The sequence below is a fragment of the Salvelinus fontinalis genome, chromosome 4, assembly GCF_029448725.1.
Source record: "Salvelinus fontinalis isolate EN_2023a chromosome 4, ASM2944872v1, whole genome shotgun sequence".
In the NCBI taxonomy this organism is placed as follows: Eukaryota; Metazoa; Chordata; class Actinopteri; order Salmoniformes; family Salmonidae; genus Salvelinus; species Salvelinus fontinalis.
The window spans coordinates 49,554,535-49,676,430 of NC_074668.1; the positions used below are offsets into that span (position 1 = coordinate 49,554,535).

The window sequence follows — 121,896 nt, forward strand, 5'->3', positions numbered from 1 at the left end:
GGTCAGAGGTAGTCAGGGAGACCACGGTTCCCCTGGACATGGTGACGCAGGGGAATCATAAGGAGCGTATTAGCTTTTATATTATTGATTCGCCTGCGTTTCCGGTGGTACTAGGGATTCCCTGGCTGGCCCGGCACAATCCTAAAATTTCGTGGAAACAGGGGGTTCTCCAGGGGTGGTCAAAGGAGTGTTCTGGAAGGTGTTTGGGAGTTTCCATCGGTGCCACGTCGGTGGAAAGTCCAGACCAGGGTTCCACGGTGTACATTCCCCCCGAGTATGCCGATTTGGCAATCGCTTTCTGTAAAAAGAAAGCGACTAAATTACCACCTTATCGACCGGGAAGGGATTGTGCGATAGATCTCCAGGTAGACGCTGCGCTTCCCAAGAGTCACGTGTACCCATTGTCCCAAGAGGAGACGGTGGCTATGGAGACATATGTCACTGAGTCTCTGGGACAGGGGTATATTTGGTCCTCCATCTCACCCGCCTCCTCGAGTTTCTTTTTTGTGAAGAAAAAGGAGGGAGGTTTGCGTCTGTGTATTGATTATAGAGGTCTAAATGCCATCACCGTGGGGTTTAGTTACCCACTACCTCTCATTGCTACGGCAATGGAATCATTTCACGGAGCGCAGTTCTTCACAAAATTGGATCTCAGGAGCGCGTATAGTCTGGTGCGTATTCGGAAAGGAGACGAGTGGAAAACCGCATTTAGTACCACATCGGGCCATTATGAGTACTGCGTCATGCCTTATGGGTTAAAGAATGCTCCAGCCGTTTTCCAATCCTTTGTAGACAATATTCTCAGGGACCTACACGGGCAGGGAGTGGTTGTTTATATCGATGACATTCTGATCTACTCAGCCACTTACGCCGCGCATGTGTCTCTGGTACGCAAGGTGCTTGGTAGACTGCTGGAGCATGACCTATATGTCAAGGCTGAGAAGTGTGTGTTCTCCAAACGAGCCGTCTCTTTTCTGGGTTATCGCATTTCCAACTCGGGCGTGGTGGTAGGGAGTGACCGCATTAAGGCCGTGCGTAATTGGCCGACTCCGACCACGGTAAAAGAGGTGCAGCGGTTTTTGGGTTTTGCCAACTACTACCGGAGGTTTATACCTGGGGTTTTGGCCAGGTGGCAGCTCCTATTACCTCACTGCTGAAGGGGGGTCCGGTGCGTTTGCAGTGGTCAGCAAAAGCGGACGGAGCTTTCAACAGGTTGAAGGCGCTGTTCACGGATGCACCCGTGTTGGCACATCCGGATCCCTCTCTAGCATTCATAGTGGAGGTGGACGCGTCCGAGGCTGGGGTAGGTGCCGTGCTATCACAGCGCTCTGGTACGCCACCAAAACTCCACCCCTGTGCTTTCTTCTCGAAGAAACTCAGCCCAGCGGAGCGTAACTATGATGTGGGGGACCGGGAGTTGTTAGCAGTGGTCAGTGCCCTGAAGGTGTGGAGACACTGGCTTGAGGGGGCTAAGCACCCTTTTCCCATCTGGACCGACCATCAGAATCTGGAGTATATTCGGGCAGCTAGGAGACTGAATCCACGTCAAGCAAGGTGGGCCATGTTCTTTACCCGATTCCAGTTTACCTTAACGTATAGACCGGGCTCCCAGAACGTAAAGGCGGATGCACTGTCCCGTTTTTACGACTCGGACGATCGGCCCACCGAACCCACTCCCATCCTTCCCGCCTCTAGGCTGATAGCACCAGTGGTGTGGGAGGTGGACTCGGACATCGAGCGGGCGTTACGGACGGAACCCGCTCCTCCTCAGTGTCCGGTGGGGCGGAATTACGTGCCGCTTGGTGTTCGGGACAAATTGATTCGGTGGGCTCACGTTCTACCCTCCTCGGGTCACCCTGGGGTGAAGAGGACAGTGGGGAACCTTCGGGGGAGGTATTGGTGGCCTACCTTGGCGAGAGACGTTAGGGTTTATGTTTCCTCCTGTTCGGTATGCGCCCAGAGTAAGGCTCCTAGGCACCTTCCTAGAGGGAAGTTACAACCCCTCCCCGTTCCACAACGGCCTTGGTCGCACTTGTCCGTAGATTTTCTGACCGATCTTCCCCCGTCTCAGGGGAACACTACGGTACTGGTGATTGTGGATCGGTTCTCTAAGTCCTGTCGTCTCCTCCCATTGCCCGGTATTCCTACAGCCCTACAGACTGCGGAGGCATTATTCACCCACGTCTTCCGGCACTACGGGGTGCCGGAGGACATTGTTTCTGATCGGGGCCCCCAATTCACGTCCCGAGTATGGAGGGCGTTTATGGAGCGTTTGGGGGTCTCGGTCAGCCTTACCTCCGGTTATCACCCTGAGAGTAATGGGCAGGTGGAGAGAGTGAACCAGGAGGTGGGTAGGTTTCTGCGGTCGTATTGCCAGGACCGGCCAGGGGAGTCGGCGAGATACATTCCCTGGGCCGAAATGGCCCAGAACTCACTACGCCACTCCTCTACTAACGTGTCCCCCTTTCAGTGTGTATTGGGGTACCAGCCGGTCCTGGCACCATGGCATCCGAGCCAGACCGAGGCTCCTGCGGTGGAGGAATGGGTGCAGCGCTCCAAGGAGACCTGGAGAGCCGTCCAGGAATCACTTCAACAAGCTAGTGGACGGCAGAAGAGGAGTGCTGACCGCCACCGCAGTGAGGCCCCCGTGTTTGTACCGGGGGACAGGGTCTGGCTCTCGACCCGAAACCTGCCCCTCCGCTTGCCCTGCCGGAAGCTGGGTCCGCAGTGTGTAGGGCCCTTCAAAGTCCTGAGGAGAATAAACGAGGTGTGTTATCGATTACAACTCCCTTCCTATTATCGTATTAACCCCTCGTTTCATGTGTCTCTCCTCAGGCCAGTGGTAGCTGGTCCCCTGCAGGACGGTGAGGTACCGGAGGTCCCTCCTCCCCCTCTGGACATCGAGGGGACCCCGGCGTACAAGATACGGGCCATTCTGGACTCGAGACGCCGGGTGAGGGGCCTGCAGTACCTCGTGGACTGGGAGGGGTACGGTCCGGAGGAGAGGTGCTGGGTACCGGTGGGGGACATTTTGGATCCGTCTATGCTGAGGGATTTCCATCGCCTCCATCCGGATCGCCCTGCGCCTCGTCCTCGACCTCGAGGCCGGTGTCGGCGCGCTGCGGGAGCCGCGCGTCAGAGGGGGGGGTACTGTCACGACTTCGACCGAGGCAGGCTCTCTTTCCCGTTCGGGTGGCGTTCGGCGGTCGTCGTCACCGGCCTATTAGCTGCCACTGATCCTTTTCTCCCCCTCCCTATGTGTTTATTGGGCGCACCTGTTTTGTATGAGGGTTAATTAGTTGGGTTTATTTAATCAGCCGGCATTCACGTTTCTTTGTGCGGGATTGTTTGTATGTAAGTTGGTGTCGGTTTTGTGCTTCATGTTTCTGGACATTATTCATTCCCCACGTGTCTGGGGTAGTTTATTAGTGTACACCCAGTGTGTTAGTAGGGTGGCCTAGTTTGTCCGTGTTCCATTAAAGAGCATTTGTTTTGCAATTGCTGCTCCTGCGCTTTTTCCTTCACACTCCGACATCCAGGCCTTACAATTGTTGAATTTGCGATTTCCAACTTGTTGTGTAATGTTTATGTTCAATGGCCAATGAGCACCGATATGTTTTATCAATAATTTATCTTCATTCTTTCTATTCATATGACAAGGATTAGAAAGGATTTGTCAGTAGATTGTCGACTTGATTCATGATGATGACTGCTAGCGAAGATTTTGAAAGTAGGTTCAATCAAAGCTACTGTACATATGTGATTTGACGTTATTTTATCTGTGGCCAATGACCTTGAGCCTTCTTGGATGGGCACTTCTAATGTAACTCTATGGCAGCACCCAAGGAGCATCAATTTTCTAGCTCTATCCTTAGACTTGGCGATGACGTAGTGCCACCATGAGTGACAGAACACTGAGCCAATCACAGCGCAATGCTCTGTATTTTCTGCTGGCTTGCCCCACCACCACAGAAAGCACTGAGCTAGGCTGAAACACATGCATTTTGGAGCTGCCTTACTCAAGAAAACAAAAAAGAGACCATGTTTATATGCAGCTTTATTAACTCAATGATATCTTTTTTTACATTGTTTGCAAACTGATATGTGACACGTATTAATGCCAAAATAACATGCAAAACCCCACCTACCCTGAATAACGGGTCACCACTGATCAAGTGTAATTTAAGAACAATGTAGTTTTTATGATATACTTGTAATTATCATTAACCTACCCAGGAGCAAGCAACTTAATGTAAAGTTAAACCCAGTATGGTATAACCTTTAGAATTACTACGTAGTTACAATGTAACCACCTTTGCAGACAACAGGCTTTCCCAAAGACATAGGGAGACAGGAGAACATTAGGTTTAACCATTTTAGTTACATTGTACTTACTTTTCAGTGTTCTTTAATGGATTTGACAAAGATTCATATTCACACCTTTCAAATTAAATTCTCAATTTCAGGCTCAAAGCAATAACTATTTGAATTAGTTAAACATACTAACACAAGGTGGTGGTAAACATAGGCAGCTCATGACTGGAGGGCAGCTCATGATTGGTTGGGCAGCTCCTGACTGGTTGGGCAGCTCCTGACTGGCTGGCGGCTCTGACGGCTCCTGACTGGCTGGCGGCTCTGGCGGCTCCTGACTGGCTGGCGGCTCTGGCAGCTCCTGACTGACGGACGGCTCTAGCGGCTCCTGACTGACGGATGGCTCTAGCGGCTCCTGACCGTGGACAGATGCCCACCCAGACCCTCCCCTGGAGTTTTAGGGATGCGTTCGGAGTCCGCACCTCAGGAGGGGGGTACTGTCACGTCCTGACCATAGTTCTTATGTGTTTTGCTTGTTTTAGTGTTGGTCAGGACGTGAGCTGGGTGGGCATTCTATGTTGTGTGTCTAGTTTGTCTGTTTCTATGTTCAGCCTAATATGGTTCTCATTTAGAGGCAGCTATCAATCGTTGTCCCTGATTGAGAATCATATATAGGTGGCTTGTTTTGTGTTGGGGTTTTGTGGGTGGTTGTTTCCTGTGTCAGTGTTTGTGCCACACGGGACTGTGACGGTTAGTTCATTTGTATAGTGTCTTGTTCTTTGTGTAGATTAAATCATGGAAAGTTACCACGCTGCACATTGGTCCTCCGATCCTTCTCACCTCTCCTCGTCCGAGGAGGAGGAAGAGCTAGACTGCCGTTACATTAACAAAACATTGAATAGCTTATTTGCTACGTGTGGCTTACTTATCAAATATATGTTTGGTAATGCTTAGGTTTTTACGAGTGTACTGATAGTAGGACACGTGACATTTGTATTTTTTGTATTTATAATGGATCCCCATTGCTACTCTTCCTGGGGTCCAGCAAAATAAAGGCAGTTTAAACAATTTTAAAAACATTACAATACATTCACAGATTTCAAAACACACTGTGTGCCCTCAGGCCCGTACTCCACCACTACCAAATATTGTCACGCCCTGACCTTATCTTTGTTTTCTTTATTATTTTGGTTAGGTCAGGGTGTGACAAGGGTGCTTGGTTCAGTTTTTGTATTGTCTAAGTGTTTTTGTCCTGTCTAGGTTTTTTTTTATATCTATGGGGTTTTTGTATGTCTAGGTATATGTAGGTCTATGGTGGCCTGAATTGGTTCCCAATCAGAGGCAGCTGGTTATCGTTGTCTCTGATTGGGGATCTATATTGTTGTTTTATGAAATAGCGTAAGGTTCTTAGAACTCTCTCTTCCTTTCCAAGTTAACTGAGAGGAGTCTTTGAAGCTTGGTCTGGCAATTGTTTGAGAGATGGCTTGGTGGGGAAAACCAAACAGCTACATTCCATTCTATGATTAGTGGTGCATCCTACTCCTCCTCTGGTGATGTAGAGGTGAATCCAGGCCCTGCAGTGCCTAGCTCCACTCCTATTCCCCAGGCGCTCTCTTTTGGTGACTTCTGTAACCGTAATAGCCTTGGTTTCATGCATGTTAACATTAGAAGCCTCCTCCCTAAGTTTGTTTTATTCACTGCTTTAGCATACTCTGCCAACCCGGATGTTTTAGCCGTGTCTGAATCCTGGCTTAGGAAGACCACCAAAAATTCTGACATTTTCATCCCTAACTACAACATTTTCAGACAAGATAGAACGGCCAAAGGGGGCGGTGTTGCAATCTACTGCAAAGATAGCCTGCAGAGTTCTGTCCTACTATCCAGGTCTGTTCACAAACAATTTGAACTTCTACTTTTAAAAATCCACCTCTAAAAACAAGTCTCTCACCGTTGCCACCTGCTATAGACCACCCTCTGCCCCCAGCTGTGCTCTGGACACCATATGTGAACTGATTGCCCCCCATCTATCTTCAGAGCTCGTGCTGCTAGGCGACCTAAACTGGAACATGCTTAACACCCCAGCCATCCTACAATCTAAGCTTGATGCCCTCAATCTCACACAAATGATCAATGAACCTACCAGGTACCACCCCAAAGCCGTAAACACGGGCAGCCTCATAGATATCATCCTAACCAACTTGCCCTCTAAATACACCTCTGCTGTTTTCAACCAAGATCTCAGCGATCACTGCCTCATTGCCTGCATCCGTAATGGGTCAGCAGTCAAACGACCTCCACTCATCACTGTCAAACGCTCCCTGAAACACTTCAGCGAGCAGGCCTTTCTAATCGATCTGGCCGGGGTATCCTGGAAAGATATTGATCTCATCCTGTCAGTAGAGGATGCCTGTTTTTTTTTTTTAAATGCCTTCCTCACCATCTTAAATAAGCATGCCCCATTCAAGAAATTTAGAACCAGGAAAAGATATAGCCCTTGGTTCTCTCCAGACCTGACTGCCCTTAACCAAGACAAAAACATCCTATGGCGTTCTGCATTAGCATCGAACACCCCCCGTGATATGGAACTTTCAGGGAAGCTAGAAACCAATATACACAGGCAGTTAGAAAAGCCAAGGCTAGCTTTTTCAAGCAGAAATTTGCTTCCTGCAACACAAACTCAAAAAAGTTCTGGGACACTGTAAAGTCCATGGAGAATAAGAACATCTCCTCCCAGCTTCCCACTGCACTGAAGATAGGAAACACTGTCACCACCGACAAATCCACTATAATTGAGAATTTCAATAGCATTTTTCTACGGCTGGCCATGCTTTCCACCCGGCTACCCCATAACCCGGTCAACAGCACTGCACCCCCCACAGCTACTCGCCCAAGCCTTCCCCATTTCTCCTTCCCCCAAATCCAGTCAGCTGATGTTCTGAAAGAGCTGCAAAATCTGGACCCCTACAAATCAGCCGGGCTATACAATCTGGACCCTTTCTTTCTAAAATTATCTGCTGAAATTGTTGCCACCCCTATTACTAGCCTGTTCAACCTCTTTCATGTCGTCTGAGATTCCCAAAGATTGGAAAGCAGCTGCGGTCATCCCCCTCTTCAAAGGGGGGGACACTCTTGACCCAAACTGCTACAGACCTATATCTATCCTACCCTGCCTTTCTAAGGTCTTCGAAAGCCAAGTCAACAAACAGATTACCTGTAACGGCTGGTGCTCTCCTCATCCTCGGATGAGGTGAGGAGAGAAGGATCTTCAGACCAAAACGCAGCTTGCGGGAAATAAGCCATCTTTTTATTTATAACAACGATGAAGATGGCAACACGAAAACAAACACTTTAACAAACTTACAAAACAAATAAACGGTGTAGAACAGATCTGAACGACGGACTCACATAACACACGAGAACGCACGAACAGGGAAAAAGCCTACACATAAATGACACTTAACAAACAAACCGAAACCAGTCCCGTGTGGCGCAACGACATACACAAACACAGGAGACAATCACCCACAACGAACACTGTGACAACGCCTACCTAAATATGACTCTTAATTAGAGGAACGCCAAACACCTGCCTCTAATTAAGAGCCATACCAGGTAACCCAAAACCAACACAGAAACAGAAAACATAGAATGCCCACCCAACCTCACGTCCTGACCAACTAACACACATAACAACTAACATAAATAGGTCAGGAACGTGACATTACCCCCCCCACAAGGTGCGAACTCCGGACGCACCAGCACAAAGTCTAGGGGAGGGTCTGGGTGGGCATCTAACCACGGTGGTGGCTCAGGCTCCGGGCGCGGTTCCCACCCCACCATAATCCATCCTAGCTTCCTCCCTCCAAGAATGTCCACCCTCTTTTTTCCCCCACAAAATCCTCTTTATAACATACCTAATAAGGACAACACCGGGACAGAGAGATAAATCAAGACAGAGGGATAGATAAGAATATAGAGGTAGATGAAGATAGAGAGGGAGATCAGGATAGAGGGGCAACTCCGGACTGAAAGGCAGCTCCGGACAGAGAGACAGCTCTGGACTGATGGGCAGTTCTGGGTATCTAGCCTTTTCAGGCTGAAGGGCAGCTCATGGCTGACTGACGAATCTCGACGCTCATGGCTGGCTGACGGCTCTCGACGCTCATGGCAGGCTGACGGCTCTCGACGCTCATGGCAGGCTGACGGCTCTCGACGCTCATGGCAGGCTGACGGCTCTCGACGCTCATGGCAGGCTGACGGCTCTCGACGCTCATGGCAGGCTGACGGCTCTCGACGCTCATGGCAGGCTGACGGCTCTCGACGCTCATGGCAGGCTGACGGCTCTCGACGCTCATGGCGCTCTGACGGCTCTGGCTGCTCATGGCGCTCTGACGGCTCTGGCTGCTCATGGCTCTCTGACGGCTCTGGCTGCTCATGGCTCTCTGACGGCTCTGGCTGCTCATGGCTCTCTGACGGCTCTGGCTGCTCATGGCTCTCTGACGGCTCTGGCTGCTCATGGCTCGCTGGCGGCTCTGGCAGATCCTGTCTGGTTGGCGGCTCTGGCAGATCCTGTCTGGTGGGCGGCTCTGGCAGATCCTGTCTGGTTGGCGGCTCTGGCAGATCCTGTCTGGTTGGCGGCTCTGGCAGATCCTGTCTGGTTGGCGGCTCTGGCAGATCCTGTCTGGCTGACGGCTCTAGCGGCTCCTGTCTGGCTGACGGCTCTAGCGGCTCCTGTCTGGCTGACGGCTCTGTAGGCTCATGGCAGACGGGCGGCTTTGCAGGCTCATGGCAGACGGGCGGCTTTGCAGGCTCCTGGCAGACGGATGGCTCAGACGGCGCTGGGGAGACGGATGGCTCAGATGGCGCTGGGGAGACGGATGGCTCAGATGGCGCTGGGGAGACGGATGGCTCAGATGGCGCTGGGGAGACGGATGGCTCAGATGGCGCTGGGGAGACGGATGGCTCTGGCCGGATACGGTGCACTGTAGACCTGGTGCGTGATGCCGGAACTGGAGGCACCGGGCTAAGGATAAGCACCTTCCTACTAGTGCGGGGAGCAGGGACAGGGCACACTGTATTCTCAAAGCCCACTCGATAACTGATGCGTGGTACCGGCACTGGTGACGCCGGGCTGAGGACAAGCACATCAGGATTAGTAGGGGGAGAAGATACAGTGTGTACAGGGCTCTGGAGACGCACAGGAGGCTTAGTGCGTGGTGCCGGAACTGGAGGCACCGGGCTAGATACACGCACTACAGGGAGAGTGCGTGGAGGAGGAACAGGGCTCAGGATACGCACTGGTAGCCTAGTGCGTAGTGTAGACACTGTAGGTACTAGGCTGGGGCGGGGAGGTGGTGCCGGAAATACCGGACCGTGGAGGCGTACTGGCTCTCTTGAGCATTGAGCCTGCCCAACCTTACCTGGTTGAATGCTCCCGGTTGCCCGACCAGTGCGGGGAGGTGGAATAACCCGCACCGGCCTATGTAGGCGAACCGGGGAAACCATGCGTAAGGCAGGTGCCATGTATGCCGGCCCGAGGAGACGCACTGGAGACCAGACGCGTTGAGCCGGCCTCATGACACCTGGCTCAATACCCAATCTAGCCCTACCAGTGCGGGGAGGTGGAATAACCCGCACTGGGCTATGCACTCGTACAGGAGACACCGTGCGCTCTACTGCGTAACACGGCGCCTGCCCGTACTCCCGCTCTCCACGGTAAGCCTGGGAAGTGGGCGCAGGTCTCCTACCTGTCCTTGGCCCACTACCTCCTAGCCCCCCCCAAGAAATTTTTGGGAATTACTTACGGGCTTTTCGGGCTTCCGTGCCAGACGCGTTCCCTCATAGCTCCGGTTCCTCTCTCCGGTAGCCTCTGCACTCCCCAGTGCCTCCAGCTGCTCCCATGGCTTTTCGGGCTTCCAGCCACGTCTCCTTGCTGCCTCCTCAAACCACCGCTCCTGGGCTTTAGCTGCCTCCCTCTCTTCCTGAGAACGGCGATATTCTCCTGCCTTAGCCCAGGGACCTTCTCCATTCATTATCTGCTCCCATGTCCAGAAATCCTTGTTTTTCTCCTGTCCCTTACTCCGTTTATTTTTCCCTTGCCGCTTGGTCTTAGCGTGGTGGGTGATTCTGTAACGGCTGGTGCTCTCCTCATCCTCGGATGAGGTGAGGAGAGAAGGATCTTCAGACCAAAACGCAGCTTGCGGGAAATAAGCCATCTTTTTATTTATAACAACGATGAAGATGGCAACACGAAAACAAACACTTTAACAAACTTACAAAACAAATAAACGGTGTAGAACAGATCTGAACGACGGACTCACATAACACACGAGAACGCACGAACAGGGAAAAAGCCTACACATAAATGACACTTAACAAACAAACCGAAACCAGTCCCGTGTGGCGCAACGACATACACAAACACAGGAGACAATCACCCACAACGAACACTGTGACAACGCCTACCTAAATATGACTCTTAATTAGAGGAACGCCAAACACCTGCCTCTAATTAAGAGCCATACCAGGTAACCCAAAACCAACACAGAAACAGAAAACATAGAATGCCCACCCAACCTCACGTCCTGACCAACTAACACACATAACAACTAACATAAATAGGTCAGGAACGTGACATTACCGACTATTTCGAATCCCAACATACCTTCTCCGCTATGCAATCTGGTTTCAGAGCTGGTCACGGGTGCACCTCAGCCACGCTCAAGGTCCTAAACGATATCTTAACCTCCATTGATAAGAAACAATACTGTGCAGCCGTATTCATTGACCTGGCCAAGGCTTTCGGCTGTCAATCACCACATCCTCATCGGCAGACTCGACAGCCTTGGTTTCTCAAATGATTGCCTCGCATGGTTCACCAACTACTTCTCTGATAGAGTGCAGTGTGTCAAATCGGAGGGTCTGTTGTCCGGGCCTCTGGCAGTCTCTATGGGGGTGCCACAGGGTTCAATTCTTGGACCGACTCTCTTCTCTGTATACATCAATGATGTCGCTCTTGCTGCTGGTGAGTCTCTGATCCACCTCTACGCAGACGACACCATTCTGTATACTTCTGGCCCTTCTTTGGGCACTGTGTTAACAACCCTCCAGGCGAGCTTCAATGCCATACAACTCTCCTTCCGTGGCCTCCAATTGCTCTTAAATACAATTAAAACTAAATGCATGCTCTTCAACCGATCGCTGCCTGCACCTGCCCGCCTGTCCAACATGTGGACAACTACAAATACCTAGGTGTCTGGTTAGACTGTAAACTCTCCTTCCAGACTCACATCAAACATCTCCAATACAAAGTTAAATCTAGAATTGGCTTCCTATTCTGCAACAAAGCATCCTTCACTCATGCTGCCAAACATACCCTTGTAAAACTGACCATCCTACCAATCCTCGACTTCGGTGATGTCATTTACAAAATAGCCTCCTATACCCTACTCAATAAACTGGATGTAGTCTATCACAGTGCCAACCATTTTGTCACCAAAGCCCCATATACCACCCACCACTGCGACCTGTACACTCTCGTTGGCTGGCCCTCGCTTCATACTCGTCGCCAAACCCACAGGCTCCAGGTCATCTACAAGACCCTGCTAGGTAAAGTCCCCCTTATCTCAGCTCGCTGGTCACCATAGCAGCACCCACCTGTGGCACGCGCTCCAGCAGGTATATCTCTCTGGTCACCCCCAAAACAAATTCTTCCTTTGGCCGCCTCTCCTTCCAGGTCTCTGCTGCCAAAGACTGGAATTAACTACAAAAATCTCTGAAACTGGAAACACTTATCTCCCTCACTAGCTTTAAGCACCAGCTGTCAGAGCAGCTCATAGATTACTGCACCTGTACATAGCCCATCTATAATTTAGCCCAAACAACTACCTCTTTCCCTACTGTATTTATTTATTTATTTTGCTCCTTTGCACCCCATTATTTCTATCTCTACTTGCACATTCTTCCACTGCAAATCAACCATTCCAGTATTTTACTTGCTATATTGTATTTACTTCGCCACCATGGCCTTTTTTTGCCTTCACCTCCCTTATCTCACCTCACTTGCTCACATTGTATATAGACTTATTTTTCTACTGTATTATTGACTGTATGTTTGTTTTACTACATGTGTAACTCTGTGTTGTTGTATGTGTCGAACTGCTTTGCTTTATCTTGGCCAGGTCGCAATTGTAAATGAGAACGTGTTCTCAACTTGCCTACCTGGTTAAATAAAAAATAATATATATAAAATAAAAATGTGAGACATATGTCTCCGTTCTGATTGGGCCGGCATTGTGTGTGTGACTCAAGATAGCCTGAAGGAATAGAACAGACATTTCATTGTTTGTTCTCATCCTTGTTTCTGGGAAATAACACCAGAGGCATATGACCACCGGAGAGGCGTAGACTTGTCGAAGAGGAGTAGACTTGTGACGCTGCAAACTGTTTGTTAAATGTTCGTTGTCTCAACAAAAACATCCCATGTTTGAGTGTGAGAGAGGGCTAGACAATGCGTTCGTGTTGGAAATGGCAGCAGGTTTGGAGAAGCAATAGCTGTGCTGTAATGTGAACAATATGGGTGTCAATTCTGATGATATGGAGCGGGAGGATGAGGGTCAAAGACCTGAATGGTCTGTAGTGGAAAAAATATAGGAAGAAGACAGATCGTGATACTGAAAGCAGTGGAGCATCTAGTAAAGGAAGCATAAAGAGGGCCAAGGTAGGACGCAAGAGTAATAATGTGTGAGAGTGAAAAGTCGTGATGGTGTTTGATTAGACCACAGGGCATCATTTACACCTTATCTGACTAACCAATGCCATAGAGAAAGAGATAGGTGATGTCAAACTAGCCCGGTTCATAGGAAAAGGTAGATTACACATTTTTTGTGGTAGTCAGGCTCAGCAAGGGAAGATTCTGCAAATGGAAAAGCTTAATGGGATTAAAAAGATTAGAAGCCATGTCCCTGGTGCTTACACTAGGTTGAGGCCAGACATCACTGGGGTCCCAATATCTATGTCCATAGATAATACTAAATAACATGTGAAGGGAGGCAGAGTGATTCAGGTCAAATGGTTGATCAGTAGGAAAGAGGGTCAAAGAAGTGAAAGCTTATCAGTACTGCTGAGGTTTATGAAGGTTTTTACCTGGAAAAGTACAGATAGGATTCCTTAGTTTCAATGTCAGAGAATTTGTCCCATCCCCATTGCGGTGTTAGTGTTTTAAATGCCAAAGAATGGGACGTGTAATTACTCAGTGTAAAGGAAATAAAATATGTGCCAAGTGTGGAGGGTAACATGATTTTGGTGAATGTGGGAGCAATGTGAAGGTTAAAAGTGTTATAATTGTGGGGGAGAACATAGTGCAGCATTTGGTGGATTTCAGGTGCAGATAGAGTCTAGAGCGTCTCAGAGATATAGAATCGGTCATAATGTATCATATGTAGAGGCTGTAAAACAGATTGGTGGAACTACAGTGCGGACTGATGGAGCTTCCATGGCTGCTCCTGTAATAAGTGGATATACTGTCGAGGCTGGTGTTTCTGCTGGTCCTGGCATGATTTCGAGACCTGTTCAGAAATCTTGCGATCATGAATGTGCTGTGTCAAAAGACACTTTGATAGTGAATAAAGTTAACTTCATGGCTTTCATTGGTAAGGTTATGAACACGACTTGGGTTGTGGAAAGCAGAAATGCCAGGTCTAAGCTTATAGTGGATATGGCAAAATAGTTATTGGCGGTAACAGGGCCTAGCTAGCCATCTAGCTAGCTAGCTACATTAGTGAATGATGGGAAAATGCTAGCTAGCTTTGTCATGAGGCTAAGAGAATGGTACAGTTTTAAAGCAAATGTTCTGTAATTATACACATTTTGCTTCATGTGCTATCTGGGGGCCCCCCACCTCCAGCCTACTTTTTGACACAAAATGCAATGTGTACTGAACCTATCACCCAAAATAAACGCATTGCGCTTCAATACAGTGCCAGCTTCAATACAGTGGCAGCTGCATTCATATAGACGATATCGCATTCATATAGACTCTAGTTATCAGATTTACATCACAATGTTGCAAAACTTATGTGATTCAACATGAAACTGTTTTTGAGAAGATAAAATGTGATTTTAGCTTCGAAATGAGAGAATTGTTTCATAAGTAAACTTATGCTCAATCAGTAACCTCAACAACGGGAGCACAGACATTGATTTTAAGGATGAAACACGCCCCTTCTCCTTCCCAGTACAAAAGCCCCTGTAACGATCATTAACATTTAGTCCCAGAAATGTAAGGACTGCTATCCTAACATTTAGAATGGCGAATTTCAACGTGGAGATCACGATCACCACGTTGGAATGGGGAATTTCGACTAGACCAACCAGAATACAGTACGAGCTGATTATGGCAACTTGGTATGAACTTTGAACTATTATTCACTAAAGAAGAAGTGATACATCCTAGATGTCGAGTTACCAGCTGCAGCTGTGAACGTACGTGGCCTAGGAAAGGACAGACAATCTCCTAAGAATGACGGAGTACGACAACGTATCCGCTCTACAACACTATGACCAGAATTATTCTACAAATGCAATGGCGATATCTGCTGGGTAAACCAGTCTTCCATCTCCGACCCATCTATCGAAGCGCAGCTCAGAGTAAATATATATCTTTCATTTTCCTTTTCCAAATGGGCAGTTATTAGAATCCATAAGATTCTGTATTTACGGTAGCATAGCTTCTCAAGGTCCGATAGAGACCCAATTCCTTTTGTCCCTCAGTCTTCCTGCTCTTTCATTCAAACCCAACCCCCTTCCTTCGTGTAACCAGCCGTCATATTGGGTTAGTCCACTAGGGGCTTTCCATGACATAATTAGTAATCAATGTATGAACTATCCTGTGTATATAAACTCAACAAAAAAATAAAAATTTCCTTTATCAGGACCTTGTCTTTCAAAGATAATTCGTATACAAATCCAAATAACTTCACAGAGCTTCATTGTAAAGGGTTTAAACACTGTTCCCCATGCTTGTTCAATGACCCATAAACAATTAATGAATATACACCTTTGGAACGGTCGTTAAGAGAGTAACAGCTTACAGACAGTAGGCAATTAAGGTCACAGTTATGAAAACTTAGGACATTAGAGAGGCCTTTCTAATGACTCTGAAAACACCAAAATGAAGATGCCCAGGGTCCCTGCTCCTCTGCGTGAACGTGCCTTAGGGAGGCATGAGGCATGAGGAATGTATATGTGGCCAGGACAATAAACTGCAATGTCCGTATTGTGAGACGCCTAAGACAGAGCTACAGGGAGACAGGACAGACAGCTGATCGTCCTCGCAGTGGCAGACCACGTGTAACACCTACACAGGATTGGTACATCCGAACATCACACCTGCGGGACAGGTACAGGATGGCAACAACAACTGCCAGAGTTACACCAGGAATGCACAATCCCTCCATCAGTGCTCAGACTGTCCGCAATAGGCAGAGAGGCTGGACTAAGGGCTTGCAGGCCTGTTGTAAGGCAGTTCCTCACCAGACATCACCGGCAACAACGTCACCTATGGGCACAAACCCACCGTCTCTGGACCAGACAGGACTGGCAATAAGTGCTCTTCACTGACGAGTCGCGGTTTTGTCTCACCAGGGGTGATGGTCGGATTCGCGTTTATCGTCGAAGGAATGAGCGTTACACTGAGGCCTGTACTCTGGAGCGGGTAGAGGGTGTTTCATGGTCTGGGGCGATGTGTCACATCTCATTTAATCAGTCAGAGACACGACACCACCAAGAATCTTCCTACAGCTGGCCGCATGGCCAAGCTGAGCAATCGGAGCAGAAGGGCCTTGGTCATGGAGGTGATCAAGAACCCGATGGTCACTGACAGAGCTCGAGAGTTCCTCTGTGAAGATGGGAGAACCTTCCAGAAGATTAACCATCTCTGCAGCACTCCACCAATCAGGCCTTTATGGTAGAATGGCCAGACGGAAGCCACTCCTCATTGAAAGGCACATGACAGCCTGCTTGGAGTTTGCCAAAAGGCACCTAAAAGACTCTCAGACCATGAGAAACAGATTCTCTGGTCTGATGAAACCAAGATGCTAAGAGTCACGTCTGGAGGAAACAAGGCACCACTCATCACCTGTCCAATACCATCCCTACAGTGAAGCACGGTGGTGTCAGCATCATGCTGTGGGATGTTTTTCAACGGCAGGGACTGGGAGACTAGCCAGGATCAAGGAAAAGATGAATGGAGCAAAGTACAGAGAGATCCTTAATGAAAACCGGCTCCAGAGCGCTCAGGACCTCAGACTGGGGCGACGGTTCACCTTCCAACAGCCAAGACAATGCAGGAGTGGCATCGGAAGAAGTCTCTGAATGTCCTTGAGTGGCCCAGCCAGAGCCCGGACTTGAACCCGATTTGAACATCTCTGGAGAGACCTGAAAATAGCTGTGCAGTGACACCCCGACCTTGAGAGGATCTGTAGAGAAGAATGGGAGAAAATCCCCAAATACAGGTGTGCCAAGCTTGTAGCATCATACCCAAGAAGACTCGAGGCTGTAATCACTGCCAAAGGTGCTTCAACAAAAGTACTGAGTAAAGGGCTGAATACTTATGTAAATGTGATACTTACATTTGCAAAAATGTCTAAACCTGTTTTGCTTTGTCATTATGGGGTATTGTGTGTAGATTGATGAGGGGGGGAAACAATTTAATCAATTTTAGAATAGGCTGTAGGGTAACAAAATGGAAAAAGTCAAGGGGTCTGAATACTTTCCAAATGCACTCTATATGTGTATTTTGGCTTATGGCCACATCTATGACCCAAAGCTCAAATTTCGGGGGAATAGTGATATTTAGATGCACGATGCCACAAGAGTTGATTTCACATACAGTGGCAAGAAAAAGTATGTGAACCCTTTGCAATTACCTGGATTTCTGCAGAAATTGGTCAGAAAATTTGATCTGATCTGATCTTCATCTTAATCACATCAATAGACAAACACGGTCTGCTTAAACTAATAACACACAAACAAGTATACGTTTTCATGTCTTTGTTGAACACACCGTGTAAACATTTATAGTGCAGGGTGGGGAAAGTATGTGAACCCTTGGCAGCAATAACCTGAACTAAACATTTTCTGCAGTTGCGGATCAGACCCGCATAACGTTCAGGAGGAATATTGGACCATTCCTCTTCACAAAACTCTCAATTCAGCAATATTCTTGGGATGTCTGGTGTGAACTGCTCTCTTGAGGTCATGCCACAGCATCTCAATCGGGTTGAGGTCAGGACTCTGACTGGGCCACTCCAGAAGGCGTATTTTCTTCTGTTGAAGCCATTCTGTTGTTGATTTACTTCTGTGTTTTGGGTTGTTGTCCTGTTGCATCACCCAACTTCTGTTGAACTTCAATTGGCAGACAGATAGCCTTACATTCTCCTGCAAAATGTCTTGATAAACTTGGGAATTCGTTTTTCTAAATAACAGGTTGCACTGACAAAAAACATAACACAAGTTAGCGACCTAACAGCTAGACTTCTTTACAATGTACCACATCTCTGGTGAGCACAAGGGAGAAATGTAATAATGTTTAGAAAATAAATACATGTCAGCAAAGCTAACAGCGGCTAAATTCTTTGTGATGGCAGCCATGTTTGTTTATGCTTGAGAAGCGAAAACTCCCTAATCCCAGAATGCTATTCAATATAAAACGCAAATAAACAAAGTCAAAGTCAAATATGGCTGCGCCCATTGCCCAAAAAATATCAACTTATCAGCACATTACAAATCGTACATGTGCTTGGTACAGTGTATAGAAGAACCGGAGCACATGACTTGACAAGTCATTTGAGGTTTTGTACAAATCACAAAGCAAATAAAATATTATGACCTCACAGATTATCACCTCAAATACAAGCCTACCCCTAGTGTCACCCAGTTCAATGTAACAGCGATAGGTTTACGCTACTATATGATACTCGAGTTACCTATACCCATCATGAGGTTGCTACAACCTAGCCTATGAATGTAAATTTACAACGTAGGTGCACACAGGTCGAGAGACAAATTTGAGGTGACAGACAGTGACACATGGACAGACGGTGACATTCAATACCGCCTTGTACACTTTTGCCTGCATCTAGCTGATATAGAGTGTAATCATTAGTCCAACAGTGGCAAACGAGAGTTTCTGTTGGACAAATTCAGGTGTTGACCCCGTTTTGTCCCGTTTGCTTCTGTTTAAGAAACGTTTTTCAACATATTCGGTGGAACGAATACAACCCTGATCACGCGTAAACACAGTTCACTTTCATAGCAGCCTCTTCTGACCTCTTCCCTTCGCTTGTGGACTTCAATGACCAACACATCAGCTGTGTGTGACAAAAAAACAGCTGCATCGTTGTCACCATATTAGCTAATGTAATGTCATAGCGCATAGGTAATAGAAGTTACGTGTTAGGAAACCCGATATAATCATGCAGTAACGTTAGTGAACAGTCAGTAAGCAGTGACACCGGTGGGCCCCGGTACCAATACATTAGTAATACCAAAAGCTTACCTTGACTTGGAAGAGTTCCAGTGTTGCGTTGGAAAGTCATAGCCAGCTAGCTAACATAGTATCCCTCTGTTTGAGCAGGGTGTTTCAGTAGGCTAAACTAGCTAGCTGCTTTTGCTAGCTAAGTAAGTGAAACTGAAAGAAATGACACTCTCTCTCTAGCTTCTCCTTAATTTTGGAATAATTTTATTTGTTCAAAACTGTTCAGCTATTGTCTTTGTCTCTCTTTGAGTCAACTACTTACCACATTTTATACACTGCAGTGCTAGCTAGCTGTCACGATCGTCGTGATGAGCGGACCAAGGCGCAGCGTGATTGAAGTTCCACATCATTATTACGGTGAAACTTTAAACAAAAAACAATAAACCAATAACGAACCGTGAAAGTAGTAGTGCACATGCACAAACACAAAATAATATCCCACAAACACAGGTGGAAAAAATGGCTACCTTAAAATGATCCCCAATTAGAGGCAAATATTACCAGCTGCCTCTAATTGGGAACCATACAAAACACCAACATAGAAATATTGAGCTAGAACACCCCCTAGTCACGCCCTGACCTACTACACCATAGAGAACCAAGGGCTCTCTATGGTCAGGGCGTGACACTAGCTGTAGCTTATGCTTTCAGTACTAGATACATTCTCTGATCCTTTGACGGGTGTACAACATTTCAGTTGCAATAGCTCTGATAGGCTGGAGGACGTCCTCTGGAAGTTATAATAATTACTGTGTAAGTCTATGAAAGGGTGTGAGAACCATGAGCCTCCTAGGTTTTGTATTGAAGTCAATGTACCCAGAGGAGAAGGGAAGCTAGCTCTCACTTGTTTGTTCGCCACTATTGTATCAAATATGCTGGACTTACCACATAAGGTTTCCCACCCTGTCTCAAACGTGCAGCCCTGCAGACAGGCTAATACCAAAGCCTCTTTCAGATAATGTTAAATGCAATATAGATGATAATAATAATTATATAATTATCAATAATACTATAGATACTCGCTGCAACTACTACAGACATAAAGGATAAGAGACTGTGTGGTTAAAAAATACTGTTTTATAAAGCCTAATATGAAGCAGAAAATGGTATTGATGCAATGAGGGGTGCAGAGAATAGCGGCAAAATGCAACAATCAAATTGTTAGAACAACAGTATAGAAGTCTGGTACCACCTACAAAAAGAACTCACGCTGTAAGGGCCATTATTAATACTTACGCATCAAAAGGTTAACATTTCCAATTTTGACATCTTCTTTAATTGTGATTTATTCAACCCAGATGCAAATGCAGTGTCACGACTTCCGCCGAAGTTGGCTCCTCTCCTTGTTCGGGCAGCATTCGGCGGTCGACGTCACCGGTTTTCTAGCCATCGCCGCTCCATTTTTAATTTATCCATTTGTTTTGTCTTGTTCCCTTCACACCTGGTTTTCATTCCCCAATCAAACTACATGTATTTATTCATCTGTTCCCCCTCATGTATTTGTGTGAAATTGTTTGTGTGTTACGTGTTTGTACGTACTAGGCTAGTGTTCATTATTTTCCGTATTATTTCACAAAGTTTGTTTGTATTGTTATACATTTGATGTTTTGTGACTGTTTTTGCGCGCTTTACACTTTGCCTTGTTGGCTGGAGATTTTTGACGTGTCCATCTGTATCTCTCTCCTGCCGAAATAAAGTGTGCGCCTGTTCTCAATTTTCTGCTCTCCTGCACCTGACTTCACCACAAGTACGCACACGCCTGACATGCAGTTGCATCATTTTTATAAAACCTTTGATGGCATCCCATAGAATATAGGTCATCGACTGCATTTGTATTGATCATTATACAGTTGAAATCAGAAGTTTACATACACTAGGTTGAAGTCATTAAAACTTGTTTTTCAACCACTCCACATATTTCTTGTTGACAAACTATAGTTTTCGCAAGTCGGTTAGGACATCTACTTTGTGCATGGCACAAGTAATTTTTCCAACAATTGTTTATGCAGATTATTTCACTTATAATTCACTGTATCACAATTCCAGTGGGTCAGAAGTTTACATATTTCACTGCACTTGTGAAGGTGGTAAATGACCTTTTAATGGCGTCAGACCGAGGCTCTGCATCTGTCCTCGTGCTACTAGACCTTAGTGCTGCCTTTGATACCATCGATCACCACATTCTTTTGGGAGATTGGAAACCCAAATTGGTCTACACGGACAAGTTCTGGCCTGGTTTAGATCTTATCTGTCGGAAAGATATCAGTTTGTCTCTGTGAATGGTTTGTCCTCTGACAAATCAACTGTACATTTCGGTGTTCCTCAAGGTTACGTTTTAGGACCACTATTGTTTTCACTATATATTTTACCTCTTGGGGATGTCATTCGAAAACATAATGTTAACTTTCACTGCTATGCGGATGACACACAGCTGTACATTTCAATGAAACATGGTGAAGCCCCAAAATTGCCCTCGCTAGAAGCCTGTGTTTCAGACATAAGGAAGTGGATGGCTGAAAGCTTTCTACTTTTAAACTCGGACAAAACAGAGATGCTTGTTCTAGGTCCCAAGAAACAAAGAGATCTTCTGTTGAATCTGACGATTAATCTTGATGGTTGTACAGTCGTCTCAAATAAAACTGTGAAGGACCTCGCGTTACTCTGGACACTGATCTCTCTTTTGATGAACATATCAAGACTGTTTCAAGGACAGCTTTTTTCCATCTACGTAACATTGCAAAAATCAGAAATGTTCTGTCCAAAAATGATGCAGAAAAATGTATCCATGCTTTTGTTACTTCTAGGTTAGACTACTGCAATGCTCTACTTTCCGGCTACCCGGATAAAGCACTAAATAAACTTCAGTTAGTGCTAAATACAGCTGCTAGAATCCTGACTAGAACCAAAAAAATGTGATCATATTACTCCAGTGGTAGCCTCCCTACACTGGCTTCCTGTTAAGGCAAGAGCTTTTTGTGACTTCTCTCTTTGGCTGGAAAAATGGCTGTGTTTTCCTGTGACTAGGTGCTGACCTAACATAATCGCATGGTATGCTTTCGTCGTAAAGCCTTTTTGAAATTGAACACTGTGGTGGGATTAACAACAAGTTTATCTTTACAATGGTGTAACATGCTTGTATGTTTGAGGAATTTTAATTATGAGATTTCTGTTGTTTGAATTTGGCGCCCTGCACTTTCACTGGCTGTTGTCATATCGATCCCGTTAACGGGAAGTTAATCCCACCACAGTGTCCGAATTCAAAAAGGCTTTACGACAAAAGCATACCATGCGATTATGTTAGGTCAGTGCCTAGTCACAAAAAAACACAGCCATTTTTCCAGCCAAAGAGAGGAGTCACAAAAAGCAGAAATAGAGATAGAATGAATCACTAACCTTTGATGATCTTCATCAGATGGCACTCTTAGGACTTCATGTTACACAATACATGTACGTTTTATTCGATAAAGTTCATATTTATATCCAAAAATCTCAGTATACATTGGCGCATTATGTTCAATAATGTTTTTCTTCCAAAACATCTGGTGATTTTGCAGAGAGCCACATCAATTTACAGAAATACTCATCATAAATGTTGATGAAAATACAAGTATTATGCATGGAATTAAAGATATACTTCTCCTTAATGCAACCGCTGTGTCAGATTTCAAAAAAGCTTTACAGCGAAAGCACACCATGGTATAATCTGAGTACAGCACTCAGCCACCAAAACAAGCGATACAGATTCCCACCATGTTGTGGAGTCAACAGAAGTCAGAAATAGCATTATAGATATTCACTTACCTTTGATGATCTTCATCGGCATGCACTCCCAGGAATCCCAGTTCCACAATAAATGTTTGTTTTGTTCGACAAAGTCCATCAATTATACCCAAATATCTTCTTTTTGTTTGCGCATTTAGTTCACAAATCCTAATTCACAAGGTGCAGGCACTTGTCCAGATGAAAAGTCAAAGCAGTTCCATTACAGTTTGTAGAAACATGTCAAACGATGTATAGATTCAATCTTTAGGATGTTTTTATCATAAATCTTCAATAATATTCCAACCGGCCAATTCCTTTGTCTTTAGAAATGAAAGGGAACACAGCTAGCTCTCACGGCCGCGCGCGTGACTTAGCTCATGGCATTCTGCCAGACCCCTGATTCAAACAGCTCTCATTCGCCCCCCCTTCACAGTAGAAGCCTGAAACAAGGTTCTAAAGACTGTTGACATCTAGTGCAAGTCTTAGGAAGTGGAATCGGACCAAATTGTACACTGTATCTTGAATAGGCATGAACTTCCGGCGCCCACACAGACAGCGTTGTGAAGAAGGCGCAGCAGCGCCTCTTCCTCCTCAGGAGGCTGAAGAAATTCGGCTTGTCACCAAAAGCACTCACAAACTTCTACAGATGCACAATCGAGAGCATCCTGTCGGGCTGTATCACCGCCTGGTACGGCAACTGCTCCGCCCACAACCGTAAGGCTCTCCAGAGCGTAGTGAGGTCTGCACAACGCATCACCGGGGGCAAACTACCTGCCCTCCAGGACACCTACACCACCCGATGTCACAGGAAGGCCATAAAGATCATCAAGGACAACCACCCGAGCCACTGCCTGTTCACCCCGCTATCATCCAGAAGGCGAGGTCAGTACAGGTGCATCAAAGCAGGGACCGAGAGACTGAAAAACAGCTTCTATCTCAAGGCCATCAGACTGTTAAACAGCCACCACTAACATTTAGTGGCCGCTGCCAACATACTGACTCAACTCCAGCCACTTTAATAATGGGAATTGATGGAAATTATGTAAAAATGTATCACTAGACACTTTAAACAATGCCACTTAATATAATGTTTACATACCCTACATTACTCATCTCATATGTATATGTATATACTGTACTCTATATCATCTACTGCATCTTGCCATCTTTATGTAATACATGTATCACTAGCTACTTTAAACTATGCCACTTTATGTCAATCATTTCGCTACACTCGCATTAACATCTGCTAACCATGTGTATGTGACAAATAAAATTTGATTTGATTTGACTTATCTCCCCATTCGTTTGGAACTCCACTTCCTTACTCAATTTCTTTTTTAATATTGCCATATCCTTCCTGTTGGATCTCACTGTGCCACAGGCCCCTGTGTTCTCCCTCAAAAAGTACTGGAAAAGGGTAGGGCTACTGTACCAGTTGTCCACAAATACAGTGTGCCCCTTTCTGAGGTAAGGCTGCAGCATGGTGATCACCACTGATCCAGAAATGCCAACATGCCTTACATCTGTGGTGGTGCCAGTGTAGATCAGGTCATGTACATATCCTGTCAGACAGTCACATAAAACAAAGACCTTGACTCAAAATCTGTGGCGCTTTGAGTGGATATATTGGCGGAATGCAAGCCTCCCTTTCCAAGCCATGAGAGACTCATCAATGCAAACGTCCTTGTGAGCCACAAATACTCTTCCAAATGCCCTGGTCAAGCTGCACAGGACATTGCTAATTTTGTGAAGAGGGTCGGTGAGGTTGGCAGTGGCGTTGTTCACAAAGTGGAGCGCTCTCAGCAAGACAAGGAAGCAGTCCTGGGAGAAAAGGGTTTGGAAAAAAGGGGTCTGCGGCATGGGGTCAATGGTCCAGTAGTCTCTCACAGATTCCTTCTTCACTAGCCCCATCAGCAGCACCATACCAGATACGTATACATTTCACTGACGGTAGTGTTCACCCTTTTTGTATTTGGGGTGATGATCTGTGAGATGATAACATTTTATTTTCTTTGCGATTTGTCAAAAACTGTAAACGACTTGTCAAGTCATATGCTCCGATTCTTGTATACACTGTAACAAGCACATCGAAGATTTGTAATATGCTGAAAAGTGGCCAAAACTAAGTTGATCTTTTTCGGGGCAAAGGGCGCAGCCATCTTTGACTTTGTTTTTTTCTGTTTTATAGTGAATGGCATTCTGGGATTAGGGAGTTTTCGCTTTTCAAACATAAACAAACATGGCTGCCATTATAAAGAATTTAGCTGGTGTTAGCTTAGCTAACAGGTATCTCTTTTCTAAACAGTATTATATTTCTCCCTTGTGCTCACCAGAGATGTGGTACATTGTAAAGTTAGTGACCTAGCTGTTAGGTCACTAACTTATGTTTCGTTTTCTGTCAGCGTAACCTGTTATTTAGACTGTTTTATGCAATGAGTTTGGCTGTGGATGTGTTCCGTGTGATGCTTTGATGATGAAGTTCGCATTTATCTTTTGCAATAAAAGGTGAAATTGATAAATACTTTTCAAGACCTTTATTTTCCATCCGTACAAAACGTTGATGCTTTTCGGACAACAATGCTGTTTAGAAGCATTTGTTGCTACTGTTCCGATCACATATTTGCGATGGTATGCTGCAGGGACCACAACAATGATCACAAATATGTGATTGTGTAACGGTCCTGACCTGTTTTATGTTGTTTTTGTATGTGTTTTAGGTCAGGGCATGTGTTTTGGGTGGGCAGTCTATGTTATCTGTTTCTATGTTGGTTTTGGTTGCCTGGTATGGCTCTTAATTAGAGGCAGGTGTTTTGCGTTCTCCTCTAATTAAGAGTCATATTTAGGTAGGGTGTTCTCACTGTTTGTTGGTGGGTGATTGTCTCCTGTGTCTGTGTCGATGTTACACCATACGGGAATGTTTCGGTTTGTTCGTGCGTTTATGTAGTCTGTTCCTGTGTCAGCGTGCTTCGTGTATTTGTAAGTTCGTTTGTTCAGGTCTGTCTACATCGTTTTGTTATTTTGTTAGTTATATCAAGTATAGTTCGTTTTCGTCTTTGTCTGTTTTGTTGATTTAATAAATCATCATGTATTCACAACCCGCTGCGCCTTGGCTCGATCACTACTCCACCTCTTCTTATGAAGAGAGAGAGGAACGCCGTTACAGAATCACCCACCATACCAGAGCCAAGCAGCGGAGTAAACGGAGTAAGGGACAGGAAAAGAAGGAGGAATGGACATGGGACGATATATTGGACGGAAAGGGTTGCTACACATGGGAGGAGATCCTGGCTGGTAGGGATCGCCTCCCATGGGAACAGCTGGAGGCACTGAGGAGAGCAGAGGCTACCGGAGAGAGGAACCGGAGCTATGAGGGAACGTGTCTGGCACGGAAGCCCAAAAAGCCCGTAAGTAATTCCCAAAAATTTCTTGGGGGGGGGCTAGGAGGTAGTGGGCCTAGGGCAGGTAGGAGACCTGCGCCCACTTCCCAGGCTTACCGTGGAGAGCGGGAGTACGGGCAGGCGCCGTGTTACGCAGTAGAGCGCACGGTGTCTCCTGTACGAGTGCATAGCCCAGTGCGGGTTATTCCACCTCCCCGCACTGGTAGGGCTAGATTGGGTATTGAGCCAGGTGTCATGAGGCCGGCTCAACGCGTCTGGTCTCCAGTGCGTCTCCTCGGGCCGGCATACATGGCATACATGGTTATTCCACCTCCCCGCACTGGTCGGGCGACCGGGAGCATTCAACCAGGTAAGGTTGGGCAGGCTCAATGCTTAAGAGTGCCAGTACGCCTCCACGGTCCGGTATTTCCGGCGCCACCTCCCCGCCCCAGCCTAGTACCTACAGTGCCTACACTACGCACTAGGCTACCAGTGCGTCTCCTGAGCCCAGTTCCTCCTCCACGCACTCTCTCTGTAGTGCGTGTATCCAGTTCGGTGCTTCCAGTTCCGGCACCACGCACAAAGCCTCCTGTGCGTCTCCAGAGCCCTGAACACACTGTATCTTCTCCCCCTACTAATCCTGATGTGCTTGTCCTCAGCCCGGTGTCACCAGTGCCGGTACCTCGCATCAGGTATAGAGTGGGCTTTGAGAATACAGTGTGCCCTGTCCCTGCTCCCCGCACTAGTAGGAAGGTGCTTATCCTTAGCCCGGTGCCTCCAGTTCCGGCACCACGCACCAGGTCTACAGTGCGCCGTATCCGGCCAGAGCCATCCGTCTCCCCAGCGCCATCTGAGCCATCCGTCTCCCCAGCGCCATCTGAGCCATCCGTCTCCCCAGCGCCATCTGAGCCATCCGTCTCTCCAGCGCCGTCTGAGCCATCCGTCTGCCATGAGCCTGCAAAGCCGCCCGTCTGCCATGAGCCTGCAAAGCCGCCCGTCTGCCATGAGCCTACTGAGCCGTCCGCCAGACAGGAGCCGCTAGAGCCGTCCGCCAGACAGGAGCCGCTAGAGCCGTCCGCCAGACAGGATCTGCCAGAGCCGCCAACCAGACAGGATCTGCCAGAGCCGCCAACCAGACAGGATCTGCCAGAGCCGCCAACCAGACAGGATCTGCCAGAGCCGCCAACCAGACAGGATCTGCCAGAGCCGCCAGCGAGCCATGAGCTGCCAGAGCCGCCAGCGAGCCATGAGCAGCCAGAGCCGTCAGAGAGCCATGAGCGTCGAGAGCCGTCAGAGAGCCATGAGCGTCGAGAGCCGTCAGCCCGCCATGAGCGTCGAGAGCCGTCAGCCTGCCATGAGCGTCGAGAGCCGTCAGCCTGCCATGAGCGTCGAGAGCCGTCAGCCTGCCATGAGCGTCGAGAGCCGTCAGCCTGCCATGAGCGTCGAGAGCCGTCAGCCTGCCATGAGCGTCGAGAGCCGTCAGCCTGCCATGAGCGTCGAGAGCCGTCAGCCTGCATAGACCTGCCAGAGTCCCTCAGCCAGGATCTGCCAGAGTATATCAGCCGGGACCTGCCCCTTGTCCCGGTGCTGCCCCTTATCCCGGTGCTGCCCCTTGTCCCGGTGCTGCCCCTTGTCCCGGTGCTGCCCCTTATCCCGGTGCTGCCCCTTGTCCCGGTGCTGCCCCTTGTCCCGGTGCTGCCCCTTGTCCCGGTGCTGCCCCTTCTCCTGGTGCTGGCCGTTTATTTAGGGGATGTGAGTTTTAGGGTGGTCATTGGGAGGGGTAGACAGAAGCGGGGGGTGACTATGGTGGTGTGGGGACAGCGTCCAGAGCCGGAGCCACCACCGTGGTCAGCTGCCCACCCAGACCCTCCCCTGGACTTTGTGCTGGTGCGCCCGGCGTTCGCACCTTGAGGGGGGGGGGTTCTGTAACGGTCCTGACCTGTTTTATGTTGTTTTTGTATGTGTTTTAGGTCAGGGCATGTGTTTTGGGTGGGCAGTCTATGTTATCTGTTTCTATGTTGGTTTTGGTTGCCTGGTATGGCTCTTAATTAGAGGCAGGTGTTTTGCGTTCTCCTCTAATTAAGAGTCATATTTAGGTAGGGTGTTCTCACTGTTTGTTGGTGGGTGATTGTCTCCTGTGTCTGTGTCGATGTTACACCATACGGGAATGTTTCGGTTTGTTCGTGCGTTTATGTAGTCTGTTCCTGTGTCAGCGTGCTTCGTGTATTTGTAAGTTCGTTTGTTCAGGTCTGTCTACATCGTTTTGTTATTTTGTTAGTTATATCAAGTATAGTTCGTTTTCGTCTTTGTCTGTTTTGTTGATTTAATAAATCATCATGTATTCACAACCCGCTGCGCCTTGGCTCGATCACTACTCCACCTCTTCTTATGAAGAGAGAGAGGAACGCCGTTACAGATTGTACGCGTCAAACGGTTATTAACATTCTATGAGGCCACTAGAGGGCGCTTCCTGTCATTCGACTGCAGGACAGGGCTACCAACGTACTGTATATTGCTAAGAATGTGAGAGTAGGGTGACTCCCCTAGAGGGTCTGAAACCCAGGCCACCAGCATCAATGTCAAATGCCCTAACCACTGTCCAAATAAGGGATATCTCTAGGGCATGTGCCACAAAAAAAACCTAACCCCTCCTCCCTAGGCACTTATGTAGGTGAAACAACTTGATTGGCGTCACGCATTTTCATATCTGAGCAAGGGGCCCCTCCAGCGGACAGGGTCACATTTCAGAGGCAAGACACAGTCTGGGAGTCCAAATAGCTAAGTATTTTCCTAGTTTGGTTTACTTTTTTATTGTTAATGTTTTTTTTCTTCATTTTTAGGCACATGTTAAGCACATGTTGCAGAGGTTGTTGCTGTTTTTATATCGATGCATCATCGGGAATTTAAGGTAATGTAAACGGACTGGCGAGTGCCATCAAGAGAAGGTAATAGCAAAGATGAAACGAGAGAGAGTTGACCATATTATTCTAGCAGGAAACTCGTCACTTCTCCCCTCCTGAACACAAGAAACCCAAGAAAATGGGATATAGGAATACCTTTTTTTCTTCTTATAAAATGGGTAGAAGGGGCATTGCAATCTTGATCCCAAATTCACTTAATTTTGAGTTTATATCAGAAATAAAAGACGAGGGCAGATATATATTAGTTAAATGTAGATTGGATAACAAGGAAGTTACATTATTTAATGTATATGCGCCTCCGGGGAGTGACATGGTCTTCTACAGGAAGGTGTTTGATTTAATTGCCACAGAAACGTCTGGCACTCTTATCTGTGGAGGGGATTTTAATATGATCTTAAACTCAAAATTGGACAGCAAAAATCTAAATAGGAAAATTAGCGTGATTTCTTAAAAGATCAATAGGATATTTCAGGATTTAGGACTGCTTGATGTACGGCGCAACATCCACATGTCAGATAGGGAATATACTTTTTACTCAGCCCGCCACACCGAATACTCCAGGTTAGACTACTTTTTCATGTGCAGTGCAGATAGACACAGGCTTAAGGATTGTAGGATTGAGAAACTTAGAACGATCTCATAGTCATTACAAAGACCCTCAAATTATGATAGATTCAAAAGGTAAAACAAGAAATTGACTAGATTTATACTGAAGAAGTAGAGAAAAAGCTCAGGTTCCTGAAACAACGATACTATGAAGCAGGCTCAATGGCAACAAAATGACTAGCATGAAGACTCAGAAAACAACAAGCACATATAAAAGGCACAGGGCGAGACCCAGATGCAGACACGGGAGGCAGATGGTTTGGTATCTGATATTTATTATAATCCAAGGGGCAGGCAAGAGAATGGTCGTGGACAGGCAAAAGATCATAACAATGTCAGAGTCCAGGAGGTACAGGGTGGCAGGCAGGCAGTATGGTCAGGCAGGTAGATTCAGAGTCAAGGCAGGCAAGGGTCAAAACTGGGAGGACTAGCAAAAACATAGAAGAGGAAACAACAGGAGCACGGAAATAAAAAGCTGGTTGACTTGACAAAACAAGACAAACTGGCAACAGACAAACAGGGACAACAGGAATAAGTACCCAGGAACTAAGGAGGAAAACAGGTGACACCTGGAAGTGGGTTCGAGACAATCACAAAGACAGATGAAACAGATCAGGGCGTGACAGCACAGAATACAATTTTGAAAATAAAAGACCCCAAAACAAAGATGATGACATGCAAATTGGATGAAATACCGAATGCATTTGAATCATACAACACAAATATGTACAAGCAACCAGAGAAGGAAGATGTCCAGACAATAAAGCATTTTTTTTAACTCTCTTGATCTCCCCTCAATTGGGACAGAGCAAAATGATAGACTTACTTCAGAAATAACTACTGAATGAATGAATAATGCAATATCTAGTCTAAAAGCAAATAAATATCCAGGCACTGTTGGCTTCCCTTCAAAAGGGTTCAATTCTTCAGAGAGCTACTAAGACCTCTACTTCAGGCCTGTTTTAACTGGACTCTGCGGGAGAACGTAAGAAACATAAGATTTCTAGCAGTGAACATAAGATATGCATGTATGCTGATGACGTTCTGTTATTCCTTAAAGCTTTGGACTGGGAACTGTCACCGAAAGCTTTGGACTGGGAACTGTTGCCGGAAGCTCTGGACTGTGGAGGACCACTGGAGGCCTGATGCGTGGGACCGGTACAGGTGGCACCGGGCTGATGACACGCACCTCAGGGCGAGTGCGGGGAAGAGGCACAGGACATACTGGACTGTTGAGGCGCACTGTAGACCTGATGCGTGGGACCGGTACAAGTGGCACCGGGCTGATGACACGCACCTCAGGGCGAGTGCGGGGAAGAGGCACAGGACGTACTGGAAAGTGGAGGCGCACTGGAGACCTGATGCGTGGGACCGGTACAGGTGGCACCGGGCTGATGACACGCACCTCAGGGCGAGTGCGGGAAAGAGGCACAGGACATACTGGATTGTGGAGGCGCACTGGAGGCCTGATGAGTTTGCACATGACACCGGACTGGTGTCACGCTCCTCAGCACGCCCGCTCTGCAGCGCTCTCAACGCCAACACCTCTCTCCGGAATCTTGCGTCGAGCTCCTCACGCGACTCCCTGACTGGCTCTGGTTCACCCCTCGGCTCCGCTGAACACTCTTTGTGCCCCCCCCCCACACATTTCTGGGACTGCCTCTCAGGCTTCTGTCGTGGTTGCGACTCCCGGAGTCGTCATTGATCCTCCTTTGCTGCCTCCGCCTGCTTCCATGACAGGGTCTTGTCCCCTGCCATAATCTCCTCCCATGTCCATGATGTCCTCCACTCGCTTTTTTCCCGATCCCAGGATCCCTGCTCCTCCTGGCCACGCTGCTTGGTCCCCCCATTTTTTTGTGAGTCTTAACCAGTGTCACGTTCATCGTAAGGAGGTGCAGCGTGGTAGGCGTACATTTTCTTTTATATAAATAAACACCGAACAAAAACAACAAAATACTGAACGAAACGTGAAGCTACTGGTGTGCACACAGGCAATTAACTATCTGTAGACAAGATCCCACAAAACACAAAGGGGAAATGGCTGCCTAAATATGATCCCCAATCAGAGACAACGATAAACAGCTGTCTCTGATTGGAAACCATACCAGGCCAACATAAACCATTAAACACCTAGATGACCCACCCTAGTCACTATCACGCCCCAACCAACAGAGAATAAACAGCTCTCTATGGTCAGGGCGTGACAACCAGTGATGTGGAGTAGTGAAGTAGATGTAGTTCAACTAGCAATTTAATTGTATTTTCATGTAGCTTGGTGGTAGTTGAACTAAATTCAAATCTTGGTAGTGTTTTCAGTAGTTAATTACTTTGTGCCATGTAGTGGTGTAGCTAACTACAGGAACTACACACTACTTATTTTGCAAATAGAAGAGAAAATACAGTGGCAAGAAAAGGTATGTGAACCTTTTGGAATGACCTGGATTTCTGCATAAATTGTTCAGAAAATTTGATCTGATCTTCATCTAAGTCACAACAATAGACAAACACAGTGGGCTTAAACTAATAACCCACAAATGAATGTATTTTTCTTGTCTATATTGAATACATAATTTAAACATTCACAGTGTAGGTTGGGAAAAGTATGTGAACCCCTAGGCTAATGACTTCTCCAAAAGCTAATTGGAGTCAGGAGTCAGCTAACCTGGAGTCCAATCAATGAGACGAGATTGGAGATGTTGGCTAGAGCTGCCCAGCCCTATAAACTCACAAAATTTGAGTTTGCTATTCACAAGAAGCATTGTCTGATGTGAACCATGCCTCGAACAAAAGAGATCTCAGAAGACCTAAGATTAAGAATTGTTGACTTGCATAAAGCTGGAAAGGGTTACAAAAGTATCTCTAAAAGCCTTGATGTTCATCAGTTCACGGTAAGACAAATTGTCTATAAATGGAGAAAGTTCAGCACTGTTGCTACTCTCCCTAGGAGTGGCCATAAAGGAAAGATGACTGCAAAAGCACAGCGCAGAATGCTCATTGAGGTTAAGAAGAATCCTAGAGTGTCAGCTAAAGACTTACAGAAATATTTGGAACATGTTAACATCTCTGTTGACGGGTCTACGACACGTAAAACACTAAACAAGAACGGTGTCCATGAGAGGACACCACGGAAGAAGCCACTGCTGTCCAAAAAAATATTGCTGTACGTATGAAGTTTGCAAAAGTGCACCTGGATTTTCCATAGCGCTACTGGCAAAATATTCTGTGGGCGGATTAAACTACAGTTGTGTGTTCCTTGCAAGCAACTCAACACAATGTGTGGAGAAAAAAAGGCACAGCATACCAACATCAAAACCTCATCCCAACTGTAAAGTATGGTGGAGGGAGCATCATGGTTTGGGGCTGCTTTGCTGCTTCAGGGCCTGGACAGCGTTCTATCATTGACGGAAAAACGAATTCCCAAGTTTATCAAGACATTTTGCAGGAGAATGTAAGGTTATCTGTCTGCCAATCGAAGCTCAACAGAAGTTGGGTGATGCAACAGGACAACGACCCAAAGCCCAGAAGTAAATCAACAACAGAATGGCTTCAACAGAAGAAAATACGCCTTCTGGAGTGGTCCAGTCAGTTCTGACCTCAACCCGATTGAGATGCTGTGTCATGACCTCAAGAGAGCAGGTTACACCAGACATCCCAAGAATATTGCAGAACTGAAACACTTTTGTAAAGAGGAATGGTCCAAAATTCTTCCTGACCGTTGTGCAGGTCTGATCCGCAACTACAGAAAACGATTGGTTGAGGTTATTGCTGTCAAAGGAGGGTCAAACAGTTACTAAATCCAAGGGTTCAGAGTGTCTTCCCCAACACTGATCTTAACTTTCTGATCCTCCCCAACATACCTGCCACCCCCATACAATTAATGTTTCAGATTTGACTGTTCAACGGCATTATTTTGATTTATCATCTGTTGTGTCAAATTATTATTTTCTAGGCATTTATCAGTACTGTCAACTCCACAGTTAACTATATTAACACAGACAACAGTGTCCCTATCAGTACAGTCAACTCCTACTATAGCACTAGGTCCACCCTTTACCAGTTCCAACACCAGACCTCTGCGACCAACTTCCTTCCCTAATTTATTTTATTATATTGTTGTTAAATCATTATTATATTTGCAAAATCTATGGATAGCATAGCCAATAATAGTGTCTATCAAACAGGTAAGACTACCTCTATTTTTTAAAGAGCGACTGCCCCTAAAAAGCAACAAAAACCCCTTTGAGTACGCCCCCAAACGCATTTCATCTCCCCAAGCGCGTTCAAAGATCACGGGCCCTATACGTATTGACCATGCATCCACAGCTAAAGTTCTATGGTTTGCATGCCCTGCCGAAGCAGCCTAGCATGTGGTTGGAATAGGCGCTTTAGAATCTCCTTTGGCAGAGGCGCATTCGCATACCGATAGGACGCATAGGGAGTGAGTAGCTCCATTTCGTACCGACAAAACTGTGATTTATATGTAGAAGTCAAAGAACATAGTTTAAATTAAGCCTCTAAAATCAATAGGTCAGTACATCTCCACGCAACCGGGAGAGAGTGAGGATTCAGTTATATACAGCAGGGAAACCAATCTGTGGGTAAAGCATTGCTGCGACTTGAACCCTACAAGCCATGGCTTCCCTTTAGAGGACAAAGAACAACTTGGAGATGCAAATAAGAGCAACGAACCGCTAAAGGATATCCAGGAATGCTCTCAATGCTCACCAAAACAAACAAACTGTTACAATATGTTGTTAAAAAACGTAGATTTGCTCGAAACAAAAGTAGAGTATCATGTTAGATATGCATATGGTCTTTCTATATAAATAATGGGACCAATATGTTACATTGGGCTTAACATTTCAAAATTGTTTGAAACAAAAATGAAAAGGATTTTCATGCTGCTCCGCATGTGTCCTTAGAGGAATATAAGTTAATATATGCAGATTATCCCCATTACTACACCTATACAACAATATAGGCCTAGGACTATGCATCCTTTAAGCAGGGTTCATACAGACATTGAGAAGTCACATTCAACTTTCAGGGACTTTTTCAAGCCCTTCGTGGTTATTTTCAAGGACATAAATGTTATACAATGAAATAATTTATATATTGTACTTAAAGCATGCAAAAAGTTTAAAACACTGAAATAAAGTAGGCTATTACCCAATAATGCATTTTTCAGACCTTGCCAATGCATTGATATTCAAATTAGTATTACATTCTAAAATCTGTGAGAATAATGTGGACTTGCCTGACTAAATAAATTGGTTGCATGCATTGTGATTGTTCTGTAGCCTATGTGGCAGACGTAGGCACATAATAAAACCATGAATAGCAGTAGCATTCATCTCACCATCTCTGTTTTTATAATGAGAAAGTGACAACAACAAAAAAGTTCCTTTAGTAATGGAAGGATTTGTATGGAAAGTCAAGTTGAAGCCAACATTAGATGTCGTCCTCATAATAACCACACGTGGTTTTACCGCAACAGACCAGCGCAACACACCTTCAATAGCGTTGGGTGTTGCCCAATATTCTATCCTACACAATTGCTCACAGTAGACTCAGTGTCCAATCCTAGGCACAAAAATACTAGAAAACATGAACTCATTACCTTGATGCTTTCTCTTTTAAATCTAACGAGACCCTGCTGTAATCAGACAAATGATAAACATACATTTGATAGGGATATTAGATCCAGGCATAAATATCATCACCAGAGAAACTAATGAGACCGATGTAAAGACAGTTTCAGGTTGGATATTCGACAGATATTCGCCTGTAGTTTTCCTTACGTTCACCAACAGCCGTTAGGGACCTTCAACATAGTGAACTCACATTTTTTAAATTTCAATAGCTATTTAACCATTACTCCTCAAACTTTCAAAACTGGTTCTAGCTAACCGAATGGCATAGACACACATTGCACACTTTTTTTTGTGTCAATTTACATCTCGCACTATTTTAAATTATTTATTTACATTTTTGAATTTCAATAGCTCATTGGTCATATGGCCTACTGGACTCAAACAAGGTTCAGAATGTCCACTGACTACCCTTCTATATTGCACACCCTTTATTTTCTCAATTTTCATCTCACACGTTTTTACATGAATTTTTCTAAATTAAAAATGTCAATAGCTCCTTGGTCATGTGACATAGTGACTTCAAACAAAGTTCAGAATGTCCACTCAGTGGGCCTACACATTACACACCCTTTAGTTTGTCCATTTTCATCTCACATGATTTTACATAAATTTTTCTAAATGTAAAATTTCAATAGCTCCTTGGTCATGTGACTTCAAACATGGTGCAGAATGTACCCTTCTATATTGCACACTCTTGTGTAACGTACATTTTTCATAGTTTTACATTTCAATAGCTCCTTGGTCATGTCAATTACACACCTAAGAAGCGTGCAGTGGATATACACCCATATTGCATAACCTCTAGTTATGTCTCTTCTATATTGTTGTACATTAATATTAGTTTGACAATTAGGGGGTTCAGTCCAGTGTTGTGTTTACTCTTTTCTTTAATATTGTTTGAATTCATTAGGTCAAATGATCAAGGAGCTATTGAAATGTTACATTTTTCAAAATGTATGTAAAATCTTGTGAGATAAATGGACTAACTACTCTATTAGCTACTCTATCGTAAATACAGAATCTTATGCATTCTAAATTACCGCCCATTTGGAAAAGGAAAATGCAATAAATATTTACTTTGAGCTGCGCTTCAATAGGTTGGTGGTAGATGGAAGGCTGTGTTGCCCCACAGAGTCCTTTGTCCTGGTGGTGAAGGGAAACGTTGTAGTGTCGTCGTCGTGTGGTAAACGGGATACGCTGTCTGTCATCTCCTATCCCACGTTTACATCGGCCGCTGCTAACTCAATGGCTAGGAGGTATCACTTCTGTAGCGAATAAGAGTTCAAAGTTCATCCCATTCGCAACCAAAGCTCACGCTGAGGTTGGCTTCGTTCTGTAGTTATTATCTGAACCCTTCTGACATCGGATCGTCATCCTAATGTACCCGGAACAGAAGGTTACATTTTCGTCAAGGGCTTATATAGGAGAGGGAGAAGGGCGTGTTTCACAGTCTACAACCCATGTCTCTTCACAGGGGCAGGCCACTGATTGAGCAGAGCCCTAACCTTATGAAAACCCAAATCTCTCATTTTGAAGCTAAAATTACATTTCATCTGGTACCAATAATTTTATATTTAAACATTTGAATTGCACAACAATTCCATGTGAATCTGATAACTATAATGTGTAGACTTTCCCAGATACAATTTAGGTCATCCTGTCATCAGTCATAATGTTTCCGATGACAACCAAACTGACATCATATTCATTAAGTACCAATGCATATTTTCAATTGGTTCTATTACCGAAATATGGTTCCTTTCCCTCCACTTGTTTGATGTTTCGCTCCACAGGTAGTATTACATTTAATTTCATTTCAGTACAACGGTTTGATTTGTTTGATCTTAGCACTTTTTTTTTAGCTAGCTACATAGCCGTCTTTGTATCTAAGATAATTGTGTAGTTTAGACTATTATCGAATTATCGAATCTTCTAACGTTGTCAACACTGCTAGCTAGCCAGCTAGCCAACTTCTACCGAAACAGTACAACGGAACGATTTGATTAGTGTAGTGTTAGCTAGCTACATAGTTGTCTTTGCTGTCTTTGTATCTAAGATAATTGTGTAGTTTAGAGTAATTATCTAGCCAGTTGTCGAGGTTACCTAGCCAGTTATCGAGGCTACCTAGCCAGCTCCACTTTCAAACAAAGTCAGCTAGCCAGCTATTTTCGCCGTCCTAGCGTTGTTAACACTGCTAGCTAGCCAGCTAGCCAACTTCTACCGAAACAGTACAACGGAACGATTTGATTAGTGTAGTGTTAGCTAGCTACATAGCTGTCTTTGCTGTCCTTGTATCTAAGATAATTGTGTAGTTTAGAGTAATTATCTAGCCGGTTATCGAGGTTACCTAGCCAGTTATCGAGGCTCCCTAGCCAGCAACACTTTCAAACAAAGTCAACAACGCAGCCACTGCTAGCTAGCCTTCTTCACCAGCCTGCAGTACTGTATCATTTTAATCATTTTAGTCAATAAGATTTTTGCAACGTAAGCTTAACTTTCTGAACATTCGAGACGTGTAGTCCACTTGTCATTCCAATCTCCTTTGCATTAGCGTAGCCTCTCCTGTAGCCTGTCAACTATGTGTCTGTCTATCCCTGTTCTCTCCTCTCTGCACAGACCATGCAAACGCTTCACACCGCGTGGCCGCTGCCACCCTAACCTGGTTGTCCCAGCGTGCACGACCCACGTGGAGTTACAGGTCTCCGGCAGCCTCTGGAACTGCCGATCTGCGGCCAACAAGGCAGAGTTCATCTCAGCCTATGCTTCCCTCCAGTCCCTCGACTTCTTGGCACTGACGGAAACATGGATTACCACAGATAACACTGCTACTCCTACTGCTCTCTCCTCGTCTGCCCACGTGTTCTCGCACACCCCGAGAGCTTCTGGTCAGCGGGGTGGTGGCACTGGGATCCTCATCTCTCCCAAGTGGACATTCTCTCTTTCTCCCCTGACCCATCTGTCTATCGCCTCCTTTGAATTCCATGCTGTCACAGTTACCAGCCCTTTCAAGCTTAACATCCTTATCATTTATCGCCCTCCAGGTTCCCTTGGATAGTTCATCAATGAGCTTGACGCCTTGATAAGTTCCTTCCCTGAGGATGGCTCACCTCTCACAGTTCTGGGTGACTTTAACCTCCCCACGTCTACCTTTGACTCATTCCTCTCTGCCTCCCTCTTTCCACTCCTCTCCTCTTTTGACCTCACCCTCTCACCTTCCCCCCCTACTCACAAGGCAGGCAATACGCTTGACATCATCTTTACTAGATGCTGTTCTTCCACTAATCTCATTGCAACTCCCCTCCAAGTCTCCGACCACTACCTTGTATCCTTTTCCCTCTCGCTCTCATCCAACACTTCCCACTCTGCCCCTACTCAGATGGTATCGCGCCGTCCAAACCTTCGCTCTCTCTCCCCCGCTACTCTCTCCTCTTCCATCCTATCATCTCTTCCCTCTGCTCAAACCTTCTCCAACTTATCTCCTGATTCTGCCTCCTCAACCCTCCTCTCCTCCCTTTCTGCATCCTTTGACTCTCTATGTCCCCTATCCTCCAGGCCGGCTCGGTCCTCCCCTCCTGCTCCGTGGCACGACGACTCATTGCGAGCTCACAGAACAGGGCTCCGGGCAGCCGAGCGGAAATGGAGGAGAACTCGCATCCCTGCGGACCTGGCATCCTTTCACTCCCTCCTCTCTACATTTTCCTCTTCTGTCTCTGCTGCTAAAGCCACTTTCTACCACTCTAAATTCCAAGCATCTGCCTCTAACCCTAGGAAGCTCTTTGCCACCTTCTCCTCCTTCCTGAATCCTCCCCCCCCCCCCCCCTCCCTCTCTGCGGATGACTTCGTCAACCATTTTGAAAAGAAGGTTGACGACATCCGATCCTCGTTTGCTAAGTCAAACGACACCGCTGGTTCTGCTCACACTGCCCTAACCTGTGCTTTGACCTCTTTCTCCCCTCTCTCCCCAGATGAAATCTTGCGTCTTGTGACGGCCGGCCGCCCAACAACCTGCCCGCTTGACCCTATCCCCTCCTCTCTTCTCCAGACCATTTCCGGAGACCTTCTCCCTTACCTCACCTCGCTCATCAACTCATCCTTGACCGCTGGCTACGTCCCTTCCGTCTTCAAGAGAGCGAGAGTTGCACCCCTTCTGAAAAAACCTACACTCGATCCCTCCGATGTCAACAACTACAGACCAGTATCCCTTCTTTCTTTTCTCTCCAAAACTCTTGAACGTGCCGTCCTTGGCCAGCTCTCCTGCTATCTCTCTCAGAATAACCTTCTTGATCCAAATCAGTCAGGTTTCAAGACTAGTCATTCAACTGAGACTGCTCTTCTCTGTGTCACGGAGGCGCTCCGCACTGCTAAAGCTAACTCTCTCTCCTCTCATCCTTCTAGACCTATCGGCTGCCTTTGATACTGTGAACCATCAGATCCTCCTCTCCACCCTCTCCGAGTTGGGCATCTCCGGCGCGGCCCACGCTTGGATTGCGTCCTACCTGACAGGTCGCTCCTACCAGGTGGCGTGGCGAGAATCTGTCTCCTCACCACGTGCTCTCACCACTGGTGTCCCCCAGGGCTCTGTTCTAGGCCCTCTCCTATTCTCGCTATACACCAAGTCACTTGGCTCTGTCATAACCTCACATGGTCTCTCCTATCATTGCTATGCAGACGACACACAATTAATCTTCTCCTTTCCCCCTTCTGATAACCAGGTGGCGAATCGCATCTCTGCATGTCTGGCAGACATATCAGTGTGGATGACGGATCACCACCTCAAGCTGAACCTCGGCAAGACGGAGCTGCTCTTCCTCCCGGGGAAGGACTGCCCGCTCCATGATCTCGCCATCACGGTTGACAACTCCATTGTGTCCTCCTCCCAGAGCGCTAAGAACCTTGGCGTGATCCTGGACAACACCCTGTCGTTCTCAACTAACATCAAGGCGGTGGCCCGTTCCTGTAGGTTCATGCTCTACAATATCCGCAGAGTACGACCCTGCCTCACACAGGAAGCGGCGCAGGTCCTAATCCAGGCACTTGTCATCTCCTGTCTGGTATTACTGCAACTCGCTGTTGGCTGGGCTCCCTGCCTGTGCCATTAAACCCCTACAACTCATCCAGAACGCCGCAGCCCGTCTGGTGTTCAACCTTCCCAAGTTCTCTCACGTCACCCCGCTCCTCCGCTCTCTCCACTGGCTTCCAGTTGAAGCTCGCATCCGCTACAAGACCATGGTGCTTGCCTACGGAGCTGTGAGGGGAACGGTACCTCCGTACCTTCAGGCTCTGATCAGGCCCTACACCCAAACAAGGGCACTGCGTTCATCCACCTCTGGCCTGCTCGCCTCCCTACCTCTGAGGAAGTACAGTTCCCGCTCAGCCCAGTCAAAACTGTTCGCTGCTCTGGCACCCCAATGGTGGAACAAACTCCCTCACGACGCCAGGACAGCGGAGTCAATCACCAACTACCGGAGACACCTGAAACCCCACCTCTTTAAGGAATACCTAGGATAGGATAAAGTAATCATTCTAACCCCCCCCCTTAAAAGATTTAGATGCACTATTGTAAAGGGGCTGTTCCACTGGATATCATAAGGTGAATGCACCAATTTGTAAGTCGCTCTGGATAAGAGCGTCTGCTAAATGACTTAAATGTAAATGTAAATGTAATGTTCCTCTCTGACTCCCCCATGTTAAGTTATAATCTCCACCCGGCTCAGCCAGAAGAGAACTGGCCACCCCTCATAGCCTGGTTCCTCCCTAGATTTCTTCCTAGGTTCTGGCCTTTCTAGGGAGTTTTTCCTAGCCATCGTGCTTCTACACCTGCATTGCTTGCTGTTTGGGGTTTTAGGCCAGGTTTCTGTACAGCACTTTGAGACATCAGCTGATGTAAGAAGGGCTTTATAAGTACATTTGATTGATTGATTGATATACGGACAACTTACACTACCATAAATGCAAGGACAGTAAAGTAATGTTTTATGTGACATGATTTACACATAGCCTACAAGACACTGACGCAGGAACATCTACATTTTAAAAAGTCTAATAAATCCATGTAATATAGCCCACACATTCACAATGAATCCATTATTTATCTTAGACAGGTCTAAAGAAACCTATTTTATCCAAACGATTTGAGGGAGTGCGCACAAGCGTCTATTCTGTGTTGAGCGGTTAACAAAGAAATAGGTACTCTGTCAGGGCAATTTCTGTTAAACCTTACTGATGCTTGTATACTAGAAGATCTTTCCTTAAGCTTAGTTGCTTAGGCAGTAATTTTGATATTGTTAAAGAAGCTAGATCATATAAGATAAATGTGTGTGCATTTGTATAGGCCTGATTTAACTTGTCTTGTGTGTGTAGTATAGGAACCTACCTAGGGAAGTAGGTTCCCATTGTCTGATCTGGGCCCACAGCCAAGAGCTGACCAGAGCGACCAATGGTTTCCTGTTAGTCAGAAGAGAATGAACTGATTACTCTTAATCTACTGAAAACAGAGCAAAGTGTTGTATCCTGGGCACCAGTGATAAAGATGTTGTCCTGGTATTAGCTTGTTGCTGGGTGAAAGATTCATGATTGTGTGTGTGGGTGTGAAACCATCTATCATCTGGGCAGACAGCAAAAGGCGCATACTGCCAGTGATAAAGATGTTGCTCTGACACCTATTGTCCTTCCTCACTAGAAGATTAGAATAACCAGCAGTTGCTACAGGACGAGACAACAAAATTCTGTACCTTTTATCCCAGTTTAGTCCTGTTTCTCTACACACATACACATACCAATATCATGTGTTTTCTATATGTTTGCATAAGACAGCCTGACTATATAAGGTTCCTGCATTTCTAGTGTCATTTGAGCTCTCGGCCTTCCACCTCAGAGTGGAGGGCTGACCAGCTGCATTATTGCAATTCTTATTAAATAAAGGTTGATTGTTTGAAGAAATGACAAAGTCTCTCCACATTAATTAGAATTTCCATGACAACTCCGTGGCGACCCTTCATGTAGGGTAGAGGGTCTTTTTTCCAAGCTTAAAAGGATAAACGTTCAACATTGGCCATGCTGTCAATCCAGCATGACTTCTGCCTCTCTCAAAACAACTGGAAACTCAGAACTATGAAATCTCAGACTTCAGTGAGTTCAAGACAACTGGGAAATCAGAAAATACAAGCTCCAACTGGGAAAATACAATTTGAACGGTCATCCAACACGGAATTTCAAGTCAGGACCTCGTCCTCTTTCTAGAGCTCCAACCTGAAGATCACTAACGTCATGATTCGACCTTGTTTTTTTCCAAATTTCCAGTTGTCTTGAAAGCACCATAAATCCAGAGAATGACAGATATTGATGTCAAAGGTTGATGACAAAATCTGCCCACAAAGGACCGTCGCACCACCTTCCTGTTCAAGTGAGGACAGCACAACAAGGTGAGTCCGTAAATGTTTTGTATGCTGCTGCATAAATTATGTAATATGCCAGGGAGATATGTATACTGTAGCTAAGAAAGTAATGCTAAGTGTATGTTGGGTAGTTAGCTGTTAGTAGCCCATGTGCCTCACCATTTTCCCCTCATTTAGCCTACTGTTCTGACTTGTTTGTGCACGTGTAGCCTATAGCCTGTTTTAGAGAAATTTCATAATCAAATATTGTAAGAGATTTAATTATCTGCTTATATGCCTTTTTTATTTATCCTACGGTTCTAACTTGGTGTACAGGGAGAATACTGTAAGAACGGCCCATGTTCTAAATTCTGTCGCTGTACTCGTCGTCCCCTTATGCCATAGTTTGTACATCTCAATTGTCATTTGAAACCACATTTGTTGAAGCAAGTCAGCCATATCAGCTATGTTTTTTTAAAAGGCAGTAAATTAGGTTGAATTAACTGTTTCGCTGCCAGACGAGGCTTCGCTGATAGCCAGGTGTAGCAGTGGTAAGATGTTGGGACTGCTGTTGGGACAGCTTTATGTGGGCCGTTTGTGGGCACCGTTTGTCACCGTTATACTGAAATGAACGTATTTGTTAGTGTTGTGTAGTGGCTTTGCTGGCATGCATCCCACCAAGATTTACATGCTAAAGTCGCCAATGGTATTGAGAAACCCAATAGGCTGGACGATACTCTTCTCATCACTCATCTTCAAAAAACATACTAAAAACTTGGAAATCCATCAATCTGCCATCATTAACACAATGGAAAAATCAAATGATTTATTAAATAACATAGTGATTTAGTAAAACATAAATTGCTACAATTTAAGGCCATGTGGAAAACATGAATGCAGGCGCTAGGGATGGGGGTGTGAGCATTTCGGTCTGGGCAGAGGAGACGTAATCGTTGTTTGTGTGCATCTGTAAATTGTTGTTCGTGTGTGTATGTTTACATCTAGTGTCATATTCCTTTAAAGAAAATGGTGCTTGGAGTTCGTTGGTCCTCGACCTGACTTGAGGTCGGCGGGTGAATTCAGATTGAACCATTGGAAAGATGATACCCCAAATTATTATTTTCAGATATACAGACTACGCTGTAGTCAACAAAAAATGGATTGCAACTTGCAAAACGTGTGGGAAGAAAATTACAGATGGAGGCATAACAACTTTCAACTTTGTTCGACATTTGAAGCTACACAAAGAACGGTAAGTCGTGGCTAATATAGCCGACAGCTATATATAACTTTGCTAGTATAGCATGTAGGCTAACATAACGTTAAATCAATGAGCCTCCACACAGTCAGCCAGTGATCTTTGCACCCAAGATTGAGACCAGGCAAGATTGTGCTACTGCCCCGCTCAATTATTTGTTTTATATGCTTACAGATTTGAACAATACCAGATGAACAAAAGTGTCGCAAGTGAACCACAACAGTCTCCAATCTCACAGTTCATGGAGACCCATGAATCATCCACAGCAGAAAGCTATCAACAATGCAATACTGTCCGACCTGGTTATCGATTGCAACTTGCCTCTGACGAAAACTCTTGTTTTCCACAATAGACACTTTCTGCCAGTGGTTGACAGTAAGTACAGCCCAGTGTGTCGTAGAACATTGGCATCAAAAATAGAGAACCTCGCTACAGAGAGACGTTCAAAACTGAAAACTCAGTTGAGCAAGACAGACCATGTTTCAGTCACAGTGGACATTTGGTCCGACCGAAAGATGAGGGGCTTCCTTGGTGTCACTGTGCACTGTATGGAGAAAGATGGAGAGAGGATAAGGCTCAAGTCCAATCTCTTGGCCTGTGACCACTTCAAAGGCCCACACACAGCCGAAAGAATCTGTGAGCAATTTGAGGCCATATGTGGTGAGTACAGCATTAAAGATAAATTGGACTATATCATTAGTGACAATGCTGCCAACATGAGAAAAGCATTCACGGTGTGCTTCCCCATTGAACAAAAAGATGAAGTACATGATGAAGATCACCTTGATGACCCAGAGCTCTGGAATGACCTAACCCTGGAAGACCAGCAAACAGTGGATGCTGCTTTTGCAAAAAACAGCGCTTGCAGTGTTTTGCCCACACTCTCCAGCTGGTGGTGGGAGATGGAAAGAAACAAAAGTGATGACTCCTTCTCTTTCAAAGCTATCAAAAATCAGCTCACTGCTACATACAAGCACAACATTCAAAGAGGTGTTTGAGGCTGAATTTGGGGAAAGAGGCATCCCTGCTGCTGTCAACACAACATGGAACTCAACACTGAGACAAGTGAAGGCAGTTACCCAATGTGATCATCTTAAGCTCAGTCATGTTCTACAAAAGGCTGGGCACAAGGAGTTGTTGTTCACAGTACGGGAGTGGAATAAGTTGAAGGAGTTGGTGGACATCCTGAAGCCATTTGGAGAAGCAACAGATACAGTATGACACGGGGAGAAGATAGTCACAATCAGTTCTGTTGTTCCCTCGGTTCTGTCCCTGAATCACCACCTGGAGCAGCGGAAGCCTCGAGTCCATTTCCTGAGCGGCCTGGTCAGATGTCTCCAGGCATCCCTGAACAAAAGATTTCTTGGAATCTTCATCAATGTGAAAATGGCCAGGACACAAGATGGAATCACTGCCCCCTTTTCAGATCCAGTCACCTCAATGCAGTTGCCTTGGATCCGGAATTTTCTCTGATGTGGGGGGAGCACCATGTGCTGGTCAAGGAGGAGGTCAAGGAGGAGTTGGCACAAAGAGTGAAAGGTAAATATTATTGAGTTTAATGTAACTTTTTCTCATAATTTAATCCAATAATATGTTTTCAGTTTAACCCACTGCATCACCAATACTCTAATACTGGCCTTTTTGTTTCTGCTATGCTTTTACATGTTTTGCCAGAACTGATTCTGCAAGATGCTACAGGGACTGAGCAAGCTGTGCCTCTTGTTGATGAGGAAGAGTGTGAGGAACGTAGTCTTGGACAAGAAGAAGGGCTGTTTGCAGCATACTGTAAGAGGCAGAAGAAAGCTGTTGGGACCACTCCAGCACTACAGCTAAGTCACTACCTTGACATATGCGAAGGATAGAATGCCCTCTTGTTCTGGGCAATGAACAGGAAGGCTCTTCCTTCACTGACCTGAGTGGCCATCAGGGTCTTGGCAGTGCCTGCCTCCAGTGCTCCGGTGGAGCGTGTCTTCAGCCATGGTGGCATCATACTGCGGCCTCATCGTGCACAAATGACTGACAGACTTTTATCGAATTTGGTCTTTATCTGAGATAAGAGAAACATTTTTACTGTTTATGCATTACACACACACATGTAGTCTCCATGTTCAAGTTTTATCTCCCATCTTTGGGATCTGTATTTTTTTTTCAGACATTCAGGCCAGTGTTCAAATTGTAGGCCTACTTGAAGTTCAGTATCAGTTGTTTTGATGTACCTTTAAATAAATGATTAACTTTATGGCAGGATTGTTTTAGGTGTCTAGAGTATATCCGGAGAGAGAGCACTACAATATTTTGTTTTTGTTGTCATATTGATGTTTCTTTCTCATGGCTACCCATGTATATCCATGGAAATATAAAGTTTATTTGGAAAGTAATAAATATATATATATATTTTAAAGCATTCATGATTTGCGTAAATGTAATATACTATTACTCTTGTTAAATATGGAATGGTATTACACTTGGTGATGAGCACATTATGACTTGTTTAGGACTCAAAATTCAAAGTTTAGGACTTGAGACTTGACTTGATACTTGACGGTCTTGACTTGAGACTTGACTCGGACTTGCCTGTCTTGACTTGGGACTTGAGTGCTAAGACTTGAGACTTACTTGTGATTTGTAAAACAATGACTTGGTTCCACCTCTGGTGGTAGCTAACTGAGTCTGACTAACACAGTGAACTAGGAGCAACAAACCGTAATGTCACTAGCCCGAATCTAATCCAATCTGGTCAGTCTGTAAAGCATAGAATTAGGGTTTCCACTAGTTACCACAGCCACAAATTTTTAATTGGCTATATTGTAAAAATGTATGAAAACTAAAATATGCTTTTTGGTCTTAATTTAACATTAGGTTTAGGCATAAGGTTAGCAGTGTGGTTAGGGTTATGTTTAAAATCACAGAAATTGTAGAAATCGGCAGCCTTTATGAGCTTTACCTGAGTTACTGGCCAACACACTGGCCTTGGGGCGGCAGGTAGCCTAGTGGCTAATGCGTTGGGCCAGTAACTGAAAGGTTGCTAGATTGAATCCCCGAACTGACAGGTTAAAGAAATCTATTTTTCTGCCCCTGAACAAGGCAGTTAACCCACTTCCAAGGCTGTCATTGTAAATAACAATTAAATAAAGGTTAAATAGGGCCTCCCGGGTGGCGCAGTGGTCTAGGGCACTGCATCGCAGTGCAAACTGCGCCACCAGAGTCTCTGGGTTCGCGCCCAGGCTCTGTTGCAGCCGGCCGCGACCGGGAGGTCCGTGGGGCGACGCACAATTGGGCTAGCGTCGTCCGGGTTAGGGAGGGTTTGGCCGGTAGGGATATCCCTGTCTCATCACGCTCCAGCGACTCCTGTGTCGGGCCGGGCGCGGTGCGCGCTAACCAAGGGGGCCAGGTGCACAGTGTTTCCTCCGACACATTGGTGCGGCTGGCTTCCTGGTTGGAGGCGCGCTGTGTTGGGTTGTGCTTCTGAGGACGCATGGCTTTCGACCTTCGTCTCTCCCGAGCCCGTACGGGAGCTGTAGCGATGAGACAAGATAGTAATTACTAGCAATTGGATACCACGAAAATTGGGGAGAAAAGGGGAGAAAAAAATAATAATAAAAAAATAAATAAAATAAAGGTTAAATATATATTTTTAAACACAATAAAGTGGAATTATGTTTGTAGAAATGTTTACAAATTAATTCAAAATAAAAAGCTGAAATGTCTTGAGTCAATAAGTATTCAACCCCTTTGTTATGGCAAGCCTAAATAAGTCCAGGAGTAAAACTGTGCTTAAGAGTCACATAGTAAGTTGCATGGACTCATTCTTTGTGTAATAATAGTGTTTTAACATTCTTTTTTAATGACTACCTCATCTCTAGACCCCACATATACAATTATCTATAAGGTCCCTCAGTCGAGCAGTTAATTTCAAACACAGATTTAACCACAAAGACCATGGAGGTTTTCCTATGCCTCGCAAAGAAGGGTACCTATTGGTAGATGGGTAAAAATGAAACAAGCAGACATTGAATATCGCTTTGATCATGGTGAAGTTATTAATTACACCGCTCAGGGATTTCACCATGATGCCAATGGTGATTTTAAAACAGTTAAAGAGTTTAATGGCTGTGATAGGAGAAAACTGAGGATGGATCAACAATATTGCAGTTACTCCACAATACTAACCTAAATGACAGAGTGAAAAGAAGGAAGCCTGTACAAAAAACAAATACTCCAAAACATTCATCCTGTTTGCAATAAGGCACTAAAGTAAAACTGCAACAAATGTGGTAAAGAATATTTATGTCCTGAATACAAAGCATTATGTTTGGGTTAAATCCAACACATCACAGAGTACCACCCTTCATATTTTCAAGTATGGTGGTGGCTGCATCATGTTATTAGTATGCTTGTCATCGGCAAGGACTAGGGGAGTTTTTTAGGATAAAAAGAAACGGAATACAGCTACAGGCAAAATCCTAGAGAAAAATGGGTTAGGGTTAGTCTGCTTTCCTACCGACACTGGGAGACAAATGCCCCTTTTCAGCAGGACAATAACCTAAAACACAAGATCAAATATACACAGGCGTTGCTTACCAAGACATCAGTGAATGTTCCTGAGGGGCCTAGTTACAGTTTTGACAATCTATGGCAAGACTTGAAAATCTGTCTGTCTAGCAATGATCAACAACCAACTTGACAGAGCTTGAAGAATTTAAAAAATAATAATTTGCAAATATTGTACAATCCAGGTGTACAAAGCTCTTAGAGACTTACACTACCGTTCAAAAGTTTGGGGTCACTTAGAAATGTCCTTGTTTTTGAAAGAAAAGCATTTTTTTGGTCCATTAAAATAACATAAAATTGATCAGAAATATAGCGTAGACATTGTTAATGTTGTAAATGACTATTGTAGCCGGAAACGGCAGATTTTTTATGGAATATCTACATAGGCGTACAGAGGCCCATTATCATCAACCATCACTCCAGTGTTCCAATGTGTTGTGTTAGCTAATCCAAGTTTATCATTTTAAAAGGCTAATTGATCATTAGAAAACCCTTTTGCAATTATGTTAGCACAGCTGAAAACGGTTGTCCTGATTTAAGAAGCATTTGAGTATCTGGAGCATCAACATGTGTGGGTTCGATTACAGGCTCAAAATGGCAAGAAACAAAGCCCTTTCTTCTGAAACTCGTCAGTCTATTCTTGTTCTGATAAATGAAGGCTATTCCATTTGAGAAATTGCCAAGAAACTGAAGATCTCGTACAACGCTGTGTACTACTCCCTACGCAGAACAACGCAAACTGGCTCAAACCAGAATAGAAAGAGGAGTGGGAGGCCCCGGTGCACAACTGAGCAAGAGGACAAGTATATTAGAGTGTCTAGTTTGAGAAACAGATGCCTCACAAGTCCTCAACTGGTAGCAGTGAAGAGGCGACTCCGGAAGAGGCGACAACTGGTAGCAGTGAAGAGGCGACTCCGGGATGCTGGCCTTCTAGGCAGAGTTGCAAAGAAATATCTCAGACTGGCTAATGAAAACAAACGATTAAGATGGGCAGAAGAACACAGATACTGGACAGAGATATGACTTTTAGCAACTGTGCCAAATGTTATTTTTAATTTTTTTGTACCCCTTATTTGTGGTATCCAATTGGTAGCAATCGCTGCAACTCCAGTACGGACTTGGAAGAGGTGAAGGTCGAGAGCCATTGCGTCCTCTGAAACACGACCCAGTCAAACCGCACTGCTTCTGGACACAATGCCCGCTTAACCCGGAAGACAGCCGCACCAAAGTGTCAGAGGAAACACCGTACACCTGGCGGCCGTGTCGACGTGCATGCGCCCGGCCCGCCACAGGAGTCGCTAGAGTGCGATGGGACAAGGACATCCCGGCCAGCCAAACCCTCCCCTAACCTGGATGACGCTGGGACAATTGTGTGATGCCCCATGGGTCTCTCGGTCGCGGCCGGATGCAACAGAGCCTGGACTCAAACCAGGATCTCTAGTGGCACAGCTAGCACTGCGATGCAGTGCCTTAGAATACTGTGCCACTTGGGAGGCCCACCAAATGTGATTCTAACATGTATTGTCTGGGATATGAATAATTAGGTAAATTAAATATTTCTGTATTTCATTTTCAATAAATTTGCTAACATTTCTAAAAACATGTTTTCACTGTCATTATGGGGTATTGTGTGTAGATAGGTGAGAAAAAGGACAACAAAGGAGATTTATGTGTTGTGATTGAGTGGTGGGAAACAGCTGCGGGAAAGGTTCTGACAGATGGGTGTCTTGGTAGTGGCAAGGACACACCCAAGAAACACCCACATCAAACCACACCCCCAAGCCAACTCACCTTTGGCTTCTGTCATGGCCCCCAGCATTTCTTGAGGAGCAAGCCCAAAAATGTGGCAAAATCAGCAGGTGTAGTTCACCTTTAAATAGGAAGAATTAGGCTCCAACACAAAGCCCTCTTCTTATAAAGTCTAATTAAAACAAAGATAAGTTTAAATGAATCAGGTGTTCTCAAATAGTCTACTTTCAGCAATCATGCACTGTCCATCTCCGATGGATTGTGCCGGGGCTGCTGCTTCAATGTAGCCAAATGTAAATTATTTAAGTCAGGCCTACTCGAATCTGGCTTATTGTGAGATCAATAACTCTGATAAATAGCTTCACCATGGGAAACAAAACATATTGTTTTAATTAAAATAAATTATAGCAGTAGCAAACTATCAAAGTTTACCTTCTCATCTTCACGCGCGCCGTCTCAAACTGAACAGGACATCAGATTACTGCTTGCACAGGCCTATAGCCTAGTATAGACTATGGATCATTTGATTGAGACCACACTAAATATAGGCGCACTTGTTATTGTGCGCCCAGCAGAGAATCAGGGATGAGTGGCAGCATCGGGCACATATTGAGCTATAACTAGTGTTGGGGTATGTTCCTTGTCAATCATTGGCTTATTGGTGAAATCAGCAATCAGACAATATCTTCTTTAACTAAATCAAACCTTTAATGCAATTACAGACAGAAGTTGACAATGGAAACATAGCACGCATGTTTCAGAGTACGGTCTGCAAAATTAAAAAGGTAAAAGTTGCTTTAATATGCTTGCAGTCAACCCCTAGTGAAGTAACTGCCGAAGTCAACATCTTCTACTCATGAGATCAAGCCCATGCATATACAGTTCTACAAACTTGCAGGAGAAACCAGTAGTCCAGTGTGTTCTAAGGGCTCAGCAGTAATTTTCCATTCTCGTGTGGCTTAGAGTGGTATGTCTGACTTGTCTCTTATCTCTTTACTCCCCTGCAGGGTTCTGTATCTATGTATCTCTTTTAGCCTTGAGGCGCTTTCTCACAGACACCCTGTTTTGACTGCAATTGCTGACACATCTCTCAGACCGTTTCTTATAAGAGACAGAGACTAGAAAATAACTGTGGAACAGTATTAAAGTTTATAATGCATATATTGCTAATCTGTGGTCCAGGACCCTATACATGTAGTGGGGGAGGGTCTTATAGCCCTTCCCCTTCTATTAATACAACATAAGCATAATCAAATATTATACTACATTAATCATTTGGTGCAGCCCCTATCATGACTCCAAGGTGACCCCCATCACTAGCAACTAATTCTAAAACACTGAGCAATACTGAAATTGAAAAAAGCATGGCTCTCCTGTTTTTTTCTGGGGCACAGTTCCAAAAATGGCTCAAAATTTTTTTTATAGACCTACAGTATTTTGCATTGGGTGCTATGGAACAGGGCTGGGAATTGCCAGGAAACTCACGATACGATATTATAACAATACGTAGGTGCCGATACGATATGTATTGCGATTCTCACGGTTCCATATGTATTGTGATTCAATACTGTTGTTTTATTGTGATTTGTTGTTATAAAATCCTTCTATGTAAGAGATACATAGATGACGTCTGTGCTCTGGGAAGGAAGTCAGCAGGAACTAAATTAATTCCAAACTCTACTAAACGAGAGCTCTGAATACCTCAAATTCATCATGCAGACTGATGAGAGAAAAATAAACTACCTGGACTTATGGATCATCAAAGAGAAGGATGCATTACACTCAGACTTATACACAAAGCCCACAAACCGCAATACCTTGCTATGTGCGGATAGTATGCATCTTCTTCCCCTTAAGAATGTTCTACCATATAGCCAGTTATGCAGGGTTAAATGAATCTGTGGCCACCAGACAGATTGTATCAGCAATGCTAAAAAAAATGACAGATAAATTCAAAAAGAGAGGCTACAAGGATAAAACTCTTGATGCTGCAATGATGAAAATATCTCAAAAACCAAGAGAGGAATTACTAAAACTCAACCAAAGAAGAAAAACGACTTTTGCACTAAGTATACCAAGGGTTCGGAGAAAATGAAGGCAGTCCTGAAAAAGCACTGGCATATTCTGTAATCAGATAAAAAGAAATTGCACACCTCTTGCGTGGTCACAATACTGGAGATAGCTTGGTGAGATCTGACATGCCCCCTGAGCCCACTCAGACACTTTTGACACCCATTCCAAATGGGAACTACAAATGTGGCTAATGCGCACAGTGCAATAGCACTATAGAAACATCCTTCTTCAGACACCCTCATACAGGTTGAAAAATCCATGTTAGGGGTATCATCTCATGCAAGACAAAGGGAGTAATCTATCTCATCACCTGTTCATGTGGAAAAGCCTACGTAGGACAAACTATTAAGACAATTAAAACAACGCATAGCTGAACACCGCAGCTCAATCAGGTGTAAGAACATTGCCTATCCAGTAGCAGCTCAATTTGTTGAAGCTAACCATCCAATCTCCTCCCTCAAATACACAGGCATTGAGCATGTTGCTCTACCAAGGAGAGGAGGTAACATCGAGATCCTACTACTACAAAAGGAGGCGTACTGGGTATCATATCTAAAAATATTGACCCCTAATGGTCTGAATATTGACTTTGATCTCAGGCCCTTCTTATGAATAATTCTTTATTTTATGAACAAGTCTTAGAAATTGATATATTCTTTCTACAGCTTATTAGCATATCCCTAATATGTTCCCCCTGTTGATGATGCTTATTATGCATTAAGGTTGAACCAAAAGATTACATGTAACAAATATGAAATTAAACACGAAACAATTAAATATGTGAAATTGAATGAAGCAATAATGTATGTTGATGCTAATATCATGTACAATATTCAATTATGTTTCTATATGATAACAACAGCCTAATATATTTAATATGCCATAAACTATTGTTTTTGTAACAGTTTCACTAATTCATTCTAATTAACTTAATCGTTATGACACACCCCTCACTATTGTCATTGGTTGCACTAATTGCACTGTTTGTCTACATAACCTGGTTCAAGTTTTCATGACATTACCCTGAAGAAGGCACAGTGATGCCGAAACGTTGGTAAATACCCAATAAATTACTGTGAGTTTATATATGGAGTGTGCGACTCTCTTTATTTGGATAGTTTATAGTTTATTTGCCATTAGTCAGCACCTCCACACAAACACATTTTTCTGTGTGTGTGCAAGCTCATGGTTTTAATTCCAAACTTACTGCTCACCATATGTCTCCTGCAGAGGGACAAGTGAAGGCCATGAGAATATTTGTTTCGATCAGACTCCCTACTTAAAAAGGTGGAGAACAAGATACAAAGGAAAAATACTAGAGATTTGGCGCAAAAATAAGATTGCGTTATTGTCAAAATGTTATAATATATCGTCAAAAAGAATATCCCGATATGTACTGTAACTGTATAGATTTTTCCCCCCATCATTATGGAGTGGGTGGAGTAGAAAGTGTTGCTGGGTATTTAGACCAGAGTCCCTCATAATATAACACCATGTATAGATTCTACAGAACCCACTGAGTATTCCCAACACAACTTTTACATCGGCACACATAATACCAATATGTATTTCACACAGTGTAGTGCATTGTGGGCATTTATTGAACTTTGGAAATATGTTTGAAACCCCCATTTAATGCAAATGTCACTTAAATATGAACAAGTATAAACCATTGTTGATGTTTAGACAATCCTTTTTCATAAACAATATCATGAATAAATACAGGTTAATGAAACCTTTCTACTATTACGTCGGGGACTTTTATTTTTAACGTTTTCCAAAATAACGTGAACGGAAGTACTTTTATAATGTTGCTGATGAAACGCTGGTCCAGTCTGGGACCTCAAAAACAGCTGGAATCTGGAACTGAGCCTAGAAAATAGTCGAAGACAAAACCTGGGCATTAGCTAACTGAGCTAAAAGGTATTGTAAACGAAAACAATTATTTTTTATAATATTATATATTAAGCTATATGAGATTGTGTTTGTTGAATACTTGTGTAGCTATCTGCATCCCTCTTTTTGATGACCTGATTCGTTTCCAACTGCTCGCTAGCTAACGTTAGCTAAAAGGCTAACCTGCTTGCCTTGAGATGCTGGGGTCGATTGTCATTCCACAGAATGGTGATACTTGCTCAATTAGCTAGCAGTCAGACCTTTTTTCCCCATGTCCAATTTTCACTGCCTATACTGCATGTTAATTAGCTTGCTAGTTAGACATTTAACATGTGATGTAACTAACGTTAGCTAGCTATTTGTTTTCCAAATGCCAGCCAGTCATCAAGCTAGCTAGCTAACTAGGGACTCCATAAAAACACACCACTTCGCACGAAGATATTTTCTTAGCAGGTTCGGGAAATATTTTCGCTTACTACAAGCTTCACTCCGTTGATCTACGTGGGTGGAGTGGGGTTTTTGTATTAGGAGACACCTTTTGGTAGTGTGCAACTGCAGCCTGCAATTCGGGGCGTTGCTGCATGTTCAGGAATGCCCCCCGTCGAGCATCCCATTGGTTCCTTCATGAACACCGCCCATCGAGCACCCCCATTTGTTCCTCAATGACTGCCAGTAGGCTAGGGCGACGCCATGTTCTAGCTAGCTACCCTCCAAATACCAAAAATAAAAATTTATTTTAGACCTGTCTAAAGAAGCATGATATGAAGGAAATGTAGTCTATTTCAGAAGAACAGAATAGCTTACTCTGAGTTGTCCTTATGTTAGGTTCTGATCTGGCTTTGCCAAAAATCTGTGGGCTACTCTAGTTCATTTAGCAGACAAGATTTGCTTAGAATTCTGTGGCATTCTTTTATAGTATGAAGAATGAGAAAAAAGAAGAAACCCAAACACTGCTCTTGATAGTATCACTGCTCTTTAATAAGCTTTACTTATCGTCAGAGCTTTCTAGAATACAATTGAAGGATACAATTGAACAAAGCTGAATAAAATAGAAAGGATATTTTCTCCAAAGATTTGAGGGAGTGCGCACATGCGGCTATTCTGTGTTGAGCGGTTAACCTCTCTAGGGTACATGAGACGGTAGCGTCCCACCTCTTCAACAGCCAGTGAAACTGCAGGGCGCAAAATTCAAAACAACAGAAATCCCACAATTTAAAATTCCTTAAACATACATGTATTTTACACCATTTTAAAGATACACTTGTTGTAAATCCAGCCACAGTGTCCGATTTCAAAAAGGCTTTACGACGAAAGCAAACCAAACGATTATGTTAGGTGAGTGCCTATTCACAGAATAACACAGACATTTTTTCTGGCCAAAGAGAGGAGTCACAAAAAGCAGAAATAGAGATGAAATGAATCACTAACCTTTGATTATCTTCATCAGATGACACTTATAGGACTTCATGTTACACAATACATGTATGTTTTGTTCGATAAAGTGCATATTTATATCCAAAAATCTGAGTTTACATTTGCGCCTTATGTTCAGAAGTTCCAAAACATCCTTTGATTTTGCAGAGAGCCACGTCAATTTACATGAATACTCATAATAAACATTGCTAAAAGATACAACTGTTATGCATGGGATTTTAGATGCACTTCTCCTTAATGCAACCGCTGTGTCAGATTTCAAAAAGCTTTACGGAGAAAGCAAACCATGCAATAATCTGAGTCGGCGCTCAGAGCCCAATCAAGACACAAATATATCCGCCATATTGTGCAGTCAACATAAGTCAGAAATAACATTATAAACATTCACTTACCTTTGATGATCTTCATCAGAATCCACTCCCAGGAATCCTAGTTCCACAATAAATGTTTGTTTTGTTAGATAATGTCCATCATTTATGTCCAAATTCCTCCTTGTTGTTCTAGCGTTCAGTACACTTTCCAAACTCACGACGCGCGGGCAAGTCCAGCGGAAAGTACGGACGTAAAGTTAAAAAGTTATATTACAGTCCGTAAAAACATGACAAACGAAGTATTGAATCAATCTTTAGGATGTTTTTAACATAATTCTTCAATAATGTTCCAACCGGAGAATTCCTTTGTCTTCAGATAAGCAAATGGAACGGGAGCTAACTCTCATGTGAAAGCGCATGGTCAGCTCGTGGCTGCTGGCAGACCTCTGACTCATTCCCCTCTCATTCGCCCCCACTTCACAGTAGAAGCATCAGACAAGGTTCTAAAGACTGTTGACATCTAGTGGAAGCCTTAGGAAGTGCAACATTATCAATATCCCACTGTATCTTCAATAGGAGCTGAGTTAAATCCACCAACCTCAGATTTCCCCCTTCCTGGTTGGATTTTTTCTCAGGTTTTTGCCTGCCAAAAGAGTTCTGTTATACTCACAGACATCATTTAAACAGTTTTAGAAACTTCAGAGTGTTTTCTATCCAAATCTACTAATAATATGCATATTCTAGCCTTTATGGCTTTGTAGCAGGCCGTTTACTCTGGGCATGCTTTTCATCCGGACGTGAAAATACTGCCCCCTACCCCAAAGAAGTAAACAAAGAAATGGGTGTTGCTGTGTGCTTAATTTAGAGTTATTAATGTAACTTTAGTTGTTCTACAAATGTTGGGCTATATGTTTTGATGTTTAATACATTGTAAGGCTGCATGATGCGACTCTAATGATGATTTGAAAAAAGCTGCTTGAAAGGCATGAGCTCTGTTTTGTTTTTTGCGCAGGGTGTACACACTTCATCAGTCACTCATTCACAATTTGACAAACACTTGATAATGCCTAGAATATCACGGCGACATCTCCTTTATGTTGCCGTAATGCACCCTAAAAGAATCCATGGCTTTTGCAGCCAGTGGCCGTTGTGCCCTTCTCCCTGAGTGCTGCGTGCTCGGTAGCACCTCACTAACATGGCTCTCCATGTGATCGGATCTTTCTCACAGGCTACAAGTGAAGACAGACACATCGGGACGCAACTGCGGGCGCCCTTATACAATTCCGAGGTGCATATTGAAGATATTGGAAGAACGGCCCACATTTACTTTTCGTCAGCCAACAAGATGAGTAGGCCTAACGAACAGCAAAAGCCCTAGCCCATGTCAATCTATATCCCCCATAGTACAAAAGTCGACCTATTCTGTGTGAGAGGATTATTCCAAACATAGTCTGGGATAGTTGCGGGATACGATAGATCCTAAATTAATACAACCACTAGCATCAAAAAACATTAATTGCGCAATGTGGCTGACACAACAGATCAGAATGTTTAGCTTAAAATGTTGATAAACTATTAGGCTATCTCTTCACATAAGCTCAGCAATGCGCACATGGCAGTAGGCTATAAGCGCAAATGTTCCATTAGCGGGAAAACACCATTCTCAAAAGTGACCGCAAATGCAATTATGCATGTAATGCTTTTATTTAGGGATGCACCGGTATGACATTTTTGGCCGATACCGATATCCAATATTTTCCTTGACAAAAATAACCAATACCGATATTAACATTTTTTTGCGGACTTTTAAGCATTCAAGTACAGTTAAATAGTTGAAACACACACACTGACCAAAAAGTTATTTTGTTGGCATTTACGTATGTCCCCATCACCAGTAAAACATAATCAAAACGTATTTATTTGACTTACTTGCTGTGCTGTTTCGTTGTTCAGATGTTTCATTCTCAACCAGGATTTTATCATACATGTCAAGCAGTAAAGTTTCAGCTCTGTCTGTACGTGGCCTCTCTTCCCCGGTGCGCACTGTCACTGTGTTCGTTTCCATCTTGTCCAGCTGTGTATGTAACATTTCACGTAAATCCTGTTTCTTGTCTGCATCGAAGTAGCGGTCCTTGCACCTAGCATCGAGCATGGTGGCGACACGGTGAAGAGGCTCAGAGAGAATACCACCGAATCGCTTGTTCACAGCCTCGAGTACTTTTGTAAGTTTTAACCCTACGTCTGTGTCGGCAGTATTGTTGAGCAGGCGTTTCAATGCTATGAGAGGGTATCACGTCTGCTGCAGACGCAGTTGATGAGCTTATTTCTCGAGTCAGTTGTTCGAATGGCGCTAGGAGTGTGTTCATGTTTCCACGTTTCAAACATGTTCTCAAATGCCATTGAAATGGGAGCAGTGATATGAGAACCAGCATATTCTTGAGCATGCAATACAGCTTTCCTCAGTACGAAATCCTCGTCGACCCACTGCGCTGTCAGACTCAGCATGCTCATGGGGCTGATATCGCTGGTCCAAATGTCAGTCGTGACACCTTAGCAAGTAGCATAACGAATTCCATTATCTTGGCATTAATGGATTTCGCCTTTCGAGTTGTCTCAGAATTTTTCTTACTCTTTCAAATGACTGCTCAACTTGAACTTGTTTAGTTGTTGGAAGTGTGCGTATGTTTTTCTGCGTTTGTTTTGTGTAGCGCTGTATTTTTCGTGGCGCCATTACGTCATCTACTTACATATGCACGTCAGCTATGACATCGGTTTTGCACATCAGCTTTAAGCTGGAAGCCGGGCCGATGTTGGCATTTTTAGCTAATATCGTCCGATTCCGATATGCTCGCCAATTATATCGTGCATCCCTACTTTATGAAAGACCATTTTCCACCCCCATGCTAGTGACTAATGCTTAGAAATGATAATCCCAGACGCTGTGTATCGCTTTGAGCCAATCAGGTCGCAGTCTGTTGTTTACCCAAGGCTGAATGTAAAGTGCAACATCAGAAGGTAGCATTCCTACACATTAGCCACTCTAGCATGGTGGTGAAAATGGTGTTTCATAAAGAAAGTATGCATATTTTCCCAGTTTCTCTCTGCCTTCTCCCTATTTTAAAGCTAGTTAAGGAGGAATATGATGCCCCACTGGGGACACGAGTGTATTACTGGGAATGCACATTGAGCTTAGGTTTCCCAGGCCAACCTAAAATATTATCCCAGTTTGATTTGCTGCTTGTGTATTCATTCATATATATCAGCTAAAAATAGAACGTTATCATGTTTTGCTCACAGAGTAAAAAAAGCACATGGCTTGCTAGTTGTCTACAGTAGGTTCTACCATTTCACAATAGCCTATAATCACCTTTTTGGGTGGATTCTTGTTGTTTGGTTTACTGTTTGAACAGTCGCTGAGATTATATTTGGTTAGTAATGCAAAATAGGCTACTTTGATGACTAGCCTATAGATCAGATCAAGGAACCAAGCGACAACACTGCCCCCCTCAGCTGCGGAAGGAATGATATGGCGTGTCTCAATTTTCAGGTAGTAAGAGTATGTTGAATGCTGGAGCATATATTTTGTAACAAAAAACGACATTGCAACACTCTGTCTTCCGTCTGCGTAGAGCCTGTAGTAAGTGTGACCCTTTACTTGACCTCAGCCTAATTCTCCTAACATGCTACGCAAATTCTATTACGAAAAAGTCACTTTCGGTCATAGCTGTATTGAAGTAGCATGTTTTAGGCTATTCCAGCTAGGGAATGGGACTTGGCGATTATTACTAATTACCACAGCCACAAAATCAAATTGTCTATATTGTAAAAATTCATGAAAACAATGATTTTTGGTCTTAATTTAAAGTTAAGGTTAGGCATACAGTTAAGAGTGTGGTTAAGGTCAGGTTTAAGATCAGATTTTATGAAGCAACATTTTTGAAATAGACAGGGTTTATGACTTTATGGCTGTGGTAACTAGTGACGACCAGACTTAGCCTAGCTAGCGTACTAGCCTGGGAAGCCGCTAGTGTGCGCTATAGATAGTGGAGATCCATAGTGCCCATTAGTGTCTTCCCAGTTGTGCTATTTATTTATTTATTTTGCGTTTTGTGTAACTTCTTTTTTAACTTATTGTGTACATAATGTTCCTGCTACCATCTCTTATGACCGAAAAAAATTACTTCTCGACATCAGAACAGCAATTACTCACCGCGGACTGGAAGAAACTTTTTCCTTTAACGAGTCTGATGAGAAGGATATCCGGCTTTCACTGGAACAGGCCCAGATCCCCTCCTTTTGAGTGAAGAAAAGATGCAGGAAAAGGGGTCGCAGATCGGGCATCCTTCTGAAAATCCGTAGGCGAGCAAGTAAACTCCCACTGGCTTCCGTTCTTCTTGCTAACGTGCAGTCATTGGATAATAAAATTGATAACAGACGATTTAAGATTATCCTATCAACAGGACATTAAAAACTGTAACATCTTATGTTTCACTGAGACGAGGCTGAAAGAAGATACGGACAATATAGAGCTAGCAGGATTTCCCATGCACCGGCAGAACAGAGAAGATGCTACATCTGGTAAGACAAGGGGTGGTGGGGGGGGTATATTTGTCAATAACAGCTGGTGCGCGATGTCTAATATTAAAGAAGTCTCGAGGTATTGCTCGCCTGAGGTAGAGTACCTTATGATAAGCTTTAGGCCACACTATCTACCAAGAGAGTTCTCATCTATATTATTCGTAGCTGTCTATTTACCACCACAGAATGAAGCTGGCACTAAGATCGCGCTCAACCAACTCTATAAGGCCATAAGCAAAGAAGAAAATGCTCACCCAGAAGCGGCGCTCTTAGTGGCCGGTGACTTTAATGCAGGCAAACTTAAATTGGTTTACCAAATTTTTACCAGCATGTCAAATGTGCAACCAGAGAAAAAAAATCCTATACCACCTTTACTCAACACACACAGAGATGCACACAAAGCTCTCCCCTGCCCTCAATTTGGCAAATCTTACCATAATTCTATCCTCCCAATTCCTGCTTACAAGCAAAAACTAAAGCAGGAAGTACCAGTGACTCGCTCAATACGGAAGTGGTCAGATGACGCGGATGCTACACTACAGGACTGTTTTGCTAGAACACAGACTGGAATATGTTCCGGGATTCATCCAATGGAATTGAAGAGTACACCATCTCAGTCATCGGCTTCATCAATACATGCATCGACAACGTCATCCCCACAGTGGCTGTACGTACATATCCCAACCGGAAGCCATGGATTACAGGCAACATCCGCATCAAACTAAAGGCTAGAGCTGCCGCCCTTCAAGGAGTGGGAGATAATCCGGGTGCTAAGAAATCCCGCTATGCCCTCAGACGAACCATCAAACAAGCAAAGCGTCAATACAGGATTAAGATTGAATCCTACTACACCGGCTCTGACGCTCGTCGTATGTGACAGGGCTTGAAAACTATTACGGGCTACAAAGGGAAACCCAGACGCGAGCTGCCCAGTGACGTGAGCCTACCAGATGAGCTAAATGCCTTTTATACTCGCTTCAAGGCAAGCAACATTGAAGCATGCACGAGCGCACCAGCTGTTCTGAATTACTGTGTGATAATGCTTTCCGTAGCCGATGTGAACAAAACCTTTTAAACAGGTCAACATTCACGAAGCCGCTGGGTCAGACAGATTACCAGGAGGTGTACTCAGAGCATGCACGTTCGTCAGAACAACAACCCCTCCCTCAATGTGAGCAAGACTAAGGAGCTGGTCGTGGACTACAGGAAAAGGCGGGCCGAACAGGCCCCCATTAACATCAACGGGGCTGTAGTGGAGTGGGTCGAGCGTTTTCAAGTTCCTTGGTGTCCACATCAACAAGGGCCAAGCTTCCTGCCATCCAGGGCCTATATAATAGCCGGTGTCAGAGGAAAGCCCTTAAAATTGTCAGGGACTCCAGTCACTCAAGTCATAGACTGTTTTCTTTGCTACCGCACAGCAAGCGGTACAGGAGCGCCAAGTCTAGGACCAAGAGGCTCCTCAACAGCTTCTACCCCCAAGCCATAAGACAAAGCAGAAACATGTTTTTAGAAATATTTACACATTTATATATAAAAAAACGGAAATATCACATAAGTATTCAGGCCCTTTACTCAGTACTTTGTTGAAACACCTTTGGCTGCGATTACAGCCTTGAGTCTTCTTGGGTATGACTCTACAAGCTTGGCACACCTGTATTTGGGGAGTTTCTCTCATTCTTCTCTGCAGATCCTCTCTAGCTCTGTCAGGTTGGATGGGATGCGTCGCTGCACAGATATTCTCAGGTCTCTCCAGAGATGTTTGATCGGGTTCAAGTCCGGGTTCTGGCTGGGCCACTCAAGGACATTCAGTGACTTGTCCCAAAGCCACTCCTGCGTTGTCTTGGCTTTGTGCTTAAGGTCTTTGTTCTGTCCTGAGCGCTCTGAAGCAGGTTTTCATCAGGATCTCTCTGTACATTGCTATGTTCATCTTTCCCTCGATCCTGACTAGTCTCCCAGTCCCTGCCGCTGAAAAACATCCCCACAGCATGATGCTGCCACCACCATGCTTCACCGTAGGGATGGTGCCAGGTTTCCTCCAGACGTCTCTTGGCATTCAGGCCAAAGAGTTCAATCTGGTTTTCATTTATCAGACCAGAGAATCTTGTTTCTCATGGTCTGAGATTCCTTTAGGTGCCAAACTCCTAGCGGGCTGTCATGCCTTTTACTGAGGAGTGGCTTCTGTCTTGCCACTCTACGATAAAGACATGATTGGTGGAGTGCTGCACAGATGGTTGACCTTCTGGAAGTTTCTCCCATCTCCACAGAGGAATGCTGGAGCTCTGTCAGAGTCACCATGGGGTTCTTGGTTACCTCCCTGACCAAGGCCCTTCTCCCTCGATTGTTCAGTTTGGCCGGGCGGCCAGCTCTAGGAAGAGTCTTGGGGGTTCCAAACTTCTTCCATTTAAGAATGATGGAGGCTACGGTGTTCTTGGGGACCTTCAATGTTGCAGACATTTTTTGGTACCCTTCCCCAGATCTGTGCCTCGACACAGTCCTGGAGCTCTACGGACAATTCCTTCGACCTCATGGCTTGGTTTTTCTCTGACATGCACTGTCAACTGCGGGACCTTATATAGACAGGTGTACCTTTCCAAATCATGTCTAATTAATTGAATTGTAGCTTTAACTAGCTACTGACTTTAGAAAGCTTTTCAGTTTGCACATGATCTAGCCTATATTTTCATTTAAATTAATTTAGCTAATAGGCTAATCTTGTAGCGAATGAAAAGGCAACCTATTATTTATAGATTTCCCGACAGCCAATGAACTGTAATCCTAGACCTACATTCTCAGATTATGCAGTTCCTGACACAATATTGGCAGCCATACAGTTTCCACCGGAAATGCTGTTTTTTGTTCTTCTCTCAATATCTACATGTAACAGTCCTGACCTATTTATGTTAGTTTTTATGTGTTTTTGGTCAGGGCATGTGTTTTGGGTGGGCAGTCTATGTTACCTGTTTCTATGTTGGTTTCGGTTTGCCTGGTATGGCTCTTGATTAGAGGCAGGTGGTTTGCATTTTCCTCTAATCAAGAGTCATATTTAGGTAGGGCATTATCACTGTGTGTTTGTGGGTGATTGTCTCCTGTGATGTCTCCTGTGTCTGTGTTAATGTTTGCACCATACGGGACTGTTTACGGTTTGTTCATTTCATGTAGTCTGTTCCTGTTCATTTCGTTCTTCACGTTGTATGTAAGTTCGTCGTTCAGGTCTGTCTACTTTCGTTTTGTTATTTTGTATCATTTTCAAGTATAGTCCGTTTTGTCTTGTTAAATAAATTCATCATGTCATTTCAACGCGCTGCACCTTGGTTCAATCCCTGCTCCTCCTCTTCTGATGAAGAGGAGGAGGATTGTCGTAACAGAACCACCCACAAACAAACACTGATAATGCCCTACCTAAATATGACTCTTGATTAGAGGAAAATGCAAACCACCTGCCTCTAATCAAGAGCCATACCAGGCAAACCGAAACCAACATAGAAACAGGTAACATAGACTGCCCACCCAAAACACATGCCCTGACCAAAAACACATAAAAACTAACATAAATAGGTCAGGACTGTTACACTACATCCCAAGTTGCACCCTATTCCTGACCCTATGTAGTGCACTTCTTTTGCGCAGGGCCCATATGGTATCGCACTAAATAGGGAATAGGGTGCCATTTTGTGACTCGTGTAGCCTAAGTCAGTGAGGCTGCCTGAATCCAGTGTGTGGATTCAGGCACCATTGTTTTCAGTATTCAAGGCAATCATTTTCTGTAACACTGCTAGGGCTGGCCTCAACTAAAAAAAATCTTGGTTGACCGAGAGTCGGCCTCTTCTTTCGACCAATCGATTGGTCTAAATGTTTAAGCGTATTTTTCCATATCTAGACAGATGCACCTTATGTGTTTCTATAAAATCAACCACATATGCACTGAGGTTGTCCAATGCTTTACACATTAATTTGATTAATTAAAACACACAAATTACTCAAATCAAATGTATTTATATAGCCCTTCTTACATCAGCTGATATCTCAAAGTGCTGTACAAAAACAGCTCAAAGAGCTCGATGGTTACGCTGTTTAAAAAAAAAAAAGACAGCGAGTGCCTGTGTGACTGGCTCACATTGTCTTGCTCTCCTCCCTACTTCAGCGAAAAGGCACCACAGCACAGCAAGTGTTTATTTACGCTGTCCGTGCTGAAGCTGCAACACCATTTCAGCCATTTAGTTTCTTACTTGTTTGTGACAGAAATTCTGTTACCGTAATCCCTAATTTGTTTTGGGATTATTCTACAATGTAGATTATTCCCTCAACCCTTGCTCTCTTTGAGTGAAACATGTAAGCATCGCATGTATGTCACCAATAGGACCTGACCTATAGCCTTTCATGATCACATCAATAAATTGGTTATAACAACCTCAACACAGTAACACGTGACAGCAACATGGATGATGAGGAAGTGAAAAATAAACTCGAAACAGGTGAATGTTTACTGGTTGCTCAGGAGGGAAAGGGGAAGTCAGATCTGTGGAAGACATTTAACTTAGTTGTGGAAACTACTGGAGATCAACAAAAAGGAGGGTATAGGAGCACGTGTTGCGTGAGTATTATGTGTGCCAAACAGCTGCTGTTAGATTACAATATTATACATTTTTCTGACCATTTAGAAACGGTGTAAACAACACTAAATAAATACGTTTACCAGAGTCTGTTCTAATGAGGAAAAAATCAATATATATATAAAGCCTTTTATTTCAGCAGACTAAAAACAGTTGCATACATTCGTGGATTGTGGTTTATTTATTGTTTTGGCTAATTATTCAAAGCACCTTTTTATTTAATTTTAAAACTAATATGCTTCATTGCATTTCAAAGCATGTATGTATCCTATACTGTTTGATGGCATGAACAAATAAATGATTGATTGATATAGTAGCCTATATATTGAACTATAGGCCAAAGTAAGACTTAACAGGATGCGCTCTTAATGCTACTGCTTGATGTTGGTTACACATGGCTACTATACATGCCTACTAATGACAACGACATTGCTTATTATTATAATGATCATAATAACAGTAAGAAGGAGATCAAGAAAAAGAAGGGTATAGGAGCAAGAGCTGTGTCCATTTGTACCGGTGTGCGTACTGGCGGCAGAGAAGTCAGGCGCAGGAGAGCGAAAAACAGATTTACAACGGTGTCGTTTAATAAACATAAAAACCACCGTAAACATAACAATCTATGAATGGGTCATACAAAACCCGGTATCCACCAGCATAATGTACACAAGCACTACAAGAAACAATTCCGGACAAGGACATGGGGGAAACAGAGGGTTAAATACACAACATGGAATTGAAACCAGGTGTGAGGGAAGACGAGACAAAACCAATGGAAAATGAAAGGTGGATCGCCGATGGCTAGAAGGCCGGTGACGTTGGCTGCCGAGCGCCGTCCAAACCAGGAGAGGGACCGACGTCGGCGGAAGTCGTGACACCATTACAATATTTTTCCTGCCTGTTTGCAACAGTGTAAACAACACTAAATCAATTTGTAAGTAATACCAGTCTGTTCTAACAAAAATTGTAAAGCCTTTATTACAGCATAGCACAGCTGCATCTGGGGAATTGCTTTATCCAACATTTTTCCATTTGCATGAGGCTTGGTGCTCACGGAATCAGTAGGCTATTAAACAAACACTCAAACAGGCAACAGAAGCAAGATCTGTCTTATTTCTGTAGATATACAGTACCAGTCAAAAGTTTGGACACACCTACTCATTTATTTTTACTATTTTCTACAATGTAGAATAATAGTGAAGATAAACTATGAAATAACACATATGGAATCATGTAGTAACTGAAAAAGTGTTAAACAAATCAAAATATGTTTGAGATTCTTCAAAGTAGCTACCCTTTGCCTTTGACAGCTTTGCACACTCTTGGTATTCTCTCAACCAGCTTCATGTGGTAGTCACCTGGAATGCATTTCAATTAACAGGTGTGCCTTGTTAAAAGGTAATTTGTGGAATTTCTTTCCTTTAATGCGTTTGAACCAATCAGTTGTGTTGTGACAAGGTAGGGGTGGTATACAGAAGACCAAGTCCATATTATGGCAAGAACAGCTCAAATAATAAAGAGAACAGCTCAAAGTTTGGATGTCTTCACTATTATTCTACAGTGTAGAAAATAGTCTAAATAAACAGTGGGTATGACCAAATTTTGACTGATACTGTAAATGGATGATTTATAAAGCCAGGCACATATAACAGTATTGTATTGATTATAGGCCTAATTAAGTCAGGGTTTATTCTCTCAATTTTCTTAGACAATTAGGCTAAGGAAGGGCTGCTCCTTGTCTCTGCTGCCTCCGCTGCATTGTTCTCAATCCCAATATGCTGGTTAACTATGCTATTATGCATATAGCAACAAAGGGAAAGGCACCAATTCTACAGGACACTGAAGATTGTTTCAGAACTGCGGACAGCGACCGTATCCAAAATAATATTTGATTTATTAGTGTAGCACCATTATTTTTACATAATACAACTATATACAATTTCAGTATCACATGTCTTACAGTGATGGGCTCTGCCATCCCCACGGCCTCTGCAATGGATTAGTCCATTGAGACAGGTGCGAATCAGACGGGTGTCTTGTGCACCATGAGAAAGTAATCATAATTGCGACTGCTTGACTAAAGAAATCTGTCGACCAGCAGCCTATCGACCAATCAATCGACAAGTCAACTAAATGGGGTCAACCCTAAACACTGCACAGCTAATCACATTACATTGAACATTCTAAGTGAGTCACCTAAAGGATTTAGCCTGTAGACGTTGATCAGCTTTGTTGGGTGACTTTTGGATCGAGACAGTTCAAACAGCCACTCCAGGTCATAGAAACTTGGTCATCACAGATTTGCAGGAAGTGGCCTATAGTCAATTGTGTGTCCCAAATGGCATCCCATTTGGGCCCTGGTCAAAGTAGTGCACTCAATATGGAATAGGGTGCTATTTAAGACACAGTCCAGATCTATAAACCACAAAGTTGTCTTTACTTAGGCTGTAAATGAATGTGGAATGCTAATATCAGGCTTTATCAAACAGGTTGCTTCTCACTAGGGTGTCAAGAATAATGCTGACTGAAGATGGATGCTCCTGAATACTTGGATTTGGATGAGATTGACTTCACTGATGATTCAGTGGTGAGTAAAAGTCCAAAACTCAGGTTGTTCTACAAGAAATAGTTACACACCATCTGGCTATGCCAGGGGGTGTAATATAGTCTATGGGGCAGTTTCCTGGACATAGGTTAAACCTAATCTCCATTGTTTGCTTTTTAGTCCAGGACTAGTCTTAATCTGTGTCGTCTGGGGAAACCACCTCTATATGTACTCTACCTCTATAAGTACTTTCTAGGCTACAGTTAATATTTCAATGTAATAAGCGCTTATAAACAAACATGTTGATGGTCTCTTCCCTGTAAAAGTATTCTGTGACATCCTTGAAGAACATTCCAGAGCTGTCCAGAAGAAACGATGGTCAGGGAGAAGAAAGACAAGGTGGGGCCTGTAGGCTATTATTGTAAATGCATTAAAAAAAAATGTATGCCTTATTATTTTGTAGCACTACAGGTAGCCTAAATGGCAGATAGAAACGTTTTTGTGTTATTTTACCATCTTTAGCCCCAGCCATCAACTGGAGCCGGGGTGTGTCGTCACATAGTGGCGGTGGAATCAAGCCGACCGGCATCGCCGACGTCCACAGCAAATTCCGACCTGTGAAGAGGGTCTCGCCACTCAAACATCAACCGGAGACCTCTGACAACGAGAGTGACAACGAGGCTCAGGCTCACAATGGGGAAGGCAGCAGCAAAGAAGAAGCCTCAGACAAAACACCTGCAGCCTGCGAAGGCCAGGGTTTTAAAGCCAAGAGCCTGGGTACCGGAGGAGCTCTTTTTGGGGAGCTGGAGCACTACGACCTGGACATGGATGAGATACTGGACGTGCCTTACATTAAATCCAGCCAACATGTCTCTACTCTTCCCAGAGTTCCCCATGACAAAAGGACGGTGGGCGGCGGTGGCAACGCCAGTGACAGGTGCCACGGCGTTAAGACCTCAACACTTACCCAGCCTGAGAGCCTTGCGAGTGTCACCCAGTACTGTATGCTTTCGCCCGTCAAGTGGTCTGATATGAGGAAGTTGAAATCTCTGGACCCGGACAATCACCGGCCACCCACTGGGGGCTATGACCACTCCACACCAGGATCACTTAGCAGTTCCTCTGCCTCAGACATGGATAAACTTTTAGCCAACAGGGGCTACCCAGAGACACAGGCACACAAGACGGGGGCTGACACCCCTGGGAGCAGCCAGGCTATGATGTTCCCCCTCCAGGGCTGTGCTGGGTCTAGGCAGGACAGCAGTAAGACCTGGAATGGTACAAGACTGCACGGAGAGTGTGATGACGAGACCAAGAAATCCCAGAACATCATCAATATCATCCGAGAGGGGCAGATTTCTCTGTTGGTAAGTCAACAATATGGGAAAAGCCATAACAATATAGTTGTAGGCTATATGAACAATACCATTTTGTATCAGCAACTCGCTGAGTGTTATTCCTGATGTTCTCTGCCCACAGCCTCACCTGGCGGCTGATAACCTGGAGCTGATCCAGGACGAGGAGGGGAACAACCTGCTCCACATCTCTGCGTCCCAGGGCCACGCTGACTGCCTGCAGCATCTCACCTCCCTCATGGGAGAGGACTGCCTCAACGAGCGCAACAACCACCAGCTTACACCTGCTGGGCTCGGGGTGAAGGTGAGTGAGGGGTTAGAGGACGGGTGAGAGATTGGGTCAGGGCCTCTAGAAAACGTAACTTGTGGACATGGCGAATCAACCATGTCCAATCATGTCCACCTACCATGTCAACCAAGGCAGACGTCTAGGTTTCATTCTAAATGGCACCCTATGGGCCCCAGTCTAAAGTACTGCGCTATATAGTGAAAAGGGTGCCATTTGGAACGAATGCCTACTAGAGTTGGTTGTTAGTTAAGACCTTGATATTCCTGTGGGGAAAGATGACACCATGTCTCCGGCTGTGCAAGTCTGGGTTTTGGATACTTTTGTGTATTTTTCACATTTACCCTCTTTCTTTCCTTGTCTTCAATGAAAGAGCATCAGGACAGTGTCTATATCAAACTGATCTACAGAATAACTTGTGCGTGTTTGTGTGCGTGCAGAACGGCCATTTGGAGTGTGTGCGCTGGATGGTAAGTGAGACGGAGGCCATCGCCGAGCTGAGCTGTAGCCGAGAGCACCCCAGTCTCATCCACTACGCAGCCCGCTACGGACAGGTGAGGGAGACGCACACCGTTTTATAACCGTATCATTGGGGAATTCATAAACGGTCACCTTTATTCGACAAGTACATTTACATGTACCAGGAACCGAAAATACATACCGAATCGAGACAAAAGAACCTACACATAATCTACATACAGTATATACAACATAGATACAGTAAAAACAAAACAATTACACATAAGAGATATATATATATATATATATATATATATATATATATATATATATATATATATATATATATATATATATATATATATATACAACGTTAATACTGCAATATCTAACTTTTCTGGGAAACCTGACCAATTCACATAGAAATGTGGGTTATAGATCTGTCATTCTTATTGAAAGCAAGTCTAAGAAGTGGTAGATCTGTTCTATGTGCACTATTTCAGTGCTTCATGTGCTTAAGTTTAGTTTTTGAGTCTTATTTTCGGGTTTTGTACACCAGTTGAAAATGCAATATTTTTGGTTATGGGAAAGTTATTTCACAGTTGTTTAGATGAGACAATGATTCTCTACACTATACTTGCTTGTTTTGTAAAATGTACACAGAAATTAGGCTATTAAGTTAACTATTGGAATTTTAGCAACCAGGAAATGGCGGAGCGATTTCTGCGTAGTGCATCTTTTAAGTGTGGAAATATATACAGTATATTGCAGTGTGGTCACCACTGCAGCATTTCTGTCACCGCAATATCTATCCACACTTAATATATGGTATGACTTTTGAATCCCATTTTCTTTAATCTTTTTTTGTATATATTTTGTCCTTTTGGATGTTCATGATCTCTCTTTTAGGAAAAGGTTCTGCTGTGGCTGCTCCAATTCATGCAAGAGCAAGCCATTTCTCTGGACGAAGTGGACCAGTACGGAAACAGTGCAGTGCATGTAGCTGCTCAGTACGGCCATCTCACTTGCATTCAGGTATGTGGTCCTCTGTGGCTGTTGGTAAAGCATGGTGCCTTCGAACAAGGTATGGTAGTAGGTGCTAGGCGCACCGGTTTATGTCAAGAACTGAAATGCTGCTGGGCTTTTCACACTCAACTGTTTGCCATGTGCTTCAAGAATGTTCTTTTTGAAGATATCGATATATATATACATACTGAACAAAAATATAAATGCAACGTGCAACAATTTCAAAAATTTTACTGAGTAAGAAATAAATCCACTAGGCCATAGTCTATGGATTTCACATGACTGGGCAGGGTAGCGCAGCCATTGGTGGGCCTGGGAGGGCATAGGCCAGGAGATGCTAAATATATTTATGTTAATTAATGGTCAATTACCGTGAGACCGGAAGTTATTTGCTTGACAATCACCGGCTGATAAAATTTTGACTGCCGCTATGTCGTAGGCTTAAATTGAAGATGTGGCAATTAGGAGTGGCAATATCGTCTGCTATGATCCTCAGTAATTTTAAATCCAGATTGTCAGACACCGGTGGTTTGTCATTGTTGATAGACAACAATACTTTTTTCACCTCTTCCACACTAACTTTACGGAATTCAAAAATACAATTCTTGTCTTTCCTAATTTGGTCCGATATACTTGGATGTGTAGTGGTCAGCGTTTGTTGCTGGTATGTCATCGCAAAGTTTGCTTATCTTGCCAATGGAAAAAGTAATTAAAGTAGTTGGCGATATCAGTGGGCTTTGTGACGAATGAGCCATCTGATTCAATGAATGATGGCGCCGAGTTGGCTTTTTTTTAAATTTAAGGTGCCCCAAAGCTTTTTACTATAATGTTTTTATATAATTTTTCTTTGTTTCATAAGTTTATTTTTATTTACTTTAGTCACATGATTTCTTAATTTGCAGTACATTTGCCAACCATACTTATTTGCCATAGTTTTGCCTCATCCCTCTCAACCATACAATTTTTAAATTCCTCTTTGATTCAAGAGGATCTAACAGTTTTTACAGTTATTTTATTACTGGGTGCATACTTATTAGTAACTGGAATAAGCAATTTCGTAAATGTGTCAAGTGCATTGTCTGGTTGCTCCTGGCTTTCTTAATCAACAGCAGGAAACAGGAGTAATATATCCGGCCCGCCTCCTCATTCTAATGTGCCCTTGTCTATAAAAGAGAGGATCTGGACTTTAGACTGTGCTTTTACAAAATAGAATGAGGATGCGGTCCGGATATACTACTCATGATTAGTGTCCTGCTGTTGATTCAGCAAGCCAGACGTATCAAAAGTACTGTCGGTGACCACATCAACTATGTTTCAGAGAGACAAGCTGGGCCTAGGAAACATTGAAAACACTGCTTTACTTTGTTTCTGCACTTCTATGTACGTTAGAGAAAACAGATTTCATTTGCATGTTTTGTTGTTAAACTAAGTTGTTTTAGAGGAAGAATACTGGACGATAAGGACATTTTGTAAATTTACTTTTTGGATGTTTGCCCATCCGTTTGCACAAAATGCTTTCTGTACCAATTTCTTGAACATCTATTCATTATTTTGGTACGGCTTCAAAGCTGAACTGAACTGACAAAGCAGCATGTCTTTCTTTCCTCAGACCCTGGTGGAGTACGGCTCCAATGTCACCGTGCAGAACCAGGGCGGCGAGAGGCCTTCCCAGAGCGCTGAGCGGCAGGGCCACACCACCTGCGCCCGCTACCTGGTGGTGGTGGAGACGTGCATGTCGCTGGCCTCCCAGGTGGTCAAGCTCACCAAGCAGCTCAACGAGTGAGTGGGAGGTTCCTGTCTGACTCTTTTTTTTGATCTATCCCAAAAAGCATCCTATTGCATACATATAGTGCACTACTTTTGACCAGAGGCCTATTGGTCCTGGTCAAAAGTAGTTCCCTATGTAGGGAGCAGGGTGTTATTCTGGATGCGGCCTTTAACTCACCTCAGATTACTTGTGTTGTCTGAAATTATTCCCTGTTCCCTATATAGTACTATTAGCAGAGTTTTGGATTTGAGTCACATGACTTGGACTCGAGTCTCAAATTTGATGACTTGAGACTCAACTTAATAGAAAATAAAATAACTTAATACTTGATTTGGACTCTCAAGACTTGAGACTGATGACTTGAAATTATCCGGCCAGGTTTTGTAACATTTTGTCACTCATTGTGGCACAGAGTCTCCGTGGATCACTCTCCATGCAGCCAGAGACAGTAGCCACAGCATCGCCTTAGCAAAAAAGGCAACAGATTGGCTAGTGTACACTCGACCCTCAACACAGGTCGGGTGAGCTAGCGAACAGATTGCTGATTTGCTGTACAGATGCAGCGCAAACATGAAATGGTAGTGAGAGAGGATTGCCATAATAACTAAATATGCAGCTCCCCCAAAAATTGGTGATCAAGAATATTAACTGCAGGCAGCCTATTGGTTAAGAACGTTGGGCCAATAACAGAAAGGTTGTTGGTTCGAGTCCTCGAGCTGATTAGGTGAAAAATGCCCTTGAGCAAGGCACTTGACCCAAATTGCTCCTGTAAGTCGCTCTGGATAAGTGCATCTGTTAAGTAATTAAAATGTAAATGAAAGTTCACCAGCAATGGGGCATCAAGGAACAATTAATAGCATAGGCTTACTGGTCTTTTGGTATCTCAAAATTGCTTGAAATTTATAGTTTACTTATGAATCTTGCATTTGGAATTTGATGTTAAAATTCATTATTACTGTGGCGCAATTCTCGCCAGTGTAGAGAGCTTTGTTTCCTTGTCGAAATGGTCGCTGTTGCTTTCACCTGTTTTAAATGCATACATGGTAAATCTACATTTCATCTAATCCGACAATAATTGCTAGCGTTGCATCATTCCATGCCCGTACTGTTTATTGCAACACTTTGACTTTTCTGTTTGATACGATACATTTTAATTGACCATTTCTTACACTCTGAGGCGGCGCGAGGTTTATTGTTCACATGAGCGCTTGTGAGACTCATGTGGTGGAAGTTCTGTTTATTTAATTCAATGTATCGTTTCCTTTGCTCATATTTCCCTGTTTATGTTGGAGTTCCGTGTGTCTGTGTCCTATGTCGCTGTCATTCTGCTTGCGCCCACCTCAGTGCGCATTCTAGGCTACGTGGACTGTGCGCCACACTTTGGAGTCAGTACGTTGCACGAGAGAATTTATTGTTCCATGTATGAATGTTGATGAAATATTATGTATGTACCATTGTTACAACACTTGTGACTCGAATAGTAGTGACTTGGTCTCACCTCTGGCTATCAGTGCACTTAGTCTCTGGTCAGAAGTAGTGCACTACATGGGGAATAGGGTGCCATTTGGGATGCACATAAACCTAGTCTTTACACCAATGTGGAATAAAAAATAAATAATAATTTCTTTAAAAGGGTGTAATAACCGCAGTATTCAGAAAATGTAAATTTTTTGCATGCAAACTTCTTCTATACAGCGTTTTGGAAATGGAGATGCACTGAGGATTTTCTGGAGGTTCATTTTAATGAATCGATGTTTTAAAAATGAAGATTTCCATAGCCGGTTAATTTACCTTGCCTGCAAAAATTTCAGACAAGCAACAAAGACGACTGCTCTACAGAATCAAGTTCAGCTACACCTGGATCCCTCAAAAGCAGAGGGAACTTTGCCACGATCGCCCAGGTCTGATCTTCCACCACATACTGTACTGTACACCATTCACCATCTACACATTGATTACAAGCACGTACATGTAAATTAAATATACCCAAATCAGTAATTTCTGTCTTTTTTGATGATCAGCTCCCATGTCCCGTCTGTGGAGGCGTGGCCTGAGATGACCCTGACCGCAGAGGGGACCCCCGGGGATGGCCACTGGATCCTGAGGCAGAGGAGCGTCGACTCAGACACCGTCCTGCGCCAACTGCTGGGTAAAGACATCTCAGACAAGGTGTGCACCAAGGAGAAGCTGTCCCTGGAGTTCCAGGAGGGCTCCAGAGCGGGGCCTCCTAGTCTGAACGGGGCCAACCCTGGGCCCCTGCGCAGGATGGGGGTGGTAGAAAGACGGGAGCTGAAGTTGGCCAGACTCAAGCAGATCATGCAGCGCTCTCTCAGCGAGTCCGACTCGGACACCTACCCCCCTGAAGAGGCCAAACATGGGCCACCCCCAGGGGTGCGCCTAGAGAGACCCAACCACCTGCCCATCGCAGAGAGCGAGGAGCCTGTCGGCAGCCTGCATCTGGGCATGAAGAAGCACACGTCGACCACCGAGCACAAGTCAGCTTTCACCCTCAGCACCTCCAAGTCCATGGATGGATATCCCTCGCCCACATCGGACAAAAGCGAGCTTGACGTTGACGGGAAACCGGAGGCCGGTGGAGATTTCCCCGACTACAACAATGGACAAAAGACCACGACGAGCCCCAAAAGTGCACTCAAATCGCCTACCTCTCGAAGGAAGACCTCCCAGAACCTGAAACTGAGGGTGACCTTTGATGAGCAGGTGGTTCACAAGACGGGGCCACCAGAGAGTGAGCCGCCCAAGGGTGCCCACAGTAAAGAAGGAGCCGGAGGTAGGACTCCCACAGGGTCCGAGACGGTGAAGCGTTCGTTCGGGACATTCCGCTCCCTAATGGAATCGCTGAGTGGAAATCAGAACAGCAACAATAATAATGTCCAAACGTCTCCCTCTGTCAAACAGTCAAGCTGTGTTGTGTCCCAGGGCTCGCCTGGCAGGAAAACTGAGGTTAAAACCAGTCCATGTGGGCACTCCAAGGGCAAGAGCAAAGCTAGTGCTGTTTAGGGGCCTTGTTTTTTTTGGGGTTAAAGGACCAAAAAAAAGCATTGTACTTTCTCTCACAGTATTTGATCATCTTGACAATATTTTAGTAACTGAAGTGTCCTCTGAAGTATCCAATACAATTGTATTTGAGTATGTATACTTATGCACACACAGTTATACCATTGGTAATACAATCTGTGGTTTTTCTTATGCACTTAATGTGCACTAGCACAAAGCGTATACACTGAATAAAAATATAAACGCAACATGCAACAATTTCAAAGATTTTACTGAGTTACTGTTCTTATAAGGAAATCACTCAATTGAAATGAATTCATTAGGCACTAATCTGTGAATTTCACATAACTGGGAATAGAGATATGCATCTGTTGGTCACAGATACCTTAAAAAAAAAAAAAGTAGGGGGCGTGGATCACAAAACCAGTCCGTATCTGGTTTAACCACAATTTGCCTCATGCAGTGTGACATTTCCTTCACATAGAGTTGATAAGACAGTTGATTGTAGCCTGTGGAATGTTGTCCCACTCTTCATTGGCTGTGCGAAGTTGCTGGAAATTGGCGGGACATGGAACATGCTGTCGATCCAGAGCATCCGAAACATGCTCAATGGGTGACATGTCTGGTGAGTATGCAGGCCATGGAAGAACATGTTCAGCTTCCAGGAATTGTGTACAGATCCTTGCGACATGGGGCTGTTCATTATCATGCTGAAACATGAGGTGATGGCAGTGGATGAATGGCACGACAGTGGGCCCCAGAATCTCGTCACGGTATCTGCATTCAAATTGCCATCGATAAAATGCAGTTGTGTTCATTGTACGTATCTTATGCCTGCCCATATAATAACCCCATCACAACCATGGTGCACTATTCACAACGTTGACATCAGCAAACCGCTCGCACACACAACACCATGCACGCTGTCTGCCATCTGCCCGGTACAGCTGAAACCGGGATTCATCCATGAAGAGCACACTTCTCCAGCGTGCCAGTGGCCATCGAAGTTGAGCATTTGCCCACTGAAGTCGGTTACGACACCAAACTGCAGTCCAGTCAAGTCCCTGGTGAGGAAGAGCATGCAGATGAGCTTCCCTGATATGGTTTCTGACAGTTAGTGCTGAAACTCTTTAGTTGTGGTCTCCTGAGTGGCGCAGTGGTCTAAGGCACTGCATCTCAGTGCTAGAGGAGTCACTACAAACCCTGTTTCAATTCCAGGCTGTATCAAAACTGGCCGTGATTGGGAGTCCCATAGGGTGGCGCACAATTGTCCCAGCGCCGTTCTGGTTAGGGTTTGGCCAGGGTAGGTCGTCATTGTAAATATGAATTTGTTCTTAACTGACTTGCCTAGTTAAGTAATAGTTAAATAAAAAAACACTGTTTCATCTGCTGCTGGGGTGGCTGGTCTCAGATGATCCCACAGGTGAAGAAGCCGAATGTGAAGGTCCTTGGCTGGCATGGTTACACATGGTCTGTGTTTGTGAGGCCGGTTGGGCGTACTGACAAATTCTCTAAAAGGACGTCGGAGGCGCCTTATGGTAAAGAAATGAACAGTAAATTAGTGGACATTCCTGCAGTCAGCATGCCAATTGTACGCTCCCTCAGAACTTGAAACATCTGTGTTGTGTGACAACTGCACATTTTAGTGGCCTTTTATCCCCAGTACAAGGTGCACCTGTATAATGATCATGCTGTTTAATCAGCTTCTTGATATGCCTCACCTGTAAGGTAGATAGATTATCTTGGCAAAAGAGAAATGCTCACTAACAAGGATGTAAACAAATTTGTGCAATTTAAAAAAAAATCTTTTTGTGCATATGGAACATTTCTGGGATCTTTTATTTCAGCTCATGAAACATGGGACCAACACTTCATGTTGCGTTTATATTTTAGTTCAGTGTATTTGAAACCACTGTATATATTTAAATCTTCCTTCACATCACTTCTAGTCATTCGTAGTTTCATTATCTATGCAGTGGTTGGTTATTGCCAATATTTGAGTTCCTGTCTGTATCAGTGACATGTATTGATGAGAGGTTTGAATGCAGTGATTTAATATAACCACACTTTGAGAATGAGGACACGTGTCCTTTTCTAATTATGATAGCATTGTTAGGGCTCTGGTGGAATATAAATGGTTGATCATGTTTTTTGTTTTTATCTTTGGTGTAACACACATTTGACAAAATGTCAAACAATGAATTTGATACTTCCCTCAGTCCAAATGCAATAGTTGCTCTAGTCTATGTGCGGTGTTAAACATAAAGTGTATTTTACATTTTGTAAAAGAGTTGTTAGGTTTTGTATGCACAAAGACGGAATTAACCAAATGTTGATGATGCTTTGCGCCCGCCCTCCCACTAGTTACGACAAACTCAGAGCTGAAATAAACCATTACTTGTCTCCTGTTTGTCTGTATGATTCTGTGGATTCAAAACAAGTCTGAAATTGTTACGGTTTGAGACATTACCTGGGTCGTTCTCAGATGTAAGTCCAAATGCAGTCATGAGTCAGTATTGGCTCACCACAATCCATAATCAAGATAAAATGGCATTATGATGAGGTAATACAGTTATTACACATGTACTATAAGTTGTGTCCCTCGAAGTGATGTGGCCATTGACCAAGTATTCAATTCAAGGAACTTTATTTTCCTGTGCAGGGAATGTCTTGTGTGGAGTGGTTCATAAAACAAAAATACATTACATACAAATAATCAGAACAGGAAATAAAGGAGTCCATTAAATTGAGCCCATTCAATAATTTCTTAGCAAGTGTAGTTAAAGATGACTACTCTACACGTTCAGGAGCCTGACAGAGGTTGGCAAAAAAATAGATGCAACACATTGGGTCTATGCTGTTTTTCAAAACCAATTCAACCAATAGATAGGGTGTATCAAAGTGTATGTCATTGGTTCATTCTATTGAGATAGATCATTGAGACTGATGGGTTTAAATAAGATCATAAATGTTTCATGGGGTGACACTTAAGACAATCTTTCAATATGGTTTGTTCAGACATCAAAATGTATGTTAAAAACAAGAATAATGTCAGCTTGTTGTTATAGCCACTATACATGTTGTGGCTTCATGCTATCAGAAACACATTACTGTAACGTTTTACATAACAATAGTTTGGTATTTTGCAGGAAATCAACCTATATTTATTACATGTAAGTATCCCAAAGGAATCTAATGGATCTTCACTAATTGTAGTTTTTAATCTTAGTCCACAATATGAAACATTTTCCATAGGTACACAATTAGCCAAATAATAATTCACAGATGGGAGTAGTGTCAATTGAATACATTCATAAAATGCATCGGTTTGGGAATCGGTTGAGAGACATTTTCATTTTATACCACAGGAGCAGATCGCAGTTCATGTTCCAAAAAACAAGCAATTTTTGGGTGAAGTTAAACTGACAAATTAGACCTCATTTATTGGACAACAGTTTGAGTCAATATCCCAGGGAGCCATTCCACACCTTTGAAGACCCAGGGAGTTTAATTGGGTGATGGTGTGAGAGGAAACGTTTAAGCATGGGGCGCCAGGCCTAGTGTGCAACATGAAAATGGAGGAGACAAGCACTTGATTTGACAAGGGGAGTCATATATAGATTTTTGTGTCCATTGTTTTGGCTTATTTGTGTGTGCTTTACTCAGTCAATCAAATATAATTGACACCACTGGGCTCTGTTGTTTCTGGGATGACAGCAGTAAATGCCAGTGGAAAAAAACGCTAGGAGGAAACTTCTCCCTGTGAAGGATGGGAAAAGGTTTCTGCCTGGCCTGTGACAATCTTTCACCCGTCAACAGTATTAATTGATGTAATGGCAGAGATGATGGATACTAATAAATGCAACCTTTGAAAAAAGGTAATTGTATTGCTCACATGCATGCTGGTTGAACCTGGGACAATGATACAATGATACATCACAAAAATCCCACACATTCTTTTGTTTATGGCATAGGAACTTAACACATTTTGGTATGTTTTGTACATACACAAGCAAACACATATTTGCATGTAAAAAGGTTGTAAAAAATAATGAAGGTATCCAGTATTCACTCGTTGTTGTATTGCATGGAGTTTGTTATCTTTATAGATTTGCTCACAATAAGATATTTGCAACTTAATACTGTATATGGTTAGTCATTGTTGCATTATATTAAGATAGCAAATGGCCATTTATTCATTCAGAGAAATGCTTGGTATCCAGTAGGATAGACTGTTCCTTCCACAGTGTACCAGAAGAGGGAAGCATTGCTGTTCAAGTTGCACCACATGCAAAAAGACAAAATTACAGCAGCATTCATTCTCTTAGTACTGTTTTACATCTTGTAACTCACAAACCAAAGCCATTTTGTTTATCTCAACATTTAATTGCTGATATTATTTACCTGTGCTGTCAAAAGCTGTCATCTTTATCCAGCAATGAACAGGTAGTCTTTAAAAGCAATTTTATTTTGAATTAAAGAAGTTTTGAGAATGAAAAATTAGGGGGAAACTGAAAGTCCAGGGATTTTCAATCAGGCTCCAAATGTCTTAGGTCACATGGACTAATTGTCTGTTGGTATATTGAGGTCATTAAGGAAGGGTTATCCACAAAGAAAATTAGTTAGGTCTTGTCTCTGTGCCGTATTAAACATATACCCGGTATATTGCTATAGTATGTTTAAAGTAATACTCCACTCAAAACATTTTTTTTGTATTTTGTTCACTGTTAATGCAATACTCCCAAAAATGTGCATTCCAGCAGTCAAGTTTTCAATATAGAGCATGTTCATAACAGAGCAAAAACTCTTATGATGATGCAAACTCATAAAAAAACTCCTAATTTATCATTTATGTATGCTAAAAACATTAAGTGATTGGTAATAACGTAATAATTATAACTGTTTTAATATACATAACCAGAGAGGAGAAAACATAATTTGTAAATAAAAATATATATTTTTCATATTCATGGGAGAAAGAATAATGGCTATTTGGTTTTTAAGCGAGTGCTATTTTGGAATTAGAAAGCAGCACCATTCACACTCCGTATTTGGACTGGAATGCTTGAGTTTTTAAGTTATTCCTGATGGACCCCTTATAAACATACCACACATTACATAGTGTATATTTGACTTATGTGGGCATGAGACTGGTATGCATCAAATGTGTTTTAGAAATATACTGAAAAACAGAGGTCATCTGGCAGATGTATATTACAACTACTATTTAACTGTCTGAAAATACCTCATGAGCACATCATGAAATTGTAATGTCAACTTTTTGATTTGCATTAGTGAGGAGGAAGTAGATAATAGAGAATGATATCTTTCCCTGTGTTACAGCATTAATAATGATGCTTGTTTGTAGAGCACCTTGTAAATCATAACAACATGAAGTCTGTCAACACAGCCACTAGAGACAGGCAGCTCATTGTTAATCCCTAGTCCCCGGAGATGGCTCCAGACCAAACATGGGACTGTCCCAAATGGCACCCTAGGCTATTCCCTATATAGTGCACTACTTTAGACTAGAGCTCTATGGGTCCTGGTCAAAATGAGTGCACTACACAGGGAATAGGGTGCCATGTGGGACACATCCCATAATAGTGAAACACTCCATTTAACATCTCAAAGGGGCAATCCAGAATTTGAAAAACAACAAAGCGGGGACCTCACCCCTTGATTTGGTAAACAGCTGTGCTGAAGAAATGTAACCACTCTCAAATTTTTAAACAGAGCTATTGAAGCAAGGACTAACCATCCATGAGATGGAAATTATAGTTTTAGCCAGGTTTTAAGTTTGTTTACAATCTCATTGCCTACAAATGATGAGGTAAAATAATCTTATATTTTAGGTTCTGATGGCGTACAACAGTTGAACTGAGCTCATGAGGCGTTTATAAATTATATTCTTCAAGAATCAATGGCTATATAGCATTAATTTATGCGTCCAAAAATGTATCTACCAATCCCAGATTGCTCCTTTAATAACAGTCACGCATAAGAGGAGAAGAGGGCAAATAATGGTCACCCAACAAATTAAAGATTGAAATTTGAAAATAGCATCAGTAGAAGATCATGATAAACAAATGGGTTTTTATTGCAGTTGACATATTTTGGAAGTTGCAACATATGCTACCCATTTTCCCTTTGGAAGAGAGAGAGGAAAACATTTTATGTATGTACAGTATAGTGTTGCAGCAAGGTATGAAGTCAAGTATGTGTTGAAATATGTGTGTAGTGGGTATCTCTTGAATTATGTAATGATAATCTCTCATGGACATATCTACGTAAACATAACTGGTACCGGTAGAATATGTCGGGAAGGACTGGGATGCATGGGATAACGAGCAGCAGTAGTTCCGGTGTTTGGATTTTTCAGCACTGGTTATTTGGACAAATTACGGTTTTGCACGTGTTAGCATCTTTCGAATTTCGGAAGCGGATGGGACATTCGGCCCGTAACAAAGAGATAAGGTGGAGCTCTTTGTTCTGGTTCCACTCCTTGTTCTATCATTTCTTATCTTAACATGTATGGACCCGTAACTTAATCGAGCAGCTGACCAATTTCGGAGACTTAAGGGTTAACCGAGATTACCGTAATGACAACAATAGATTGGATTTATTTGGTGTATTTCCGTGTTTAGCACTTTACTTTGTAATAGGGAATTTACCTCATCCACCACCAATGGTGCTCATACCTGGTTGATACCACTGTGCACAGCTGCCATTGGAAAGAATAGAGAAAACAATAACTGCTGTCATATTCAGAGAGATTGTCAAATTATTCCTTATAGATGGTACCTATGTCTGTCAGTCCACTGAGTGTCCATACAGAGTGGTGTTCTTGTACTGCTAGAAATTACCCGTGACCTGCTGTCAGGCTGCTTGCCTGCCTGAGAACTCCTTCTCAAACAAGTAGCTGACAGGTATTCTGGAAACAATACAACTCAATCTTAAAAAATATATTTCCCAAAAAGTTCTGTAGCTGTTTTTATCTCAATGTCCTTTCTTACTCTAATACTTTCCCATTCCCATTGTAAAAAATAAAACGTTTTTCAGCAAAAGTCTATTTCTCAAGCAAGAATTTTGCTAGGACTGTCTGGGAGTGGTCTGAGTGAGGGGCCTAATTGGAGGGGCCAAAATGGGAGGGATATGTAACCTGAAAACAAGCTGTTATTGGCAGAGGTTTTGAATTTTATTTGTTATTGTTCTATGACCTTATACTGCCTGGGGATGTCACCCAGCAAGCCAAAACTCCACCCATGCCAAACCTACAGGATTAGAAGGTCCTGTGTAAATTATATTTTCAACCAGCAACTATCAGGAAATATCACTGATCACATTTTTCACACATTTAGTGTTAGTTATATGATACAAATCACAGGAAAAACAAACTTGATTGCACTGGGCCTTTAAAGAGTACTTCTGTAATCTATCCTGTTCTGTCTGTCTGACTTTGTGTTGCAAGCCACGTTATTCACCCAAATGCTTTTCTATGTTGTCATTTCATGGAAGCAGTTCCAGTTAGAATGACAACTCTTCCCGCTGACTCAATCTGCAGTGTGTACAGATTCCTCACATTACCACTTCCTGAAAGACACACATTTCTTGAAATGTATAATGTAAAAGTTATGAAAGAACAAAGCATGACTAATTGTATACTTTCTGGGCTGGTTTCCCAGACACTGATTAAGACTAGTCCTGGAATGCACTTTCAATGAAGATTCTCCATAGAAAGTTATTTTTATTCCAGGACTATAGGCTTAATCTGGGTCTGGGACATCGGCCCCAGTAGTTTTACAAATGCTATCCTTTGTAGTGGACTTCAAGTACAGTGCAGCCAAGAGGTCCTGCAATACTGAGTTTTAAAAAAAATTATCATGCTTACGAACAGAAAGAGAAAGCTTACTCCATTACTGGGCATCCTTTACCATAACCAGGAGTTATATTGACGGAGGAAAGGTGACGGTTCCACCACCTTATATTTCTGAAAACTATTATGAAAGAGTTATTTGCTGCCTAAAGCCTACCAGTGTTTCCCAAATGGATCAGTCAGGAGCCAGCCAGCCAATTCCTCTTGGGTCCTCCCGGTTTGGATGTGGCAAGAAATATGGTTAGAGAACCACTGACCTAGTCCCACTTTGACCTCCTATATACCGTTACCAAAGTTGATTGTGAAAAGTGTGCCTTGGTTTATGAATAGAAATTATTCAATTTCTAGGACATAGGGTAATCTATAGCCTGGTCCCAGATATGTTTGGGCTCCATGACAAGGAGTTGACATTATTGCACGAACAGATCTGGGACCAGACTAGGTAATCTAGTGTTAAAGAATAGTGATGAGTTCTTATTAAACAGAAGGAAAAATGTCTGCAAGTGCACCCAATGATCCAAGAAGAACCCTCTTTATTCTAACATCCAGTCATTATTCAACTTCTTTATCATGCCCTGGATGTATTATTTTCCTATTAGATTCTAGCCTAATATTTCCAGGGCTGCACTTTTCATTGCTTATGTCACACTGTGCTTCACTTCACTCCAATGCCATAGTCGGGTGGGCCCAGCATACATTTATTGGAATGCAATGGCTCCTTTAACCTATTCCATTGATTGGTGAGTGTCTCCCATTAAAGCTCAGAAGTGTGTCCACAGAGAAAGGAATAAGAAGTCCCTCAATGCCGGCCTGCCTCCCTGCCAGGCCCTCGGCCCTGCCCTCAGGGGAGTGGCGGCTTCACCAGTGCTTCATTTAGGCCTGTGTTCTCTTAGCCACCTTATTTGCTGTAAATAGCAGCTCATTATAACGGGGCAGACAAGTGCACTGTCGTTACAGCTCGATGCCTGCGTTCAGCCCGCCTGTGATTCTGGACTGGGGGGTCTAGGGGGTTGAGGGTGCAGGGAGTGGGGGATGGTGTCCCGTGGGGCCCTATCTTGGGCTCTCAAACTGGCAGGGTTCAATGCGAGAGTTTAGTTTGAGGATTTAAAACATGTCACCCCATCCTGTTGCATCCCAGCAAATGACTTTTACAGCTGTCATTTAGTTAGAGGAGACAGATGTGGTCGCAGTTTTCTTAAGTCACCCATAGTCCTGTGCGATGCAATTCATTCAACACAGTTTTATACTTCTTTAGCTAATAGCATAGTGACCCTATTTAGTGACATCAATAAAAAAAATCTCTCCATCTCCCTTTGTATCCTGTTGGAACATGTCTCCCATGCTGCTGATGTGATATGTGACACAATGGATTAGACAAGGTAATGGAAACCCATGTATGTTTCTAAGCATTCTCTGTAAAGTTACGTCAAGATGTCTTCACCAATACAGTGTCTGAAGAGATATTCCAACTTTTTACACAGAGTAGCCTTGCTAGTATCTTCTACAAGTAATCCTATGCCTATTTATATCATAAGTGGCAAAACCTTTAAAATATATAGCACAAACTAGCATAGAGGTAGGTGTACAGTAATGTGTATAAACTGTGATCAAACATCTACAGCAAGTCTTTGTATCTGGGTATAACTTCCCTTATTCATCGATAAGCCATTTCTGTGTAAAAAGTGGTCAATGTAAAATGTATTTACATTGCAATTATAATATTACAGTATAGGTACACATAATAATTACAGTGCAGGTATACTGTAGGCCTATTTACATTGTTACTGTACACATAGTAGATCTGCAGGCCTATTAAAAGCCCTTTTTCCATAGGCAAGGTTCCGAAGAGTCCTCTTAGATGAAAATTGTGCAAAGTTACTTTTGTTAAAATTATTGCGGAAATTAAATAGGTCAATCTTTTAAATTGCTCTCTTGCTAGTGATACTGGAAATACATAAATATCCCGTGAGCAGTGATGGGTAAGCTACTCTGAAAATATACACTGAACAAAAATATAAAAACGCAACATGTAAAGTGTTGGTCCCATGTTTCAAAAGCTCCTTGAAATGTTCCATACGCACAAAAAGCGTATTTCTGAGGCCCATTGTGAGGCCCATTTTTTTTAAGTATATGTGACTAACAGATGCATTCATTTTTCTTCACCTTTAACTACGTAGGCAAGTCAGTTATGAACAAATTCTTATTTACAATGACGGCCGACACCAGCCAAACCCTCCCCTAACCTGGATGACGCTGCGCCTCCCTATGGTACTCCCGTTCAAGGCCAGTTGTGAAACAGCCCGGGATCAAAGGGTCTGTAGTGACAGGGTCTGTAGTGACACTGAGATGCGGTGCCTTAGACCGCTGCGCCACTCGGGAGACCCTAGAATGTATTACCAGTCATGTGAAATCCAGAGATTAGGGCCTAATTTATTTACTTCAATTGACTGATTTCTTCATATGAACTTTAACTCAGTAAAATCAATGAAATTGTTGCATGTTGTGTTTATATTTTTGTTCAGTATAGTTTACCAAGCTATCTATCAAATGTATTTATAAAGCCCTTTTTTACATCAGCCAATGTCACAAAGTGCTATATAGAAACCCAGCCTAAAACCCCAAACAATGCAGATGTAGAAGCACAGTGACTAGGAAAAACTCCCTAGAAAGGCAGGAACCTAGGAAGAAACCTAGAGAGGAACCAGGCTCCGAGGGGTGGCCAGTCCTCTTCTGGCTGTGCCGGGTGGAGATTATAACAGTACATGGCCAAGATGTTCAAACATTCATAGATGACCAGCAGGGTCAAATAATAATAATCACAGTGGTTGTGAGTAAATGTCAGTTGGCTTTTCATAGCCGATCATTCAGAGTTAGAGACAGCAGGTGCGGTAGAGAGAAAGTCGAAAACAGCATGTTCGGGACAAGGTAGCATGTCTGGTGAACAGGTCAGGGTTCCATAGCCGCAGGCAGAACAGTTGAAACTGGAGCAGCAGCACAACCAGGTGGACTGGAGTCATCAGGCCAGGTAGTCCTGAGGCATGGTCCTAGGGTTCAGGTCCTCTGAGAGAAGAGAAAGAGAGAATTACAAGCTACCAATTACTTTACACTGGAAGAAATTTAGCTACACTAAAGCTACCCTTAAAGTGACAGTTCAGGATGTATCTACTTCCCCAGAGTTAGATGAACTCAGATACCATGTTTATGTCTCTACATCCAGTAATAAGAAAGTTAGAAGTAGTTTTGTGAGCCAATGCTAACTAGCGTAAGCACAATGACTGGAATTCTGTTATCTACTAGCATGCTAGCAATTGCTATAGAATTTCAGTAATTGCGCTAAAGCTAGTTAACTTCATTCAAACTGCAGGCAGTGACATAGACATGGTATCCAAGCATTCATCTGACTGAAGTACATACATAAAGGGCTTCATTGCCAAAATCCAAACGTATAATTTTAAGAAAAATATTGTTTACTTAACCAAAGTTACTTTGAAAAAACAAACTACTTCCTGAAAAACTCATATGTAAATCTTAAATGTTATAGACTACAAAATGCAAGAACATATCACTTTGGGGTCATATGTTAACAATGTATTAAACACTAAAACAATGTGTCAAGTGAGAATTAGACAGGTCTAATGCCGAAATAGAAAGGAAATGACTGCCTATTTAATCCATATTCTCTTGCCTTTTAACAAAATAACAAATGTGTAATACCTACACTACTACATGGCAAAACAATTTATTAACTACTGAAACCAGATTTGAATTGTTAAACTACTGCAAAATGTAGTTAAATTACTAGTTGAATTACATGTACTGTTAATTCACTTCACCCAAACACTGCCCTTGGTCATCGTCCTTTTCGTCATCAGCATTAACTAAATGAGTTACTGCGACCAGAGCAAAATATGATCTCCATGAAAGCGCCAGCTGTCACGAGACTAAATCAAAGATGATCAATTATATTGACAAGATAGCCAAGTGACCGCTCTAACAATGAACATACATGTCCTCAATTAAAGACAGGCGAGATCAGGGGGGACTATTCTAGCCAATGAGAGGGCATATACGCGTGTGAACAACAGGTAAAACTGTCGTGGTCGTTTTTCTCAAAGTTGTCGTAATGCCACGTACATATCCTTATATCAGTATAACAGTCTTCTGTTACAAACTTCAATTCGATCAAATAAGCCTCACGTAATTCGACACTAACTCGTGCACCTACATACAAAAAGGGCATAGTTTATGCGGACAGATTTTGGGCAGAGTAAAGGCTCTCGCTTCGCCTCTTCCTCTCTGACCAAACTGTTCCTGTGAGTCACATGACAGCTAGCGAACCTCCTGACTCCTTTCTGTCGATTGTTTTCTTACTCGGATATTATTGCTAAAGGAAGATGGCTGCGGAGATGGAACCGCCACCACTGGGAGATGCAGGACAGACTGACTTCAGGGAAATAGAAGATGGAGAAGGCTTTTTTGTCAGTACTGTCACTACAATAGAGGTAAGAGTGATCCGAGGCCGAGGATTGAAAGCAACTAGGGGCTTGATGCTCATTGATACAGTACTAGACAAGTAAGTCAGGCGACCTTCCGTTGTTGTGAGCTAGATGCTGTTAGGCTTATGACACGGTTGTGCTTCGGGCGTTAGTTTCTTTAAATGAAAATCATGCAACAAAGTAGCCACTACAGTTTATTATAATCATGAATGATAATTTGTAGCCAGCTCACTATCCTGATGATGGCCAATAACGCAAACTGGGAGGGGGTTTGTTCTTGAGATTCAGCCCTGCGTCAGTAAAACGCAGAACGTCTGTGCTGTTTACTGGTTTCCGGGTTTTCAATAGATCAGGGGATAATCACAGGTGGGGCACAATTTGAATTTCATATTATTTGTTTAAAATGGGATAAACCAACAATGGGACACTAATTGGAGTTCTACGAACATTAGCTTGGTTTTTAGCTGAATTTGTTGCTGTGCAATTTACATTTGACATTTTAGTTATTTAACAGATGGTCTTATGCTCTTAGTTGTAAAATGCTAAAAGCCTAATATTCTACAAACGATTAGAAATATCTCTTTGGAATATCACCAATTATGGGAGAGTGTACTAGCCCAATCCTAGAAATTGACTCCCTCTCTGAAATGTAGACTATAATCTCTCCATTCCTGTTGTGTCAGTCATACATTTCCCTTGTGAGCTGTGAATTTACAGGTGTAAGTCAGGTGTGTGTTTATTGCATAGATGGTCCTAGGAAATTTCCAATAAACAAATGACAAATGATGAGCATACACGTTAACTAAGTGGACCTCTTTCTGCACTTTTAAGTGGAGTGGACTAAGGTTAAGAGTCGTCTCCATTGACCGCTGCCTCATCCCCCCCACTATTATATATATTTTTATTAATAACATTCTGTCATCATATCTTTTCTACTATCAAGGAAGTGGTAGGTTTTTGCCCCAACTTAGTTTGGTAACTTTTACTTTTCAAAAGCTAAAAATGTTGATTGAATGTGAAGTCTGAAGGCCCAACAGATAAAGCACTTACAGCGTCATTGTGCAACATGATCTGGATGTGTGCAGCAAAAGTTCAACATTCACCTTTTGCTACCCTTTCCGTCAAGCCATCTACGCATAACATTTGATGCATACGTTTGATTAATCTAACCTATGCACTACACAGAATGCACCGCAACTGCCTCTGCAACGCAATGCTACAAGGCAAACGCAGCGTTCCTTTGGAAATTAATGTACTTCTGGTGTACCAAAACGCAATGACACTGTAGGTGGGATCGAGGCCTCATTAACATGTTACACCTACAGCGTCATTCCGTGAATGTCGGAACTTTTGCTGCACACATCCAGATCATGCTGCATACCATTTTGCGCAATGACGCTGTAAGTGTGATCGAGGCATACGGCTTTGCTGCTGCTGTTTTTTTTGCCTGTGGTGGACTTTGTTTGCTGCTGAGTTCAAAATCAAACATTGATGCCAAGGAGAGTTTCCTGGTTTCTCTTATCCTGTGCTGAGTAGTAGGTGGAGGAAACCTCCCATTATCAGTCCCACTTCCTCTCCTTAGCTCAGCTTTTATTTACGTACACTCTAAAGTGTTCTTGAATTGTGACGGTGTCTCGTGTGTGCATCTTTTACCTTCAGTTTTGTACACCAACTGAAAATAACATTTTTGGTTATTGAGAATATTTCACAGCGGTTTAAATGGCACAATGATTCTCTATATTATGCATGGCTTTTATTTATTATTTTTTTTATCACAAACTGAAATTAGGCAAACTATTAGAATTTTAGCAACAAGGAAATTGAGTGTTTTCTGCATATTGCACCTTTAAGTTCATTTTTTACTGCCCATTATGATTCCTCCTTTTTACAGTATGGCTGCTCATATCCTATTTCATTGGAAGCTGACATGTGTTTTTTGTCTTACTTTCCAATAAAATAATGTTGTCATCTGAGGACATGTGATGATGCAACAGTTTCAGTTTTTTTCTACTTAGTTCCTGTAGGCCCATATGCTAGTTTGTTTCCAACATGTCGCATAATAGGTCTATACTGAAATTCATTGGTTTTTAAGTTAACATTGGTTTAACCTTTTATCTAGGCCTATGTTCCCCTAATACAATTAGTCTTAACTGATCAGATTTCTTTTGGTCTTTGGGCTTCTGTTATTTTTATTATGTTTGTGCTTTTCTGCAGTCTCCAGAACCCTCATCTCCAGATCCACCCAGCATGCCTGCAGAAGGCATCAGCACAAATGGACCTAAGCAAGAAGACATTTCATTGGATGATGACCCAGAGGATCTGTTTGCAGGTATTCCCATCACCTCTGATTAAATGCCTCTCCTCACTTAACTATTATTTAAGGGATAGTTAACCTAAATTACAAAATGTCCTACTGGTTTCCTTACCCTTTAAGCCAGGGGTAGGCAACCCTGTTCCTGGAGTGCCGCATGATTTTGTTCCAGCTAGGCACCACACCTAACCAACTGAGCTAATTGAGCAGTTCAGTGATTGCCTAAATTCAACACACCTGGTCTTCAAAAACATGAAGTGCCTGCGGCACTCCAGGACCAGGGTTTCCTACCCCTGCTGTAAGCGGTCTATAGAAGATAAGACGCCAATCTATTCTTTTTGGTTTTGTTTACCTGGCCACTGTCTTAAAATGCTAACTTTTTTTGTATTTATGGCGCAAAACCAATCCAAGTGGATATCCCATAGGGGTCATTCCATTTGATTTTAAATCACTTTCTGACCGCAGCCCTTTTGATTTGAATGAAACTTTTTATACATATTTGTCCATATTATAAATGCAAATAGCTATGCACAAGGACTACTTTTAACAATTTACACAGAACATTTACAAAAAGTTGTATGCTGCAAAGCATGGTAACAGAATGATGGCACCAACAGCACAAACTGTCATTCTGTTACCAAGCTTTGCATCTGCACTGTTCCTCAAGTGTTTTTGTTACATTTTCTGTGTAAGTTGTTAAAAGTAGTCTTTGTGCATAGTTGTATGATTTTAGCATTTTTATATCAATGGATTTTGGTTGGCATACATTTTAAAGTTTAAAAAAAATTGTCTCAGCAAAATTACGGTTCCATGGAATTGCCGTTAATCTACCAACCAATCATCTCCCAACCAATCATCTCCCACAACACCTTCCCCCTAACCTTCATCTGTGCCTCAGTCGTGTGATTCGCTAAAAGTGACATACTTTACTCAGTAGGTCACTCCCACTAAGGCCAACTTTGAATCTTTCCCAGGCTTGTTTGCCCTATGCACAATAGCCTGTGGACAAGGTTATGTTTTGTTGGATAAATGTACTAAAATTAGAATAAAATCAAACTTTCAAATGGTAGAACAAAGATGGTTGGAGGTCCACACATCAGAGAATGTTGACTTAAATGGGAATATCAGCTATTTTAAATTATACTGTCAATCTTCCATAGGAACCTATTGAAATATAGATAATAGAATAAACATTCCTATTTAAGTTACATTTCAATGATGTACCACCTACATTGCAGTGGTCTGAGGTAGGGCTGTGGCGTTCGTGACATTTTCTCAGCTGGTGATTGTCATGCAAATAACTGCCAGTCTCAAGGTAATTGGCCGTTAATTAACATAAACACATTTAGCGTCTCCTGGCTTCCACGCATAGCCTACAAGCCTCTGATGCAGGCCTTTGGAACATATACATTTGAAAAAGTCCAATTAATCCTCTAATATAGCCTACACCATCTCAATAAAGCCATTATTTATTTTAGACAGGTCCAAAGAATTATGATATGAAGAAAATGTATTCTATTTCAGAAGAACAGAATAGCATACTCTGAGTTGTCCTTATGTTAGGCCCTGATCTGGCTATCATATGGCTGTAGGCTATGCTAGTTCATTTAGCAGACAAGATTTGCTTAGAATTCCATGGTGTTATTTTATAGTATGAAGAATACAATTAAACATAGCTGAATAAAACATGAGTAGGCTCTCTATTAGCAAAAGCACTAGGCTATGTCAATCTACTGTCCCCCATAGTACAAAAGTTGACCTATTCTGTGCGATAAGAAAAATATTTCCAACATAGTCTGGAACAGTTGTGGGATACGATAGATCCCAAATGAATACAACCACTAGCATCAAGAAACCTGTTTTAAGCAATGAGGCTGATGCAACAGATGAGAACGTTGAGCATAAAATGTTGATAAACTGTTAGGCTATTTGTTTACATAAGCGCAGCAATGTGCACACAGCAGTAAGCACTTATGTTCCATTAGCAGGAAAACACCATTCTCAAAAGTGACCACAAATGAGATTATGCATGTAATGCTTTTATTATAAAGGTGCATTTTTTATGTTGAAAATTATCTTTCCCAAACTTGAAACTCACGCGCTGTGTATGAATGCCAGTTAGGCTCTACACCCATTGTAAAGTGAATGAATGTGCTTCATTTTAAGAAGTAATTTGGCCACTTTAGTTGTGATTACAAACCTTAGCAAGTTTGGTAGGTTACCAATGACAATCAGCAGCATCAGAGCTTGGAGAAACATAATTACCGTGACTAAACGGTAATGTTGAATTTGCCTGCCATGACTCGTGACTGCCGGTGTGGCAGTAATACGGTCACTGTAACAGCCCTAGTCTGAAGTAAGGCTGGGCGATATATCGAATTCATTTTATTAATTCAAATTTGTTTTTGCGCAATACTCCAAATGTCTGTATTGCAGAATCAATTTTTTTTGTATTTAATGTTTTTAAGAGAGTTTATGTCCGCTTGTTCTCATGTTGTCTTTTTGGTCTCGTTCGCTCCTTCTGTGCTGTGCACCTTCCCATTTACACCAGAGATCTCTATATAATGACGAGATGCTCATGTCTGCGCCCTAACAATGGGGGTCGTTGTGAGAGAGAGCTTTCCATTTTGTGCAGATATGGGGTATACATTTTTAAATAAATTGTAAATATAGTTTATTTATTTATTCTCTTATCGTGATGGAACAGTCTCCAACCCTATACCCTAGACACCCACCAGAGCAACCCATACACTAAGGAGTAGTGCTTATCTGTTTTATGTGCCTGAAATGTTATTATTATTTATTTTTTTACCTTTATTTTTGGTCCCATTTGAGACCAAGGCCTCTTTTTCAAGGGATCCCTGAATGAACACAATTTATAAAATGTACATCATTCAAACATACAGTGTAATAAAAGCATACAGTACTACAAGCAATTTAAGGTCTTTTTCACACAGGTTTGAGCTATAGTTCAAATCAGAATTTGACTATTTGTTTTTACATTTGTATTTTTCTTCATTTGGTCTGGTTGGTTTCACATTGCCAAATGTCAAACGAACAAAATTCCTAAGCAAAACCATGTGTCCATGCAAGTCATTTGTTTAATGGACAAAAATACTCAAGTTAAATCCATTTATGATTATCATGAAGCATCACTTGTCTTCCAACAACATGCAGGAGTAAATGGTTCAATAGCTGCTCTAACTGCGACGTGAATAGGACTATAGCCTATATCAGTAGCCTGTATCCCCGGTATATCCCCTGTCGCCTCTAATCTGCATCGGATGCGTTTATAAATGTGCTGGTACTTACAGAATATTTCAGAGATCTAAGGTAATAAAGAAGTTATAATGCTGCACAACCAATAATAATGCGCAACTCTGGTTCTTTTCCTGTGTTTGGTCCGGTCTACGTTTGGGCCGAGACCACCCTTTTTGAACAAACCACAGTGCGTCGTTTAGTGCGCTCCCAAGTGCAGATGGTGTTCACACCAGTCTAAACGAAACAAACTAAGGATGTGTGAAAGCCCCCTAAGAAACAAACACATTCCTCAACAATGAGGTCCTCCATTAACAACCTTAACTTTACTAGAGGCACCAGAGCATCAAGGTGCAGAGAGCTCTGCAGATCATTCCATACACGGATTGCAAAAAACTGAATGCAGATTTACCTAATTCTGTAATAATCAACGGGACCTCAAGAGTTAGCCATCCCTGTGATCAGATCTGGTGACTCGTACAGTATGTCTGTAATTGTCCGCCACGATGACTAGATCTGTCTCCGTTCGTTCGTACGTACATTAATCACACAAGATATCTCAGACACCGCTGGCCTGATTTTGACTAAACTTGGGTGAATGATGCGTCTTGCAAAACAGGACTGGCATTTACACTGATTGGCCCAAGGGGGGTGCTATAGTAATCAACTGAATTTTGAACAAGCATATCTCCTGTCCTGTTAGAGCTACAGTCATGAAAAGTGGTACGAATATGCAGCAGTGTCCTACAAGGACCTATAAGCTCCGCCCATTAGAATTTCAGCAAATTAGACTTTGTCCCCCACCAAACTTTGAACAAACATTTCTCCTGCCCATGTTTGAGCTACAGTCATGTAATTTTGTACATACACTATATATACAAACGAATGTGGACACCCCTTCAAATGAGTGGATTCGGCTATTTCAGCACACCCATTGCTGTTAGGTGTATAAAATCACACAGAAGTCTGTCCATAATAAAGTGCTACTCTGCATTCTTAACACTATCAGGCCCTAGTTTTGTCGCACCTGTTCAGAAAATTACAATTGGCTCAGAACAGGGCGGCACGGCTGGCCTTTACATGTTTTTTATTTTAACTTTTATTAAACTATGGAAGTCGGTTAATAACATTCTTATTTACAATGACGGCCTAACCCGGACGACACTGGTCAATTGTGCGCCGCCCTATGGGACTCGAAATCATGGCCGGTTGTGATGCAGCCTGGAATTGAACCAGGGTCTGTAGTGATGCTTCTGGCAATGAGATGCAGTGCCTTAGACTGCTGCGCCACTCGCTGTACACAGAGAGTTAACATTAATGATATGCTTGTCAATCTCTCATGGCTCAAAGTGGAGGAGAGATTGACTTCATCACTACTTGTTTTTTTAAAAAGTGTTGACAAGCTGAATGCACCGAGCTGTCTGTTTTAAACTACTAGCACACTGCTCGGACACCCATGCATATCCCACAAGACATGCCACCAGAGGTCTCTTCACAATCCCCAAGTCCAGAATGGACAATGGGAGGTGCATATTACTACTCAGAGCCATGACTCATGGAACTCTATTCCACATCCGGTAACTGATGCGAGCAGTAGCATCAGATTTAAAAAAAAAACAGATAAAAATACACCTTATGGAACAGCGGGGACTGTGAAGAGAGACACACAGGTACAGACACTCATGCACATTGGTGCTAGCACATGCACTCTCCACACACGTACATTGTAATATTGTTGTGTGGTGGTATTATACATTTTGCTTTGTAGATATGTGGTGGTGTAACAATGTTATTTGATGTACTGTTTTATCTTTTGTTTTATGTGTAATGTCAGTGCCTTAATGTGTTTTGACCAAGAAAAGTAGCTGCTGCCTTGGCCACAGCTAATGGGGATCTCTAATAAATACAGTTTCCTGTTTCAGCATGAGAATGCCCCCGTGCACAATGCGAGGTCCATAGAAAATTGGTTGTCGAGATCAGCGTGGAAGAACTTGACTGGCCGGCACAGAGCCCTGACCTCAACCCCTTCGAACACCTTTGGGATGAATTGCAACGCTGGCTGCTAGCCAGGCCTAATCACCCAACATCAGTGCCCGACCTCACTAATGGTCTTGTGGCTGAAGCAAGTGTCCGCAGCAATGTTCCAACATCTAGTGGAAAGCCTTGCCAGAAAGTTGAAGCATGTTATAGCAGTGAAGGGGGGACCAGCTCCATATTAATTCCCATGATTTTGGAATGAGATGTTCTACAGGTGTACACATTTTTTTGGTCATAGTCTATATGCAGCCCCTCATGAACAACACGTTTCCCATAAGGCCCTACAAGCTCTGCCCATTAGATTTTCCGCACATTATACTTTTTGTGAGGTGGGGGTAGATTTTATTTTATGAAATGTTTCTCTTCCTTCTGATATGATTTGATGACACTACACCAGAAAACGCCTGGTGTTTTGTCATGAAACTTAGCACAATGATGGAAAGTCTCTCCAAGCGTATGCATATGTTATATTTTTTTGCAGAGAGACCAATATTGTTTACATAAACAGTAAAAGTACAGGACCTAAAATCTACCCCTGTGGGATACCTTTCATAATATCAAATGACACCCATCCTGTATTCAAGTGTATGCTGTGTCACAAATACCTCGGATTATGTAAAATAGGGTTGAAGTTACAACATATGCGATAAGTCATATTTTTTTGTTTGTCTTTTTAGATAATTGACGTAAAAGGATAAAATAATTCTATTTGTATATTTTTAAAAACCTATATTTAAAAAAACTGTAATGGATGGTCATGGTAAGTTATGCAAAATGGGTCAAACTTGAGCTCCTCTATCTCCTAAATGTTTTGGCATTCAGGTCCAAAAAGTCTCTTTCTACCATGGGCAAATGGGTACAGTTGAACTTGGAAGTTTACATACCCTTAGGTTGGAGTCATTAAAACTCGTTTTTTAACCACTCCACACATTTCTTGTTAACAAACTATAGTTTTGGCAAGTCGGTTAGGACATCTACTTTGTGCATGACACAAGTAATTTTTCTAACAATTGTTTACAGACAGATTATTTCACTTATAATTCACTGCATTACATTTCCAGTGGGTCAGAAGTTTACATACACTATGTTGACTGTGCCTTTAAAAAGCTTGGACAATTCCAGAAAATGATGTCATGGCTTTAGAAGCTTCTGATAGGCTAATTGGCATAATTTGAGTCAATTGGAGGTGTACCTGTGGATGTATTTCAAGGCCTACCTTCAACCTCAGTGCCTCTTTGCTTGACATCATGGGGAAATCTAAATAAATCAGCCAAGACCTCAGAAAAAAAATTGTAGACCTCCATAAGTCTGGTTCATCCTTGGGAGTAATTGCCAAACACCTGAAGGTACCATCTTTACAAACAATAGTACGCTATTATAAAAACCATAGGACCACGCAGCCATTATACTGCTCAGGAAGGAGATTTGTTCTGTTTCCTAGAGATGAATGTACTTTGGTGCGAAAAGTGCAAATCAATCCCAGAACAACAGCAAAGGACCTTGTGAAGATGCTGGAGGAAACGGGTACAAAAGTATCTATATCCACAGTAAAACAAGTCCTATATCGACATAACCTGAAAGGTTTGGAAGCAAGGAAGAAGCCACTGCTCCAAAACCGCCATAAAAAAGCCAGACTACAGTTTGTAACTGCACATGGGGACAAAGATTGTACTTTTTGGAGAAATGTTCTCTGGTCTGATGAAACAAAAATATAACTGTTTGGCCATAATGACCATTGTTATGTTTGGAGGAAAAAGGGGTAGGCTTGCAAGCCGAAGAAGACCATCCCAACCATGAAGCACAGAGGTGGCAGCATCATGTTGTGGGGGTGCTTTGCTGCAGGAGGGACTGGTGCACTTCACAAAATAGATGGCATCATGAGAAAATACAATTATGTGTATATATTGATGCAACATCTCAAGACATCAGTCAGTATGTTAAAGCTTGGTCGCAAATGGGTCTTCGAATTGGACAATGACCACAAGCATGCTTCCAAAGTTGTGGCAAAATGGCTTAAGGACAACAAGTCAAGGTATTGGAGTTGCCATCACAAAGCCCTGACCTCAATTCCATAAAAAATGTGTGGGCAGAGCTGAAAAAGCATGTGCGAGGGAGGCCTACAAAACTGACTCAGTTACACCAGCTCTGTCAGGAGGAATCGGCCAAAATTCGCCCAACTTATTGTGGGAAGCTTGTGGAAGGCTACCCAAAACGTTTGACCCAAGTTAAACAATTTAAAGGCAATGCTACCAAATACTAATTGAGTGTATGTAAACTTCTGACCCACTAGGAATGTGATGAAAGAAATAAAAGCTGAAATAAATAATTCTCTCTACTATTATTCTGACATTTCACATTCTTAAAATAAAGTGGTGATCCTAACTGACCTAAGACGGGGAATTTTTACAAGGAGTAAATGTCAGGAATTGTGAAAAACTGAGTTTAAATGTATTTGGCTAAGGTGTATGTAAACCTCCGACTTCAACTGTAGTATATTAAATATACATTATAGGAAGAATTTTACTGTCAGTTTGTGAAAAAGCACTACACGCGGTGCAATCAAGTTTTGGAGTAATTAAATGGATTAAAGGATTAAATGTCAGGAATTGTGAAAACTGAGTTTAAATGTATTTGGCTAAGGTGTATGTAAACTTCTGACTTCAACTGTCCATTAAGTTTTTTTCAAATAAAAAGTTGTGTGGTCAAGAAGTGATTGGTGTCAAATGGAATATAACAATTTTTCACATTTCATGTCCAAATCATACCAAAGTGTAAAATTCATTGTTTAGCTCAAAGTTATTGTAAGATGTTTTGTCCTTGAAACAAGATAAATGCAAATTATAACTATCCCTTTTAAAAAGAAACCGTTTAACTCTGAAGCGTTTGTATTACGCTCTTCGAAGGTAAAACCGTAGCAGTACATGAATACCATAATTCTCCAAGTGTTTCCCTTTCTGTTTGGAGTCATCACTTGTATTGTGTTTCTCAGTGTAATGTTTTGTTTGTTTTATTCTTTGTCTGTATTTCAGAAGCAACAGAGGAGGTTTCTCTGGATAGTCCAGAGAGGGAGCCCATCCTGTCAGACGGTCCATCTCCGGCCATCACCCCCGTCACCCCCACAGCTATGCTCACCCCCAGGATGGGCCTGGGCACCGCCGAGATGTTTGAGAGAGCCCTGGATGAGGTAAGTAGTTGGGTTAAGTTGGCCCTAGACGCTGATCTTGGGCCAGTTTTGGGTTTTCCCAAATAATGGTGAAGGTTAGTATTGGGGGAGGAGATGCTGATCCTAGATCTGTACCTTGGGGAAACTTCACCATGGAGCATTCTCATAACACAAAGGTCAAGGGGGACTTTTTATACCACCAATGTTAGCCTCCAAAGCATTGGTAGTATAAAAGGTTCACTGCAAGGAGAGGTTGAGAGTGCGACTTTCATTTTATTTTTCTGACTTTGTTTCCTTGTAGATTGAAGAGGACGATAGTGATGACACCTTTGACATGCATATAGCAGTGTCCGATCCAGAAAAAGTTGGTAAGTTTAATACCGTGTTAATGTATTCATATATTAAAGGGATACTGTGGGATTTTGGCAAAGAAGCCCTTAATCTATTTCCCCAGAGTCAGATGAACTCATGGATACCATTGTTATGTCTCTGTGTTCCATATGAAGGAAGTAAGAGGTGGTTTTGTGAGCCAATCCTAACTAGCGTTAGCGCAATGACTGGGTGAAAAAATGCAAAAAATGTTTTGTTGTTAATGAAAAATAAAACACTAACTTCATTAGATAAGTATTCACTCCCCTGAGTCAATATATGTTATTAACACTTTTGGCAGCGATTACAGCTGTTATTCCTTTTTGGTAAGTCTCTGAGAGTGTTTGCATACCTGTATTGTGCAATATTTGCCCATTTATTATTTTCTTAACTCTTCAAGCTCTGTCAAGTTGGTTGTTCATAAACATTAATTTTCAAGTCTTGCCAAATATTTCCAAGTACATTTAAGTCAAACTGTAACAAGGCTACTCAGGAACATGAACTCTCTTCTTGGTAAGCATCTGCAGTATAGATTTTAGGTTATTGTCCTGCTGAAAGGAATGAATGAATTTGTCTCCCAGTGTCTGGTGGAAAGCAGACTGAACCAGGTTTCCCCCGGTCCTTGCCGATGAAAAGCATTTCCACAACATGATGCAGCAACTACTATGCTTGGAAATATAGAGAGTGGTACTCAATGATGTGTTGTTGTATTTTCCCAGAATACAACATTTAGGACATTTAGTGCCTTGTTGCAAACAGAGTGCATGTTTTGGAGTATTTTTTTCTCTACAGGCTTCCTTTTCACTCTGTCATTTAGGTTAGTATTGTGAAGTAACTACGATGTTGTTGATCCATCCTCAGTTTTCTCCCATCACAGCCATTAAACACCGTAACTGTTTTAAAATCACTATTGGTCTCCCTGAGCGGTTTCCTTCCTCTGTGGCAACTATGTTAGAAGGGACGCCTGTGTCTTTATAGTGACTGGGTGCATTGATGACCATGTAAAGCCAAATTAATACATTTACCATGCTCAAAGGGATATTCCTTGTCTGCTTTTTCTATTTTTACCCTTCTGCCAATCGGTGCCCTTCTTTGCGGGGCATTGGAAAAGCTCCCTCTTCTTTGTGATTGAATCTGTTCTTGAAATACACTACTCAATTGAGGGACCTTACAGATAATTGTAAGTGTGGGGTACAGAGAGGGGGTAGTCATAAATAAATAATGTTAACCCCTATTGCACACCGAGTGAGTCAATGCAACTTTGTGACTTAAGCAAATTTTGACTCCTGTGTTTATTTAGGCTTGCCATAACAAAGGGGGTGAAGACATTATAATTATTATTAATTTATATAATTTTCTTTTCATGTTGACATTAATGCAGCATTTTGTGTAGATCAGTGAGGGGGGAAATAACAATTAAATCCACATCAATCCCATTTTGTAACTCAACAAAATTTGAAAAAATACAAGGGGGTCAATACTTATGATATACATTGTATTATCCTCTCAAATAGAAAATTAGCGACAATGCTGTTGTATCGAGGAGGGAATAGTTAAACCAATGTCGTGACTTTGGTTTACGCTAATATTTATGTTTCTTCATTAAGGGGATGGAATGAATGCTTACATGGGATACAAAGTAACTACAAAGGTAAGGAAAATATCTTCATATTCTACTTTTTTTTTAAGCACTTTGAACAAGTTCAGAGTAGGGTTGCAAAATTCTGGTAACTTTCCCCAAAACGTTACCAGGGAAAGTTACCGTTGAAGTTGATATTAAGATTATACACATGTATTGCACATTCTTATCCACACTTTAAGTGGGGTATACTGTATGTTAGATCAGAAGGCAACAAATAGATTGACAGTGTTAATAGGCATGGTTTTAGTGCCCATATTTGATATCGCTGTAGTTATTATTTGTAAACTGTATCATGAGGTGACTCAAGACAACAAAGTGATTCCATTTTTCTTTAGTACCTGTACAATAAGTATATTTGTGTTAAGTTTTTATTATTAATGAATGGGTGGATTCTTTTAAATATGTTTTTGGACAGATTTTGCTCATTAATCTATATGGTCCGAATAATGGTGATCCACGCTTTGATAATAAAATAAAAAAACGTTTTTTATTTGTATAAATGCAAAAATGTCTAAACCTGTTTTGCTTTGTCATTATAGTGTATTGTGTGTGTGTGTGTGTGTGTGTGTGTGTGTGTGTGTTGAAAAAAACAATTGAATCCATTTTAGAATAAGGCTGTAACGTGACAAAAGTGACTGGGTCTGAATACTTTCCGAATGCACTGTACATAATAAGTTGTATTATTTGTGATAAGTTTAAAAAGAAAAATGACGGCCTCCCGGGTGGCGCAGTGGTCTAGGGCACTGCATCGCAGTGCTAACTCTGGGTTCGCAGCCGGCCGCGACCGGGAGGTCCGTGGGGCGACGCACAATTGGCCTAGCGTCGTCCGGGTTAGGGAGGGTTTGGCCGGTAGGGATATCCTTGTCTCATCGCGCACTAGCGACTCCTGTGGCGGGCCGGGCGCAGTGCGCGCTAACCAGGTCGCCAGGTACACGGTGTTTCCTCCGTCACATTGGTGCGGCTGGCTTCCGGGTTGGATGCGCGCTGTGTTAAGAAGCAGTGCGGCTTGGTTGGGTTGTGTTTCGGAGGACGCATGGCTTTCGACCTTCGTCTCTCACGAGCCCGTACGGGAGTTGTAGCGATGAGACAAGATAGTAACTACTAACAATTGGATACCACGAAATTGGGGAGAAAAGGGGGTAATTTTTTTATTTTTTATTTAAGTTTTCCACTCTTGCCTTGTCATCGTCTTCTTCCTCCTTCTTCTAGACCTCTATGACCATTTTCAGCAAGAATGAAACCACTGTAAGGAGGAGGTTTAGTGACTTTCTAGGCTTGCACAGCAAACTAGCCTCCAAGTACCTGCATATAGGATACATAGTCCCTCCCGCTCCAGAGAAAAGCATTGTGGGTGAGTGAAATCTGCATGGATGTGAATTGAATTGAATACGGTATTATTGTTGTTGCATCAGCTAGTTTAGTCATGTCTTGTGGTAGCAAAACAGCGGAGCTGATATTTCCTACAGTAGTGTGTAAAGAGGGCAGTCATTTTGCCTGGGCAACGTTGTTCATCTACAGGAATGACTGTGTGTAAACATTTGTTTATGTCTTCATCTGCAGGAATGACTAAGGTCAAAGTTGGGAAAGAGGATTTGTCTTCTGCAGAATTTGTCGAGAAGAGAAGATCAGCCTTAGAAAGGTATCTATGAACATACAAGAAACCCTTCTCAAAATCAGTAGTTTTTCCGAACTTCAGAACTACTGCAAACATGTAACCATTACATCAAATCATTATTCTGCTGTTTCATTTGTTTTGGCGATCGTTACAACATACATCCACGCCCGTCCTCCAACAGAGAATGATCCTCGCCACGCCGCTCATTTAATGCCCTACTTGTCAGACGAGACAGCTCTCATGTCTTACACAAAACGTTTACGTGAAAAGCCCCTTCAGTCTAAAGAGCATTCTTGTTCTGGTCTTTTGTGGCTTGAAAGGTTAACCTAGAAATATTAGGTAAATAATTATCACAGCGCTCCAGGGATTCGAGGCTGTCAACACACGAATGGGGGGGTGGGGTGTGGGGGTGGGGATGGTGCTTTCCTCCCGAGCTTCACACCGTATTCTCTGGACAGAGCTGTCCAACATTTTCGGTGTTCAGCCCGAGGATGACTACTGCTGCCCCATCCCTGGTTTTAGCCCATTCTGATGAATCGAATAAAAATTTACGTTAAGTGAGGCCCTGACATTTCTCTGCCCTTTTTATCATCTGCCCATTGACTGACATGAAGGTCAGCGTTTACAAGTGGACAGGGTGTCAGATTTATACACCTCACTGTTAAAGAACTGAATCCTGATGGCCAAAACAATTAATTTTAATTGTAAAATAAGTTATTTTAATATATATCCATTAAAATAACTTAGCCAAAACAATTAATTTGAAGTATCAGGATTTAGGTTCTTTAACAGTGAGGTGTATAAAGCTGACACCCTGCCCACTTGTAAACGCTGACCTTCACGTCAGTCAATGGGCGGATGATATATACAGTTGAAGTCGGAAGTTTACATACACTTAGGTTGGAGTCATTAAAACTCGTTTTCAACCACTCCACAAATTTCTTGTTAACAAACTATAGTTTTGGCAAGTCGGTTAGGACATCTACTTTGTGCATGACACAATACATTTTTTCAACAATTGTTTACAGACAGATTATTTCACTTATAATTCACTGCATCACAATTCCAGTGGGTCAGAAGTTTACATACACTATGTTGACTGTGCCTTTAAACAGCTTGGAAAATTCCAGAAAATGTCATCATGGCTTTAGAAGCTTCTGATAGGCTAATTGACATAATTTGAGTCAATTGGAGGTGTACCTGTGGATGTATTTCAAGGCCTACCTTCAAACTCAGTGCCTCTTTGCTTGACATCATGGGAAAATCAACAGAAATCAGCCAAGACCTCAGAAAAAAAAAGTCTGGTTCATCTTTGGGAGCAATTTCCAAATGCCTGAAGGTACCACGTTCATCTGTACAAACAATAGTATGCTATTATAAACACCATGGGACCAGCCATTATACCGTTCAGGAAGGAGACACGTTCTGTTTCCTAGAGATGAACGTACTTTGGTGCGAAAAGTGCAAATCAATCCTAGAACAGCAGCAAAGGACCTTGTGAAGATGCTGGAGGAAACGGGTACAAAAGTATCTACACTGCTCAAAAAAATAAAGGGAACACTAAAATAACACATCCTAGATCTGAATGAATGAAATATTCTTATTAAATACTTTTTTCTTTACATAGTTGAATGTGCTGACAACAAAATCACACAAAAATGATCAATGGAAATCAAATTTATCAACCCATGGAGGTCTGGATTTGGAGTCACACTCATAATTAAAGTGGAAAACCACACTACAGGCTGATCCAACTTTGATGTAATGTCCTTAAAACAAGTCAAAATGAGGCTCAGTAGTGTGTGTGGCCTCCACGTGCCTGTATGACCTCCCTACAACGCCTGGGCATGCTCCTGATGAGGTGGTGGATGGTCTCCTGAGGGATCTCCTCCCAGACCTGGACTAAAGCATCCGCCAACTCCTGGACAGTCTGTGGTGCAACGTGGCGTTGGTGAATGGAGCGAGACATGATGTCCCAGATGTGCTCAATTGGATTCAAGTCTGGGGAACGGGCGGGCCAGTCCATAGCATCAATGCCTTCCTCTTGCAGGAACTGCTGACACACTCCAGCCACATGAGGTCTAGCATTGTCTTGCATTAGGAGGAACCCAGGGCCAACCGCACCAGCATATGGTCTCACAAGGGGTCTGAGGATCTCATCTCGGTACCTAATGGCAGTCAGGCTACCTCTGGCGAGCACATGGAGGGCTGTGCGGCCCCCCAAAGAAATGCCACCCCACACCATGACTGACCCACCGCCAAACCGGTCATGCTGGAGGATGTTGCAGGCAGCAGAACGTTCTCCACGGCGTCTCCAGACTCTGCCACGTCTGTCACATGTCCGTGTGAACCTGCTTTCATCTGTCCAGAGCACAGGGCGCCAGTGGCGAATTTGCCAATCTTGGTGTTCTCTGGCAAATGCCAAACGTCCTGCACGGTGTTGGGCTGTACGCACAACCCCCACCTGTGGACGTCGGGCCCTCATACCACCCTCATGGAGTCTGTTTCTGACCGTTTGAGCAGACACATGCACATTTGTGGCCTGCTGGAGGTCATTTTGCAGGGCTCTGGCAGTGCTCCTCCTTGCACAAAGGCGGTCCTGCTGCTGGGTTGTTGCCCTCCTACGGCCTCCTCCACGTCTCCTGATGTACTGGCCTGTCTCCTGGTAGCGCCTCCATGCTCTGGACACTACGCTGACAGACACAGCAAACCTTCTTGCCACAGCTCGCATTGATGTGCCATCCTGGATGAGCTGCACTACCTGAGCCACTTGTGTGGGTTGTAGACTCCGTCTCATGCTACCACTAGAGTGAAAGCACCGCCAGCATTCAAAAGTGACCAAAACATCAGCCAGGAAGCATAGGAACTGAGAAGTGGTCTGTGGTCACCACCTGCAGAACCACTCCTTTATTGGGGGTGTCTTGCTAATTGCCTATAATTTCCACCTGTTGTCTATTCCATTTGCACAACAGCATGTGACATTTATTGTCAATCAGTGTTGCTTCCTAAGTGGACAGTTTGATTTCACAGAAGTGTGATTGACTTGGAGTTACATTGTGTTGTTTAAGTGTTCCCTTTATTTTTTTGAGCAGTGTATATCCACAGTAAAACAAGTCCTATATCGACATAACCTGAAAGGCCACTCAGCAAGGAAGAAGCCACTGCTCCAAAACCGCCATAAAAAATCCAGACTACAGTTTGTAACTGCACATGGGGACAAAGATTGTACTTTTTGGAGAAATGTTTTCTGGTCTGATGAAACAAAAATAGAACTGTTTGGCCATAATGACCATTGTTATGTTTGGAGGAAAAAGGGAGAGAACACCATCCCAACCATGAAGCACGGGGGTGGCAGCATCATGTTGTGGGGGTGCTTTGCTGCAGGAGGGACTGCTGCACTTCATAAAATAGATGGCGTCATGATGGAGGAAAATTATGTGGGTATATTGAAGCAACATCTCAAGACATCAGTCAGGAAGTTAAAGCTTGGTCGTGAATGGGTCTTCCAAATAGACAATGACCCCAAGCATACTTCAAAAGTTGTGGCAAAATGGACAACTAAGTCAAGGTATTGGAGTGGCCATCACATAGCCCTGACGTCAATCCCATAGAAAATGTGTGGGCAGAGCTGAAAAAGCGTGTTCGAGCAAGGAGGCCTACAAACCTGACTCGGTTACACCAGCTCTGTCAGGAGGAATGGGCCAGAATTCACCCAACTTATTGTGGGAAGCTTGTGGAAGGCTACCAGTAATGTTTGACCCAAGTTAAACAATTTGAAGGCAATGCTACCAAATACTAATTGAGTCTATGTCAATTTCTGAACCACTGGGGAATGTGATGAAAGAAATAAAAGCTGAAATAAATCATTCCCTCTACTATTATTCTGACATTTCACATTCTTAAAGTAAAGTGGTGATCCTAACTGACCTAAGACAGGGAATTCTTACTTGGATTACATGTCAGGAGTTGTTTAAATATATTTGGCTAAGGTGTATGTAAACTTCCAACTTCAACTGTATGTAAATGTATGTATATATATATATATATAATGTCTGAATGTGTGTTTTTTTTACCAAAGCCCATTTGAATTGGATGACAATTTTGAAAATGTATTTTTTATCTGAGTGATGGGTTCATATCGCAATATTATTTTGGATGCTATTATATCGATATTTTGTCTCCACGTACCGATTTTGGATCAAAATAAAAATAACTATTTATTTTTGCTAGGTACCGTTAGCTAACACTAGTCTGCTGTACCTGCGCCAAAACTCTGGTGTTTTTTATCCTATAGATAGCTTGTTCTCCATCTTCCTTTTTAAATGGTGAGCCATGTTTTAAGCACTTTTTTTATTGCAATGAAGGATCCAAACGAATTTTCTCATGTGCTTTCGTCTCTCTGCAGCAGACATATAGAGAGCAATCTGTTTGGAACATCAAATTGCAATACATATAGAATTGTGAGAATCAAAATACATATCGTATTGGCACCTAATTACATTTACATTCATGTAGTTTAGCAGTCGCTCTTATCCAGAGCGACATACTGTAGTGAGTGCATACATTTTTGTATTTTTTTCATACTGGTCTCCCGTGGGAAATGAACCCACAACCCTGGTGTTGCAAGCACCATGCTCTACCAACTGAGCCACACAGGACCACATATCGTGATATGGTATTGTGAGGTCCCTGGCAATTCCTAGCCCTACTGTATTTATTTAATATTTTTTCATGAATTGTTACCTTTGCACTGAGCATGGTAATGACTTATATACACAATGTAACCTTTTCTTTTGTGCTCAATAGGTATCTGATGAGAACAGTGAAACATCCCATCCTGCTGAAGGATCCGGATGTCATGATGTTCCTGGAGAGTTCAGAGGTAGCGTTTAATCTCAATCTGTGTACGACACCCAATTTGAACAACACCCAATTTGAGAATGAATTTAAAAAAGCACATTTTTGTTATTTTGTGGTGATATTTTTCCCCTATTTCACTATCCTTTAATAAAGCCAACTTCTGAAAATAGTTTGGGATAAGCTCAAGAACATATGTGACCTTTGTTTTGAAAATAGCCAGTGTCACAGCAATATGTTCCCATGAAATTACTGTATTAATCCAGTTGTAATGAAATGCCACTGTAGAAAAGAAGGATAAATGGCTGAAAGCAATTGAAAGCTATTTTTGCCCATTGTTCCTCTGAGAGTTTTCCCAGTAAATGGATTAAATTAGATTCTAACAACATTGAAATGTATGGGAGTGGAGAAAACCCCACACAGCTCCTGGCGCTGGGCTCCCTCTGGGATTGGGTCGGAGCCCTAGCCTGTTAACCGGTTTGTTTGCACTTATTTGTCATTTTATCCCAGCTGCCGAGAGCGGTTAGCACCCAGGCGCTGAGTGGGGCCGGAATATTGAGGATGGTAAACAAAGCTGCCGACGCTGTCAACAAAATGACAATCAAGATGAATGAATCGGATGCGGTAAGGGCTGATTTTTGGACTTGAATAATGAGACGAATTAATGAGGCTTTCCACTTGAATTCTAAGATTGTGCGAGTGAAAAGAAGTAGAGGCACAAGCCAGGTGCTGCTCGGGGGGTGGTCCTTTCCTTCCTTACTGGGAAAAGCTATATTATTTTTATTTTTCACTCCTTTGCAATTTATTAACTGCCTTTATTTTGATACACTTGTCATTCAAATGTAAACTGTCAAAGCGTTTATTCCATTGGAAAGCTGGCACCGCCAATGTGTTGAATGTAAACCTAGCATCTCGCACAGGGTGACTCAGTATGTAAAAATGATTTCCATTTTAATGTGTTAATTTATTTATTAATCAATAATTGCAAATGTTTTGAAAACATACACGGTTGCTAGTTACTATCATTACTTATTCATACTATTACAATTTTAATTCTGTGGAGAAACTGTATTATGTTTCAGCTTGACTTTATTTCTGTGAGTGTCAACAGTGGTTTGAGGAGAAGCACCAGCAGTTTGAGAACCTCGACTTGCAACTCAGAAAACTGCATGCTAGTGTGGAGTGTCTGGTGTGCCACCGGAAAGGTAATCCTCCCATGAGTCCTGACCCTGAGCCCCAGTTTAGAGACATACTCTAGACATATAAGGCCACATCCTGCTCTTTTAAATGCACACGCAGTGCGTAAAATATCTGCAACTGTAATTACTCCAAAACTTGATTGCACCGCGTGTAGTGCTTTTTCACAAACTGACAGTAAAATTCTTCCTATAATGTATATTTAATATACTACAGTTGAAGTCGGAGGTTTACATACACCTTAGCCAAATACATTTAAACTCAGTTTTTCACAATTCCTGACATTTACTCCTTGTAAAAATTCCCTGTCTTAGGTCAGTTAGGATCACCACTTTATTTTAAGAATGTGAAATGTCAGAATAATAGTAGAGAGAGAGTGATTTATTTCAGCTTTTATTTCTTTCATCACATTCCCAGTGGGTCAGAAGTTTACATACACTCAATTAGTATTTGGTAGCACAGCCTTCAAATTGTTTAACTTGGGTCAAATGTTTCGGGTAGCCTTCCACAAGCTTCCCACAATAAGTTGGGTGAATTTTGGCCCATTGCTCCTGATAGAGCTGGTGTAACTGAGTCAGGTTTGTAGGCCTCCTTGCTCAAACACACTTTTTCAGTTTTACCCACAAATGTTCAATAGGATTGATGTAAGGGCTTTGTGATGGCCACTCCAATATCTTTGTTTAACTTGGGCCTCCTTGCTCAACTTTTGTTGTCCTTAAGCCATTTTGCCACAACTTTGGAAGTATGCTTGGGGTCATTGTCCATTTGGAAGACTCATTTGTGACCAAGCTTTAACTTCCTGACTGATGTCTTGAGATGTTGCTTCAGTATATCCACATAATTTTCCTCCCTCATGATGCCATCTGTTTTGTGAAGTGCACCAGTCCCTCCTGCTGCAAAGCACCCCCACAACATGATGCTGCCACCCCCGTGCTTCATGGTTGGGATGGTGTGCTTCGGCTTGGAAGCCTCCCCCTTTTCCCTCCAAACGTAAAGATGGTCATTATGGCCAAACAGTTCTATTTTTGTTTCATCAGACCAGTGGACATTTCCCCAAAAAGTACGCTCTTTGTCCCCATGTGCAGTTGCAAACCGTAGTTTGGCTTTTTTATGGCGGTTTTGGAGCAGTGTCTTCTTCCTTGCTGAGCGGCCTTTCAGGTTATGTCAATATAGGACTCGTTTTATTGTGGATATAGATAATATTGTTTGTACAGATTAATGTGATACCTTCAGGCGTTTGGAAATTGCTCCCAAGGATGAACCAGACTTGTGGAGGTCTACAATTTGGCTAATGTATGTTGATTTTCCTATGATGTCAAGCAAAGAGGCACTGAGTTTGAAGGTAGGACTTGAAATACATCCACAGGTACACCTCCAATTGACTCATTATGTCAATTAGCCTATCAGAAGCTTCTAAAGCCGTGACATCATTTTCTGGGGTTTTCCAAGCTGTTTAAAGGCACAGTCATGTTAGTGTATGTAAACTTTTGACCCACTGGAATTGTGATACAGTGAATTATAAGTGAAATAAGTTAAATCATCTGTCAGTTAACAATTGTTTGAAAAATTACTTGTGTCTTGCACAAAGTAGATGTCCTAACCGACTTGCCAAAACTATAGTTTGTTAACAAGAGTCTGTGGAGTGGTTGAAAAACGAGTTTTAATGACTTCAACCTTAGTGTATGTAAACTTCCGACTTCAACTGTATATCGTTTGCTGTTTAATTCTGGACAATGTCTTGTGTTACAATTATCAAACAATTTCCATGTATAATACAATTCTCAATTGAACAATGTTGTTATTTTGTTAAAGGCCCAGTGCAGTCAACGTGATTTCCTGTGTTTTATATACTGTATATTTCCACACTGAGGTTAGAATGATACTGTACATTTTTAAAAGTTTGATAATACCTGTTTTAGTGTAAGAACTGTTTGAAAAGACTGCCTGAAATTTCAGTCTGTTTTGGTGGGATGGAGTTTTGGCCTGCCTGGTGGAGTTACCAGTTAATAGACCAACAAGAAAGCGAGTTCCTAACCTTTCTGCCAATAACAGCTAGTTTTCTGTTTTCCCCTCCCCACTCAGACCACTCCAAGACAGTCCTACCGAAATTCTTGCTTGAGAAATTGCTCTATGCTAAGAGGCTGTTTTTGCTTATGTTTGATTGTTTTAATTTAAAACTTAATTGTTAGACAGAAATTATTTGATATTGAGATAAAAACGGCTGCATTGGACCTTTTTAATTGTCTTGCACATTTTTTTGTGAACCATTTAAATTGGACCACTTTCAATTCTTCACCTTTGAACCTACTCTCTTTCTAAACAATGTCATGATCACTTTCTCTTCCTTTCTCTCCTCATCTTCAGAGCTGTCGGTAAACACGGCATCCTTCGCCAAGTCGGCAGCCATGCTGGGGAACTCCGAGGACCACACAGCTCTGTCGCGGGCCTTGTCGCAGTTGGCCGAGGTGGAGGAGAAGATCGACCAGCTGCACCAGGACCAGGCTTACGCTGATTTCTACCTGTTCTCCGAGCTGCTGGGGGACTATGTACGTCTCATCACTGCAGTCAAGGTATTCACTGGAGACCGGTACCACTGTGCCGGAATAAAGCTCTGAGGAACAGATATATTCCGTGTGGGCCTCACATTTCTTTATCTGTATTATTTTTTAGCCCATACGCACATCCTAAACTTGAGAATATCGGTATCACCTTCCTTTTTTGATCATTGGACACCTAGCACAGTCCTATGAATGTATACCCTTACCAAGGCTTCATTTTCTGCAATACATTTCCAATGTTTTTTGTTGTTGAATTTCACCTAGAGTAAAATAACTTACACACCAGCCTTCTACTACTATAAACCTTGTTGCTGGCCCTAATTCTGCTTTTCAACATTTTGCCTTGGCTGTTGTAATAAAGGCACATTCCCATTTCGATTCATTTTAATGTGAGGTTAGCAGTGAACCTAAACGTATGCTTTTTCTCTTTCCGTAGGGTGTATTTGACCACCGGATGAAGACTTGGTCCAAGTGGCAGGACACTCAACTCTTGCTGCAGAAGAAGCGTGAGGCTGAGTCCAAACTCCAGTTCGCAAACAAGCCTGACAAGCTACAGCAGGCTCAGGACGAAATCAAAGAGGTAAGAGAAAAGGGCACCTCACTAACAAGCAAACAGACGTTTTAATGATACGTGTGCTCAAATAGGCTGGATAGAATTGCAAGGGAGGGCAGCTATATAGTGGCAGGACACCCAGAACAAAAAAATAAACGCAACATGTAAAGTGTTGGTCCCATGTTTCATGAGCTGAAATAAAAGATCCCAGAAATGTTCCATACGCACAAAAAGCTTATTTCTCTCAAATTGTTTGCACAAATTTGTTTATATCCCTGTTAGTGAGCATTCCTCCTTTGCCAATAATCATCCACCTGACAGGTGTGGCATATCAAGAAGCTGATTAAACATCATGATCATTGCACAGGTGCACCTTGTGCAGGGGACAATAAAAGGCCACTAAAATGTGCTGTTTTGTCACACAACACAATGCTACAGATTTATTTTGAAGGAGTATGTAATTGGCATGCTGACTACAGGAATGTCCACTAGAGCTGTTGCCAAATAATTGAATTTCTCTACCATAATTTAATTTCTCTACCATGTTAATTTCTCTACCATAAGCTGCCTCCAACATCGTTTTCGAGAATATGGCAGTACATCCAACCGGCCTCACAACCGCAGACCATGTGTAACCACGCCAGCCCAGGACCAGAGACCAGACAGCTGATGACACTGTGGGATTGCAAAACCGAAGAATTTCTGCACAAACGGTCAGAAACCATCGCAGGGAAACTCATCTGCGTGCTCGTTGTCCTCACCAGGGTCTTGACCTGACTACAGTCCGGCATCGTTGCCGACTTCATTGGGCAATTGTGCTCTTCACGGATGAATCCCAGTTTCAACTGTACCGGGGTCGTGTGGGCGAGCGGTTTGCTAATGTCAACTTTGTGAACAGAGTGCTACATGGTGGGGTTACGGTATGGGCAGGCATAAGCTACGGACAACGAACACAATTGCATTTTATCGATGGCAGTTTGAATGCACAGAGATACCGTGACGAGATTCTGAGGCCCATTGTCGTTCCATTCATCCGCCGTCATCACTTCAGCTGAAAATGTCCCAGTTCTTCTATGGTCTGTATACTCACCAGACATGTCACCCATTGAGCATGTTTGGGATGCTCTGGATCGACGTGTACGACAGCGTGTTCCAGTTCCCGCCATTATCCAGCAACTTCGCACAGCCATTGAAGAGGAGTGGGACAACATTCCACAGGCCATAATCAACAGCCTTATCAAGTCTATGCAAAGGAGATGTATCGCCCTCATGAGGCAAATGGTGGGCACATAAGATACTGACTGGTTTTCTGAGCCATGCCCCTACTTTATCTGTGACCAACAGATGCATATCTGTATTCCAGTCATGTGAAATCCATAGATTAGGGCCTAATGAATTTATTTGAACTGTAACTCAGTAAAATCTTTGACGTTGTTGCATGTTGCGTTTTTATATTTTTGTTCAGTGTAGTTAGGTACAAAATTTAAAAATGTATTCAAGAAGTTAGTTTTCACTTTGACAACATTAAAATGGTGTTGAGAATAGTATCTGGATGCTACTCAATCAAGCGTAGTATAACCCAAAACATAAGCTTAATTAAATTCACCTCTAAAGCTTTAATTCACATTCCATTACTGACTGGAAATTCAGGTACTCCTGAAGGGGTGTTAAACTTGAATGAAGCATGTTAACCCCAGTTGCTCTCCTTGATTTGGAATAGCAAGCCAACCTTAGTGTGTCAGTTGTTTTGGTAAAACAATTACTTGAGTTTATTTTGGCATTCATCTCTAGATCCGTTATTTGGGCATCAGCTTGGAAAAACTGGTTTAAAGGGTCACATATTATTAGCATTAGCTAATATTACTAATTTGAATATGATCATATTTGACATTGCTTACAATTAGGCCATCATTACACGTTCCACTACTCAACTTAAATGTCATTAGCTTTATGAGAACGCAATTTTTTTCTCTCCTTTTCCTCTCCTGCTACTTCTCCCTATGTGTATTGCCATCGATTCAATTGTTTAAACGCTTCTGAATTGTAGGCACATACTTTACACTTTATTTTAAACGTAGGTAAATGTTTGCATTAAATATGAGAAACCTAAGAGTTACTTTGCTTAGGATGTTTGTAACAGACAATATGAAAAATCTGTCTTTGCCCTTGAGCAAGGCACTTAACCATAATTTGCTCCAGGGGGGCCCTGCTACAATGGCTGATCCTGTAAAACAACACATTTCACTGCACCTGTCCTGTGTATGTGACAATAAAACATATATTTGTATTATCCATGTACTTACTAATTTACCAAATCTTGAACCATACTGCCCCCTCTGGTCAATAATAAGTATTACACTAAGGACAATAAGATTTGGGGGGGTGGTAGATTAATCCAGACGTTTTTGTCATAACGCATGCTACTGGAGATGTTCACAGAGGGGTTGTTTTTTAAGTTGAATATCTCCCCTTTCTGTCTTGGGCATTGCATGCTAACCAGGGTGACTCTTGTAACGGCTACTACCCTACTAACCGTTTGCTTTGATCAGTGGAATGCCATTCCTCTATAGTTCACCTGTGTTTGGCAACAGTGGGTTCATGTTTGAATTATTTTAAGAACAAAACATTTTCAGCCTCTTTAATTTCTGCATTTTCCCTGCCATGCCTCTACCAAGGAGATTGAGGAGGTAGGACCCTGGGCTTGGCTTTTTTTATTTACTTTTCTTCATCACTTACAGTTCCCTCCATTTCACCACTAAACTGCACCCATTGGAGTGCCTATCTAGTGTCACATGGATCATCTTTGTCAAAAGACTAAGTTTGGCTGGTTCATTCGAAACTTATAATGATGTCAATAGACAAGTGATCACTTTGGGACTAGGGCAGGGTTTCCTAAACTCTGTCCTCGGGACCCCAAGGGGTGCACGTTTTGTCCCCCCCCCCCCCCCCCCCCCAGCAGATTCACAGCAGATTCAAAAAATGAACTAATCATCATGTTTTTTTATTTGAATCGTCTGTAGTATTAGGGGGAGAGAAAAAAAACGTGCACCCCTTGTGGTCCCAAGGACTGAGTTTGGGAAATGCTAAACTAGGGGATGAGGATTTGACAAAGTGAGGGTTGAAAACCTAATAAACTGAATATATAAATGGACTGTGCAAATTGGCACAGCATTGTGCAAACTGCTTCATGTGACTGTCTTACACTATCTATACGAACAGGGCTGTTTCGTATTTGCAAGCGTAAAAATGGGCTTGTCTTAAATTATTACTTTTTTTACGCCAACTTAATATTCATTGCTTCACCATTAACTTGGTATTGTCAATCATTTCCAGTGAATAGTGAGTTTACTTTACCCCATAACTCCTGAGAATTTGTCTATCCTCATTACTAGTAATTACTTAATACCTTTTACATTTTTTTTTCAAATGCAATTGACTAATGGATAATGTATACAGTAGTAATTGACCAGTAACAGTTAATTATGCAACAGGTTAGTGTATAAATCTAGTACACCAGTGTAGAATACATCTGTACACTTGTGTACTTGTTTTGGACCGTGGACTTTCTTAGTGGAGAGAACTTGTCATTTTGTCTTTGCAGTTGGAGGGGAAGGTCCAGCAAGGTGAAAAAGACTTTGAGCTGATTTCCAAAACCATTCGAAAAGAAGTGAGCCGATTCGAGGTATGATGAACACGATAAAATATCTTTTATGTATTTGGTTTCGCCCCAGAATATGGGCATCATGTGGATGGGAGGGGCCTGTTAAAATAAAAAGTTTAGAAATAAGACAAGTACAAATGTTTACCCTTATTGGTAGTTTGATGTTTCCATAAACACTGACTTGTTGATTTGTGATATCAGGACAGCCCTAACTAAAATATATATTTATATTTTTTACTGCAGTATTATGATAGTTTTGATAGTGATTTATTACACCGACCGTATGTGTTCTCATCATAATGTTATTTAGTCTGACCTGTGACCATGTCTCTCTTGTTACAGAAAGAAAGGGTGAAGGACTTCAAAGTTGTCATTATTCAATACCTGGAGTCGCTTGTGCAAACACAACAGCAGGTACAGCATATCTGGGTTTGGATTCCTATTGGTAGTGTAATGGGAGAGTAAAATTACATAACTACACACACACACACACACACACACACCACTTGCACCAACTTGTAACAAATGTCATAATTTATGTTTCATAATGAAATGTATTAAAATATGTTGACAATTCGGTGATTATCTTGCATGTTTTCCCAGAATTCTACATACTATCTAATTAGCATAATACACAACTTCGAATAAAATATGCGCCAAGTATTAGCATCAGAAAAGTGCGTTATGTGGCAGTATACTATACATATGTCTGAAAACATACTTTGAAATAATATACTTCCTAAATATACTATTTGAAAGGGAAATAAACATATGGGCCTAATACTACCTAATGTTTTACTTTTTTTATTACTGACCATAGACATTCATGAACTTCATTTTCCTAAGGATAACCTTAAAAGTCTGACGCATGGTCATGTAGCTAATTGGATTCTCAATGTATTTTCCCTTCTGCTCCACAGCTGATAAAGTATTGGGAGGCGTTCTTACCCGAAGCCAAAGCTATCGCATAATAACTGGATGGCCCGCCTTGCCTGCGTTTTTGCCAACCATAGCACCCCTATCTGATGATCACACATTTTCTTATGTTTACGTCCAGATCACGCCTTCAAGAGAATGCATGGAGAAACAAAATACACCTTTGACATGCATAATAAAACCACTTCATTTTGGTGGAGAATTGCTCTGTTTACCCTATGATTTCACCTGAAAGAAGCACCTGTCCCATTTCTATTGAGAGATTAACCGCACGAGGACTGTGATAAGCCATGGACTTCGCACTCCCTGATTGATCAAACACTACTACTCTGTCTTATTTACTACCAGAATGATTTGTGCATTTAATAATTGCCACCTAATGTGCAATGGTTGACGATTTCTTGAATTGATTTTTTGTTGTTGTATTGTTTAATTTGAAAGCATTTTCTTTTGACTTTACATTCCCGTGCCGCAAATGTTTGAGTACTTTAATTCTAATAAAGGAATGTATCTCAGTGTTGGTTGTGATGTTTTGAGATTGTGTAGTCGTTGTGCATATCACTTGGCTGACAGGCCTTGTCTTTGTATTGTGCACAAAGGAGTTTTCATTTACTACGGTGCTTCATACACATTCCATGCGCACCACATGATAGTTTTTGAGGAGAGCTTGTTTATTTTCTTTAACAGTTCCATTCATTCTCATTAAAATATACTTTAATATACTAACACTGTACATGTTATTGAGACACACTGAGTGTACAAACATTAGGAACACATCTAATGTCTTTCCATGACCGACTATCCAGGTGAAAGCTCTGATCCCTTACTGACGTCACCTGTTAAATCCACTTCAACCCGTGTCGATACATTGGAGGAGATTTAAGGATTTTTAAGCCTGGAGACAATTGAGACATGGATTGTGTGTGTGTGTGCCATTCAGAGGGTGAATGGGCAAGACAAAACATTTTAATTGCCTTTGAATGGGGTATGGTAATAGGTGCCAGGCACACTGGAGTGTGCTCACGCTGAACAGTTTCCCGTGTGTATCAAGAATTGTCCTCCACCCAAAGGACATCCAGGCAACTTGACACAACTGTGGGAAGGATTGAAGTCAACATGGGCCTGTGGAATGCTTTTGACACCTTGTGGAGTCCATGAATGGAGGCTGTTCTGAGGGCATCTCAGTATTAGGAAGTTGTTTCTATTGTTTTGTACACTTATTGATAGAACTACCAGTTTGTTATAAGCAGTGGCCAATTTACAACTGGATTTTTTTACTGGCCAGTATTACGTCTCTTGTAGCCCAACAACTTTATACAGAACACAATCATCCTGACATGTCCTGTCCAGTGTTTAGAACTGCATAATACGTCTTCAAAGAGCTGTCAGAAAGTCCAGTGCACATGACTTTGCATTGTCGCTGTCATATTGACAAGCTGTCTTATTAATGCATTGCTTTAGGTATCTGTAAAAGAGGAAATTCATATGTGAGGCAGCCCATTATGAGAGACACGAAGTGAGTCCACTCCTTAAGGGCCTTTGTGTACGGGACCATGTCACTATTGACACCACTCAATTTAGTGCTCTTGCAGGGAACCACAAAGCCCAGTTTCACTAGAAACTCACAGGTGTTTTCAATAGCACACACATTCCTACCCTTTATCAGGATTTGATACAATGCAGGAGACTAAGCTGTTGAAACAGGAAACACTCCAAAATCATATCAGGGGTGTATTCATTATGCCGATTCTGTTGCAAAATGTTCTTAAATGGACAAAACGGGGAGTGCCCCACCTGATTTTCTCCAGTAGAAACTCATTTGTTTGGACTAATGATTACAAGTTGTCACGTACTGTACTACTATACTACATCTTGAATGAAATATATCCACCCATAGTTAGTTTCAGTGGGACATGGAACCTCATCGAACGTTTGTTCAACCAATTGTTAGCTAAACCGGTTAGTTAGGATATTGTTTGTTGGTGAGATAAAAGTCAGGGCCAGGGTTGGGAGTAAATTCCATTTCAATTCAGCAAGTAAACTGAAATTCCAAATTTGTACTCATAGAGAAGCATTGAAAATGGAATTGTAATTTCAGATTCCCTTCTGACTCTTGTAAAGAAGAACGATACCTACTGTGTGCACACACTCACACACACATATAACATGTACACACATGCACACTGATGCCGCACACACAAACTTACACACTTTCACACTCACCACATATGCTACTCCTACATTCTATTATCTATCCTGTTGCCTAGTCACTTTACCCCTACCTGTATGTGCATAGCTACCTCAATTACGTTTTACCCCTGCATATTTACTCGGTACTGGTACTCCCTGTTTATAGCCATTTTTACTTATTGTTATTCACTATGTATTTATTCCTCGTGTCACTATTTGAATGTTTTATTCAAATGTTTATCTTCATCTTTAACTCTGCATTGTTGGATAAGGACCTGCATTTCACTGTTGTTTACGAAGCATGTGACAAATAAAATTTGATTTGATTTTGTATGAACCTTATCTCACTTTAGGATTTTGTTGTGCTATTTTGTAGTAGTGTCTCTCTCTTACTGACACAACCTGTGTTCCATGTAGGAACTGCATGGAACATGCATCAATAGCCTCTTTTTATTATCAAAAAGAAGGAAAAATAAATTGTGACAGGGTTGAGCTACTCAAAACATATTTTTATATGTGATTGTTTTTGGGGAAAAACCTCTTTCTAACCCACTGTATTCAGTACTCTGGATATGATATCCTGTACATTTGTAATTAAAGTTGCAATTTGCTTTTAGTTAAATGCAATTACATATTTATGTAAATAATGTATTGTTGATAAATCAGCTGTTTGTAAGAGTGCTGTTTGAGTTGCACTGTAAAGGAGACACAAAGTGATCGCATGTATTATTCTAGATAAGCATATTCTGCATCCTATAGACCAAACCTTATCCTGACATCAGAGGCATTCAGTGCAGGTTTAGAATAATGTAGGTACATTTATTTTACCTCATCAATTACACAAAAACACTCTGAATGTCTCTCTTTTTTTCCCTTTGTAGTTTTAACATTCCTCAGTATATGGACACTATGGGGTATTAAAAAAAAAAGAGCCGAATGAACAAAAAGCTGCAGAACAGATAAAAATGTTGTCTAGCATTGGCTTTATTTATCATATCTCCAAATAGCAATGTAATGGTGTGTTGTGGTCAAAATACAGTGACCTTACTTGATCAAGTACACCCTCAGCCCACAGATAAGAAGAGCAATATAATAGAGTACACTGAAAAGAGTGTACTGTAATTATTTGTGCCCTGTCAAGAGAAGGCCCCTGGACCCCTAGCGATTCAAATCTGAGAGCACCACGTACAGCAGGAAACTAACCCTTGCCAACATGAGACAAATATCGCCCTGCTCCTACGACATGGCTGAAATTGCACCAGTTTGTCATGCACACTGCTGCCAGCCTCTCCCGAAATATAATTTGCTTGCAAATGTGAGCCCCCTTTCTCCCAGATCTCTAGCAGTCGTCCCAGTGGTTAGACATTTGTCTTTCCACTGTCACTATCAGTGAGCAATGATTACTCTCTGGGCTTTGTATTTTTCTATACGGTTGTGCTGATGAAGAGATAATAAAGAAAAAAATATTTGAAAGCATCTGATTGTACTATTTTGTAATTATGCAGAATTGTGGACTTGGTATAAAATAAACTGTTTCCCATAGTGGTTATTTTTGGTTGTCTTTGTGTAATCTGCCTGGTTATGCCTTTGGTTTTTCTTTACATATTTTAGTCAAAGTTGTACAGGGTGATCATTCATTCCAAAGTGTTTGCTCAGTTGCTTACATGACATTCACGCTTAAATTATGTGGACGGCATAAGTTTTATAAACAATGTTACTCATTGTGTATTTGTTATTACTTGTATTATTACGAGTTATTATCTTTCTATTCTTTTTATTTTCTCCCTCTCTGCATTATTGAGAAGGGCCGGTAAGTACTGTAAGTCTACACCTGTTGTTTCAAATACTATTTGATTTTGATTTTAAAGTATTTTTTTCTGACTTTTAGTGTGAAGCAAAGAGTATGTACCACAGCTAACTCACTGAAAGATTGCATGATATTAGGGTTTCCTGATTTCGCAAATTTCTATTAAATCTGTCTCGAGTTCATATACTAACGGATAAGGAAGGGCTGAAGTTCAGTGTCCAATCGTATTCATTTATTTTTCTTATCTGTTGATAGTGGGGCTCCTGTGGTCTTGGATGATCCTTTGCCTGCTCATTTTGTGGCTGGAAGAGAAATGACTCCCCATTTCGCTCCCGTTAGTTTCTGTGTCTTACCACCTAACCTTAATTCCACAGCTCAACACTGAGCATGTGGCCCTCTGGCGTCAGGGACTCCGGGTCATTGGAGTCAGAGGAGATGAGGCCTGATAAGTAGAAAAGTGCTCAGATGAGCAAGTCGTTCTGTTCTGGTTCAATGCAGAAGATGTGATATTATCCATGGGTGACTATTAAACTGGGCTCAATCTGCACTTCCAAATGAGGGTCACTGTCTGCAAGCGTGGACACAGCATTTAAAGGAGTTGAAGTGTTTTGTTTAAGAGCATTTGAACCTAGAGTGCTATCACTTTAGTCAAAGCTAGAGACTGCCATGCACAAGGTGCTTATTATCCTATGGGGTGAATAATATACATTAAAAGGAGGTTTCAAAATGGGGGAAAAGCGGCCTTAGGGGTGGGTCGAACAAAGGTCGTGCAGCCACTCCGAATAGTATAATAGTATTTTGTTTGCTAGAATATGTATGTGAATTCAGATTACTTCTCAATTGCTTATAGCAATATTGTCAACTTGGCCATTTACATGACCACTAGATCTTCGTTAAAGCACTCTCCCTTGTTTTTAAGATTCCTTAAAAAAACATTGATTGTCTTCACAGAATGACTTACTGTCCAAGTGGTAATGATTATGCAGATACCACAACCTTTACGTTTGACTTGAGTTCCCATGGGTACCGATGCCACTGTCTTGTTACAAGCATGTCTGTCCCCTTGTGCTTAGTTTGTTGTTTTATTTCTCGTTCATATTATCTATTCAGTTCTTTATTTTGTAAAGTAGTCGGGTGTACCATTTTGTAGGACGCGTGGAGGAGGAGAGATATTTATTTAATGTAATAAACGTTTTTGAAGGACACAAAGTGAATTTCAATTCCACAATGTAAATGCTTTAGTGATGTAGCTATACTTCTCCCTTGTCCTTTTGGTGACATTCATTGTTGATTTAATCATGCTGAAAGTCCTTGTGGAACATTGACAGTGGCCTTTTCACAATATCTCTGCTCTTCCTCCGGGTTAGGACTGTTTTCCTTTCATATTCAGTTTTTTCTGCGACTTGATTTTATTTGACAGAAAATATTCCTGAGAACCACAAAAGCCATTGTGAATTTCAGCAATGGCAGACATATTGATCCTGCGCATTTGCATACATAAATCTATTGGCTATCTGACACTTGCCAATATTTTCCCATCTTGAGAGCTGTGGTGCTGACTCCTGCACAGCACATTATCATTTGTGATGGGCATTTTATGGACTCTGACAGTTTTCCCTCACTGTCTACTCATGGCAATACGAGCAGTTAACCGCTTTTCCGCTCTTTCCATTGAAATGAATGGCAAAACAATAGAGTGCAGATATTATAAAATTCAGTTTGTGATTTTATTTTAACGGAATTTCTTTGAGTATCTGATGTAAGATATTGATCAAGTGCTTTTATTAATGTCACCAACAATCAAAGCCATTAGGAATGCGTTGAGAAAAGATCATTTGCCTCATTGTGAGCGGTCCAAAATCGAGGCTCCTGCTGCCTATTTTCTTTGTTCGCTTCGGGGAAAGGTCAGA

At 42.6% G+C, this 121,896-nt stretch overlaps 2 protein-coding genes and 1 long non-coding RNA gene across 4 annotated transcripts; 2 read left to right on the forward strand and 1 right to left on the reverse strand.

Moving 5' to 3' along the window:
• The first annotated feature begins 53,986 nt into the window (after window positions 1-53,986).
• sncaip (synuclein, alpha interacting protein) lies at window positions 53,987-77,863 on the forward strand. Of its 2 annotated transcripts, none has more exons than XM_055920449.1 (10): window positions 53,987-54,097; window positions 67,493-67,590; window positions 67,875-67,947; window positions 68,071-68,915; window positions 69,028-69,207; window positions 69,630-69,743; window positions 70,558-70,683; window positions 72,284-72,453; window positions 74,254-74,343; window positions 74,464-77,863. In XM_055920449.1, the coding sequence occupies exons 2-10, from the start codon at window positions 67,534-67,536 to the stop codon at window positions 75,461-75,463; spliced, it is 2,655 nt and encodes an 884-aa protein (XP_055776424.1). In that variant the 5' UTR covers window positions 53,987-54,097; window positions 67,493-67,533; the 3' UTR covers window positions 75,464-77,863. The 2 variants fall into 2 exon arrangements, with proteins under 2 accessions (XP_055776424.1, XP_055776425.1); XM_055920450.1 differs by having other exon boundaries at window positions 67,508-67,590.
• A 5,989-nt stretch (window positions 77,864-83,852) lies between these two features.
• Window positions 83,853-87,361, reverse strand: LOC129853926 (uncharacterized). The gene is made up of 2 exons (XR_008759202.1): window positions 87,148-87,361; window positions 83,853-86,396 (listed from the first exon to the last, which is right to left on the reverse strand). It is a non-coding gene; the product is annotated as an uncharacterized LOC129853926 (long non-coding RNA).
• Window positions 87,362-87,640: 279 nt separating this feature from the next.
• Window positions 87,641-116,507, forward strand: snx2 (sorting nexin 2). Its single transcript, XM_055920451.1, has 15 exons — window positions 87,641-87,838; window positions 90,047-90,161; window positions 98,468-98,622; window positions 98,903-98,969; window positions 100,578-100,621; window positions 101,822-101,963; window positions 102,173-102,251; window positions 107,034-107,109; window positions 107,595-107,708; window positions 108,196-108,289; window positions 110,646-110,851; window positions 111,276-111,419; window positions 114,994-115,074; window positions 115,396-115,467; window positions 115,974-116,507. The coding sequence occupies exons 1-15, from the start codon at window positions 87,731-87,733 to the stop codon at window positions 116,022-116,024; spliced, it is 1,548 nt and encodes a 515-aa protein (XP_055776426.1). The 5' UTR covers window positions 87,641-87,730; the 3' UTR covers window positions 116,025-116,507.
• The last annotated feature ends 5,389 nt before the right edge of the window (window positions 116,508-121,896 follow it).

What these genes read in the sequence shown, in the direction of transcription:
- snx2 (XM_055920451.1), top strand. Translation starts at nt 87,731, where the DNA reads ATGGCTGCGGAGATGGAACCGCCACCACTGGGAGATGCAGGACAGACT. An exon ending in TTGAGAGAGCCCTGGATGAG is followed by an intron (nt 98,623 to 98,902) that starts GTAAGTAGTTGG and finishes GTTTCCTTGTAG; the next exon opens with ATTGAAGAGGACGATAGTGA. An exon ending in TCTGGTGTGCCACCGGAAAG is followed by an intron (nt 108,290 to 110,645) that starts GTAATCCTCCCA and finishes CCTCATCTTCAG; the next exon opens with AGCTGTCGGTAAACACGGCA.
- sncaip (XM_055920449.1), top strand. Translation starts at nt 67,534, where the DNA reads ATGGATGCTCCTGAATACTTGGATTTGGATGAGATTGACTTCACTGAT. An exon ending in CTGCTGGGCTCGGGGTGAAG is followed by an intron (nt 69,208 to 69,629) that starts GTGAGTGAGGGG and finishes GTGTGCGTGCAG; the next exon opens with AACGGCCATTTGGAGTGTGT. An exon ending in ACGCAGCCCGCTACGGACAG is followed by an intron (nt 69,744 to 70,557) that starts GTGAGGGAGACG and finishes TCTCTCTTTTAG; the next exon opens with GAAAAGGTTCTGCTGTGGCT.